Source organism: Semicossyphus pulcher, unplaced genomic scaffold (genome assembly GCF_022749685.1).
Source record: "Semicossyphus pulcher isolate SPU_LCO1_2020_fin unplaced genomic scaffold, fSemPul1.0.p SCAF_15, whole genome shotgun sequence".
NCBI classification, from domain to species: Eukaryota; Metazoa; Chordata; class Actinopteri; order Labriformes; family Labridae; genus Semicossyphus; species Semicossyphus pulcher.
In genome coordinates, this window is record NW_027211659.1 from 10,796,048 (window position 1) to 10,906,728 (window position 110,681).

The window sequence follows — 110,681 nt, forward strand, 5'->3', positions numbered from 1 at the left end:
ATATTTACAGGCTTTTCGTCACTATAGTCTTGTGTGTGATTGGAGTTAAAGTAATGTAGAAGATGATCTGATTCATGTCATTACTTTTATTTGAGTGTGAGCCATCCAAGATCAAACATTATGTTGACTGTTTGAAATGAAGTGTAAAAAGTTTTTCCTTTACAAAAGATTAATTGAAAGGCAGCGCAGAAAGCCACTAAAAAGAAGATGGTAAAATATTGTGGGAGCTGAAAAGAGTCTGCAAAGCATTAGGAGCCTTGCTCGGAGGAGCAGATGAAAGGCGCTGCCCTTATATTAAAAGAACTGCCGGGGAGGTGAAGGATTCTCCTCAGGAGAAATCAAAAACACTCTTTTCCCACTGGCGCGCTGACAATAACTCATCGGGCTGTCAATCCATTTTAATCAAATTACCGTGATGTTTCAAACAGTCTATTTTAAAACTGGAATGACACAAGACTGAGAGTTTCACGTTATGAAAGCTGTTTTAAATCAGATGTGCACAATATCTCATTGTCTTTGGCGCTTTACTTTGAAGGGCTGTGAATCTGAGAGGAGATGAGCACAGAGATGAGCTGAGTTTGGAAACGTTATACGCTCACAGATGTGAGAAAAGAGAGAGTGCGGGTTTCACGGCACAAATCATATGATGTAGTACATTTTTTCTGAACTGAAAAAGAGGAATATTTAGCACATATGAATCTTGCGGGAAATGTGAGGTTTTCCAGGAATTCTGCTTCAGCCAAATGACAGATAATGTTTCATAAGAGTCTCTTGTGTCGAGAAATTAAACATCAATTGATTAAAAAACACCAAAATATGCTCCTGCAGTCGTGAGATGTCAGTATAAAAGATTGGGGAGTGAACTGCGCCTGGAAAATATGCTCTAGTGTTCTGTCACAAGTGATGAAAAGCAGATTGTCCCAAAACGTATCAGATAAGTAGCTGATAATGTCATCCATCCCGAAGGTGGGACGTGGTTAGCGGCCACTCACCATCAAAGCGTGGAAAAAGAGAGATCATCCCTGGTTCAGCCATGCAGTGAAACCCCTCCTAACATGTAAACCATCTGTTTTTTTTTCTCCTCTCGAGTGTCATAAACGTGTTACAGGCCGTACAGGCACAGTGGCCCGTCCTGACACTGAATCACACGATTCCCTCGGCTCACCTAAATCTCGGCTCCACTCAACACCTCAACACAAACGGAACTGTTTATGTAGCAAACAGGCTCAAAAAGCAGACACACTTTAGACAGGCGGATTTATGGCCGAGATTTTGCTGTTTTATTCTGAAAATCTGATCCACCCAGTGCAGCTTTTCGCACTGCTTAAGACAGCCCTTTTCCCCCCTCTATTATCCCTGAATTAATCTCTAACTTGGTTTAAAATGTGGTCACTTACATATGCTTCAGTGGTGTGACAGATCTATACCATCATGCTCTGCTTCACATCGTCCTCACCCTCTGAGACAAACTCGACCCGGCTGTGCCTGGAAGCACACGGAGGCCCAGGAAGCAGTCAGCCATCACTGAGGTCATAAATACAAGTCTTGAAGTCTTAAGATGTTGCCTGTATGCATTATTCTTTTCTATCTTTATTATAATCAAAATAACAGGTTTTATTTTAGGACCTTTTAACACCATTAATGACATGATTTGTTATCTATATAGCAGGATTTAATGATTCATAAAAGCAACATTATGTGACTTTTGTACCTTGATAAGCAGCTTTAATGTAAGTTAAAAGTACACTGACTTGTAATAGGAACAATGGTCGATCTGTCATTCTGTACTCTGCGTTATTCTTGCCATATGTAACTCAGGTAGAGGGGGCACAATGTGCTTTGTAAGTGAGACCCCTGAAGGCCTGTACCTCGTGTTATCGGACTTCCCTTGGTGTTCTCGGTGCCCAGATGATCTGATAATGGGGTTTTTTTGGCCTTTGCTTTTATTAGATAACAGAGTCTGAAATGTGGGAAGAGATAGAGTGGATGACATGCAGCAAAGGGCCATGGGTTGAAGTCGAACCCGGAGCTGCTTCATTGAGGACTGAGCCTCTACACACGGGAATCACGTTTAAATTATTTTTTAAGTTATTTCTTGAGTCATTTTTTTTGGCCTTTATTTACAAGACAGCTGAAGTGAGACAAGAAATATGGGAAGAAGAGAGAGTGCCGAAGGCGGGAGCAGAACCTGCAGCAGCTGCGTCGAGGACTGTAGCCTCTGTATACAATACGCCTCCTCTAGCTAGCTAAACCAGTGCCCCAATGTGACCTTTTTTCACATTCAAGATTCAAAGTCTTGATATCAACGTCAGTACTTCCCAAACGGTACCACGATAGCCTATGAGAGACAAGTCTACAAAAAGATAGAGCTGCTGCTGATGAAGCCAGACAACTGTAAACATGCTAGCTGTTGATGCTATACCTTAGCTAGCTTACTAGCTACAGCTTCTGTTAAAAGATATCAAAATCAACAGGTAAAATTTTACGTTGACGCTTCACTGAAGCATGGACAAGCAGTGTTGACGACGTCTCATCAAAATCCTCATTTGGACTCTTTAAACCTGCTGCTTTTCTTTTTTGTTCGCACTGCAAAGAAATGCCAACTTGTTGCTCCACGTCAAACTCCATCTGCTTTCAGATGAGATCAGGTGAGGTGGTGCATTGCTCCCTTTAGCACTATAGACAAACTGTATGACGCGTTTTAATCTTTAGAATGTTATAAATTTATATTCATAGGTTTATTTAAGTAATAAAATGTTTCAGGACATGACTGACCACAGCCAGAGTACGAGGTCCAGCAGGTTGAACAGCTGTCTGGCTGGCAAACGGTGAGAGACGCAGACGACCAGAGAGCGGTTTACGTTCACCAGCCAGGCCCTCTGTTTGACATCAGGTTTTTTTTTTTAATAATAAGAGCCAGCTGCCCGCAACATCAGCATTCAGCTTCATACCAGCGTAAAAAAAAAACACATGAAAGTTAGTGCTTTAAACAGGTCCAGATTCTTTTCGTACGCCACGGGCAGAACCAGCCTGCTCGTCAGTATTACAATCAATGGTGCCTGTGATCATCTACGGTGGAAATGAGCTCTTAGCCTTGGAGCGCACACAGAGAGAGCAAGAGAGAGGGAGAGAGAACCAGGACAAAATACTGCATATTCATTATATAAACATTGTGGTTGGCTGAGCCGTGCGCCGGCTTTGTTTTTAATGGATTTAAATCAACTCCTTCATACAACATAAAAACAAAACATCAAGTTATCCTGGTGTTAATTTATTTGTGAAGTCAATTGCAGTTTCTTTTCCTTTTTTGCCTCTATACGCAGTGATTGCACAAATAAACTGTTATTTTACTGTGCAATCAGTGTCGGGCGACCCTTTTCAGCTCCTGCTTCGTCCTGATTTCCTCAGGACACAAATGGATTCAACCAAAATGTTGCCAAATATCCCATCGCCTCATTGTGGGTGATTATTTATTTCTGTATGTATTTATTATTTAGGATATGAACAATATATGGACATACATTTTTGCCAAAGTGGAACGATTAAGATTGACATGGAGTAGATTTTTCTGTGTATTTCAGCTGAAGTTGTTTTAAAAGCATTTCCTGTTTACTCCCTTGTGATGTTCCACTTCCTGCCTTTGTGTGTTTTCCCGCCTGTTTGATTATGTGCCCGGCCCTTATTGTTTTCACCTGCCCCTTGATTGTCTCACCTGTGTCTGATTGCCTCACCTCCCCGGTGTATTCAGTCTTCCCACGTCTCTGTGCTAGTTTGTTGTCGTGTCAAATTGTCCGTCAAGTCTCTCTTGCTTTTTCCCTGTGGACTCGTGTTGATTTTTCCTTGTTACAGTTGAATTTTAAGTTGGACCTTTTGGATTTATAGACTTTAGAATTAAGCTTTTGTTTTTGCACTGCCTTTTTGCATTTACCTTGTTTTGTATTTTATTTAATAAATCTCATAGTCTGCGTCTGGGTCCTCTCCTTTTTAGTTTGAACCCTGAAAGTCCTCCATGCATCGATTGCGGGGCTCGACTTCGACTCACGGCCCCTTGGTTCATGTCTACCCCGCTCTCTTCTCCCCACATTTACTGTGAATCTTCATTGTCCTATCAAAGCAAGACTAAAATAAATAAATAAGAGCAAAATAAGAGCAAAATAAGAGCATGAATTTTAATCTGTAAACAGCCTTCTGAACACATTTTTTCCACTGCTATTTTTTCTCTCACGCAAGTTTATTTTGACATTGAGAGGAAGCGGAGGTGTTGAAGCGCGGTGTTTACACATCACATCATGCCTGTCATACTTCCCATTTTTGCTGTAACCGCCACTCTGGATGGATGGCAGATGCTTCATCTTATTAACACCTCTGAATTAGCTCTCAGACTCCGAGATGTTGTTTACAGTCTCCGATTCTGTACCTCTGCCTTGTGGAGTCTTTAGCGGCAGGAAAAAGCAGAGGAAGCTCCCCTGACAATATCCATTTCTACATCCTCTGTGTGGTTCCCGTCTGAACTCAACCCTTGACCCCTCTTCTTGTCCTTGGGCCTGGGTCCTGCCCTCCCGCTCCTCCTGGGTACATGCTGACCTGTGAACTCTGCCTCGCCTCTGAGGCCCGGCTACCGACCCCGCGCGCTGACTTCACAGGAGAAAAGAACACAAGACGGAAAGTTGCCCCTCATCGCTAGTCACGCCTGGGGGTGTATTTTATTGTGAAAGGACCCACACCAGCCAGAGATCCCGATTCTAAAAGGTCAGCTTTTGTATTTTGAGATATCACCTATAAATCACACCGTTAAGCGCACATTTTGCTTCATGTAACACTGGATCGCGCATGGCGAATAGACGATAGCATACTGAACTTCCTAACTTCATTAATCAGGAGAGGGTCACTCAGGTCAACATGTGTTTATTCTCAGGAAGGAGCATTAAGGGGATTAACACTAATCAGAGGGGATTATACACAACTATTACCCAGCTGGATGGTACTTTCCTGTCTGATCTCTTCACTTTGTACGCCTGTGGTGGAGGATGTTTGGTTTGGAGTGAGGGGATCTGGATAATGACTCCTCTGGTGGCGTTTTCTCTGTAAACACAAACACACTGGACCTCTCGCTTACCTTTGACCCAACGTCCAAAGAATGTAAAGTCCTTTGAACAAAGTGGGTTTCAGTTTAGAGAGAGGGGGAATGCATGCTAAACGTTTCATACTGCAGGTTAAGTGGTTTTAAGGCTCAAAGGAAGACGTGTGGGAATTATTGTGCTTGTTTGTGAACTCATAATATTCAGATTTGAGTTTCATTTCAAATGTAATGTCACTTTTTTATATTTCACTATATAAGAAATTGCGTATTTTCAAGCATTAGACCTACGTACAGTTTTGAGATGCACGGTTCCAGATACTTTTCCTTTTTAATAGCACTTTAAACATTAAATCCACAACATTTCAGAGAGACATTTTATAGTATATATTTTTTATAATACTGTTATACTTAAAAGCAGGTGAAGACCCAGGGGTGTCTCAAAGTTATCCCAGAGGGACAACCACAAAATTGCAGTAGCGATAGATTGGAAAGGGGAGGGAAAAGACAACGAAACTGTATAGAGCCGCTACAGGCTTCCTTAATGAAATAAAGCACTAAAATGATTAACTGAATCACCGCTGCCAAGCAGCTGACTCAAAACCAAAATTGTCCGGGAGACCCAGAAAACTCGAAGCTGAAGGCAAAGGCTGCCAGGGAGGCCTTTGATAACTCAAAAGGCTGGAGTCACACAAACTCTCCAGTACCCCAAATTATTCCCTGGGAAACAGGCAATTGACCACAAATACACACAAAGTTCTGAGTTGGTGTTTGCAGATACACCGACAACTAGAGAAGCCACATGGAGAACCTCTCACTACCTCTGAAGGTGAGATAATGAGTCAGGGCAGTGCACTGGAGACTCAGGGTATATGAAGACTCCCCACACCTGGGCTTAATCAAAGCCAATCAGTGCCACACACACCTGATTGCAGCGAGTTGATTCTTTCACCACTCTCACAGGGCCGAAAGGTTGAGTGCCCTCACACCTCCAGAACAAGAGCAGCAAGGTAAAGATCTTTACGACACTAAGCTTGCCACCTTTGTCAAGGTTTCACAGATACCAACCAGAAGCAATAAAAAATATTAATACTTGAGAAAAAAAATGACAATTTCCTAGAGTATACAACTAAAATTCTGGTTACTGAATGAAGAATGCAAGCAAAATTAACTCTGTACAATAGGCTACCATTGAACAAAACAAATGCGTACAAAAAGTATACAGCAACATCACAAACAATCATAATCCAAATCAAAGTTACCACAAAAGTATCTGTGGCTTCACAAAAAAAATTCAGCTGTAAGCAGAACCAACAGTAGTTGAAGCTGTGCTTGGATTGATTGATGCTAAGCAGATTCATCTTCCATCACTATGGAACAGCAATACACAAATCCTGCTAGCTACCAGGTACTAGCCAGCTGTAGCTACCATTAGCCCGGGGCACACAGCACACGACACAGTAGTGTATTTTAAGCTAATGAAGCTAACTTACAGTATTAATGCCTCATCCCTCCACTGTACTCTTCATCTTTCATATTATTCTCTATATTTGGTATCACAATATCTCCACCATGTTAGCAATTAGCATCCTTATTGCTGGAATTAGCATTCTGTGACCGTCGCCATGGCATCTGCCGTTCCCCCTCATAACCAGCTGATTAACACGAACATATTGTGTTTCACCGAATCGATTCAACACTTGTAACGACTCCAAGACTAGAACTGTTAGAGTAACGTTTGTTTATGTTAGCCCACAAGTGCTGTCTGACTTGCAATAAGATTAACCAACCAAAAGCAGCAAAGGTCAAAGGTCGTCATCACTCAAGCCACTGTGTGTTATTGATGCTTTTACAACAGTTAGTTCCAACCAAGCAGTCTGACTGGACAAGAGGCAGTCCATGAGTGCTGATGTGGAGAACATTACTGGGACTTTTCACTCTGTGTATCACTCCGCCTCAGTTCTGAATACTGTTAATGAACGTTACAGCTGGCCGTCTGTGTCTACATTGATCAAGCTGGTGCCTCGGAATCACACAGCAGACTCTTATTTCACTGATGGATGACAAATTAAAACAAATAGATAAATGTACATGATAAAAAATTTGATCTGTGGTTACCTGTAGACACAGAGTGCAGGAGAATGTTTGGGTTGCTTGGCAACAAAAGTCTGTTTTTTGTAGTTGTGGAACTAGTTGAGTTGGTGGAACAAAAAAATAATCTGCTGATCATTACTACTTTTACTCCTATTAACTGCTTGTGTAACTGTTGTATTAAAGCAATATCACACTCGAGGTAGTGATGTTATACCGAATATCAGCACTGCTGTGATTATGTAACCCCACGACCGAATCATGGCAGTGCTGATATTGAGTACAACATCACTCCCTCTTGTGTGATATTGCTAATTTTACTTTAAAAATCCCAATACTTATCCAACTATTGATTATATTGAAAGGTGATTTGACATTTTTCCTCCGGCAATACATCTCTCCAACATATCAGTCCAATATTTCAACTCTCCAACTGCCACAGAATTACAATAGCGCTGAATCAACAGCTCTCTGACAAGCTGTCAACAATAATGAGCCACTGGAGAAGCCTTGTACTGGACTCCATTTGATTGCACAGGTGTACCTTATAAGCTGGTAACCTTTTCTATATGAAAGAATGTTGCTGTGGTGTTATTACAGCAGCTCAGCCGTGTACAATCCAGGATGGCACTTCTTTTAATTTCATCCAAAATACACACGGGGGAAACTTTTCCAGGCACAGAGACAAGGAAATCAAATTTACCACATGGGTAAAGAAACTGTTACTGAAATGAAAAACAGAAAACAAACATATTATCTGCCTGTCTTTGCTCGTGGTGATGTTTTTACTTCTGGTTCTGCTTTTTTGTAATCACAGCAGACACATGTGCTTATCAGGTTATTCACTCTGTCAACAGGAGACGCGTACTCAGCTTGTCGGCAGCGTTGTACAGCAGCAGTGCTCGTTTAATGTGTGGCATGCATGTTCTCAGGTCTGTCCGTGTGTTCTGGTCTTCATTAGACTTAGACTGAACATCTTTGCGGCCTGACAGCCGGATCCTTTCATGTGTCCCCTGCCTGGTCCCACTCGCCGGAGCCTAACCAGAAACATGCCACTGCCCAGGGCAAGGTCACATCTCTCACCATACCGCAGCATTAAAGCAACATCGCCTTTTCCTAATGGAGGGGGAGGAAACACTCTGGTTATTTTTCATCAATCTCACAGACAACATATTCCAACTCATCATATCGGAGGAGAAATGGATGTGGTCCATGTGGTTGTAATCTGCCGCCCTTGATGATCTCACTGACCCGAACCTCACACGAGAGGAGGATTGGCTTTCAGGTTACGATCGGTGCCATCTGAAAATAAAGTCTATCCATTTGATTTTTCCTGCTGCGTACTTCAAAGTGATGCCAGGATTGTAGCTATCATCAAAACTTAAATTCCGCCCATGCTTTCAGGAGTAATGTTACACTCGGCTCTTGTATGATGACCCATAAAAGTGGCTTAAATTTGATAAATAGAGACGCATGGCTCATTGCAATGTTAATCTGCAGAACGGGTGCTAAGAGGTCAGAGGAAATGTGTGGGAGAAACAGCCTATCTTTGTTGCACTCCGCTGAATGGACTCACTGTGTTTCCTCATTTGTGATAAAAAAAAACGAGGGCCAGAAGACGGGTAAATATTTAACTGACCGGGATTACTCAGAGAGGCGAATGAATAATATTGTATGCAGAAATATGTGTCTAAATGTGAAAGCAGTATCCGCTGCCTGACTTTCACAATAAGGATGTAATGTCATGCAAAGTGAATAAGCCCTCACTGGCCTTGTACCATCAGAGACGAAGCTTTTGTACCGACGACTGGCCTATTATTTAGTTGTTGCATTTTTTCCTCTTTCTTTTATCTCCTCCGAGACTTGGACGTCTCGCAACACGCCTCAAAAGGAGCTAGAGGCCCTTTTGTTTTGAGGTTTTCACACTTGAGGGCCATGGTATTCGGTGTGTGTAGAGAGGGGCTGTGACAGGCTGAAAGGGAGAGGGGCTGGGCTGGCTCGCACAGAAAAGGAGCCTTGGCTCGACACTGGCCCGGCTCCTGGAAAAGAGAGAGGGATTAGCGTGCACAGACCGGGAGGAACTAATCTCCTGTGACATAATAGAACTGTACATAAACAACGTCCCTGAGAAGTGAGTGGCGAAGCATTGACTGGCTGAAGAGGCTGAGTGTGTGAAAACAAGAGCGCTGAATTATTTGTGGCTCGCTGCAGAGAAATGGTGATGAGAAGTGACTCCAAATGTAAACATCTGGACGGCCATGTCTGCTCAGAAAAATACACTTATGAAAACAAACACTCGCGAAGAATATGCAAACACAGAACACAGTGCATTTTGTTGTTCTTTCTTTTGACATGTTTGAAGTGACACTGATAACCTCCAGCAGCAGAAAGGACGCTATGGCTTTGCTGGTAGCACACTGGAAGTATATTTGTATAATTTCACATTAGGGACCCCGGGCCCGGATCAAGTACACTTGACCCCAAAGTGCGGTTCGTTTGATTAGTGTGCAGTGTTATGACCAAGGCCATGTCCACACGGAGACGGGTTTAGGAGTAAACGCCAAAGTTTTTTGTCGTATGGTCGTTTCGTCCACACGGAACCAGCGTTTCAGGAGCCCGTATACGCTAATTTTTGAAACCGCCTCCCAGAGTGGATAAATCCCTAAACGCCACCCTGACGTTTCCGTGTGTACAGCCTATACGGATCTTTCTTGAATCGCGCCGCCTCCGTACGTCGCGCATGCGCTAACCCCACCACCAACAACAACAACAACAACTACTATGGCGGACTACAGTGTCACGCTCGTTCTGCAGACCCGAAGCAGAAGTTCAACCTCGTCGTCAGTCCACACAAAGGTCTCTTTTCTAGTTCCACTCATATTTTGCGCCATCGTCTTCTGCTTGTGTTTCTTCTTTGTTGTTACACTTACACGCATGCTCTATTTCTTCTTCTCCGGTTTGTTGTATTTGTGTGGCTGCGTTACAGCGCCACCCACAGGCCGGTTGTATATATAACAGCGTTTCAGCTGTTTCGTGGGGACGCAAACATTTCCTGAGACGGCTTCGTGTTTACGGAAAACTTTTTCAAAACGAAGTCGGCTCCGTCTCCGTGTGGACATGGCCCAAGTCATCTTTGCTCAAGTCTCAAGCAAGTCTCGAGTCATTTTTTCTTGGGCAAGTCAAGTCACAGGTTAAGTCAAGTCAAGTTAAGTCGAGTCCTTAGTTAAAGCAAGTCAAGTCCCGAGTCAAGTCACTTTTTCCACCCAAGATAGAGCACTGTCACCTGTAGTACCCGGTCTTTATTAAGAGAACACAAGGTATTAGCAGCTCGTCTAGTAATGCCCCAGTGCCCCCTTTGACCCTGAAGAGGATAAGCGGCATAGATAATGGACGGATGGAGAATTAAATCAATGCTTAAAGATACAAACAACTTAGCATTTCCTGTATGTTGCAGTAACTCTCCTAAAGTACCTCCTAATCCAAAGTCCCAGCTTTGGATGTCGAGCACAAATGAGGCAAAAGCAAGGGTTTGGATACTCCGATGAACTAGTTGGGGGGGGGGGGGGGGGAGAATGAGCAAACCATCAACTGATGATGCTGTGGCTCAGAGATAGAACGGGTCGTCCACATATCAAAGGTAGTTGGTTCGATCCTTGTCTCTTCAAGTTTCGCTTGCCTAAGCATGCTTGGGAAAGACACTGAACCCAAAGTTAACACAAAGGGTGGGTGAGCGCATGTGAATGTATTAGGAGATGATGCCTTGCATGGCGTCCTCATAAGTGTATCATTGTGAACTGGTGAATGCTGATATGAAGTGCTTTGAGTGTTTGAAAGACAAGAAAGTCTCCTTAGAAGTGCACTCATTTACCACATCAAAGACAGTGACATTCATCAGCGCAGACAGCATGGAGGACGAATGACCTCCTTGATAGTCAGACAAGGGCAAGTCTAATTCCCTGAAGAAGAATCTAATGCATATAACTTCCCCGTCTCAACAAGATAAGATATATTGAAGGTATGCACTATTAAACTCTATTCCTCACAGGATTATTGTCTGTGAGCTGAAGTAGGCTCTCATCCGACATGCACAAATAACTCAAAAATCATTCCCTCCATGCATAAGCTGGACTCTCAGTGTCACTCTTAGCTTTATTTTCTTGTAAACATTTCCACTTTTCATTTTATGAGGTGGGGGGAAAGGCGGCTGAGCAGAGGAGGGATTTAATGCTTCTCAAACACACACATGCTCGGAGAAGCGGAGCATTATGTCGAGGGGAGGCCGACCTCGGCGATGCTTAAACTCACTCGGGCTGTTGAGCTGGATGACCTGTTTATTTGGACTTGCAGAGCGCATGTCTCGGGCTCCTGGGCCGATCAGTGAATATTCTGTCCACGCTCTGCCACGCTGGGTTTTACGGCCAAAATAAGCAACACTAAGTGCCAAATGGCCGAGCGCTGCGAGGAGAGGCACGTCTATTTACTGCTCACAGCAGCTTCAATTAAACACACAGCGAAGGGGACTGGTTAAGGATTATTTTATTACTTAGCATTTTGTACAGTTTCTACCATGGAAAAATAACATGTAACATAAGACTGTATTTACAATTCCATTTTTACAAAATGTCTTTACAAGATTTTTTGCCGGTTTCAAAAACTTGAGACTAAAACACACACGCGAAAAAAAAAACATCCACATTCACACACATCCAAACCAAACTTTGTAATACACACATAAATAAATATAGACATTCACTGACTGTTCCACGACAAATATTTCTACAGCCAAGAACATGTACAATTCATCGTTTCCACACGAGTTATAATTTCATTAATAAACATGACATATTACTCCCAATATAGTTCTTTGTTAATCTGTTAATGAAATATTGCTAACATACTGAAAAGAGGTAACACAGACATTATTTCATGCCAACAGAACGCTAATGCTTGTCATGCAAAACCATTACAAGCTCTCAATTTGAAGCAAGTAATTCATTTACAGGTCAAAAATCAAATGTACTACATGCAACATACTATGCGAAATATTCTGGGTTAGACAACGATGACTTTAGTTACATTATCCATCAGTACGACTGTTTGCCTAAGCGCCTCTTTAATGGGTAACACAAAATAAATAGAGGAATTTCTACGTTTCTTTCTTCATGAATAAACAATTGTTTTTCAGATCTGCCGTTTCCCACCCTCCGTGTTTAACCAATCCTCAATCAAGTCTCCAAATCAATTTCTTTTAACAGTTGCTTCTCATTTACGGCTGATCAAACTGAAATATCTGGTTGCAGCATACGGCGACGGCGACAACTGTAGGGGTTCCTGTGTTTTACTTACATGACATAACTGCCGGGTGAGTCGGGGATCGTGTTAGGGAGCTGTGTACTACTAACCAACGCAAAAAAATATGAGACCTTGCAGTAGAAATGTCACTGTACAGACCAACCCGTCAGGTGACACGCATCAGTCAGAAGAGAGGGGTTCAGAAGGAATAGCTGATGTATTGTGGAGCCCGGAGAGGTATGGACCCTTGTTTGACGAGCAGGGGGGTCAGTTCATGGTCTGGTGCGCTGTGTTTCTGTTTGGTTCCACACATTCCTTCCCTGACAAGACAGGAGCAGAGAGCCACTTGGTTCTTCTCCCCATTGGGTTTGCCTCCACGTGGAGCTCAGTGCCTCTCTACCGATGGCTTCTGGTGGTGGGAGTGGTGCTTCCGGAGTCTGGGCCCTGCAAAACACACATCGCAGAGATCCATCAGATAATAATAACTGACTTTTTTTTCAGGCTGTATTTCTTGCTTGTTTTGCAGCTTGCTGATATAAAGAAGTGTTAAACCTGTTTTCTAGGTCATGAATACTTTAAATATACTGTATCCTCCACTTTTGCTGAGCTAAGGATCCTTCAGTGTCTCTCATGCTGCCTAAGAGGAAAAATGTGGCGGAAGAACAGCATGTTTTCTTGCTGATTTTGGGGCGACTTAAAAGCAGCAGAAACAAACTGTAAACACAACATTAAAAATGATCCCCTTATAAAATTGCCATGGTGAACCTGTTTGCAAGCAGTTATCTAAACCTCGAGAACACTGGTTCTCAACTGGTCTGGCCTCGGGACCCACCACCACCTCCTTAATGAAAAATCGTGACCAAAATGTCTGAAATGTTTCAAATACTTTTCCGATTGCCAATTTCAATACCAATATATTTGGCACATGTGTTTTTCCACCTAATTTCAAAGAACATCAAGTCTCCTTTATAGTGGAATTGATATCATGCCTACTCTTAATGTAGTGGCCAAAAACTGCCATACCGCAGACATCTTGACCCCTTCTTCACGCTTGATGGTAGAGGCGTTGTACAAAAGGTCACTCACGTTTCTGAGCGCACCTGAATGCAGCATCCCCCCCTAAACACGGCAGTGAGGGAGACATGCCCGGACTTGTTTACTGCACCTACTACAGAGCAATCAGTGATCGCTGACGGACTCTTTTTATCGTGTGTGCGTCCATGAATATGTAAGTTAGTTTTGCACTGATGCTTGTGTTACTCTCTGTAAGCGTCGGCTTTGGCTGCGAGTGTATTTTTGTTTAATGTTGTTAAGTCCGGTAAAATGAGGAGAATGTGAGCTAACTGTTAGCTAGTTAAGAGTTGTGAAAGTTGTTTAACTTCGAGTCATTGGCTCGAGTTTCTGTGACTTTTTAGTCTTTATTTGTATATTGTTGATAACTTTGCGCAGGCAGTGCGTGCTCACACTCGCGCCAAGTTAATATCGTAGCATTAAGTCAAGCTCTTTCAGGGAATCATCGAGCGCTTAGGCAGAATTAAAGAGTTGTTTTATCGGCGGAAAATATCGGCAGAAAAATCACATATCTGCCAATGCGTCATTTTCAAGCCATAATCTGCAGATACCGTGCCGATAATATCGTGCATCCCTACTTAAATCTTAAAACTAAAGGGTTAAAAAACAACAAACTGCTGTAGTACAAAAGGTCATGCACCAGTCTATGTCTTGGTTTCGAGCAATTGCCAGGTAACGTGCGAATTAATCCCCTGTAGAGGTGGGGATAGGCAGATGTTGTCACCATTGGACAGAGGCAGGCTAATTGTTTTTCCCTGTAACCAGTTTTTGTGCTAAACGAATCAATTGTAGTCTTATATTTATTGCACGGTCGTGAGAGTGGTATCGATCTTCTCAACTCTCTACAGGAACCAAATAAACACATTAACTTTAATGTCAAAGTATTGCTTTAAAGATAAACGGAGGATCTGCAGTATGCTACAGATGAACAGCTCCTGAATAAAACAATAGCCCCCACACAAACTTTAACAAACCAAATCACTCTGTGGACACGATATAACAATAGAATTATAAAACCAAGCACTTAAACTGATTTAATTAAGGTTCAGGTCATAGATTCCTCAGGTGCTTTCACATGCTAACATCTGACAGCGACTTACGGTGTTGAATGACTGGTAATATGTTCGGGGTCTGGAAGGTCTTGACAGTGGCGGGACCTTCTCCTCCAGTTGTTATGACCTGCACCTCCAGCCTGTAGTAGGTGGACGCCCGCAGGTTGGACACCACAAGCAAGTTATGATCCTGCCAAGAGAGGAAGGAGACATGCAATCAGCTGAAACACAACAGAGCGTGCGTTTGAATACGACATGGCTTGAATGAGAATGGGCTGTAAACCAGGGCAGTGTCAGCTGCGTAGCTGCCTTTGCACAAGCCGCAGACAAAAACAAAGACTTTGTTTTCATAAGGCTTTCTGTCTCTCTTTCTCGCTGCCAGCTTGATAAAGTGTGCAGTGGGTGGTTTTATTTATAGACAAGCTCCAGAGGCTGGGAGGTGCAGATAGGCGGAACGTGTTGTTGATGGAGCAGATTATGTCAAAGAGCGGCTTTTTCAGAGCTCTCAGGGAGGATGAAAGAGGAAGATGTAAAAGCAGATGAAAAGGTAGAGGAGGAGAGCTTCCAGCAGGACACAACACTTCCTCAAATCTCTCCCGGTGTCTGTCTACACACCGGCGCTTATCACAAGATTCATGCAAAGCGGCCGCAACAATCTTATCCTCACATCCTCCTCACCTCTGACAGGTGCTGTGAAATGAAATGCAGAAGATGGAACATACTTTCCTGCTGCAAGAGATAATTTATTGACTCTAAATGGCCCCCGTGGTAGACGGGAACATTATCAATCTGCAACATTTGATAAACGATTTGCTCTATAGCTATTGCAGCCGACAGAACAGAAAAACACTTTTCCTTTTTTAATGAAAACAGACTTACCGGAGGCAGGATCTGGGACTGGGAGATGATGCTGTTAGGGAGGCTGTTTTGCCGGCTTTCAGTGGTGATCTCGGCCCAGGTGACCTGGAAGCCTGTGATCCGCTGATGGGGAGCCACCCTGGACACACGCCACAGGAAGTTGCCCGTTATGTTTCCGTCGTTGATGGTGAAAGAGGCCGTCAGGTTCTCGGGTTTAGCCAAAACTTTTGGAAGCGCTGGAGCTGTAAGAAGAAAGATGGATTCAGCTGGAGTGTTGATATTAAAGAAACAGTTCAACATTTTGGGAAATGGACTTCTTTGCTTTGTTTGCCAAGTTCGATGTGAGGATTAATACCACTCTCATTGTCTTTAAAGAGCGGGTGTTATGCTGTTTCACATTTTAAGGCATATATATAATGTTACAATGTTGGATGTCCAGACTAAACGTGGGTGAAGTTTCAAATCTGTAGGTGAAAGTCTGTTGGAGTAATCCCCAGGCTTCTCCGCTCAGTCTACAGGCTGCTGTGAACGGCAGGTTTCACACAGGCTGCACTTTGTGACGGCTTCCCAGAGCTGGCCAATCAGAAGAAAGCGGGCTTGTAGGGGCGGGGTTTCTTAAAGGGACAGAGCTGACTGAGCCGTTTCAGGCAGAGGCTGTATGAGGGCCTGCACAGAGCACCAGTGTGAGAAAAATTAGGAGTTTTTTTAACTGTAAGTTATGCTAAGCTACTCCACAGGTATCACAGAGTGAAAAATGAAGCTTGAAAGTTGCATAATACCCCACCTTTAAGATTACTACGTAGCTAAACGTAGCTAAGCAGCTGGTTAGCTAACCTTAGCGTTTGATTTGGGTGCACGCTAGCGGTGATCACAGCAAAAACAAAACAAAACTCTGGCACCCACAAACAAATTAAGGCAGAGTTTATTGCTGCTCGTTAATTTTACACACAATAATAATAAGAGTTTTGCTCTGTTTTAGCTAACCTTTAGCACAAACAGGATGAAACAGCTAGCTTGGCTTTGTCCAAAGAACACAAAATCTACCCTTTAAAGCTCACTTAGTATTAACTGGTTACATGTTTCCAATTTTATTTAGAGTAAAACAACACTGTGTGGATTTTTAAAGGTTATGTGTGGGACTTTTTCTAAGCGGGGTGCAATAACAGACCAGAGTCTCTGCAAGCAGCCTGGAAAGGTAATGGTGACTAATACGCTGAGCAAGTGTAACAAATTGACTAGTGAATTTTAGAGCATCTTGTATGCGTATTTTCTCAGGTCAGAGCTGTGTTACTTAATTACAATCTTTTTTGCTAAGCTAAGCTACACTACGCTTACCAGCTGCTTGTTAATATTCACTGCACAGGGGAGTTGTATGCATGTTTTCCTCCAACTCTTTGCAAGAAAGCAAATGAGTCTATTTTCCTGAAATGATGAACTACTCCAGAGCGTATTGATTTTTCCCCATCATGATGATAATAATATGCCGCAGTGTCTGATTACTGTGTCTGCACTAACGCGCATCCAACAGCTCAATACTCACCTCCCTCGCCCGGGCAGGGGATGTGTTTGTGAGTCTTGCTCCGGATTGTGGCGCAGGATGGGGTGAGGAAGGTGGTGCTCTCGTCCTTGGAGCGTCTCTTCGACTTCAGCATGTGCACGGTGACTTTGTACTTGCAGGAGAACAGCAGGCCGGGGAGGTTGATGTAGTTCTCCTGAGCCAAGAAACACATTATTCAGCCATGATGACTTTGACATGTCACCCAGGTCAGGTCCCATGGAGCTTCAGAGATAATTAAATACACAGCGCCGGGGCGGATCACATTCCCACTGTGGACTCGGGGAACATGCCCCACATTACAGGATACTTTGAACACTCACATGGTCGGGGTTACGCCACTATCCTTACAATGTAATGATAATATTATAGCTTCCATATGCAGCATAAAGACAAGACGACCTTAATTAAGACGCAGTATGTTAATAAATTCATTCCACTTATTTCAAACTCTAATCATCTATTGATCTTAACATAAAATGGCTTTCTCATCTCTTCTCGCAGAAACAAAAAAAATCCAGCTGACTGGTGGATTCAGATCTTGCATTTGTAATAAAGAGCTTCTACATTAATAGGCGGCCCCTTGAGAGAGGGTGTGTGTATATTCTCGCTGATATGAAACAGCTTTGATTAAAAGTGAATGAGGCGCTGTGCTCACATAAAAGCACAGGCCTGGACTGCTTCCCAGTGATCTATAGAAAAAGGATGTATATTTCCTAGCAACCGGAGCGCCGGTCCCTGAAGAATGTGTTGATTGCCAAGCCTCTGCCATGCTGCATCAGCCTGAGACTCCCCCCCCCCTCCAACCCCGCCAAGACTCTCACATCCCCTACACAGACCAGACTGCACCCTAACAGAAAAGCCCCACGCAGGAGCAGTGCAGGGGCCGTTGGAGGTGACTGATCCGCCATTCCGGGAAACATTGTTGAAGTAAATGCGTTTTATTGGCCGACACGCCACATGGCTGACCACACGACTGACTCATAATATTCAAAACAACAGCCAGCGAAGTGAAAATCAGACGCAACAGCACTCCGGCTCGCTCAGAGGAGCTGTTTTCTTTAGCGGAGCTGTCCTTTCCTGAGCGTCAGACAAAAGGTTAGGCGCGTGCTTTGCATAGCACAGAGCTGCTGATCAAGCCATCGCTCTCTTTCTCTCTCTCTGTCTGCTCTGCACCCTGTGAGCAGACTCTCAGGAGGGAGAGGTGTGAAACGGCTGTGTGGGGACTGACCTGTGTGACAGATTTCTCCGGTCCTCGGGTCTCGTTGTGGCTGCAGTACTCGGGCATCCACTGGACGTGGTAGCGGCTCACAGCGGGATCTGAAACAAACAGAGGAGAGAGAAAACACTTGTTTACATTACACCGTAAAAGTGTATTAATCCGAGGATTTCATTCATGAAGCAAAAGTGTCGTTTTTCAAGGTTCTGAAGTGTACTGATGTCTTTACAGTTTTCCCTAAATTTAACCAGCTGCTGTAATTACAGATGAATCTCAGTGCGAGGGGCAACATAATGTTTCAGCAGATCAAAGTACAAAGTAACAGGTGGATGTAGCTCATTAGAAACATCCATCCATCCATTATCTATAGCGCTTATCCTGTATAGCCACGGTTCTCAACTGGTGGGTCGGGACCGAAAAGTGGGTCGCAGAGCTGTTTTCAGTGGATGTGAGTTTGAAAAAAAAAAGTTGTGGCAAAAAGTTGCTCCTGCGCTTTTATTTTGAAGGGCATGGGTTTCCTATGACATCGGCCAGTGTAGTTTATTCACTCTTCATGTATTCACTGATTGGATAATCCCAGCTACAATTACAATTACATTCTTGGAAGTAGATGTATTTTAATTATTCTATTTTATTGAATCATTTTTTAAATTAATTTATCTTTTATTCATGTTACTGATCAAATCTCTTCCTCTGATATGATGTCGTCTTTCTAGAACCTTCTATGGTCTTTCATTGCTTTTTTATTTATCTCTTTATTTGTGTTGCTTATCGCTTTAACTGCCTTTGTTTCTGTTTTATCACTTTTATTCCTTTTATTTGCACTTATTCATGTTGACCGTTTGTGTCTGCATCGAGTTCTCGCCTTTTGTTTGGCCTTATTGTTGAACGTTCTGTAACCTGCTTTGTCTTCTGTAAAGAGTTCCTGCCTCTGCTTCGTCTGTCAAAGCACTTTGTGAACATCTGTTTTTAAAGGTGCTGTATCACTTAAGTCCTTATTATTTATGTTGCACTTTTTAAGTTTGTTTCTGTTGAAAAGAGGCCAGACCAGTTGAGAGGCACTGCTGTACGGGGTCGCAGGGGTCGCTGGGGCCTATCCAAGCTGTCGTTGGGCAAGAGGCGGGGTACACCCTGGACTGGTGACAGCCAGTCAATGACAGGGCTGACACATAGAGACAGACAACCTTTCACGCCCACACTCACACAATCTAAAGGGTCACCTATGAACCTAACAAGCATGTCTTTGGACTGTGGGAGGAAGCCGGAGTACCGGGAGGAAACCCGGATGCAAACTCCACACAGAAAGGCCCCCTACGTCCAAAAAAACGTGCAGCCTCATTAGAAACAGAAAGTCAGATAAACCCTGAACTTCTCCTCCTCATGTGTCCTTTCGCAAGAAACTGAAGTCCACGGCTCTTAGTGTATGTGTCTGCATGAAGCTGAACTTGTTCAAACAAAAGAATCTGGTAGTCAAATACATGCAGTCAGGTTTAAAAGGCACTTCTGTCTCTCTGAAATGTCGTGGGTTTGAAGTATGAAGTAGCCCTCGATCTATTTAAACTGTAACTTACAGTACTTGTGTAAATGTATTGAGTTATGTTACACAACTGCACCCGCTGAACCTGGATCAGATATGAAAACACAGTCTGACAGGCCGAAATGATTAACTGATGAGTATCTCACAAATTACAACAGCCCCTATCCGACATCTGATATCACTATTTCCATTATTGATGATCAGGATAAGTTACGTCTCTGAAAATAAAGAGACTTGAAAGCACTTCCTTCTTTATCTTTGCATTCGTTTATTAACATGATTTCCCTGCTCCCTAAACCTTTCCGTTTCTGCGCTGAAGGCTCTCAAACTTTTCTGCTTCAACTTTAAGGATTTGCATTCTCATGAGCGGAGCGGAGCGGCCGCCCTGGTCATGCTGGGACACACGCGCTCTCTCTCGTCCTCCGACTGGAGCTGCAACATTCACTTCATTACTGTACAGTAGCTCCTCATCAGCAGTGTTTATCTGCCCATCGCCCTCATGTTATGTTGCTGGATTTATAATTCATTCAACTGTGTCTCTTGGATATGTGAAATACTCCGATTAATAATTGAGTTATGCTATGTTGGCCCCTCGGCGGGGGCCTGGGTTGTAGTGGGGAGATAAAAGGGGTCCTTTGAAGGCTTAGACACAGATCTGGCAACTCGGAGCCCCTGAGCTCTTTGGAAGCAGAAGAGAGGAATTGCAGGGAAGCGGGGAAAAAATAAACAAGATACGCTGAGCCGGGTCTGTCGGAGAGGAGGAAGCGGTATGTAAAACATGAAATGGGACATGAAAATCAGGTAGAGAACAGAACCTCAGCGGCGTTCGATAAATCATGGCTGGAAGCGAGCCTCAGAAGTGCCGCCGGACTGCTGTCTATTGTCCGGGTGTTGGGCAGACAGTGATATATTATCTGGGCTGGCGTACAGTACAGTCTTTCGTCTGCCGGAGAGAACGCAGAGGCCCGGCTGCTTTGGATCACAGAGACAATGAGCGAGAGTTAAATCAGGGTTCAGTTAACCTGTCCCCGTTCTGTCTGTCACACAAACCAGATGTCCAGGGACTCCAGCTCTCCTGGCCATCTGTATGAGTGCATGTTTGTAGCGGTGGATGTCAGAGTCAAAGTCAGGGTCATCCCTCAGACTAATGAGCGACAGCAGCGCACACACACACACACACACACAAACTGCACACCAGCGCCGCAAACAAGACCAGGACCTGGATTAACTCTGCTCCGCAACACTACGATTCCCCAGCCGTGCTTGATCCTCGTCAGCATCACTCAGCTCTCTGAGAGCAGGCCAAGCTCGCTAACAGCTCTGGGCCAACTCTATCTTCCCCTTCTCTCTGTCTCTCTCTGATTCAGCATTTGGTGTCTCACCAGGCCTCTCCTCCAGCCAGCGTTTGCATTCTTGACTCTAAGATGTGGAGTTTGGCGGAGGCGATGACATATATTAGTAACATAACATAGACCAGTGAATGGGACTTGACAGGTTACCCTGAGAGCATGGCTTTCAAGGTTTCCATATTTCCACTCTGGTATTCAGAGGAGCGGGGTTGGGGAATGGACGCCGCTGGGACAGGCATTCCTATAGGCTTTAACCCCTTGCGGTGCTGCAACCGAAGACGGTTCTTGTTCCGAATGACATCAGGTCTTGTAAAACAAAATGGACTGCTTCGACGCTAATGCGAGGGCAGGATCTATTAAATACAGCTGTCAATAAACCTCATCGCACTGCTCCGACTCTGTGTGTTTATTGTTCTTTTCTGCACGGTGGCTCTGCTCTACCAGAACATGTGCAGGTTTACACTCACATTACTCAGCCCTCACAATGACACACTGTTTCATTTTTCATTTATTCCATCTGATAGCACTTTATAAAAAAAGGAATCTTGCCTTTTGTGAGTAACTGAGAATCAGTCATAACACTTTATTACAGTGCACATGAGTCATGGTGATTGATGGGTATAATGGAGTGCTAATTTGATTTTAACAAAGCTATAAATCAATACAGTAGAGCGCATACCTCCCCGGTTCTTCCAGTAGACGCGGACCTGGAGCTGGCCATCCTGGTAGAAGGGTGTGCCCACCTCCAGAGGGCCAGACGGGCGTTTGGCCAGGGTCGAACCAAGAGGGGATATCTCCTCCTTCTTTGACTTGAGCACCGACTTTGCTGAGGAAGAGAAATGGGAAATGTTTGCTGCTGTAGCTAAGACACAAACGTGGCTGTGTTGTGGTAAACTCTTCAGCCTGGAAACAGAAACACACAATTATGTCTTTGTAAGATCACAGCAGTTACAACACGTTCTTTATGCATAAATGTGGTGTAACTGGATGGGTACACACGGCTCGAACACTGCCAAGGTTAGAGGTTCAATTCCCTCAGGATACACACACATGCCTGAAATGTACACATGCACACCACTGAGGGTAGCTCTGTATTTCCCCAAAACACACAGGAATGAATGCAGCTGGCTGTCAGCGCGCCTTCGCTATTTCTGCTTTTCGCAATTCTCATGATGATTGTTTGCAAGAAAACTGTAATTTAGGAACCCTCAAGAAAACAAACAAACAAATGAATCAAAAATATGACTGAATTCTTTTAGGTTGTTCAGAAAATCCAAAATGGATCTGCAAAAAAAAACGCAGCTTCATCCAGTTTTTTGTTTTAATCCAGATAACGCATGAGTCAGCATGTGACCCTTTGTTGCACCTATTTTGATGCCACCAAACCGCTGTCAGTTTCCGAGTGGACCCTTTTAACTTCAAATGTTGCACAATGTATTTAGTTTTTTCTACTAGTCTTTGTATTTGTATATGTTAACTTCCATCCATTGTAAAGGATGTAAATTAGCCTGCTAACATCGGTGTTAGCAAGTGATGTTAGCAAGCTAATTTATCATCTGTTGTTACATCTGTTGTAGCTGTTTGTGAGGCTGCACTCAGGCTAACAGGGATTTGAGCTAAACGCTGGCATGGTCACGTTACAAAGCTTACATGCTAACTTTATCACATTCACCATCTTAATTTAGTGTGATGGCATGCTAATTTGTACTAAACACATACAGAGGAAGTTAGCAATGCCATAAGCTTGTTGTGGCATGAGTCTCCCATTAAACACTGGTGTTAGCAAGCGCTGTTAAATGTTTACATTCCGTACTTTATGTTCGTTATTGGTTCCATCCCTATCAAATAAAAAATGAAATACATAACACAACACTTAGGTGTTCTGGCTTAAAGTATTCACCAAATGGCTGAGAGTAAAAACAAATCTAGCTAGCTAGCAGCTGTGAGGCTGCACTCAGGCTAACAGGGATTTCAACTAAAAGCTAGCATGGTCACAGAACAAAGCTAACATGCCACGTTTATCACATTCACCATCTTAATTTAGCGTAATGGCCTGCTAATTTGTACTAAACACGTACAAAGGAAGTTAGCAATGCCATGGGCTTGTTTTGGCATAACTCTACCAGTAAACACCGGTGTTAGCAAGCTGTGTTAAATGTTATCCCGTACTTGATGTTTGTTAATTTCTCAATTCCTATCAAAAAAAAGAATGTGAAATAATACCATACTAATGTGTGTTGTGGCAGAAAGTAAAAGCAAATATTCAGCCAGTTAGCAGCTTTGAGGCTGCACTCAGGCAAAAAGGGATTTGAGCTAAATGCTAGCATGCACCTAACAAGGCTTACAGGCTACGTTTATCATATCCACCATCTTAATTTAGTGTGATGGCATGCTAATTTGTACTAAACACATACAGAGGAAGTTAGCAATGCCATAAGTTGCCATGACTCTTCTGGTAAATTGGAAATAATTTTGAACAGATGATGGCACGTAATGAAAACTCAGAGGATCACCAAAGTGCTTACTATTCATAATGGAAAGAACATGAATGCCGTACCAAATTGAATCAACAGTAACAACCTATCAGAAAGTGGAAAGACATTTTCCTCTAAAGCCACACATGTCAATCTCATGGAAAAGTCAGTGGATCAGCAAATTCATTAGGATTCATCTCCTGAAAAATGTTACGGTAATCAATCCAAAGATGCTGAGATATTTCTGTCTGCACCACATTTCCATTCCCAGAGGTTAAAATATGTCTAAGTCTAACAGCTGAAAGACCCCTATGAATTAGCACCAATTCTTACCTGACTCATTATTCTGGTTGGTACTGAAATGCAGGGAAGCCTTGGAGCTCTTCAGGCGCACCTGTCCCCAGTACGTGACAGCCTGCAGCTCCACGGTGTAGCTGCTGTTCTGTTGCAGCCCCTCCAGGTCCACCCAGGTCTGAGCCTGCGTCAACACAAAACACATGCTCGTTGGCATTTCGTACGTTACCGCACTGTCACTCGAGGCTCCTTTCAAAGCCTTGTCATTGTCCCGGTCATGGTTCCAGCTTAGCTCAGCCCGGGCCAACACGGGCCTGTGGGAAAGCCCTGCTTATTAAGAACACATGTGGCGCTGTGGAAGGTATCGTGGCGAGGAGATAGCCTTCAGGGCCCGGTGAGGGAGCCGTGTTATCAGAACCTCCCAGGGCTTCCTCACTGTGTTTGACTTGCAGCATTCCTCCATCAGCAGGAGCTTGATGAGTTCTTGTTATTGACTGTGCGTGTTTTGACATTCCTCTACCAGCAGGCTGCTTTCAAAGCCCTGAGGTGCCAAAGTGGAAACCAGTAGTACATGTGTCAATAGGTGTCTGGTGTCTCCCACCTCTATCTCCTCTGTGCCACATCTGCTACGCGTTTCATAAACTAATTCAGGAGAAGACTTTGTGGAGGTGAGAGAGGACTGTCTAGACTATCTGTCTTTCTGCTTGAATCTCTAATGAAATCCTCTTCAGAGATACGGAGCCGCAGGTTCGTAATAAAAGGTCACATTTTAATAAAAAATGTGTGCAAATGGATCACAAAACTATGACAAATGTATTCTGTTATGCATAATATGAGAGTGAGGTTTATGAGGACGGGCGAGGCTCTTGTCATATGATTTATCCACGCATTCAATTCAGTGCATATGTCCTTATGGATCAAAGCTGTGACAGTCCAACAATGCCTGCATACATTAACGAGTCTTTTTTATGTAGAGGCAAGAAAAACTTCTTTGTAATACTAACAAAATAAAAGTCTGCGGCTTTCTGAATGTGTCCAAGTCAGGAAGTTTTGTGAGCTTTGCGTGTTTGTTTAAACTTTAATAACCAAAGTGTATTTATCCTCTCTTTGTGATCAGAAGTGTGGGTTTCTGTGTATCCGAGAGCGCAGACAAAAGGCTGTGAAAACTCTTCTTTCTGGCCGGACTAAATGGTTGAAAATGCTCCAGTATGCAAATTAAACTGTTCCACAGCATTAACAGTAAAAAATCAATGTGGTTATTTTTCAAATATGTCATTTTTTGAGAATGTTTCTTTGTGTTTTTACCCGCCTTTAGTTTTAGAAATACGCAGTGGTGTGGAGATAATAAAAGAAGAGGTATTGTGAGTAACGTTAAATAACCACTAGACCTTGAAGCTACTGAAATCTGTTACTGTTGAATAACACGAATAAATATATAAAGCCTTCAAGATATTCAGAAAGAGCGTAAAAATAAAAGCTCCAAAATACCAGCTGCATAAAAAACACTTGAATGGCACAAATAGAGATATTTAAGAAACACAGATGTGATTTGTCCCTATAAATAGGGCTACTTATCGCAGTTTAACTGTGCGTTTAAGGGTTCTTTCATCAGTATAAGGAATGAGAACCACAGAGAACACATTGTACCAATCTGTGTGTGATTAATAGCCGTGCAAGTGTATGTAAATAAATGCAACTCATGTTTATCCTCTTTTCTCCTGCGGGCCTGCGAGGATATTTACAGTGATGTGTTGCTGCCAGAGAAGAAGATGCTGAGATAATCCTGGAAGAGACCCTGTAGTCTTTAAGAAAGGAGACAGAACACATCACAGAGACAGGGTGAGGAGATTACCCCGTTGGTGGTCTTTCTCCTTTTCTTCTTGGATGGCACCATGGACTTGGTGGGCACGGTCCAGCTCCAGAACACTTTGTAGTGATGCACGGGGATGTCGGGCTCCTCTGGCAGGGTCCAGTTGAGGCGGGCTGTCATCAGGCCTTCCTCGCCCTGCGTCACGTTGGTGACACGCAGGCTGGCCGGGGTGGGAGGGGCGGAGGGATCTGAAGATGTAGAAACTAGATTTAAATACATCTGCAGACATTTAAAGGAGCTTTTGGTGCTCATGTGTGACAAGCGCGAGTTTTCCTGCAAGTATAAAATCAGGTTTAATTCAAGGAAAGCAAAGACACCTTTCATCACTGCACCGAGAACGAGGAGGGGGACTAGTATGACACTGTGTAAAGTAATTAGTCCACCTCTGACAATCTGCCATGAGATGTTATGACAGGTGTCATGTCACGTCCATGACAGCGTTCAGCAGGACTGAGAGCTCGGGTCAGGGGTTAACAAACACATGCTGCTCACTTTGGCTGCACACGAAACATTCCTGTACTCTAAAGTGTGTGTGTGTGTGTGTGTGTGTGTGTCCACGCTGAAATCGTATGTGCTGTGACCCAGAACACCGCCGATGCCAGACGCCAAAAAACATGAGGGAATCGCCCTTTAATGAGAAAATGATCCACGTCACAGCCTCTTTCCTGCCCTCTCCCACCTGAAACACATTTAATCCAACCCTGAAAGCACACGATTGAACACATCGCTGTTCCAAACCAGCTGATGCAAGATAAATAAGCAGTCAGTTCCGACAAATTGCCCTAACAAAGTGTAGTAGTGCAAAATTGCAATCAGATGATACGGCCAGGCTGTGTAAATAACAATGGCATGACAGAGCAGCCAGGAGCTCATCAAATCCATGACAGCTCCCATCAATCTATCACCGTTCTGGCACTGATTGGCCTGATTGGAGATCGCTTTCCATCCCTGCAGCAGAGTCCTTTTTCCCACCTGGTGTCTGGCTCTGGCTGACAGGCGTCCAGAACGCTCAGGGGAGCGAATGTACGACGGAGGATTGACAGGACAGGTCAAAACACACACCAGCGAGCACTTTGATACTTTTTAGATTTGGCACGGGTTTGTCAGGATTTGGCAGAGCGCGGGAAGCAGTTAGGACGTCTGCCAGTTCTCCTCTGCTGAAGAACCTCATAAACATTAAGGAATAAATAACACAAGTTTGCGTGTAGGAAAAAAAAAACTGCGCTATTTAAATCTACAGACGGCTGCATCAGAGTAAACTCTCGTGGCTCTGCCTCCACATGTCAAGCAAACACACTGTATCTGATCTGGATCACTTTCAATCTAGACACAATATTACAGCCGCAAACCTTTAATCCCTGGGAACCGCACAACAATTGGCTGTGGCTTTAACAAATGCCATCTGCAGCACAACACTGTGATTTAGTGTCATTCAACGTTGAAAGCTCAGGGCAGGGGAGAAAAGTAGCAACTCGGGATGCCTTCAGAGCTCGTTCCGCTAATCTGTGGCAAAGATCTGAAGCGCGCCGAGGCTACGTCAGCCGCCCGGGAAGCAAGACAACACTTGCATTCATTTGAAACCTGCAATATCCTGACTAATTCAGACATATTACATTTTATGTGGCTGTAAAGACGGGGAAGCCCCGGCTTTGAAGGCATAAATGAAGATCTGGTTGCAACACAGACGAGAAAGGTTCTGTGCACACAGTCCGTCCTCATTACGTGCATACTACTGAGCATGGGCATGAATTAGCCTGCCACTTAGCTTGCTGCGTAAATGTGTAAACTTCTTCTTCAGGTCTCATTGAAATAAGATGGAGATGGATTTAAAGATTTTTTTTAGTTGGTCTTACGAAAAGTTTGGCGAACATACAAAGAATATTCAGCACACACCCACTCTGTATGGTCAGATAAGATGTCAAATTAGGTTCTTTCCCAAACTCTCCACCTGTTCCAAGGTCTTAACCAGAACAAATGGAGGGCTGCGGGTGTCAAACAGGAACTTAGTCACAAAGCAAGGCCACACACATACACACACACACATACACACACACACACACACACACACCGACCTCTGGAGGAGCGGAAGTGTTTGCTGGGCGCAGTGAAGCCGCGGGTCCCGTGGACGTTGACTGCAGCCACTCTGAACTGGTACCATCTGCTGGCTCTGATGTCGGCCAGTTGGACTCGCTCCTCTGCAGTCTAAAGGGACAGATGGGGGGGGTGGGGGGAGCAAACCACAGGGGGTCAGGGTTCATGTGGGGTCAGAGCCTCGTGTGAGCTTGCTGCCACATCAGTCATCTGTGTGTTGTCTCTTTGCCAAACTTTCAAAGACACTGCGACTGCGAGGAATGTGCAACCGTGTGCAAGAGTCTGTCAGCACTTTCACAGATGTAGCATGTGGCGCGCCGGGACATGTGAAGCGTCTCAGTGATGCAAATCCCAAATGTCTGATCAAAAGAATCACTCACATAACTTTTGACGGGATGTAAAGACAGAAACTTCCATCTCACCGACATGCTTTATTAGTGCCATGTGGATTCATACCTGCGCCACAGTCTGCCACTCGGTCGCATCGTCCTCGCTCGGGTGGATGCCGTAGTTCCAGCGCCGCTGCACCACGTAGAGGACGGGCTCCACGGAGATGTTGAACTTGGATGACCAGCGGATCTCCAGCTGCCCCGACGGCTGCTCCAGAAACACCAGCTCCTTCCTCGGCTTCAGAGGGACTCCTAAAAGTACAAGAGGATGCCGTGACCGGAGTTAATATCACAGCTATTAATTTCAACATCACATTTTTTTTCCTTTTCTTCTAGTGGAAAGATAAACGAGTCCATCAGATCTGGACAGATAGATTTTAAAATGAGACATGACCTCACCACAACAGATTTAATACATGCTGTGGATCAACAGCCTCATCTCTCTGCCGTGACACATCGTGAGATTTCCTGGCCGGAGTGGTGTGTTTTGGTAGCTGCGCTTCTTAGCGATGATACACATAGTTTGCATCAAGCTATGTGGGATGACTCACATCTCTTTCTCTTTCAGACACAAAAACATGCACACAATATGGACAGTTCATTTGCATGGTTGCACTTTGCATCCCGATGCGGCCATGTGCAATAAATTAGAGATTTATTAAGTGCAGGACTGGGCCAAACGCTCAGCCAACTCAGACGGACTCTCTCAAGTGAATTTATTGCAGCCGAGACGTAGTGAGCTGTTGATTGAGCGTTGGGCACAGTGATAATGAGATGGAGATTGGAAAAGCAAGTTTGGAAGTACAGGAGAAGGCTGAATACATCCCGCAGTTCTCCATAAATCACGCAGCACTCCAGACCATTATGTCGGACCTCTGTCGCTGCCGAGCGGCCCACAACTGCTCCGCGTTCATAAGAAGCATCAGCGCACGCTCAAGGCTGCCGCGCCTCGTGTCGGTAAACAACATAATCAAGAGTGTGTTTTGTATGCAGAGCGCTTTATCTACTTATATTTCTATTCAGCCTTCATGCAGGGCGCGTAAAAGTGATTGACTGATGCATATAAAACGTAGACGATGGAGGAGGGTCCCTGAGCAACGCGCATATGGAGTCTGTACTTTGTTTTGTGTCCCTGATAACAGCTTTCTGCATGCTAACAGCTGGGGGTCATTGCGCTGTGGTTTCACAGCTCCACAGCCAAGTGTGTGCGCCTGTGTGCGAACTAATGTGTCACATTTCCTGCGCAACAACGAACACCAACGGAACCGCAGCATTCCTCCTCTCCCTCTGCCTTCGCTCATCTGCAAACCGCACATGCACACAAACACACACACACACACACACACACAACTCTCTTTTCCGCAATATGTAGGAGGGCACCGAATACTCTCGGCGCGTTCCTTCCAAAGATAACTTTCGGGTCACGTTCGGTCCAAGAATCACACAGCGCTCGGTTTTTCAATGGCCACACATGCACTCGGCGCTGTGATGTAACTTCTGCTGAAGGACGATCAAGAGTGCGGCGTCCATTCATGTCGTAATCATGCCAACGATTACGCTCCAGGAGTATAATTCTCAACACTCACGCACATACCATCATAATGACAGCTGTGATTACAGGGGCTGAGGGGAGCACTACAAATATTAGGACTTACTGTAAACTGAGGATGAGCCGTTGGTCCGATTCTGTGACTGGCTTGTTTTGACAGAATGAAGACGACTCTCGCTGGATTTTAGTTTCATTCTCACACATACATCTCTCACATATTCTCTGTAGTTAACCACCCTCCAGGTCCATTTTTAGATCGCTGCTTTTGATCAGAACAAGTTTGGTTTCTTCCAAGAATGAAGAGAATAAAACCAGAGAGAAACACAAGACAAAGACAGCAAAGGAAGAGCCTAATAAAATGCCTATTTTTATACGTGCACGGCGTGTTTTATCAGAGGCGCGCCTCCACATTTCATCTTTTACACGACACTACAGAGCAGGAACAGCATCAGACTCTTGTGATGTAAAAAAAGAAGAAGGTTTGAGGCGCATCAAAAGCCCAGCGGGGGTCCAGTTTCTCAGAGACCCTGAAGACTGAAAGTTCCTCTCTATCAGGGACCATAACCTGACGACACACACACGTCTGAGAGTGATCTCAGTGGGGGAAACGCTCCATTTCTCGCTTGTGTTTGCTAATGGCTTCCAGCATCACGGCGAGGACTGCATGCACACTTGTGCACACACAGAAACAATTACGCTCTCCAAGCCATGAGCAGCTAATTAGACCTTTAACACCGAGCACCGGGACAGGAATCCCATCGGACTCTCGCCAAACTGCTGAGTGTAATTCGGGGTAAACGCAGCGCTGATGGCGTCCCGTCATGAGCTCAGTGTTTGGACTGAATCAGCGGGTAGTCCGCTTGATTTGAAGGTCTCAGGGTGCGGCGAATGGTTCTCATTGACTTGCTCGCTGTGTTGAAATTTCAAGGTTACGCCTGCTTTCATCTTTCCCTCCGATTAACGTGCGGTTCACCTTCTAGGCGTGACATCCACCATGAAGTCCCTAAAGATCTTTCCAAATCAAATGTAAGCACAAACTCAGACTCAATGTGACATACAGTACGCACAGCACAACATGCTTACGCTGTCTGCACGCAGCTATCACCGCTGCCGTTCAAAGCTTGATTTAGGCTCATCTTCCTCCTCTGCTCTCAATTCAACATCTCCTCAAACTTTGTTATGGCCCCAGGCTGCCAGAAATTGCTCTCTGATAGTGTATATAATAGTAGTTCCAGCTCCCGTCTCCAAGTTCAGAGGCTCTTGGTTCGCTCACATAACGACTCAGCACCCTCAGATCATCGGGTCGCCCTGGGCAGCGCTATTAAAGTGTTTTACTGGTGCAAAGATTCTTGGGTGCATGTGTGTCTGTGAAAGCCTCAAGCTGATCCAGCCAATTTAAGACTGAGGATGTGTTCCAGTTCACAGAGGGAGAAACCCGAAACAGCATGAGGGATGTGAGGGATGTGAAGTTCAATACGCGGGGATGAAATAAAGATTTATGATTCTAAGCAATCTGCCAAAAATAATTCAAGATAATCTGCCGCTTGCGTCACTGAGATTTAAAATTAATGTCTGACAGAAAGGGATTAATAGATTCAATGTAATTATTGAAAATTATGCAAACTGCGACAGTTAATCACGTTAAGACATGACGTCAAGAAACGTCACTGATCGAGCAGGATAAACAGACACGGAGGAAGTGTTTGTGTTGTTGAGGAAACTGGCGATTAGGAACATTTTCATTGCACATAATCTAAACACTTTGTCCTAGTTTGTTCTGGCTCGCTACAAACTCCTGTCTTCCTCTAATAATTATTATTTGATGTGTTTCATCATCATACTTTAATTCAGTTTAACCTGCGTTGATAACAAGTTACGGGGGCGTAGAAACACGCTGTGAACACAAGGTGCACATATCATCACATTTCAAGCTAATATAGCTAACCTGTTAGCAAACAGTTGTTCTTCAGGCAGTTACAAAGCAACATTATCATTTATTAGGAGTTTGTTTCTGACCGCCTGGTGATTGTAAGTTTATTAATCGCTCTCCTTTTCAGCTCTGCTTTCGTCTCCATCTATTCCTTTGCCCTTTAACCGCTAAGTGCTGCAGCGAGCTAAACGAGACAGTTGCTAACCACGTCTGTCTCCTGTTTGGTGCTGCAAGGGTAGTTGTTTTTTAGAGTTTTTTTTGCTGATTAAAGCTGTAGCCAAAAACAAGGCTATCTGAGTATTAAGGGTGAATGAAAACTCACTATAAAGATCCATAAAGCCTGGAGTGCTGGTTTAGCTCAGCAGTTAAATCGCACGTCCTATGTACAGAGGCCACGGTCGATGCGGCGGCCCCGTGCTCGACTCCCACCCTCGGCGCCTTGCCCTGTGCCCATTCCCCACTCTCTCTTCCCTTGTTTCCCACACTATCCACTGTACTTTCACTATTTTTAAAGGCCAAAAAAATACATTAGGAAAAAAAACATCCATAAAGATAAGAAGGCTGAAAGTGACAATTATCGTCAAACAAAAGTAGTTGCAATTCAAATCGTTGAAGTTGTTATCCTCAAGTTTTTTAGAAATCAAACAGTTCTTATGGTTAGAATCCGTTTTCAGGAACTTTCATTTAATCCTTTTAAATTCTGAAATTACTTCACACTCACAAGGGACAATATGTATATATATTAACACAACAGTTAGTTGTAAACCAAGTAATCTGATTGGATAACAGACATTCCATGAGTGCTGATATAGAGAACAACATCACTGGGACTTTTCACTCTGTGTATCACTCCGCCTCAGCCACATGTTCTGAATACTGTTAATCAACATTACAGCAGACCGTGTCTGTCTACATTGATCAAGCTGGTACCTCTGAATCACACAGCAGACTCTTACTTCACTGGTTGATGATAAATTAAAACAATAAATGTACATGATGAAAAACAGCTGATCTGCGGTCACCTGTAGACACAGAGTACAGGAGAGTGTTTGGGTTGCTTGGCAACAAAAGTCCAGTGCCAGTTAAGTTGTGGAACCGCAGGTCGTGATGTGCTGAATATCATCACGACTGTAATCATCTGCGGCCTCGCGCCTACGACTACAGCTGTGATGATATTCAGTGCAACATCACAACCTGCAGTGTGATATTGCTTTAACAGTCTCTGTCCTCTTAAACTAAAACTACTTCACATTTATAGCAATCAACTTGTGAAATATGAGGCTTTTATTGTGAAGGAGACACACAGCAGCACAGTGTCCTGCAGCTGTACAATCAAAATGAGTTTGTTTAGTTCCTACCTGAGCTGACATGTTAAGGCTTATAACTTTTAAGAACAATATGTTGTGGCTAAATCATCTTATTGAAATACAATATGGTGCCAGCTTAAGCTTGAGTATTACCTTTGTAGAGGTTCTTAGGCAGCTGGCAGGTGTGGCCGCAGCCGTTAGAGCAGCACTTCTTCACAGCTGAACACTCCCCATCCTCCTCGCAGCTCTCCACGCAGGCTGCTGCGAAGCCGCTGGCCTTCTCCGGGGCCGGACAGTCGCCTTGCTTCACTCCTTCTACAGACTTCAGGAACTCACAGCTGGTGAGACACTCGTAGTGCTTCTTAGGGAAGAGGGGCTAAGCAGGAGAAGCAGGAGGAGGAGGAGGAGGAGGAGGAGGAGGAGGAGGAGAGGAAAAATATATGTCAGGTCACTTTTTTTAAGACCAACCTGCCTGGCTCAAACAGGCCGCTCTGTGAGCTAACAGGGATTGTCCTGTTTACATTTCAGCTTATGACTCAGTGGAGCACTCAGCACATTAAACTTAAGCTTTGATTCACCGTCGTTACGCTGCAGAAAGACTTACTTCACACTCCCCTCAAACTTTCCCCTCATTGAATTTTCCCATTAAGCAAGAACAACTCACACACTTGAATCTGAGGCGACCTCGGTATTTGTGGTAGTGACATACCTCGCATAAATCCTGGCACTGGTTTTCCTTCAGGTCCCAGGATTCCTTGCAGGGCTCCAGGCACTGTGAAAAGGAGAAGGGTGTCAGTTTTCTTCAAAGAGGTAGCCACATCAAAGGGCCGCCGCTGCTGAGGAGATGGTTCTTTCTGAGCTGGAGCTCTGGCTGCATGACAGGCCCCTCATTCAGCCACTTCCCCTGCACGTTCACAACAAGCAGTCACACCTCCCTTTGTTAGAGATGCCCCGCACGGCTTCAAAGATCTTGCACAATCTTCCACAAAAGCAAACAAAGCTCAAAAGGGGATGTCCGTGGAGAATAGACGGACACGCCCTTGCACTGAGTCGAAGAATCTACTGATGCTTGGGTTTTGGTTCGCCCTGGCAGATTTCTTCTTCATGCCTCAACACTGCGAGCCTCCTGTTCTGTCCACGCCTCACTATCATCCAGCTCACGTCTGGGCCCGATACGCTCTGGCACTGGCACCAAACTCCCCCTCACATAGAGCGCTAAATAAATGATACACTTGGTTTAATGTTCTTGGGATTCCCTATTTATAACACGTGGAACTAATTTACTGAATGTTTGGCATGGGCTTCGGATGAAAGAGAAACCTCAGCAGCTCAAAGTCATCCTGCCAAACATAACGGGATGATAACATTTGAAATGAAAGTTTACCAATGTAGTCAAACTCCTTTTGCTTAAAGCACAACAACTCCCCCTGAAAGAATCAAATTCAATAAAAGCCAACGTAATGTAACAGAAAAGCTCATGCATGTCCAATAGAATCAGGCAGATGCTGCCGCAGGAGAAGGGAACGTGTTCAGATGGGCCGAGAGGAGCAAGGGTCTTATAACTGGTGTGATGGAGGAGAGCATGCGTAGCTCTGCCAGGCTGCTTCTGTGCTGCACTGGGAGCAGCCCAAACCACACCGACCAGAGACCTGCCAAAGTCACTCATTCAACTCCATTTAATTTAGACTCCTGCACGAGCGTCAGCATTAAGACAAGGCACGGGAGTACATTTTCAACACGTCGGTCTGCATTCTTCATCTGGGAAAGCCCGATATGTTGGTCAGTGGGAGAGGGGGTTACGATAGGGCTGATGTGGAGATCTGCCATCAGCAGAGGTCCTCTTCGGGCCAGAATAAGAGAGAAATTATCTGTAATGTTATGTAAGGAACAGGAGAGTGCCTGAAAGCTGTATTTGTTCTAATAGTCAGCAGGGGGAGAAGATGATTGCATAAAACCAGAAGGGGAAATTTGCCTACTTCAAAGCTGATTTACTTAAGTAAACTTTTTACGACTGAGTTTATGGTCTTGATCCCTAATTCCAAGTCTTCTTCGATAAAGCATGATGTTCATTTGGGAAATTATTGTCCCCTCTAGATTAAAATAGATGATAAAGCAGGGTATGCTTCAGGGCGTGGCTTTTAAGCTACGATACGCAATACGATATACGATACACGATGCGATACGCATTACAATACACGTTACGATACGCATTACAATACACGCTACGATACGCGATACGATACGCGATACAATACGCGATATGATACACGCTACGATACGCGATACGATACGCGATGCGATACGCGATGCGATACAATACGCGATATGATACACGATACGATACGCATTACAATACGCAATACGATACGTGTTACGATGCACAGTTCGATACGCGACACATGGCCCACGATAACGATTATATCCCGATAAAGTGATTCTGCGATACTTCATATATTGCAAGACAGTCATATAATGATACATCGCAATATCTGATTAACTTCTTTAGCAAATTAATTTCCATACACATTACCCTCCTTCTTGTCATAGGTGCCACCGCGAGGAATCATGAAAGAGTGATGCGGGAGTTAAAATAGCCATATATATATACATAATTGTATTGCATGACTCTTGTCCAAATAAGGTCACTTCTGGCTCCAAAAACCAAGATGGCGACTGCCAAAATGCTGAACTTGAGGGTTCAAAAGGGACGTCCGCAAGTGTGTAACATCACAGCGGCTACACCCACTTCTTCTGTACAGACTGTGCAGGGGCACCTACTGAAGCGAGTGAGTTGATGTAAGAATTCTCACATCTCAGTCAGGGGCGAGGATTGGATTTATGACTTTAATTCGCTCATTAGCCCACTCTGTCATTATTATGCCATTGCCAGTGAAACGTTTATTTGCTTTTTATGGAGTGCGGTGAACGGGCGCACGATGAAACATAAACCTTGCTTCTGGAGGAGCATGCTGCAATCAGGGCCGCGCACACACGCCAGCCAGCGCTCAATTACACTCGTCTCGGGCAAGCGAGAAGCCCTGTGTGGACACTGCGTCGAGTGTTACACAGCTGGCTCCAGAGGATGGAGGAGGAAGGTATTTTCTTAATTACTTCATAGTAATATAGACATCTCTCCAGCGATGATATAAAATATAGAGCGCCAGAAGGAAAATTGGACACCTTGCAGGGAAAGCGCAGAGTTATGACAGCTGAGAGCTCCAAGAGAAACTAATGTGGTTTCTACAGAGCTGATCAGGTGAAACCGCTGCAACACCTCGGAGATTTAAGATGACATACGAGCTCAATTGCGCCGTCCAAGTAATGCCTCACCGCCCGTCCAGAGTGTCTACGCATTTTTATCATCATCTGCTATTAATAATGTGGTGACCTTATATCATTAATTCTCTTCTCAATTGTGTCCTCGGAGAGAGCAGCAGTAGCAGCAACCTCAGCATCCTCGCACAGGCCCCCCGCTGGAACAATGAGGAGTTGAGGCAATAACTGTGTGCTGCACCGGCGTCTAAAGGCCGTTCTGCCAGTAGACGCACATGTTAAAGCCCCAAATCCCTTCTACAAATCACTGAACATACACACATAAGCCAGGGGATCAAGCTCATTTTACTCATTCAAAGATCTTGTGTGCACCGACTGAATGCATTCCTTTGGCTTTTCTTAAGGATGAATCTGTTTTTGCTTTCCGGTTCACCAGAATCACAGCTACACAAGTGAAAATAAGAGTCATCGTTACCTCGAGATGCTCGGGCTTGCATGCCAAGCAGCATGAATTAACACAGCACATTGCGTTCTGAAAGATATTGCAACACAGATCAGAATGCTGGCTGTGTGTTTAGTGTTGTCTCGCCCTCCGAGTCCCAGTTCTTTTCTTGAGCTCAGCAGGGTGAAAGATCCCAACGAAGAAAAACTTCTGAATTCTAACAGTAAGTTTAAAAGTATCAGGTTTTTTTTTGTCCTGAATGAGCAGATACATCAATAACAGGAGCCGTAAAAGAGATAAGTATTTGTGTGGAGGCAGTGAGAGCTCCCTGCAGGTGTGCTGAAAACTGACAATCTGTCAGCGATTCTCCGCAGCCACACCCACAACCTGACATTTAAGCAGGGAAAAGGAGGGCTGACGACAGATGTCTTGCCAAAGCAAATAGGACGGCTGGATTTAATTACAAAGGTGCTCTCATCAATCAAGAGCTCTGATTCTTATTTACACAGTTTGGTGATCAATCTAAACCATCGCACTGATGTTAGGGCATAAAATCCTGCTTGGGAGAAAGCCATGACTTATTTTATGTAAGCTCTTGTGCAGGTGCAGATACACGTGTGTTGAAATTTTTAACATTTGTTGCATGGACCTCTGCAGGGAAAGAGAAGCTTCCAAACCATAGGTACAACTTTAATAGTGATGTTCTGATACTACTTCTCTTACCTGATACCTAGAATTGAATATCAGCCGATATCGAGTGACCCCCGGATTTAGCTAGGTTTGACTAACATTACATTTCTGCTATCACTGCACAATTGGTATGTGTTATCATCACATGATCATTTCCCTAAAAACCTGTGATTTTCAGGGGTGTGAACAATTCATGGTATCAGATTGGTGCATTTACTTGCATACTCGCCGATACTTGATTAGTCTCAGAGACAGATCCAAATAATGTTATCGGCTTCTGTATCGATACTGGTATCTGTATCAGAACAACGCTAAATTGCTAATTACAACTCCCCAAAAAATGCTACCAAAAACCAGTAAGACTTTTCCTAAACATGAGCAAATAAAAGGGAAGCTATGCTATTATTGGGTCACATCAGGAGCTATCGTAAAAATCGGAATATAAGACGCACTTTTTATAAAAAAAATGTCATCTGTATTTTATTGTGTTATGGTATTCTACCCAGGTGATAGTGCTAAAATCTAGCTAAAGCTTTCGTCATGAACATGCGCCCGTCATGATCGGCAGTGCAGCCGCCACCCTCACAACAATCAATATTAGGCTGAGCTCAACCACCACACCCGGTAGCTAGCAGGATTGCAAACTCGATAAGGCGACAACAGATGGTAGGCTTCAATTTGTGTGTTTTGAATGTGTTTCAAATTAAAATAAATTGAATTACTGTTTAAATAACCTTTTTATTTTTATTTTTAGACCCCAAAACAGACTGCATCTTAATTCCAGTGGGATTTATATTCCAGATTTTACGGTATCTGTAGTCCAACGGTTAGTATTAGCTGGTCCCTTAGAGAATTGAAAGCCTCAAACTTTTGCACATCTCCCCCCCGTCAATAGCAGTTCTTGAGTTTGACTTTGAGATATAATCTGTGAAAACACACCATGGAACTGGAGTAGGGAACATAATTGAGCTGGACATAGTGTATCTGCAGGGTTTGGGTGCCAACGGCTTTGTCTCCCTCGAGCAAATCTCTCCACTTGGCAACCCAACGACCATCTGTTTGAATGGAATAAGGAATGCATGTTATTATCCTATGTGATGTTAACATATTTCGGGACAAATTTCTCCCCAAAAGACACAAATGGTTTTACTCTGAGATGTAAACAAGAGCATGTGCGTGTTTCTATGGACTTGAGCTGGTAGTCTTAACAAAAGAACTTGAGCGGCTGATTTCCCCTTTGTCCCCTTATCTTCCTACCCAACAGTGACACATTCTGCATGGCTAAGTAGGAACATCCATAGCGCTCTTTCACTCCACATTTCACGCTGTAATAAAACGCAGCAGTTGTTACTCTGGGGGACCCTGAAAGGCATTCTGTGGGGCCGATGAGAGAGTCAGGCTGAATGGCAGCCAATGCCACAGCCCATCTTCACTTTGTCATGGCTGGGACAAGGCAGGGAGGAGGTGGAGGGAGTGAGGAGGGGGAAGAGGGAGAGATTGGGGGTTGGTTGGTTAGTCTGCTTTTCTCCATCATTGGAGCATGGTTCATCAACATCTCCACCCATCGTAAAAATGCTTACTGGCCCGAGTGAGGGACTGGAATAACATATACAATGAAAAAAAGTGTTTAGCTTTTGCTAATGAAGCATGAACTGCTACCACTCTAGGGTGCGCCAGGCTTAACAAAACACAGTGTATACAAAATATAACATGGGCGGCAATTCATAGCGATGGAGATGACCTTTCACATTTGTAGTCATATTCACAAGGCGACCGTTTTCCTCAGACGTCACTCAGGTTGGGAAGCTCCAATGCTAGCATAATGATTTAGTGCGGTGTTCCCGTTTGTCGAGTTTCAGACAACCGTTATCATTTCACAGTTTCACGCTAACACAGCAACTGGAAAGACAACTGATAGTGAAAATTCAGAGGGAAATGAGGCCATATTTCAAAGTAAAAACAGCTAATGTTAGCGTTTAACTACTTTCATTATGTTAGCATGGATTTAAAACCTCCAGTGTTGCCAACTTAGCTACTTTCTCGCTAGATTCGGCGACTTCTCAGACCCCCTCTGTGACTGTTTTTTTGAAAAGCAACTAAGGACAAATTTAGTGACTTTTTCAGCCCAGTGAAATATATTATATCGTAATTCATTCCCATGTATGCTGCACAAAGTAATCGCAGTTCACAGCTCCGAGTTGCTCTCTCACCTCTCTCCTCTTTTCCCGTGCACAGCAGCACTGCGCAGGCAAATACACCGAGCAACTGGGCATGGCTGGCCTGGGGCAGCCTCACAAACACTAAGAGTTATGCAAATGAATATTTGATGACATCACCAATATGCAAATTAGAGTCATCATCTGGCGACTTCTAGCTACTTTTGGAGCTATTGCTAGCTACTTTCATTGGAAAACAGTTGACTCTCTCACATGCTAGCTAATATTACTGTTAGCTAGGAAGTGGCTGAAAGCTAATATTACTTTGGTAGTGTTACACAACACAGTAATATTAGCTTTCAGCCACTGTTAGCAATGATATTAAACCATCCCTACCGTATTGTGACACTACCAAAGTAATATTAGCTTTCAGTCACTTCCTAGCTAACAGTAATCTTAGCTAGCAAAAGGCTGAATGCTAATGTAAACTGTTGTCTGATGTAGCTAATGAGTCATCAAATTTATGTTGTTTTGACTTCAAATGCGGCCAGATTTCCCTCCAATTTTCACTGTTGACTTTCTTTTCAGTTGCTAAACTATCAAGGCACATTAAGATGACAGCGATGTGTCAGATACATTTGTACAACTAACAACCTGGAACACAGCAATAAAACATTTCAGCTTCCCAACCTGAGCGTGACACCATTGGCTGCTGTGTGATTATGGTCTTTGGTGAGCTGAGTGAAAAAGCAATAACAGTTCCTATTATTTTTAAATTACCTCAGCAGACATGAAATCATGCACAAATACTTGTTGGTAGCTGCGCTGCCCCTGCTTTTAAGTATGTGGCTTACATATGGACTCCCCAGTGACTTTTCTGTCTGTTATCCCGAAGGTTTAGATATGACATCTGGCACCTGAACGCATCGATCGCAGCGCTGGCGGTCAGTGTGAAGCTCGAGCGGTGGCAGCGTTTATTTACAAGGTGCCTTTGCGGCCCCTCGGGACGGAGCAGCTGCTTCTCTGGGAGACTCAGATATGGAGGAATCTCTGTTGTTGATCATACACACTGTAAATCTCACCTCCAATCTCATTGAGTTATGGCTGTTTTCTGCTGCCCCAGCGCTTTTCACACTCCCCATGACCGGACTCAATTATTCCGGCAGCTTTCTGCTCTCTGCTCATATCTATCGACCCATCCAGGAGCAAGCTGCCGGGCTGTGCTCTCTCCTCTATCGAAACGGGCACTTACTCCACGTATTCACTCACTTCTCACTCTATTTCACTTTTATTTGGCTGTCGTCTCCCCTCGACTTCCCCTGGTTCTTCTCAGTTTTTATCAGCCTCTCAGTCTCCCTCCCTCTCAGACCATGTCCGCTCTAATCCAGATAAATTTGAAAACTCATCTTTCCTCCGTGTTTCGGCCTTCCATCACGCACTAAGCCAGAGCGATCTTACTCAGAAAATGGATGTTTTCCAAAGCTCTCCCCAAAGTAGATAAATGTGAAAACACCAGGCTTATGTTGCAGTGCAGACAAAGAATGAGCTTTGTATCATGTGATATATCTTTCGCAAACATGGCCAATGCACTCTCATTTGCCAGCAATGTTATGAGGCCATGTTTCTGGAGCCTCCAACTTCTTTACTGGGGATTGTGCGTTTTCCAAGCCTATAGCCAAGCACACAGCACAGGTGATGTCACTGACACATGTTTTGTGTCTGTTGTAAGACAATTGCACAAGTACCAAAAAATCATGTCATGAAATATGCCAATCGCAGACAGGAGAAGAAAGAAGAACAGCTTCTCAGGAGACATTTTGCAGCCCAGAGTTGAGTTTTGTGAAATCTTGGCTGTTGTAGGATCCAGATTTGGTCGAAGCGGAGGAAGGATTGAGCATAGCTGACACACCAGCAGCAACACCCGCTCTCATACCTTTGACATTTTATCAAAGAACTGTTTTTGCTCAGTGACTGATGGTGGCTGGGAGAGTTTCATTCCCTTTCAAAGTGCCCCACAGGGAGTTACCATTACCGTCCAAGCATAAAGCAGCGCATGCCCACAATAAGTACCACTTTCACAATTAGCCTTGGAAAACAGAAAAGGATGTCACCTGCGTCGAGCAACCACAACCACAGAGGGAGTTGGAAGTGACTAAACTAAGCTTTAAAGTAAAAACTACTGAATTCTCACTTTTGGGGAAAAACATTTGCAAGTAAACTCTTGACACCGTCTAACTTGCAGAAAATAGATTTATTTGCTTGCAACATTTCGGTGCTCGACTTTCATCAGGCAAAAGTTTCTGCAAGTTAGACAGTCTGCAGGAGTTTGCTTGTATTCTTGATGGATTTTTTTCCTCTCCTACGCACCTGTAGTGCGTAGCTGAGGTAGTATTTCTCTACTGGGAATACAAATAAAAATACCACAAAGCCCTGACCAAACACCCAAGACCAAAAGATATTCAGCTGACTGTAATTATCACAAAAGAAAGCAATCGATTAATTGATTAATTGATTTATTGTTGTGTGTTGCTACAGTCTAAACAGCAAATTCAACCCCAATCTTTCCAAATTAAAGACGGTTTTCAAACAATAAAATGGTGCAAATCCACCACAGACACCAAAGAAGAAGAAAAATAACAGAATTTGTTGTTTTTCAACTCATTTGGAGAAAAATCTAAAACACCAAGATTGGCGTTCAACTTATTAAAGAGGGGGTGTTATGCTGTTTCACATTTTAAGTAAATATACATAAATATAATGTTATAATGTTGGATGTCCAGACTAAACGTGGGTGAAGTTTCAAATCCGTTGGTAAAAGTATGTTGGATTAATCCTTCTCAGCTCAGTGTGCAGGCTGCTGTGAACGCCAGCTTTCACACAGTTTGTTCTACTCGCTGCACTTTGTGACGTCACAAGGTGGGCTTTCTTAAAGGGACGGAGCTGATTGAGTCGTGTGAGGCAGAGGCTGTATGAGGGCCTGCACAGAGCACCAGTGTGAGAAAAATGACGTGTTTTTTTTTTACTGTAAATTATGCTAAGCTACTCCACAGGTATCACAGAGTGAAATATGAAGCTTGAAATTAGCATAATACCCCCCCTTTAAAAATCATTTCTTATTCATAAACGACAAAATGGACTTTGCGCTCTCACTCTGTCACTCACTCCCCATTCTCACCCTCATTTTCAGTGGAAACCACAGTGAAGCCATTAACCTTAATTGTTTTCCTGTTTTCTTACCCTGAGTCATGGCACAGGCCCGACTTCAAACTGCCTCAGAATTCACATTTAGCCTGATTTCAGCCAATCCTCCAAAACAAAAAGTGATTAGCATGTCGAAAATGTATTATCCTTGTTGATAATGCTCGCAGAGACTAAAATTACAGGTTAACCAGGCTGGAACACATTTCATCAGCTGCTTCTGAATGAGTGTAAAGTCATCTGCTAGAGACTCTCCAATGCGTCTCTGACGTGCCATTAAGTTTGAAAGGACTGTAAAAATACAAAATCAGGAAGCAGATATCTCCGTGCTGAGTTGTTATGAAGTCTAGACACACTATTTCCTCAGCCTCACTCAGCCTCATGTCCTGCTAAGTCCAGGAGATATTGCGGATTTAGTTTCTGCTCTGCTGTAAATCAGCGCAGGTGTGCGCCGAGCAGACAGACAGGTAGATCGCAGAGATTAACAGACTTGAGATGCGAGTCTGCAACTTTATACGCAGCCAGCTCACATGGCTGCTGATAAATATGAAATGAGGTTTTTTTCCAATGAGCAGACGGCTGCTTATCTAACTGCCACACTTATCAGGAAGAAAAACGGGTGAAATTTTAATTATATTAGAGCTGTTGGACTCGTTCCCAGCCAATGTTGATGTTCTTTTTCTGCAACTTTAACTCCGTCTGTGCAGTGAGACGGCATCTTAAATATTCATGCAAAGTTTTGCTGTGATATTTCTTTGGGGTGGGCTGGGATAAAATTATACAGCAGTGATTGCAGGGGTGGGGGGGGGGGGGGTCTATTCTGTGATTACATAAGCTTCAAACTAACAGGAAAGTAGCACGGCTCACGGCGACACAGGAGGACAGCTGAAGGTGGCAGAGACAACAACTACACAGGTTGGTGCTTCACTTGCTCTTACAGGTAACGTCTTAGAGGTGGTTAGCCTCCTCTAAAAGTGCAGGAAACCAAACTGTGTGGATATTTGGCATCTGCTCGACTCCCACTGCTACAATTATTATGATGAGTCATACCAACAGTATCATTATGGTAGTTGTTAATGCTAACATTAGTCATATTGTTTACTGTAATTACTGGCATTGCTTCTACAAGTCTGAATTACCTGCCTCCTCCTCTGTCAGTCAGTCTCTATCCATCTCACTCTTTCTCTCTCTCCTTACAGCCCCTGTCACACATGCACCGCATGCCAGAAAATTTACACACGTCGTCCGGCTGGGCTGCACGTGTGAACGAATATTTTACCCCAACTTCATGCAGAGTTTGTCCCGCCAGCCGCCTAGCTGGAAAGGAACTTCCGGCAAGAAGCCAGGGTTAGCTGACGTTTGTATGTGCACCTGCTGCAAAACCAGAAGCGTGACACGTAACAGGGTGATTGAAAACATCCGAGGTCGAAGAAGAAGGTTCATTTACAAGACGACAAGCGGTTAAGGGCAGCGCAGAATACTTTTTTAAGAGAGAGAGGACAGTGGATAGTGTTGGAAGAGAGTGGGGACGACATGCGGCAAAGGGCCGAGGGTGGGAGTCGAGCCTGGGGGCGCCGCATCGAGGACTGTAGCCTCTGGGACGCAAAACATTTACTGCTTAGCTAAACCGGCGCCCCGTGCAGCATACTTTTTACATCATGTCCTGCCTCATGAGAGGCAGTCCGACAGGGAAAATCTCCCACTGTGAGGGACATGTGTGGAAGAGCAAATTTGGAATATTTCAGGGGCAGACTGTCTTGAAATTTTCTGGACATTGCATGTGTGAAAGGCGGCTTATGTCCCACGATCTTGGGCAGGCCAGTCGAGGCAGATGGCTGCTCACCAATGAGTCTGCTCGACGTTTCTGCCTGTTATAAGTGAAAGTAAAACAAAGTGTACAGTCTACTTGTTCTTCTTTATTGCTATATAAACAGAAATGGATTGATTGATTGATTGAGAATAGATGCTGGATCCGTGTCTCACCTCTGTCATGGCGGCTCTGAGGGAGCAGCACCCTGCAGCACCTCAGAGCGTGGTTGTGGTTTTGAACACGTCTTGCTCGAAATTATCTTCTAAAAATTTAATGACACAGACTTCTTCTTTGAATTACTCTTACATGAGTAATGACACGTTTTCCAAATCTCTCAGAGTTTTACGCACGCTGCGATCGCTGCCAGCGTCATAACTCCTCCGTTTTTACAACCAGCTGAAACGCTGCGTGCGCTCCAGCTCTGCTGGGGTGAGCTGAAACCTATACGCCTCGAGCCTCTCTGTTTTGTTTCTCGAAGCAAGGCTCGGGGAGACGGTGAGTAACCTAGCAGGTGGTGTCACAGACTTTCTTTGAGCATCACTTTAATTATTAATTTAAATGCAGTTGAGGGCACAGACAACAAAGAGGCTGAAAAAGGAAGAGGTTGGCAGAAAGTGAGGAGAAAAAAGAGGAGGAGCAGGAGGGGCAGTGCATGAATTATACATTTAGCCCACAATCAGAGGTGCCTGCCTTATTTATGAGCAAAAAGCCCACACAGCTTAGCTTAGAAGTGCGCTTTGTCTGCGGTGGAATGCAATCGCAGTTCACTTAATAGTTAATGACTCTGAAGTTTCACCCAGACACACACACACACACACTCCTCCTTCTCTTACAGGTCCTTTGCCATCTCATGTTGTTCCGCAGCGACAAGAGTCAGACTTACAGTGGCTGTAACCGGAGCCGCAGTTATCACCTACCTCTGGGCTCGGCTTACATTTCGTGACAATTAGACTCAACAGGATGTATCCATCATGTGGGGTCAGATTGGTGATAAAGAGGCCGGGCGCTGACGTGGCATGGGAAAGCCAAAACCTTCTGCAATGTTCTCGGGAAAACCACGTCAGACAGATGATTTACAGTATTTACTCAATCGTAGTGAATTCCGTCTGATGAGAGACGAACGGGATCGAATGATAAAAGCACTTCCGCAGCGCCAAAGCCATTTATTTAAACTGTCTATCGAGCTGATGTCCAGCAGCGATAACAAACTCCCGGCAGATTTTAAAGAAAGCACTTCTGTCAGATTGAAGATCCCAAAATGGGATAAAAGGGATGCCGCCCCCGCCTGCCCGACCGCCCGCTCGTCCTTTCAGTGACCACTCCAGCCGTCTCAATCCCAATCATCATCATCCCAGAAATGAGACCTGCAGATTGTGCCTCAATGTAGGCCAACAACATGTAAAACATGACACGTCGTCCAAGGGGAGTAAAGCCGCCTTAATCCCATGCTGCAGTCACATTCCAGCACTATCTCCACTTGTTTATTTGAGTCCCTGAAACACTTGAAATTCACTAATCCTACTTGGCCCTCTCCAGCCTCCACTAACAGCTCCTCTACCCCACGAGCGCTGGGGTCTTATCAACAACTTGGACTTGTGGCACACACAAGCTAAAAGGAATAACGTGCTTAGCTCGATAATTGCGTCATAACTCGTTCTATCTGCTCGGAGCGATGATTGATTTGTCTTTTATTTGGATTTCAAAAGCGGAGAACAAAGACTCGACAAAGAGAGGGCAGATCCGGGCAAGCTGGGCAGGGAGGACTTTTGGATTGAACAAAAGAGGCAAAACAAGGCGGCCCTCTTCATCCGTGATACATGTACAGTCTGGAAAATCCTTCAAGTCGAAGGCTGAAAGAAGCTGTCGATCTCGCACTCGTCCTGAATCTGTCGCGCACACAATCAGCAGGAATTATCTGCAGCTTTGACTGAAGCTGGAATAAATTGATAAGCCCACATCTACTCAGTCCATCAGCTTTAAGATTCTGACGTTCTAATCTTCCCGCCGTCAATCTGACTCTCGGCACGCTCGCCTCAGTAACCGTATATTAACAGAAATAAAGCTTCCTACTTTAGCGCCTCTCAGCGCGCAAGAAAGGTCGCCTGTAATCTATGATATTCTGCCAATCCATCCTCCGAACGGGAGTAAACACTTGGATGACGGCAGATTGTCTCAGTGTGACTGGTCATTATTGCAAAAAGAGGATTTCACAGCAGCTTTGATTACATTAATCCTTCAAGAGAATGAAATCCCTCATGACAGCGAGAATCGGGCGACGTGCGAACGCTTGATATCTAAGAAAACAAACGGCTGCAATCTAAAAGGCCTGGATGCTCCGCAGGATCAATAAAAACACGTCGGTATGAGAAAAGTGAGGATTTCCTGGGAGTGCTCATCACTCAGATATTGAAGAGAGCAGCTCTAGACAGATGTGAACTTTGACTGAGGGAGTCTGCAGATCCGCAGCCTCCTCTCTCTCGCTCTCTTCTGTGGCCACGTCTTTGCTCCTCTGCTGTGGGGGGTTTTTCTTTCTCTGCCACCCACCATGTGAATAATGAGCTCTACAGATAGCAAGCCAATGAAGCGACCCCCCCTCCCTTCAGCCAATGAAACTTAACAACCATGTCCAGATCAGGTCCTTCCTGCTGGGACTGACCAGCCCTGCTTCACACTCCTCCGCCACCCACACACCGCCTCAAACAAGAGGACAGAAACTACAACGTTGTCTCTTTATGAGACAATGAATTCGTCCACATACATTTGGACTTAAAGAATAAACTCATCTCAAAGAGAAGGTCTTGAATTTAAGAGGCAATCCAGACGCTGCCCTCTTGACAGATTGATTTCCAGTCCGGCTTGCTTTGAGGTGTCAGTGCTGGTAATGTGGCTGACGCAGGGAGGTGAGACCAACGTCTGGCCTCAACATGACCAAAAGGTGCTTTGAAGTCTGCCTAAGCAGCTAACAATCCCGGCCATAAACTACCAGCCAGCAGCCACTTTATCACGTCTTTTCAGTGCGCCTCGAATATACTGCCCACCGCCACAGAAGAGATGACCACACAAAGGACTTGTAAATGCTTTGACACACTCTAAAAGAGAAAGTGATACCAGTCCAAAGTACGTGCTTTTATTTTCTTAAAAAAAAGAGGCTGGCTGCTGATTTAAACTTTTAGGTTCAACTGACCCAGAAAGAGGAACAATCAAAGGGAAGTTTGAGAGTTTTATTTTGGCGTGAGAAAATGTGGGGGTTGGTAGGACGGGCTTTTCAACGAGACATAGTAGCATTCCAGGGATTGTTCATTCAAACGTCTACCAAAAGGCGTCCAACATGTGAAGACGAAGGCGCGTGTAATCCAACAGAGTAAACACTTCTTGTTCTCCGGCTGGTATGTGCAGCTCGGGGTGCGATTGGGAGAGAAGACGAGCGTTCCAAAGAGCCCACCTGGGACGCGCGCGACTCGAACGGCGACCAGACAATGTCGCAAAGAGGTTTTAGAGGAAAGTAGGGCCGAGTCAACAATCCCTGCTGGTGGATGTTTTATTACAAGGCTGTTGCTTTACTGCTCCTCGGCTCAGTAATCACCACTCAATCTAATTCATTGAGAGATCCGTCTCAGGGGAGGGAAAAGAACACTGGTTTTAAAGAATGTTCAGGATATTCGGTGTTTAGAGGAAAAATATGACACTTTCTCCTGCAGGATTTATAAGCCATGGCCACGTTCCAATGACTCACCGCAGGGAAACTTATCCAGGCATAATGCACATGTCCTTTCTTCTCTCCCCTCCCTGAGAGGAGTTTGAGTAATGAAGCGCACTGCTTTGTTGCAGGCCGACATTTAGTTGCCTTAAAGTCAGTCCTAGCATTTGATTTGGAGCCTGGATCACACCCATGGGGGAAAGCAAACCCGTTGCTAATATCAGCCCTGCTCTGAATGTGGAAAAGCTCCTTGGCTGGCTCCGCATGCTCTCACAAAATCTATTTTCTCTGCAGCAGCAGAAAAAAAAGAAGAACACCCTGGAGTTTTGGAAACTTTCAGGGAACACATCCAAACTTCTCAAGTTGGGGGGGAGCTCGAACAGTAGGGTGGCAAAATGACAATAGCTCATAGAAATGCTGCTGTTGTCTGTTCTCCTGGCGTCCCCCAGCTGAATGTCTGCCGGTCCACTGTTATGGCATTATAATGACTCCAAGGCTCTCCAAATGCCACCTCGCTCCGCTCTGGAGAGAGGGCAAGCAGGTTAATTACCATCACAATGGGGACACTGAAAGCCGGGACGACTCTGGTCATTGCAAACGCAACGACCGGGTTGACTTTCTCTCCGCAAATGGCAACAGGAGGCTTTGATTTCCTAAAACGCAGACAGATGGACGGGGTCACAGCATCTTTGTCTGAATTATTAGGCAGTCCGTCCTCGCATTTTCCCTCACAGGCGGGGGATCTCTTTGACGGAGCTCTGGGTGGACAGGCCTTCTGCCCTAACGCTCTCCCCTGGAGCCACCGCCTTTGTCTCTCTGTTTGAGTGCGCGCTGTTCATGAAGTGAAGAGGCTAATCAGCGGCTGTAGAGCTATTCACAGGGAACCACTGTACAGCATGGGCCCATTTGGTACAATTGTTCGAGTGGCCACAATAGCTCCGTGTTTTGACACACTACAAACAGGCCTCAAGTGTGCGCTGGAGTCATTCACGAGGACGTGAAGTGTGGGGATGTTTGCTACCAAAATATTGACTTCTGCCCGCAAATGAGACTCCAGCGCCGAGGCATGGCCACCGTCCTGAATGGCTTGACCAAAACTGAGGATACAATTAAGTTAATTAAACTCAAAGAGCTCTTGAACGTATTTGGAGAGGCAGAGCGGCAGAGCCCGAGAGTAACACAGCGCTAACACAAACATATCATTATTTTTAAGGGCTTACATCAAATCCAGACTCATTTATTTACAGCTTACAAGCAGGATAAAGACGTGCTAAGTGACATGCTTGTTAAAGCGAGAAGAACAAGAGCCGCATTACACAGTTTTTGGACATTTGAAGGGTTTCAGCTGCGTTATTATGAAACCAGTGTGCTGTGCCTGAACTCACAGCCAGCGAGAAAGCCTTTTTCAAAACATAAAACTCTGCTGAAAGACGGCGGGGACGGCCGGTGCCAAGAGTCAGCGTTGGCCATCGCAGTGGAAAGGAGAGAAACAAGTTTGAGAGCATTATGAGGGGAAACAAAGGAGGTTCGCCTTCGTAAGCACCTCTAATGCACTTTAAAGTTGCCACAGACGGTTTGTGACGTTTAAAGGACAGATTCTTGGCTTTTTTTAGAAACGTGCTTTGCCTTCAGATGCATAAATCACCACTTAGAGGTCAATAACGGCTCCTAATTAGAAGCTATTTAGCACGTTAGGACGCACTCAGGGAACATGTAAGTAGTAAACAATTGCCAGGCGGGGCACAGGAAGTAACCTTTACATTGGCAGATGTAGTCAAGAGCACAATAGCTCGGCTGTATCCCGGGAAAATGCAAATAGCCGAGGAAACAATTTGAAATTCAAAGAGGGGTCATTTTGCTGCAAGACACTGATTGTGATTAATACGTACACGCGAACGTGAGGCCGTGTTGAGTAAGCATGAGAAAAACATGCAACCGTTCTTTCCTGAATTTGCAATTAATCACTGCAGCGCTGTGATTGGCTCAATTTGTCTGCTGGGTATGATTTCAGGGGGGAGAAACTACAAATACACAAGGACTACATGCTTCCTGTATTTATTTAATCAGGAAATGTGTTTTCTGCATCCTGTTTTGACTCCTAGAAGGCTCACACTCAATCCTGGTTTCACAGTCGGCGTGTGAAGAGATGAGAGCCTTTGTCAGCTACAGGGAGCATTGTCCACTCGGACCCGGCTCCTCCAGCGGTATCATCCTTCTTATGGGAGCGTCCCTGTCTGCAGCCTACACAGCTCATCTCCGAGGGTGCCTTGTCAACAGCTCCGGGAGAGTCTGATAGACGGTGTCAGCGCCATCTTTTCAGGGGAGCTGTCAGCACTAGCTTTGTATCAACCTTCATCAGGACAGGGCACGAGGAACACAAACAAGCCCCGCGGGAGACGTGTCGAAATGCATCCGAGCGAAATTCCAAATGACAGGAGAGGGAAAAACAATCATGTTCTGCTTTCATGAATCGACAGGCGTTTAACCCCTTCGAATGTATTTAATTGTGTCCCTTTTACAAATGAGTACCAGAGAAGGGCGTTTTTTTTTTGCTCGTGCTGGTTTGTGTCAACTGCTTTCGAAGAGATTCCTGCGGGCGTGACAAAACTAGTCCTGTCGTGACTCGTGCACCTTATGTTAGATTATCCGCTGATAATGAGGCATGTATGTGGCGTGCGTCTCATTCATGGAGGAAGTGAAACCACATTACCTTGGAGCACTGCTTGTGATTCTGGCACCACACCAAGGATCCATTATTCTGTGAAAAGAGACGGAGAAATCAAGACGCTGTTAAAAACACATGAACAACAGTACACACATTTCAAAGACAGAACTCGAGTCAGCTTTGCGTGCTGAGTGCGTGTAACCCAAGCAGGAAAGTGGGGTCAACGCCACCAGGGCCTCGGCAAACCTCTGGTCAGTTTCAGCCGAGCGTGGTGACCTCAGCGTTTTCTGAGGACCTGTTTGATCTTTCAACAGACGTCCCCAAGGTCACCGAGGCGGGAACTGATGTCAGCACTCCTGTGCAGACTGCAGATACTGCCAACCTCCTCTAATTGCAAGGGAAGTGCCACCTTCTGTGCTCCAACGAGGCAAACATTTGGTCCCGATAGCGCTGTGTAATTCCAAAGCCTCTGTGTGTAAGCACGGAGAGTTGTCGAGCGAAGGACCAGCGGGGGTAAATGGCTTGTGCAAGTGGTCATTTCCTGAATTCTAATAGGGCGAAGAATTATGCTGTCGTCCTCTGCGCACATAATTGTGTTTGGACGGCAAGTGCAAGGCTAGTGCTTTCGAATAAATGACCGGCTGATCAACGTGAAAGAGGGTGAAGTGTTTGGGTGTGATGTGCATAACAAAAAGGGTCACTGAGGTCAATGTTTGAAACCTGCAAAAACAGAGTGCTTGGACATCTGCAGGCAGAACACTTATATGTTAGTTTTATGGCTGAACATTTTAGCGAACCTTTTTACACACATAAAGCAACATTTCGTGCCATATGATGAGAAAAGTCCAATATTCACTTTTCTTTTAGCTTGTGTTTGGTCTCCTCCAGCACAGCTTGCTATCTCGCTCTTTAACGGGTCAATTTGGCACTATTTTCACCAGCTAACGGCTCAGTTTATAATCAGCTGATTGGTGGACTTAAGAGCACCAATATTTGTTTTTACGTGTTGCCAATATTTATAGGACAGCTGAAGAGAGGCAGGAAGTATTGGGAGAAGAGAGTTAGCGATGACATGCAGCAAAGGGTTGAGTCGAGCCTGCGTCGAGAACTGTAGCCTCTGTATATGAGACGCCTGCTCTACCAACTGAGCTAAACCACCGCCCCAAATTCTATTTTCTATTTAAGGGAGCAATCGGCCCCTGTAAAAAGCCACTGTCAGTCAAAGCTGGTGTTCTCTGTAATCGATAGAAGCAATCATATTTGAAATTGGCGCCATAGCTGTGGAGAAAGTTGTACAAACAGCTCGTGGTTTCGCCCATTCTACATTCCTACAACACCCAGCATGCATTGCGCCCGTTCCTCTGAAAGGAAAGGCCGCTCAAAGCTGCTTTTTCCATCCATGTCACATTCACCCATTCACACACACATTCACACACTGATGGCAGAGGCTGCTACCTCAAGTGTCCAACTGTCAATCAGTTAAAACATTCATACCCGATGGCTATGCCACCAGGAGCAATTTGGGGTTCAGTGTCTTGCCCAAGGACACTTCGACATGTATACTGAGGGAGCTGGGGATCGAGCCTCCGACCTTCCAATTGAAAGACAACCGACTCTACCACTGAGTCCAAAATACGACGCAAATATACCGGTGGATCGTTTAAATAATCTGCGGGTCTGCAGTCTACATTTCAAAACAGACGATTTTGAACGAGACATGACATCGGAGGTGGGCGTCCTAGATTGAGGAAGTGTCGTTAAGCGAGCTCCCTGGCCTCCTAGATGACGCGTTTTACGTAGTCTGGTGCCTTAAAACAATGCTACGAGAGCCGTGAGAGTGAACCAAAATAGTTGATTTGTGGGCCATCACACCAAAATAATTAGCTATATAAAACCAAAAAAGCTACGTCGATGGTAGCTACATTTTTGAGGATTGAGTACAGCAGCTTTAAGTTCTACTGCCCCTTTGTCGACTATGTTCCCAATACATCTGGATAAGTGATACCAAGTTAAAAGTTAAAGAAGTTCAGAGTTTCATTAATGAATTTGACCTGAATCTGAGCCTCACTTCTGGACGTCCCTGCGCTTCTTAATAAAAGTAATGAAGCAGTTGGACACAGCCAAACTTTAGGGGTCTGAAGGCAAAAAAGTCTGCTTAAGTTCAATGTCAAGTTCAAAGCCTTTTCCTACAATGTAATCCAGAAGAAATTTCCCATGAGACCTTGGGAGAGAACTTATCATTAAAGGGTTTAATTTGACATCCAGTACCAGTAAGTGCTGTGCTTTTAGTGTCAAGGATAATGGTCGAACGGCTTCAAAGGAGTCTGTGATTGTTTGGTCATGTCTTAAGAGAATCACCTCGACAAAAAAAAAGCGCAGATAAGGATGAAAAATACACGAGTCTGAGCGCCAAGGAGACTTATAGTTGTTTCATTTGGTACCAAATGAAAGTGGAAAAGAGCGCTAACTTGGCCGAGGACTTTGGTGAGCATCAGCAGGTTTTCTGACCTTTTCTGTGTAATAGAATAGCTTCACAGTGTTCGGCCAAATTTTGATTAAAATATGATTTTATCCTCATGAGTGCATCGTTTTGTACTGTATCAGATGATTAAATCCTTTGTTGTGTTTGCTTAGTAACTTATTAAACCAATCAAACCAGGCCAAACCTCATGTTGTAAATAAAACCTTGACATTTACACTGGCAGCTATCGCCTCAGGATAATTTATACTAATTGTCACAACTCTAGACCGTGTCCTAAATCATCAATCGTGCTTTTTTGACACCTTTCCTCGCCCATCCATCAGCGGCGACAGGCCCGGATCCACAGAGGAGCTAATTTTGCTATGTGACAGCATCCCCTGTAGCGGAGAAGCTCAGCAGGATGTTGCCCCAGCTGTCCAGGCTTGACCCCACCATGTCAGGGACCAACAGGGGAATAATTATAGGTCAGGACTTCATCCCTCTGACTCACCGTGACATTCCTCTGCAGGCTGAACATTATGCAGCGCTGAGGACTGTCAAGGACTCCTCGGAATGAACGCTTTCCAGATATCTTCCGGTGTGACCGGGGTCGAGGAGACGAAGCCAGACGGCGGTCTGCGAAAAGGTGAACTCGCTGCTTTGTTGGTGACAGCGGTGGAGTCGTGTAAACAGGGGGGTTTATCACAGAGATGCATTATGGCGGCTGTCAGCTGAGAAGGCAGAGCAGGTGGCCAGGGGCGTGTTGTATTGTCTAGACAACTGAAGGGAACATGGACAAAACCCCTTTTATCTCCGAGGATAGCGTTCCACCTTTTGAAAGTGGAAATCTTTTGTTTCCTGCGAGGCTCTGATTTGGATTAAATAGATCTCGGTTTACACTCGTGAATAGTTTCTGAACTGCATTCAGTCTTGTCGACAATTTTTCCAGCATTCAACTGCTGGAAAATCCTGCTAGCGTAAGAGGCCGTGTTCATTTCTAACAGGATACAGGACTTCAAAGGACAGACGGGTGTCTCTACGCGTCCTTTGACAGCCGACGGGTCCTCAGGCGACACCAAAATAACTGATCCTTCAGGGCACACATGCAGCGCTAAAATAAAGGGCCTCAAGATTTAGGCTCTTACTTGAGTGGGCGCGACTGTGTGGTCACTCTGCTCATCAATTATTCACTTTATATGAATTATTTGACAGGGGCTCTGAAAGTGAGCTAATGTGTTCAGCGCACATCCAATGTTAACATAAAAGGGTGTTTGAGAGATCTGAAACAGCGCTGGTGTAAAGTTGTCCCCACTCAGGAATGAAGGCTATTTGTCAAACGAGGGCGTAGCAGCAGCGGCGGCGGCGGCGGAGGGCTGAGATTTACACACAAGACTGTCATGGTTTAAAAGCATTTACAGGGGAGGTGAGGCCAAGCTACATAGACCCCTATTCATCCGCTGTCTTCACTAATGAAAAAGTCCACACATGAGACGAGCGCTGGCTGCGGTTTGATTCCACCGCAGGTTATTTAATATCAAAGGCGAAAAACAAGGGGACACGGAAAAACTCCTTTCCAATGTTTTTTCTTCCCTTCGCTCAAAAGCACAAATCTCTCCGTTAAGATGCTCAGACGTTACAGCAGAAGAAATGAATGAGTGGATTTAAAGATGTTGGCTTTTTATTGCTTTGACTGTAATAACAAGACCTCATGGACACACCTTGTTTTTGGCTTCACGCGTCCCCACATAAATAATCCACTACAAGGCTGATGCTTTCAGAATACATGATTGCACAGGGCTCCCAGCCCGCTCTTAATATTTTAGAGTGTCCGAGGCTAATATTTACGGTTGGGTGTTGCCCTCTGTCTATCGTAGCGGGGTGACAAGTTCCCCAAATGTGGAGTAAAATGTCAATAAATCTCTATTTGGAAACGCTTTTGCGACGATAAATCCACAGTTGCAATAAATCTGACAACTAATGGACGACCCATGGGTGTCCTCACTCTGAGCCTGCACGCTTGTTTCCATTTCACACTTATTCATAATTGCGTCAATTAAAATAAAGTCTCTGATTTGCCCTCTTGATTCAGCCGCACTAAAAAAGGAGAGACGCGTGGGTGTTCACAACATCTGCAAGCGCTAAATTCGTCAAGTTTGATTCCAGTTTTCACACGATGATCGTATTAACGCCGATATGAAAAACAGGGGTTTAGATTCCAGACAATTTGTCTCTTGTATCGCGACCAAAATAAGTAGAGGTCCATATAGATTACGAGATATCAAGTCGACACAATAAAGTATTAAAAAATAGCAGCCAAGGCGTTTCTTTCCCACTGACATGGAAAGTTTTTTACGTCCTGGTTTCCCTATCGAGGATTAAACGACCCCTGAAGGATGTCCGAGTTGAATTAAGAGGTCTGTCGTCTCGATCGCTGGAGTGGAGCTCGGAGCTGTAATAAGATCTGGCGGAGGAAGGAAGCAGATCCACCTGTAGGTTGTGCTGACTGAGCATGCTCCGGTGTTGTGGCAACAGCACATTAGAGCTTATCACATTTAGCACAATTGGGCGCCGGCGTTTAGCAGGAAGGTGACCTCTGCGGAGCACGGCCTCGGTAGCTCGGGTGCGCGTATCCTCTGCATGCCTATGAGGTGTGATGCTGGCATTTATTGGCAGGGCCAGGGGGTAGAGGGCAGGAGGGGGGGGGGAGGATGGGGCCATATGTTTTTGCAGCTGACCAGACCCCCCATTTTCACATGAAAGGACTGTTGACAACACAATGCATAAGACAGTGCTTGCAGATTATCAACAATTGCCTTCTATTCTTAGACGCACACGCTCGCTCAAGCAACCTTTGCTTATCACTTACCACAAAAATGCTTCTCTCTTTAGACAAACACCTCCCCTCCAGGCTGCCCCAGACTCTCAGGCTCTGCACTCAATTATATCGACTATTAGCTGTTCATTAGAGGTGAGACTTCCATCACTTATTCGCCTTCTCAGTCAGCTTGTGACTAATTTAATTCACCAAGTTTGCAACCCAAGGCAGCAATATACTGTTGGAATCCTTTCAAAATAAAGCCCCGACGCTGCTCGCCAAGTTGTGAATTAAGAAACACTGTTTTCAATCTGTGTCCTCTGGATGCACGGTGCTGCTATTCTCTATCTGTTTGTTGTTAACAGCACTCATCCCTCAGCACATTTGCGTCGTCTCTCTTAGCAAAACAGCCTGAATCAACAACAGTAGGTGCATTTAGAGCTGCTCCACACAATCAATAAGTGCTTTCAAAGTAAAGTTAATTGGTGACAAATAAACACACAAAGCACTCCTTTGATTAATTACACCCATTTACAATTTTTAACCTGCCCCACAGTGTTTCCTCGCAATTAGGGATTCATTAATGCACCTTGGGGGGAAGAGGAGCCTTGCAAATGCAAATGCAGTGAGTCTAAAGGCGGTCACCGGATAGATAGCTGGTGAAAGGGAGCAGAGGGGAGAGGGATCAGTGACCAGACCTTTTTTATTCTGGAGTCCTGGGAGGGGAACAGTGTGTCCAGTGGAGGGTGAAAAACAACTTCTGACACCACATGCCAAATCACAGGAAGAATACAGCTAATTTATAGAGGCTTAAAATGAGATCTGCAACATGTTTCAGGGGACACTGCTTACTTTGAATGTATAGGGGTGTGTATAGATGCCTTAAAAATGAATGAACGACTTAATTTCATCACATAACAGAAAGGGTGTCTCATTTTTACTGTATAGCGAGTAATGAATGGAAACTCTGAGAGGCGTCCATCATCTTTTAGTCTTAAAAACACTGCACTGCATTAGGGACCATACTGTATGAAGCAACTTTACAAGCAACTCAAACCTTCGTGTAGGTGCTTATATCCGCAACTGGTGCTTTTATTTTGGCGACTCGTTCCGTTTAAACAGGTCTAATGTCTTGTCAGTGATTTATCCTGACAGAAAACACAACGGAGAAAGTATTTCAGCACCATTAGTGACCTGCTCCTGTCGCCTCAGAATGGACAAACAGGTTTGAATCAGGAGGTAAAATAACCGACTGGCACATGTTTATTCATTAATAACACGACACTACGTGTATTTCTCATTTTCACCACGTTTCCAGAAGTTTCTGAGTGTGCGCCCACATGCTCTTCCTACCTGAGAGTGCTTGAAGAAAGCAGAGATGCGAGTGATGTGCAGACTGAGGCATCTCGAGGCGCATCTTGCTCGGTAAATACTGGCAGTGAAGAAAGAGTCGTCCTGCTTCCTCGCGGACACACTTCCCGGGCTCGTTAGCGCTGTAATCCACAAACACAGGCTCACACACACGTTCAGGCTCCGGCAAAACATGGTCCCGCGGTTGTGTATTTAATCCCTCCACGGTTAGGACAATACTGCGTGCAGGCTCCGCCGGAGAAACTAAAGAAACTTCAATTATACACTGGGGAGGAGTCACGGGCTCACGTGCGCTGCGATTGGACGGTCGCTTGGTGACTGACAGACACGAGGAGCGTTGGAGCAGGTAGACTGCTGCATAGTCCAGCACCCTATTCAAAACAAGAGCAGGTTGTTCAGCATAACTTGTAATGTACTCATAACTTATAATGGAATGAGCCGTTATATAAATAGAAACAGACACATGATTCAGCACCATAATGGAGAGTGCACAACAATATCTATCTATCTATCTATCCATTAAGTTAAACAGAGCAATCACTTATTGCTGATTCTATGCTGGAAGAATATAATTCAAAGTAAATAATACAGAAACGCAATTAAAGAGTCCCTGCACTGATTTGGTATTCCATATCCATAATGTTTGGGGAATCACAAGAGACAGATGAAAGAACAAACTGTCAAAATCGAAGCAACAGAGGCCAAGATATCCAGACTTTTAGTCCCCTAGAGTGGAAATCCTACAAGTCCCATAATGCAACTTGACAGCATCTTTCATTAGAGCCCTTTGCCTCAAAAAGGTCAATCTACGCCTCTCTTTTGCAATACTTTATCCTATTAAATCAAAGTCCAATTAGAAGAAATACTGATGACATCATCAGTGTGACATCACTGGCAGAGTAGCACCCCTCGTAAAATCAGTGGAGCATAACAATAAAAATACTTCTGCCTTAAGAAACATGGAAAAACAAAAGATGTATTACCATTAATCATATTTTCTTTTATTCATGACATGTTTTTCTGCTCTCTACCACCATTTGTCTTCATAAAATGCCCCAACAACACACTCAAACATCACACACAATAGAAAGCTAGCTACACACCTGCCTACTCTAATACAAGCAGGAGGGTTAGACCTACTGCCACCTACTGATGACACAACCCGTCAGAAATGTGGACGAGCCAGGTTCTCTGCGTCAACCCCTCACATATGGCCTCGGCGCGGCTTGCCAACATCCCAGGGAAGCCCTCTCCATTTAGCTCTCGCCTCCCAGTTTAACAGTAGCTTGGAAAAACAATTCCACTCGGAAAACTATTAAAACCATCCTGACTAAATTCCTCAGGATGGACTCCCAACTTCTGGCATCATTCCGTAGCCTGAGGTGTGGAGAAAATATGACATGTAGGAAAAGCTTGAAATCCTCGCTATTTATTGGAGTGAGTGTGTAATTAGAAAGTTCCCTCAAGGGGTTAACAAGACACTCCTGCTTTTGTCAGCTCATGGAGTACTTCCCTGAACCCCATTACAGCAGCAGCATAATGAAGTTTTATAGGTGTTGCTCTTAAACTGCGCGCAGAGTGGGAGTGAACACACACTTACACAGCATCATTAGATTTGGCTTGAGTCGCCATCTTGCCTTCAGCCAATTCGACATTGTGCCAAACAGTTTGACTCTAATATGCCCATATTAGGACATCCTGAACCGCAGACACTGTCTTTATGATGGGGATCATGAAATCAAACAATAAATTCCCATCAAGCACACATTCCCATGTCACTCTGCTCAGTGAGAGTGTGCAGGCCCCTCTAATGAGAGCTCTGGCTTGTTATAGTTTCGCAAAAAGTCCGGCCATGTATCATACAAATCATCCCACAGCTCTCTAATGATAAGATGGATGTGCGCGTATTTCCCTGGTGGTCTCAGACACACAATGTAACTCAGAGTGAGAGATCCCCTGCTACTCTTAAAATATTTAAGCACGGATGTCTGTGTACCTTAAAAACAGCATAATGGCTTAATTTGTTGCCTTATTACAGCCATGTGTGGTGGGTGGGTTTTTTATAGTGTGCAGTGAAGGAAACACACTGTCTGTGTGCGGTCCTGATGTCTCCTGCAGCCTGTGGGACACGGATCCCTCCGACGCCATGCTTTCATTGACTGGGATAAGCCTCTGCCAATTGTGAACTCAGGCTATAAAGATAAATCCAGAGAGGGGAATGTTTGTATGACGGGATTTTATCTACAACTCACGTCACTGCATTCGTTCACACCTATGTCTGCAGTGAGTCACTGTTAACAACATGTGTTTACCTAAACAAACAGACCTGCGCATGCACAAAGTGACTCATGATGCAGGAGACAATTTGCATAAGAAAGCGTGCAATTCTTTCCCTGTATGGTGCACCATGTATTTATGAATGACTGTGATTGGTTTAAATGATTCTCCTTAATGTTTGCAGACTAATTTCAAAATAAAAGCCTTTCCGGTTGATCCCTATGCGCTAATGTCAAGCTAAGAAATAACAAACTAACACTCCCAATCGTATTCAAGATCCCCTTTGCTTACACTGCGCCCTCTTTTCTCCCTCTTTACTTGGCGAAGTGATGGATAACTGGATACACTGCTGTGGTGAGGGACCGGCTGCAATCCCAGGGCTGCAAAAAAATGTGTCTTTCTATCACATGACCTGACAAAAGGCATCCGAAAGACTACACACACCAGTATCAGTTTTCAGCCTGCATGCTCCCAGAAGAAAGGAGAAGGAGCCTGGCGATCAAACACTTGGGTATCTTTGATCCTTAAAGGTGCAGGTGGACTTGATGGATCGCAACTTTGATGAGAGGCAAACCTGGATCAGAGGAGACAACCGGCTTCTGTTGTGAACACTAGCAAACAAAAGAGGGGATTAGTTTAGATGGAGGCAGTATTCCATAGAGGTAATTGAAGTTTTATGAACAGGAAGTGGAAACAAATGTAGATTTAAGAGTGTGTTTAGATATTTTGTTGTATTTCTGAGCTAAAAAGTGCCTCATTCGTCCACTTTTTTAGTTGCAGAAAGAAGCAGTATGTCAAGAAGTGTAGTAGAATAACTGGGCATGTAGGTCATTCTAATGGGGTTGCATATGTAAATATTACAGCACTGCTTTCAGGATCTAATCACCCCCAACAGAACAGGTTGATACCCGCTAATAGATTAGACAGATCAAAGATCTTCCTTTTGATTACAGCAAACACTGTGAGTCTGTAATTCCACCTCACCTGACATTATCAGAGCTTAATCTGCCCAGGCTGTGATTTAATATAAATCAAATTTCCTGACTGATACTAATACAACCAAAACACCCCGAGGAAAAACCCAGCAGCCAACGCTATATAGAAAACATGAGGTCTAACCGTGTGAGCGTGCTACAACAATGACATCATCGCAAAGGATATCTGCTACAGAGTCATCGAGCAGGCAGAGGCTGCAAACGCTGAAATGCTGTCCAAGTTAATATGTGACGGTTGATTAGACACCTTTCATCACATGCCAAGTTAAGAAATGAACGCAGCGCACGCGCACAAATACACACACGCTGTTTATCCTCTTCTAAGTCGAATAACATGTTATGGCAAGACACAGTTCCTCTAAATGAAGGCAGTTTATTAAAAAGTCAGTCTGACATTTTATCTGATATAACTGGAGCAAGATGATTTGCATTGCAAGCATTTTAATTATTCCCTTCCATTAGCAGATTTTATTCAGCGCTGAGTATTGATATGTGAGCCACAGGGAGAATATGATATGGGAAATGTTGTGTGCATCTCTTGCAGAGAGGCATATATTGATTTGCATCTCTGCTTATTTGATGTTACGCTTTTATTTTGAAATGTGTCTTTAGGCCTGTCAATTCAGGTCAAATATAAGTGAATGGTTATGTCTTAAACTAACAAAACACTGTACATGGGGAAAAATGTCTCCTGATAAAACCCTTCAGACTTGTACAGTCAAGCTTTTGTCTATTCATAATTTCAAGTGTGTTCTCGAGAATTTCCCTGTGAAAATATTTGTCCTCTATATGAGGTTGGAAAAACCTTCTAAATTGATGCCTGCATGCAACATTTCCCGTCTTTCACCACGTCTCAAAAACAATGTGGCGTTGTCCAACACAAGCTGTTATACAAGTACAAACCACCCACTCAGAGGTGAGGTTACATTTTGGTCTCAGTTTAGACAGTGACGGTTGACTGACAGCTGAGTGTCCCTCGGCGGCTGTTAGCAGGCCGGATGACTGCACCTTTTTGTGAAGTGTTTATTTTCAGATTGGGTAAATAGACAGAGGAGGAGAGGAGAATGGGGTTATGAAAAACACTCATTTTCCCTGAACAAAAACAGAGAAAATGCAATCCAAATGAGGATAATCCGAGTGCTTATTAATAGGCGTTGTACCGTCTTGCGCCACTAGATGGCAATGTGTCCACATACAAACTTCAGGTCCAGACATGTGCTTTGACACCACTCTCTTTCCCTCTCCCTCTCTTTCTTTTTCTCACAATATTTTCCAGGAGATGATCCAGCATTAATACCCAACAATGGGGAATTTATCAGGAGGATTTTGTTCTCTCGTCTGAGGCAAACAATTACCAGATATGATGGAAAGTAGAACACATTTTGAAACTCAATGTAATCTCTTTTTCTCTGAGCCTGTCACACACACATTCACGCACACACAGATAAACACACACAGCCCTCACAGTGAAGCCGGATTTAACCATGTTTTATAACCTAATTTGGTAGGGAAATGTTAACAGATGCTCCCTGAATCATTTTATTTCATGTATCAGATCAGGGAGTGCTTGACATCTCCATGTGAATGACTTTTATCACGATGTGTGATATCACAGTTTGTTCTTTCCTCTCTGTTATACAATCCCAATCCTCAGACACATGTTAATCTCCATTGCTTTTCATCATCACAAATATTCAGCAGGAACAACAAGAACCATTACAGCCGTGCTCAAATGTCGTGTCGTCTGTCAGGAGGTCAGGAGGAGAGTGATTATGAAAAGTGACATGTCACATGTTGTGTTGGGTGCCTGGCTGAGTGGAGGCCCATTACACAGCATTATGTTGCTATGACAAAGCAGGAGGCTGAAACCAGTGATCCACTGCACAGCAGACATGCCCATCCCCCAGCCTCTGAGCTAACAATACAATGTCACTAGGAGATCAGAGCTCCTGTGAGATCTTCCTGGCTACAAATCATACAGGAGGAATGTGTTAAAAAACGCCCTCGGGTTGTACACTAACGCTAACCCCACCCTATATTTCCAGTAAAGCTCCCCAGCATGGCTTCCATAGGTCTGTTATCATGTAGCTCACTGACTACCATGGATGCAGAAAGATATATCAGAGACATAAGATTTAATGTCAGGTAAACAAACAACATGAAGCTTTAGGTACATAATTTTTGAATACATTGGAAGATAGCATCATGCATAACTCAAGATAACAACTCGTACAATAGTCTCAACGGAAATTCATCTGTGACGTAGACAACAGTTTAACTTTAATATCAGCATTAACCATTTTAACACCCGTCGTGATATGTTGGAATTGTATGATGCTAAGGACATAGCACTGATGATAGTTTCGGTTTTAGCTATATGTAGCTGTAACTGACTAACATGGCAACAAACATGCTCACTCGGAAAAAAGATTAGTTTGACGGTTTAGGTCTTGCTGACAGTACAAAGATTTTTACCACACTCATATCTATCTTTGAGGTAAATATGTAGCAGCCGGTTAGCTTACATTAGCGTAAGGCTGGAAACAGCTAGCCTGGTTTTCTCTGAAGCTAATAATATCTGCCTACCAGCAACATTACAGTTAATAAATCAAAGTAACAATCCCAAAGATCTCTGTTTTATTCTTTTCGGCCAGACCAATGGCAATAAGCGGCAATTCCCTGAAAGTGTAGTTTCAACTAAACAATTTGGCTAAATGCTAGCAGAGCAGAGGGAAGAGTGGGATCAAGTGCCTTTATTGTGCCTTAGCTCGGCTAACCCTGAGGACTTGTGATTTTTTAGGCTAGTTTCATACCTTTGGACAAAGTAAGGCTAGCTGTTTCCCCAGCTGTAAAGCTAAGTTAAGCTAGGCAAAATTGGTAGCTGGATTCAGCTACTTCCTGTTTTTACTGCAGATACGAGAGTGGTATCAAGCTTGTTATTGTAACTTTCAGCAATAGGGCAAATAAGTATATTAAAGCGGACTAACTGTGATGCACTATTCTACCTATGTTATCCCTCTTCATGTAAAGCAGCTAGTATTTTAACATCTCATAACTAAAGGAGAAAACATACTGAAAAAAAACCAAGTAGCTTCTGAGCAATCTACAGCTCAAGAGGGACATTCACAACTGTATAACTTAAATGTCACTGTATGGAGAAAGCATTGTAAAGTCAATGACTGCCATTGTGCTGGAGGCGGAGGAAAGGGAAGGCGAGTCTGTTGGATGCCCAGGTCACCAACCCTTGACCTCTGTCCTCGACCCTTGAATCTCTGACATCTGTCTGCTTTTTCCCGCCTTCACCCCTCCCCCAATTCTGTCAAAGGAATTTGATTATGGTAAGGGCAGGAATGTGGCATCCCAAAGTAACCTAATTTTAAAACTCAAATGTTTATAAAACAACCACCAGCCTGTGGAAAACATACTGTATAGTTAACTGTAGCTCTACTTTGTCAATTAATACATATACTTTGTAGAAACCAGAGCATTTACACTTGGTAATAAAGGCTTTAGGTTATTTTATTATGAGTTCCTTTGTCTGAAAAATAGGTCTGTATGCTATGACATAACAGTGTACATAGAAAGCCTGCGTAGAAAGCCAGTGTAGATGATTGCAGTGGGGGAGGGGAGGAAGATAGTGGGGGTGGTGTTGTACAGTGAGTACACAAGGGTTGCTTTTTCCCTCTTACGCCACAAGCTTGAGTGCACACACACACACACACATAAAGAGAAACACACGCACACAAATAGTGAAGCCTTTTCCTCCAGACTGCTCCTGACAGCCCGGCCCCAATGCTCCTATTCTCTTTACAGTGTAAATAAAGCAGCAGGGCTTAGGGAGCTAAATCCAATATGTCAATGGACACCAGAGCACAATGAGGAATAGATACCCAACTGGATATTCCCCTGCTACAGACCAAGCTTTCCACGCGCTTCCCTGGCCTAATAACGACACAACAAGAGTCGTGTGACTCGCTGCACCCTTCCCCCACCCGTACATATTACCATTGCTCCTCAGTGCTGTCTAGAAAGGTCATGTGACCCTCATCAGCTTCCCGGGTTGGGGGAGGGGAGGCAGATTGAACCTGTTCTTTGTTAGGAGGTCAGCCCCAGCTCTATGGCAGGAAACGCTCCTACCGTACAGCATGTAATAGAAGTGCAGAAGGCGCAGAAAGCAGTGGAGAGGGATTAGAGGCGACTGACTTGAGTTTGAGCATTCAGGCAGTAGAGAGGAAGCAAGCACGGCTCACGTAGCGCAGCACTTAGAATTACAAGTGGTTTTAAAAATGGCACGAGGTATGATGTAAACGAAAGAAATATAAGAGGACCAATTTTAGATCTGATGTCTGTTTTTATTAGCACGGGTTCAAATGTCTGGGTGTAGTTAATATAAGCATGGCTTTCCCGCTATTTATAGCTGGAGAGGGAAAAAAGTCAAGCAGGAATATTTGGATATTTAAATTAATGGAAATAAGTATGGAGGGGGAGTATTCCTTTGGGGGGAACCAGCTACAAAACTTCAGAATTTCAGTGCATTCCTACTATTTGCAGATGATGTTGTCCTTCTTGCTTCATCAGACCGTAACTTCAGGCAGTTTGCACTGAAGTGTGACAGGGTTTGGATGAGGATCAACACTTGGAAAATCCCAAGGGAAGGTTGCTTTGAGGAAAAAGTGGAATATATATACTGTACATTGGGTGGAGGCTGAGAGAGCAGCTATATTGAGAGGGGAAGGTTTGTATTTGAGAATGATTGTAAGGTAGTGTGTCGAGGCCGGGACTCGCTCATGTCACGGCTTTGACACCTTGATTATTGCTGTGAGCACAACATATTTATTTAACAAGGGTGGATTCTACGTACATTAGTTAAACACCAGATCATACTGTGTGTGTGCTCTACCACAACACAAGTATGTTCGCTTTAAAGATTATGCTCCTCATTGACGTGTGAACTAAAATATTAATATAGATCTTAACCAGGATTAGACTTGTGTGCATCCGTGCATCGTAAACCTGCAACTCGTACACTGGAACGCATCACAGCAAAATAGGGACATTATCTTCAGTACCCTTTGTAGAAAGGAGTAACTACACTAGCTCAAGACTCAGCTTTTTCATGAACTTAATGATACTGGTGCTATCGATGATGACATGGAGGATGTTGCTGATGTTGATTAGGATGATGATGATGACTATATTGACCTCGTTTAGTGTCACTTACTGACATTGTTCCCTCCTGTCTTGATCGTTGCTCGTGTTGTGTTAACTCTCAGATGTACGTCACTTTGGACAAAAGCGTCTGCTAAATGAAATTGAAACTTATGAGTGTTAAATATCTTTCAAACACCTTGGTATGCAACACTCAAAAGGCGTAAGACTGATAGAGGAACATACAGTGTGTTTGAAAATTTAAGTGGGTCTGTTTCAGTAAAAGAACGGATGTAGGAAATCTCTAATATGTCATTTTCTGGAAATGAGACGCCTCATATCCTCTTTGAAATCTATATAACACATTCGCTGTCAAAGCGCTCTGAAACTGTTATTTGGCAGAGTGGAGCGCTGTATCCATTTATCTGCTCTCATCAAATATAGATTGCTCTGGAGAACATCTCTGACAGGGCTCGCTCTGTAGCATATGGCTCTGATACCTACATGTGCACATCAGAGGGCTGACTGACATCCGCATGCTCTCTGTGAACTGCGTGTTTAGTTTCATTGTCTCGTTCTGAATATTATAGCTCCGGTGGTAAGCTTTCCTAAATGTGCTTCCTGTGATGATTATGAACCGCATAAAAATACGGAGATAAAGAAATGTGGCAGCAATTCCCTGCAATAAAAACAGGTGCAGCCCAACTCTTAAGACCTACATTGTTGCAAAACTAATGAGATAACATCATGGTTGCACAATGAGACATTCCTTTATTACTATGAACACCGTCACTGTAGGTTCATTATGATGCCTGTCCAGTAACAAAAAGTCTAGTTTGCTTTAGTCTCATTGCTGCAACATTAAACAGGGTGCAGGGAATCACAAAGAAAGACACACATTCATTTAGAGATTATTGCGCAACCTGTTAGTTTATTGCATAACTCACGCTTAGTGATGAGTGTGTGGGGTGGGTTGGGTGTGTGTGGGGGTCACTCGCTTTACAGCTCGTTGGAGAAAACGGTTCTTTAGTTCATACTGAGTTATTCCGCAATACACCATCTCAGTGTCATAAATGCCCAAAAGAGAGAACATTGATATCAATACACGGAAAATCTTCCCCCCACAAAAACTATGCTTGCAGAAAATTGTAGTATACTTTGTATAGTATACTTTGCCTTAAAAAAAATGTCGATATTTGTCATTAGGAGACATATTCCCTTATGTGATAGATTAAAAAAAATAAAAGTAGTCTTGCCCTTTAAGTAGCGGGACATAAAAACCTTTTCTAAACACTAATGCCATCTTCTATTTTCTGCAGTGGTAGTAGTGCAAGAACTGCCTCCAGCTCAATGCAAACAACACAAAAGAGATTGTGGAGGATTTTCAAAGAGGAAAGTACCCCCCGCCCCCCAACCCAGTTAACATAAGACTGTCTAAGCTTTACTGGATACATACTGCATACTTACATTTACAACATAGCTGAACTGATTCTAGCCCTATAGAACTGCTGTCATATGTATCAGCTTTATCTCTGTGATACCTCTATTGGCACAAATACTGCTCCTTAATGTAATGCGAATACAATATGCATGTTCAGATTGCAGCAAGAGAGTATATTACATTTTAAAAATTGACATTAGTGCCAAATATCACATCTACCAACTGCTACGACATATTAAGTACAAGCTTAGCCCCGTGCCTGCAGTGATACAACAGCCAGAGGCTGTTAGATAATGACCATGGCCCTTAATATACTGTAAGAAAAAGGGAGATCCTTAGTCCACAGAGAGAGTTTATCAGCTGTTAGCTTATACTTCTTCAAATGAATCATCTCTGCAGTAACCCTGTCATATTCCAACAGAGACCTGCCTCATGTTCTACTCATTATTGACTTCGAAGACGTCATTACATCTTCAAATACCTGTTATCTCCCTCCTGAAGTTGAGCCAAGATTTGAGAAATATTGAAATCCCACCAAAGCAAGAAATATCATAACACAAAAAAATAGAATCTTTCTTCTTCTGAATGTCTAGATGCTGCCTTAAAGCCTTCTCCAGGAAATAAAATATTGATAATAAGGAATCCTATAATTCTTTGTTTTTGTCCACCTGAAAGTCAACAAAGCAATCTGAGTGTACAAAAGTACAACAGTGCTCCTGTATAATACACATAACGTGTAAATTTTTCACTGAAGAAAATAAACTCCCTCCCTAGGCGGTAAAACCCCTGCATATCCCTATAATATTACAGCTGGCATGACCCCAGTGGCCTAATTAGCCATACAGCCTTTTCTACAAGCAATTACTTTGCTGTCAGTTTGTCACCTAACTCTGTTTTTAATACATTCTTTACCTTGGATACAACATTATATGCCCATTTTCTTATACTTATACCCCAAGGCTGTGTAGCTCAAAACACAACACTGCAGTTAAATGCTGAAACAGTAGTCATTTTAACATTGAATACGTCATGCGCAAATATTGCCGTGTGTACGGTAACCAAAGGAATGTGTCACACCAGTGTAGAGCCGTAATGATGTCAACTTGTTATTTACTTTCCAAATCTGAATGACTGAGCAAGGCGAAAGGAGAATTAATCAACCGCTGTGTGACCAGGCAGGCGAAAAATAGTGGAGTGTGGGGGAGGGGAAGCAGCTCCCAGGCCAGCAGATAGGCAACATGCTAGACTGTAGCCTGTGAAACTCAGCCCCACTACCTATATTGAGGCAAAATATCAAAGTATATATATAATTGAGCGTGTTTTTTTTTTGAGTTTGTGCTATTTTAACGGCATAAGTTAGCAACCAAATGTGTATTTTGGGGCAAATTATAGCCATGCTCAGCTCGATTTTAGGTACACATTTAAGCTATAGCAAACATACAGTAGCTATAACCGTTGGAGTGTATGCTGTGTTTCCGTCCGTTTTTAGCTTAAACGTATGCAGCATACGTTTATCTAAACATACAGTAGCTATAACCGTTGGAAACACAACATACGGTGTGCTTTGTTTCCAACGGTTATAGCTACTGTATGTTTGCTGAAACGTGCCAACATACAGTAGCTATATCCGTTGGAAACACAGCGTCTGATGAACGTATGCTGCATATGTTTATCTCAATGTAAGATGAACTCTGCCTGTAGAGATAGCGAGCTGGTGGGTGTTTATAAACTGATATTTTAGCATGTAATCTTGCTAATTAGGGCAGTGAGATAATATAATCATTAGTGAATTATTTGATAAAACTATACATTAGTCGTGTTTCCATTATTCAGGTTTAAGGTCAGTTAGCCTTCACCCCCCACCACCCCTCTCTCTCCTGCTCTCTGTCTACGTCTCTCTCCCGCTGCCGCTCAGCGCCTGCTGCTGTCTCTTTATGTTCCTGTTCTCAGTGAACGCTGAAACTCCACACAAGAGTAGCCTGCAGCCTCCTCAGCCACAGCAACTCGGGTTTATTCCAACTTTTACCGCCAGTTGTGAGTGTGCGCGAGCGAATTACGCTTCGTAAGCACACCGAATTAGCCGATAGTGAGTCACACGACGTTACAGCAGCGGTCGGAACTTGAAATATGACGATAAGCAAAATGGGAGGAAAGTCGTTGCTCGCGCACTGAAGTTGGAGGTTCTCCTTGTGGAAGAGGAAGAGGTGGCGGCGGACACCACGAGTTCACTCTCACAATAAAAGGTAAGCCAGTAAAAGTCGAGTGGCATGGTTTAGGTTGCACTGCAATTTAAGGCTGCTTCTGTGTTTGTGTGTGTATGGGAAGAGGATAATGACTTTCATAAATTGGTGATTATGGCGTTGATTATGAGGTTGCCGGCTCACATAGCTTAGTCACCCCTTGACTCTACACGTGTGTTGAAATTCTTTCTTGTGTCTTTAAATGTCCTCTCTTTCGGTGTTTTTTAACCAAATAACCTACTTTTCTGATAGTGTGTGTTTGTGTGAGAGCTGTGGACTACTTCACAAAAATACACTAAGTTTTAGAGGTTGAAGGCTGTCCCATTTTGGTGAATTATTAGGATCTATTTTGCCCTTAATAGCACAGTAGCAAAACCTCCTCCACTTTAAGTTGCATCAGTGCTGTTTCATTTTGTTCAATCTGAAATATGAATTATACATATTTATATTGTCATGCAGAATTGGGAAGACATTCAACTGTACTAGACATTGCCACCAGGTTCAAAAGGGACAGTTCATGTTACTGTACAACTCCTATGTTAAGCTGCTTCCTGGCTCTGTCACTTGTAATGTTAGCTTTCTTAAAGCATAATATAGGCAAGAATATATCAAAAGAAACCCTGCTAAACACATGAAACAAAGACCTTGTGATTTGACATGTCCAGCGAACACTTTATACTTTAATAAAGAAATGAAGACATGTTGTGTAACCTTAAGTTCTCTATATTTTCCAGCAAGTAGCCCTGGCTTTTTCAGTACTTCATGGAATAATGAGAAACAGCATGTACAGGCACAGTTAAGATGTCTCGCCTTGTTTCTGAGCATCAAAGCGTTCATTATCTCTTTTAAAGCAAGACATGAGAGGGATTAGTATGAAAATACACTGCTTTTGAATGCGGTCTGAACTTGATTCTACTTCAGTGGTCCAAATAATTAATGCCAAATTGATGCCCCCATTTTCTTGTGGCTGTTTCTCTACAGCATCACTCAGTGATGTTTAGCTCCTGAAATCAGATGGGGACATCTTAACAAAAGAGTTGCATTGGAGGGAACCCTATTGTGGATAAAAATGATGACCAGACGTAATTTGATAATTTTGCTGTTTTGGCTACCATTTTGGGTTCTTTGAATAGTAAGACACTGGTCATATGCTAGATGACACCTACTACTATTTACAGATGTCATCACAAGAGAGGCCAACGTAACCTAAGCCTAAATTACGTTGTCAAAACAACGTGCCAAGGCTACGTCCACACTGTTACGTAAGTATTTCAAACACATAACTTTTGTTTCGTTTACGCTTAGGGTGGACAGACAGAAACAGATTTTTGGAAACAAAAACATTGGCTTGTCTTGTCGGTCACATTTGCTCCTTGTCTTATTCGTCACACAAATACCCCATTAACCATTTCTGAAAGACAACAAACGCCAACAGACTTCATGAGCAGCGGCTAATAACAGGCACTGATGACCTCGTTGTCTATGCTAGCTGCTGTTGAATTCATCTTTTCACAATGCTACTACCGCTTACATGGAAACGAAGAAAGCTATTACTCTTACGATTCCCATTTCAAGAGGCACGACATGGAGCGAACCATTGCCTCTTTATTCCAGCATGCCTGTGCAAATTCAACATAAAGTGTTAGTATGGACTGAGATCTCTTTTGAAATGGTGCTAAATACTCACTTGAACAAAGATGAAACATTAGTGTGGATGTAAACTGGGGCCACAGGGCTTGCTATAGATTAGAGCCCCGATCGAGTACAGGCACCTCTTGTTGCACTCTACCCATGTATAATTAGCATTTTAGCTTTCGGTTATATCCTTTGAAGATTCTTGTGCGTTTGTTGTCAAATTTAACATAATACTATAGAGTGATCCCCCCCCACACACGTTTGTACACTGGTTAACATTATTAATAGTTTCAGCTTTAAGCGAACTATATGTGTGTGTAACTTTTGTCTTCCTTGTTTTTGTATGAGTTTTTTGGTACATTCTAATACAGCTTTCAACCCTACTGCCTTTGCCTTCCAGTGTGTTTACCAGTTTTGTCACGAGAGTCAACGACGTGCAGCCAACCCTTAATTGCGGTGGTTACAGAAACAGGTTTAGTGCCACCCATTTAAAGAACAATAGAAGTTTTATGGCCTTAATTACATGTTTCAGGCCACTTTACGTTTTCCATTAAATGATCCCTAAATATGTTAAGAGTTAGTGCCTGGTACCTCATGACTACCTCTCATTTATAGCTCTTGAAAAATGTTTGAATTTTAACAGAGTAGTGTAATTTTTTCCCCAAAGCTTTATAGACGCAACCAGTTAAGATTTTGTTTACTTGCTGTTTGGGTTGGTGGACACGGTTACCTTTGTTTTGAATCCTCAGAGGACATTAATGAACAATGTTGTAGGTCTACAGGTGACTGTTTTTCATATGAGGCGTATTGTATTTGCAGTCTCAGGTCAGAAAAGAAACGGCCGGACTACAATATGTGAAAGAATCATGAGTCATTCATTATTTTGCCCTGAATAGATTTTTGATAAGTCCTTCAAATGTAACTACTGAGGACTCAGTGAAGTGAGGCGCAGGAGACAAGTGCAAACCCAAGGTACATTGTGTTTAGACTGAGTGTTCAAAACTGAAACGTATTCTCTGCTCATAAGTAGGGCAAGGAAGTCCCTGAGAAAGCCCATGTCAGGCTTGTGATGCAGTAAAGCTCTGTATCAGGCTGTCCAAATATTTCTGTAGCAGTATTTATTTATGATAGGCCAGGGGGGGAGGTGAGCCATTCTCTCCAACTAAAAGAGACATACAGCGTGCATGGCTGCCATCCAACTGGCAGACTAGTGGTCACTCTAAAAAAAACCGCCCATACAAGTACCGGCTAGTTCGAGGCTATAGTTATTTATTTGGATTAATTTGGGACTCAGGGCGGCTCTGTTTATCATGGAGTAAATTTGCGTCTGATGTGCCTCGAGTCCGTCTTTGTCTGTGTATTTAAATTAAAACAAGTGGGAGGAAGCTGCATGCCTTTAAGGGTGTGTTGAATGTTCAGCTATTTCACTGTCTAGCAGCTTATCAGTTTCTGTTTCTATTGTGTCTGCACCCATCACAGCTAATGATTCACTTTCCCTCTTTAAAGCATTCATTGGAAATGGCACATGTTCACTTTCTGGCACACACATGTCTGTGTGAGCTCAGACGATAGACACAAACATTGTCTTTCCAATGTGGGTCTATAAGTGAAAACAGGTGATCTTATTTCTTACCATTTATAACATCTTACGTAGAAAAAGATTATATTCTATGTATTATTATATTCTTCTTTGCCTCTATAGTTGGACAATGATTTTGAAACACCTTTTCAGAGGCTGCTCTTTGCCGTACTATCACTGCGAGTGGATGACTGTTAAGGAAGTTGTGCAAGCTCATGCATGCCAGAGTGAGAGACTATTGAACTATAAGGAATATTGTCTTTTCACTCAGATCGTCTATTCACTCCCCTCTGAGTCAGCCGTTAAATCTGATCTTGTCAGCCTCTTTGTCTATTGTGAAGCCGTACAGTTAAAGTATGTACTCACAAAAAACATTGAGAGATCATCATCTTAAAAATGTCTGGTGATATGTAGTTGCGTCAGAGCTATGAACCACTGGGATACAGCTTTTAGTAGTGAATTTTGCGCAGAGTAATGAAGGTTAGGTAAGGAGTAAGGATGTCAACTACATGGAATACTTTGCTTTAGCATTGGACTTTGGTTGTCAAAATTATCTTTACTCTGTTACTTTGTCAATAACACAAGTTTAAAACAAAACAATCTAGGTTAATTTTACATTCGTAGCACCAAAAGTATCACTAAGAGGTTCCTACTAGGGGTGGGGCAAAATATCGATAAGGCAATATATTGCCATCCTGACTCATACAATTATCAATAGGCTAGCGCCAGTTATCACTCAGATAACACTCTCAACAAATTTCCCTGCCAATTTGACTCACTGCATCACCACGTCATTGTTTCGTTTCAGTTTGTGTCAAATTCTGTGAAACTGACACCAAATTGCAGTGAAAATATGAATTCTGCACTTAAAGATATCATCTCCAAGATTTTCATGTAAATAAATGTCTGTTAAGTCTCTATCGCCGAATGAGGAAACACAATGGTGATTCAGCCTATGGCCCACTGATGAAAGCCTTTGCATTTGCAGTATATAGTGTCCTTAAGGACTGGGTGTCTGTGGTGTCATTCGCAGAAAACAGCAAAATCATACAAAAAAATAAGGAATTTCACGTAGATGGGTTGAAATCAAAATATCCGCCCACGGATATATGGATCCGTCCAAACCTGATATGGGCTTATAACAGATAGGCTACTTAAATTACATTTTTTTGATGCACAACAACGCTTTTGTAATTAAATAATGGTGTCTAGCTTTGACTCCACAGTTTACAATACTCCCATCACCGTCTACAGCACCATGAGACGGCTGTGCACACTAGAATAAGCTGATGATGTACAGTAAATGGGCTGCACAATAACACCTTTTTAGTCCTCTGACCACTCAAGGCGCTTTACACTACACGACAGCATTCAACCTTTCACACACACGTTCATACACTCATGAAGTGCCATACAAATGTTTTTGATTAATGAAGTCATTTCTTTAGCTTCCTGCGTACCTTTGCTAAACCATATCAGTGTAAAATCCTATCACATAAAAGGTCGATTTTCATTCTCACTTTGTCGACCATAGCGGTCGGTTGGTGCTCGTTGAGTTTTCCCGTATCAGTAGTGCTCTTTCCAAGTACACATCTGGAGTTGTGATTAATTTTGTCTCCTACATTTTCTATTCTTTGTCTTTGGTCTTTTTTTTATAAAAGAAACTGATGCAGTTGTTATTTTGCAGTGATGTATCATCAGAGAGTTTCATGACTATACAAGCTATGAATATATGCTTCTACTATCCTTCTCCTTAACTGTAGGACAGATGTTCCTTTAATTTCTTGCCATGATACTTAAATACTTGTAAATATTATAAAATGTATATTTAAACCGGGATAGTCACTGTTACCACACCTCTTCTGTGTAGTTTGTGATAAGGTTGGGTCATAAGATTATATATAAACCTATGCTGATAAGGAATCTGTAACACGGAAGGACAAGGACGTTGGCGATATTCACCCTACAGATATTTGCTTATCACACAATTAGATTAACAGGATTCTGAAAGTGTACCTTTATTTGTCAGGTACTTTACTCACTTGGTTCGCACTGGTTTTCAACGGCAGTTTCACATACGCATGGAAGTCATTTAAAGTTCTTTCAAAAGACAAGGGCAGGGAGTTTATTTGCCGAGTTCTGTTCTTGGTGTTACAAAAGGTTGTCTGTGTACGTGGCCTTGGCCAGACAGACAGTCATAGGTGTCTGTTGTTTCAGGAAACCAGTGAATTGCGGCTTCGACCAAACTGTAACGAAACGAAACGACCATCTGTAGATTGGAAGTGAAAGTTTCAGGTTTGCTGCGAGATAGATTGTAATTTCCTCCCCTTTGATGTTTGGAACTTGTCAAGGTCATTCCAGGTCTGGCTGTACCAATGGTGCACACGTACAAAGAGGTGCAGAATCTAATTCAGCTAGTAAAGACTCTACCTTCGACTCTAGCTGCATATACTCGAACAAGGCCTATAAATCATTTCGTGAAATGATGCGTGCGGTCTTTCTTCACTCGGGACCTTCAGATATTACATGCTGAATTTTAATCAGGTTTGTGTATTTATTGCCTCTCAAGGAGACAATATTTTAGGTGTCATTTTGTGATAGCAGCAGAGTGCCTTTAAAAACCACATTTCAATTTCAATTTGTCGGTGCCAGAGTTCTTTGTCGTAACAAACTGAAAACACTTCCAAACTTTAATTTCAAGCAGGATAGACGCTGTTTGTAAAGCGCACACACATGACGGAGGGGAATCTTGCGGGCGTCGTGCTGTGTAAATGCTGGGTAAATAAACAGCAGAGGGACGGCTCAGAATGAAGATCAGTATTTTAGCTCACTTGTCTGCCTTGTTTGTTTGACCCTGATGTCAGATGGATGGGAAGCTCAAGGAGAGTGGTGGTGGTGGGGGGGTATTTAGGGTGGCATGAGCAGCTGTTGACAGAGAAGCAGGATCTTCTGTTCACCATAGCAACACTTGTATTGCCCTGTGTGTGCGTTTGCTGCATTTCTCATCTCGCTGTAAAGAGAATTACCAGGCTGTGGCCTCTGTGTTGACTATTACAACCTCCATAACACTTGCTGTTGAACTATATATTTACTCCAAAATCTTTAGTGTTACTTCTCTTAGTGAAACAAAGCAAAGCTGGTTACCGTACAATGGAAAAGTTTTAGTTCCTGTCGTTTGATCGTCATATCTACATTATGTCAATGCAGCAACACACAGGAACACATGGCTCCTTATCATACCATGCAACATTGAAGATCAAAGCATGCACTGGCCTAGATTTGAAGCCAGTTTTTGTACAGTGGAGCAATAAACTATCTGGTGCAAATTGATTGACTGTCTAAATATGAAGTAACAAATCACATCCAAAAGGCTTATTAAGCTGTTTTTCCTGCTTTAAAGAGCGTTAGCATTAGATGGAGATTCTATTCTGCGTACATGTGAGCAGCGCTGAGCATCAAAAGAGCTCGCTGTGTCCCACAATCTCCTCCACACATTTATTTACCAGCTCCCCACCCCCACACAGCAATACATGCATGCATGCCCTAAAGCGACCGGTTCCGTTTGTGCCTACATGAACATGTGATACCAGACGAATGCAGAAAATCAAACGCAACATGCCCTGCGATAACCTGCTGATTGTTACAGCTGTCTTTACATAATGCTGGTCAGTAATATGTATCTTTAGGTAGATTACTTGAACGCCCTCAGATTGAAGGTAGTGCTACTGCGTATGTAAAAAGAAAATGGTATGCAGCCTGTTATATTGTGAGGGAGCTGCGCCAAGTCTTGTAAATGGCCTCAAATGATGCAACTTGAGTAGACGTTAGCAAGCCTTTGTTGCTTGCAAAATGTTCTCTGTTTGAAGCTATTAGCTTAAGGCTAGTAGTATAATGTCGTCGTTTAAAATTAGCCTATTTGAGATCGTAGCTGATGTGGGCAAGTTTCATTGTGGCTAATGCGGGCGCTATGTTTTGAAAAGGAAGAGATAACATCTCTGCTTCTGCTACTTTGATTTGGATCAATTTTGATTTTGGTCAGTTGCTCGTTCGACAACTTTGTAGGAGTGCAGTGCTGCTGTGGAGTATTTTTTCCAAGCTTATGGAAAATGGTAAAAATAAATGATGTCTTTGATGTACGGCTGGGCGATATGGCCAAAATCCTATATCACTATATAGGATTTTTCATATCTCGATAACAATCACGATGTATCGTGTTTTCTAGTAATTTAACAAATAATGAGTCTACATGAAATTACCATGTTAAAGCCTATTTTTGGATGATCGTGTGTAAATAAAATACTTGACAAATAAAAAGTACTGCGTTTCCGTTTTCACATGTTAATGTCCATGTTAATAAACAGCGCTTCCCTCTATTGCTCGCAGCCAGGTTCACTCCCGCGTGCAATGATTGGAACGTAAAGCGTTGTCAAAATGACGTAAATATTTCCATAAAGCAATCCAGCTGCTGTTTTTGTGACATCACGAGAGAGATGATATAGAAAAACGCATACGATAGACATTGTCATATTGTTTTAACAATATACATTGTCTTTTCAGCCATGATCTAGACTGTTGAATTTCTGTATTTGTACAACGGAATGTACCGCTGCATGCCATTGGTCTGGATTTCCCACATTTTACAATTATCACTATTATCGTTTGCAATGTCTCGTTCCTTTTGTCTTCATAATGCATTGTCCACATCAGAAGGAGTTGGATAGGGGCGTCTCCTCTTTGAGCAATGCATGGCTGATGATATCATTTAGTTTGTATAAAGAACGCTAAATGACGCCAATTCATTTTTATTTGAAGCTAATGGGTTTAGCAGGAGGAGAGATCTCAGGTCCTGATGCTGCCGATTAAAAGCCATCACGATGAATCCTGTCAGTGATCCTCGCTGTCTGTCACCATCCCCCATTCAGTCTTCTAATACTCTAATAGTGCTTCAAATCTATGAAGGGTTTTTATCAATGATTTGGCCCATTTGTTGTTGCATGTTTGCTGTATCAGTGGCTAAAGCTACACTAAATACCCCCATTAATGTAACCCTGATGACCTTTGGCCTGCAGAGCTTTCCTTCTTTCTGATCACCTCAGCAAATAATCTCACACTTCTACCCTCTTCTTGAAAGTGTGTCCATCAGTCGAGAGAGTCTTTGGTTGTAATAAAAAACCTGCAGCCGGCTGTCTCTCTGTACACACGGTCGGCCACCCCTGGTAAACATTAAAAGTGTTGCCACCCATAGGAAGCGTGGGAGAAGTGTTTCCCCTGGAGACTGAAGGCTCCCATCCCCCACCGCTCGCCGACCTACATTGGCTGTCGCTAAGTGACTCATTGAGAGAGGCAAAGAATAATGCACAAATGGTTGTTGTGATTACCTGTGTGGGAATCATTATTTATCACCCCGCCTGCTCCCTATTCCCCACCCCCCAGCCCCCCATCTCCGATTCCCCCTCCCCCACTCTCCCTCTCTCTCCCTCCCCTCCCCCCATCTAGACTGCAGCCCAACCAGCAGCTTCAAAGGCGGGTTTTTACTCAGCAGAGCAGTTCAAGAGAAAATGGCTGCTGTTTCCAGGTCTTGTTTGCACATCTGTCAGGAGGTGACCGTGCAGGAGAAAATGGGGTCCCCTGGCGTGTCGGTTTTCAACATCATTCTTCTCCAAACCTGCATGTGCGGGAGACGGCTGGTTGTGTAGTTCTCATTGCTCTGTTATTTTTGCATCCAAATGTTTATTTTCAGAAAGAATTTATTTTATGTCAGTGATGGATGGAGGCTGTGCGCATTGGGCCTTATTTATAGGGCGGTTTAAGGAATCATTTGCAGTGGTATGTTTGTTTTAACCATGTTGGCTGAAATCTTACAAATGGTGTTTTAATTCGCTATCGGCCCTCATAAAAAGGATTGCTTTTTGCTTATGATCGATGGGATGATGTTAAATCTGCAAAGGGCTCTGTTATTTAACATTTACTTTTAACATCTTTTTTAAAAACCCACATAATCCTTCGATTTTATAATCGACAAATGAAACAATCGTTAAACTTTCACGCCTCAGACACTCTTCCCATTCTTTAACACTAATCAAAGCCATATTTGCACACTGTCTGAATACGCTGTCGAGACACCGTTGGAATGTGCACACACCTGTGAAATGTATAACTTGGCTTCCATTCAAATATTTTATAAGAGAACAATCCTTACTTCTTATCTCACACATATGAACAGGTTTAATTAATACGCCTGCTCGAAGGCCTTCAGTAGTCATGTGGTCACACTGGAAACAAACAAACTGCAACAAAGCATGTTAATAGGTGATGCTGTGTTCTCAGTACTGACAGTGTTTATAGCCCAATACACAATCCTCAATTTACTTACACTATTAATTTAGAAGCAAACATGACATAAAACTCACTTTGGGTTGCACTCGTGTGGGTGAAGTGTGAGCCTTTACATAGCACGTGTTGACAGACTTGATTAACATTTAAACGTCTGATTGACAGGCGTGCTTAAAATGGAAGAAGGACAAATGCAGCCGAAATGTGTCCAGCGTAGACGGGGTGTAGAAGTATGAAGGTCTTTTTGACAACAGCTATAGAGATGAAGGTCTGGCAGGCTTGTGGTGAAGTTTACTTTGTAAAGTAGTTGACACAAGAGAGCAATAAACAACCTAAAGTAACCACAGTGAGGCCGATGACCAAAGCAGGGCTTCTCATCATCGTTTCTATTTGTCTATTCTTTATAGTGTCCGTCAATTTGGCCGCTGTACATTACATCATTAGGTTGGCTATAACATGTATTCAAACAATTGTTTCTAACTTGGAATTCAGAGCACATAATAAAATATCTGAAGCTCATAAAACTGTAAATTTGTTGCCAAATACATGTTAGCTGAATTGCTTCTGTTGCACTTGAATGTCTTTGTTTCTGGTTTTAAAGATTTGGTCTGTTCCAACAGTGTTTTGACACACCAAGAACAATTGCTAATTTCTGTGAGTTAACGCTGTTATGAGGAAGTTTCTGTTTGTATTGATTTTGGCGACCCCTGTGGCCAAAGTAGTACCTCTTATCTCTTTGCTGATCTTGTCCTGTACATGTTCAAGAAGTATTTTTAACTAAAAATCTCATCCTGCTTCATTTCAACATTCAAACGTATCAATCGCTGTGAATCTTTGCTGTGGAAAGTATCGGAAAAAGGCTCATTTTGTGGCGCAGAGTTAATCGCCTTGTCTGACGCCTACCCCCTGGCAGTGGTTACAGGCGTTAAAAATAACTATCTAGAAATAATCAATCTTGTCGCTGATGGTCCCGTTTGCTTCTGTAGCTCTCATAGAGGCATCTGTACTAATTTCAGTCCGTTTCATTACAAGCTAAAAACTCCTCACAGGAGCTTTAAGAGTTCATACAAATGTCATTCAACAGAAACCTTTGGAGGAATTGAAGAAGGGAAACAGAGTGGTTTGTATTCAGTGCTAACCTCAGTCAGAACTGCATCGTAAACAAACCTGCCTGCTGAACAACATGTAGTGCAGAGCGTGGTGTGGTTGCTCCACTGTTGCAGTTTTGCGGGCGAGTTTCTTCCAAATTAATTATGAATTGACACATTTAAGTGTTGCAGCTGCAGCACTGGACCGTTGTGTAACATGTTAGATTAAAGCCTCCCCAGTCACCTCAAATAAACTCCGAGTAAGATTAACGCCTTGTTTACTGAGAGGATTGAATCGGTTTGGGGCATGTAGAAATGGTGCATGTGACACATAATCTAGTCCTTGAGGTGTCTTGAGGTTTGGTTGTGGCACATCTGGCTCAGACATACAGGTAATGGCTGTGGGATTTCTTTGTTACATTTACGTTGTGTGGGGTGAGTCTTATTGCAATAGCAACCAAGGCCACGTGGAATAGTAGTTGTTGGCTCCTGTGGGTTTTATTTGAGTTTTACTGAAGTGCCCTCCTGTACCATCTGTGTGTCTGGTCTTCTGCAAGAGTGTGACAGAAGATGTGTGCACAGACAATCACGTGCTGGCCAGTTCACGTAGTCCTACAGAGACACAGAGATGTTCAAATATAACCCTGTAACATCAGATCACTACAAGAACCATAACTAAGGATGTGTCAATATTGTGTCTCTCTCTTCTACCTCCCTGTGGTACAACTGTGCTGTGTAAACAACGTGTTTTGTAGTAGCAGCCTCATGAGTATTTTCCCTTTTGATGTCTTTTTTTCAAAGGGATCATATCCTCAGACTTTGACTCCACTTATAACTTCAGTGCATAAACCCCCTCGAGTCTCAGCAGAGGTTAGCATTTTGTCTGGTTTTCTGTAAGGCGCATTGTTCGGTCAAAATAGGCTCGGATGCCCAGGGAGTTGTGTAATGGATGGTGGCATTACGGGCTCATCTGATTTGAGGGATTATTGCTGCTGTCCTGCACCGATGGGACCTGAGCCCCTCCAGGCTGCCTGTTAATTACGTTTCTAGTTGTTTGGTATGTGGCTGCAGCTGTCTGGGGAGCAGTGGCTGCCTGGCTTTGATGTGGCTACCCCCTTCCTGGTCGTATATGTAAGCTGGAGAGGGATCAGAGTGGTCAGATCGGGGCACGGCGGCCCAGTTAGACAAGCTCTGAGTTGTTGTGTTTTGCAGGAGAACAGAGCATCGAGCGTTTGCTGGGACATTTGTTATTAGTGAAACCAGTGTTTGTTGAGCAGTAGACAGTAGGTTATGTTTAGTGTTTCAGACGGATGTTCTGTTTTTTTGCAGTTGTTGCAGGACTTTTTTCTAGAGCCCGACTGATACTGGATTTTTGGGGCCGATTTCCAATTTCCCATCATGCCTCCCACCTAATTTTGACTGAGTACTTTGCTGTTTTATGTTCCAAAATGCAAATCCTATTTTTTGTTAGTGTCTGTAATGTGTCGGTCCAGAACATATGTTCTGCATATGGCATATGTTGGTAATTGTCATATCTGTTATAGTTGTAACCATGAGTGAGGTGGCTGTTACCTTTCTTGACTCCAGCTGTATTTGGTGTGAAGAGCTCTGGCTCTGGCCCACGTGTTGAAAAATATCAGTCATATAGTTATCATGATGCTGCCTTACACGTGTCCAGGTATCTTTTTACACTTTGTATTCTGTAAAAATTCATCTATTAATGTCTGAGAATATTGGAGGATATAATTTGCCGATATATCTGCCATATGCTAATATCGGCCGATAAAATCGGCTGACTCATAAATCGGTCGGGCTCTACTTTTTTCTGTAGGTGTAACTTTAAGGTATAATAAGTAGGATTTTTCTTGTCAACAAAGTCAAACTGGGCCCCTCATCCTGGGCTCTTCGTCTGGGCTTTGCGCTAGCATGCTAACCGCCGGTTAGCTTGTCCTACCCGGTTCGAGGCATCTACCTGAGCAACAGAAAGAAGGCCAACTCTGCATCGCTCTTTCGCCATGTTCGCCGGTCTGAACGGGGCCTAGTTGCTAATTTGAACCACTCCCACTCTCACCTTTACGCTGTGATTGGCTCAGGGAACCACAACAGCGCCCCTCCTGAAAACGTCCCGTGCAAAGCAAAACAACAGACGCAGAGAGAAGGGTCTCACAAGGGTCTGCACACACACTCACCAACACACACGTATAGAGGCCCATAAGTGATGATTTATATTATATTAGATTTGTAAATGTCTATTTTATTTTTCTAGTAAAATCCTACTTATTATTATACCTTTTAAAGGTTACTTGTGGTACCTAATAGTGCTGTGTGTGTTTATTTGAGTTGGCCTCTGTTTGTTTGTCTCGCGCTTGCACGCTCAGGCGCACATGGGCGGTGCCATACGCAGCCCTTTAGCAACAGAACCACAGAAGAAGAACACTAAAAGCTGGTAAACAAGTTTAAATGGGCAAACGCTTTTGAGGAAGGAAGTGCATTCTGTTTGACCTCGGAAGTACACACTGTCAGTAACTGTAAACATAACTTTTGTTTGTTTATTTAAAAATATTGCACCTTTAATAATACCTCTGTGCTGAAAAATATAAAAGAGTGCATTTTTGTGGCTGCACTAGTCGCCCTCAGCACGTCTGCTGTTATACAATAAAGGCAGACTCCATCTGAAAGAATATACCAAGGTGAAAGAGTGAATAATTCATGTTGAGTAACATGTTCAAGCCCTCTGGCTGCGTGCCCGCTGGTAATTGGGACAACACCATTCTCTGTCTATTTTGCTCGATCTCTCTTGTTGCTACGCTACCAAAGGGGAACTTGAGTGGGCCTGGACAGTGTTTGGAGCGAGAGTTGGCTGGCCGCGCGGTCTTCATACCTGACACCACCCCCTTCGTTTCTCTTTGTGCTCTCAGCAAAATGTCTGTCCCTTTATCTCCAGTGGGAGAGGAGGGAATAATAGTAATATGTGTGGTTTATCATGACTCACTCTCAGGGTGCCGTCTGTTTCTTTTAGCATTTTCCCAACCTTAACCTGCTTATAAACCCTTCTATTCTCTTCCTTCTATACATACTGGATATATCTATATGTTTACACTGAGTGCGTGGGTGTGTAAGCAATGTTCTGCCAGTTCTATTTACCTTGCCCTCTGAAAGCAAATGTGTGAGCCATAGGGAAATTATAAACTCTACAGTATTCTTTCGGTGTTCATCAGCCTGAGGACAAAAACAAGATGGAATTAAAAAACCATAATTGCCTCTGTTTCCTCAGCTCCCTCCAGTTTCAACACAATCTCAATTGATACGTTAACACAAGCTCTGTTAAACACAACTATTTGTTAAAAGTAAAGGGAAGGTCAGGATGTGAGTAACTCGCTTCTTGCTCTCTTCTGTAATTCACCAGACGGGCAGTAGACAGGCTTTTAATATCCTTACTGCTTTATCAGGGCTCTCTCCATCGAGATGGTTGGCCGGGTCACTAATGGGAAGCACCGGTGGGTTCTCAGTGAGAGCCAAATAGATATAGACACTCCCATTAAGCCGGAGAGGAGAGGCTGGAGATAGTTACATTCGGTACTAGACATGGATTCACGGGTTAAGTGACCCAGTCATTGACACTGTCAAAGGAAGGAATCATGACACGGGAAGATGAAAGTGAGCAGATACTAACAGACGCTGGACGTCAGGGCTGCTGTGTGTTTATTAAAACATGTCAGCATGTATCTGCATCAGTAGAGGACTGGTGTAAAGGATTTTTTTGACAGGATTGTGATAAAGATACTGTTGGTTTCATTCAGGATAAAAGACCTAAATATTATTCTTCCATTTGTGATATCTTTTCAGGAGTGAGCCCAGCCTTCCAACATACCTCTTCCCTTTCATCGGGCTAAGATGAGTATTACCAGTGACGAAGTGAACTTCTTGGTCTACAGATACCTCCAAGAATCAGGTTTGTCTCTTTGGTAAACACACTGATACTGTTCTATGTTAAAAGTACAATCTGCTTGTACTTGATAAATACATTGCTGATTAGGGGTGGGAATCGCAATGTACCGTAAAATGCGGTGTGTAAGCACTTTTAATACATTTTTTTTCATCTAAAAAGTGGGCTGCGTCCTTTATACTGGTGCAACCAATATACCAGTATAAGATGCAGAGAGGTGTGTTATTGTGTTACGTTATATTACCAAGACGATGGCGCTATCTGGTTGTTAAGTGGTGACATCACGTCTCCGAATTAAACTGTTTCCGGGTCCAAGCAACTAAACCGTCACCGTCTCGCAGTGCTGTTTTCCTCGCTGTTTCAAGAGAAGGAAAGTAACTTAATTGTTGCTAAAGCTTCATCACGGACATGCACCGTCATGATCGCCATTACAGCCAGCACCCTCACAACAATCGACGTTACCGTAGGCTGCCAGCTGCAGCACCGGTAGCTAGCAGGGATACAAACTCGACAAAGCGAAAACAGATGGTGGGCTGTAATTTTTGTGTTTTTAAATGAAAATAAATAGTGTTGAAATAAGTTGTATACACCTTTTTATTTAATAAATAGCTTTAGAAAATCTTTTTCCCTCTGGGATACCCTCAAAAACAGACTACGTCTTATATTCCGGTGGGACATATATTCTGGGTTTTACGGTAACTCAGGATACGATACGATACATGTCCTACGATAACGATAATATAACGATACAGCGATTCTGCAGTAATTGATATATTGCAAGACAATCGTATAATGAGACATAACTATATCCGATTACCTTCTTCGGCCAATTAATTTCCGGTCTCGTTACCCTCATTGATGTCGTAAGCGCCACCTCGAGGAGTCATGACGTAGTGACGATCTGTTCAGAGCACTAGATGTTTGTAAATTAAAAAATGTAATATAATTGGCGCCAGGCTATCGATAATCCCACCCCTATTTCTGATATAGATGCTAGCTGTGCAATTCTTATCCAACTATTTTGTTAAAAGCATTCATCATGCATAAATACTTCCTAAAGATGCTGGTGTTTTTCATCTTATGCATGGTCAGACACTGCATGCTCAATAACGTGCTGTATTGTTCCGAGCTTGTAGAGCATGGGAATAAAAAGGCCATTCATGCCCTGTGATGTGGCTACACAGAAAATGTCAATATGCTCCTCATTGTTTGATAAGATTTGGATCAGTGATTAAAATCCTGGCTCCTGTGTTTTCATTCCTGTTTACTGAGGCTGCTTCTAAATCCAAGTGGCAGAATGCGAGCTATTAGTAGCCAAGGCGGATCAACATTGACTCTGGCCTGCTTTATTATCCCCTCAAATGTCACGCTTGTTATGCCTTTCACTTTCTGTATTTGATTACTGTTCGCTTTGTTTGGATCCGACTTTTTCTCTCAATATTTGTGTTGTGTTTGTGCACATCTTGTGCTTGGCATTCTCCTGTTAATGAATGTGAATGGTGTTTTTGTTTTCAGGTTTCTCCCACTCAGCATTCACCTTTGGCATTGAGAGCCACATCAGCCAGTCTAACATCAATGGAACACTAGTGCCCCCTGCAGCCCTCATCTCCATCCTGCAGAAAGGGCTCCAATATGTGGAGGCAGAAATCAGCATCAATGAGGTGAGACAGGGACCTGCTGCTCATAACTCCCACTCGTGTTACATTGCTTTATGATGCACAGATAAACTTAAGGTTAGCTGCAAATGCTGATTAACGCTAATTATTGATTTTATCAGAAAATACGATTCAGTACGTTTCAAGCTACATCACCTCATGTCGCATTACTCACGGCTGTTGTCACTACAGGATGGTACAGTGTTCGATGGTCGGCCGATCGAGTCGCTGTCGCTCATCGACGCGGTGATGCCAGATGTGGTGCAGACGCGGCAGCAGGCCTTCCGCGACAAGTTAGCCCAGCAGCAGGTGGCCTGCGCTATGGCAGCTTCGACATCCGGAAACCAGTCCAACGCACCAAAGAACGGAGAAGCCACCGTCAACGGGGAGGAGAACGGCACGCACAACATGAGTGAGTTCAATCGCCTAAATAAAAAAAAAGAAGAAACAGACACAAGTACAAAAACAAAGTCTGCCTTCCACGTTAGTTTATAACTTCCAGCTTTTAATGACTCTTTTATTTTCAATGAAATATAAGACAATATTAAAAAGTTCCTGGGCCAAAGAAGTCAACAATCAACCTTGCAATGTAAGAAGCTTCAAAATAAAATAGCTGGTTTCATTGCAGAATTCTTATAAGTCACTTTTTTTTATTAATTATTTTTTAATTATTTTATTTAAGATAATAGAACAAAAACTTCTGGGCAACAAGAGTCAACAGTTTAGCTAGAAAGAGTGGCCCTGAATTTTCAAAATAAAATGGCTTCTAACGCTTGGTAATGCTTTATATCAATGTCCCTGTAATAAGCGTTAATGAAGTTAACTACAAGTGTTAATATTATCATAATCATGTTTATTGTTGGATTATAACACATTTATAAGCGCTTATAAGAAACTTATAACAATTTATAGACAGCATTAGATTCTGTTACATCTACATGATTATATAAATCTGTACGTGGAACAGGAACAACAATCCAAAAGCAGGAGCTGCTCTCCCCGCACCGTGTCTTGGCTCTGTGCTGTCAAATCATCAGTTTTCCTATGACAGATGGCACGTCAGAATTATCGCACGGCTTTGACAAAAACAGCCTCGTGTTGTTGTTTTTTTAACAGAATGTGATATCGTCAGCAGGTGCGTAGCTTCCTCTGTGAGTGAAACCAGAGAGGTGTAGATCAGGTGGAGCCTCTAAACAAAGGAGGGGGGAGAGGGGGAGATGTTTGTCGGAACATCCCAGAGGAGTTTAATTAAAAGGTGTAGATTGCAACAGGTAGAGACGGGTGTGAGGAAGGTTTCACTGTCTGAAGATACAAGGAAGCTTTCAATTCAGATTATCCTTTTGTGTGCATTTCAAGTGGGTCAGTATTTTTAGAGCACTGGCTTATAGCAGCAGAAACACATTATTGGTTTCTTTGATATCTTCCAGTAAATTAAAGGCGCCCTGCACTTCCATTAACATTTATTATTCACCAGAGGTGGAGTTATCAGGTTATTTCTACTGCTCACAAGCTGAATCGCTGACAAGTCGGGGTATATGTGTGTTTGTATGTATGTGATGATGCATATATTAAAAATGAATGTGTTTGTGTGTGTATCTTTCCCCCGTGTGTGCGCCCACTCTCCTCAGATAACCACAGTGAGCCCATGGATGTGGACGGAGACGTGGAGATACCAGCCAACAAAGCCACGGTGCTCCGAGGCCACGAGTCCGAGGTGTTCATCTGCGCCTGGAACCCCGTCAGCGATCTGCTGGCCTCGGGGTGAGTCTCCGTCTGTGCTGAAACTGATCTTAATGCATGCTGAGTGACTCACGCCATATTGTATTCAGACTCTGGCCTTTTGTTTTGTAAGATATATGGCTTCATAAGATCCATCACTGACAGCTTATATTCCAACAATCCTTTAACCCCCCCTCTTCCTGCTGCGTTGGTATTCTGTTCAGCTCCGGGGACTCGACCGCCAGGATCTGGAACCTGAACGAGAATAATAACTCCAACTCCACCCAGCTGGTGCTGCGCCACTGTATCCGAGAGGGTGGCCAGGACGTCCCCAGCAACAAGGACGTCACGTCGCTAGACTGGAATGTAGGTTACTGATCATCCGTCCACATCCTTTTCTTTTCTACTTTTAAGAACCAGACAAGCAGCTGAGGACAGATTACGTAACTTTTCTGTCATCTTCCTCCCAACAGAGCGACGGGACTCTCCTGGCGACGGGCTCGTACGATGGATTTGCCAGGATATGGACAAAGGATGGTATGTCCTCCATCATTCCAGCACCATGTTGTTTTCATGGTCATCAGGTTTATGCTGAAGTTAGTGTGAATAATGCAACATCTGGTGACTTTTTCGAAGGATCTTTTCTAAAGGAAATGGATTTCACTTTCATCCATTAGGAAATCTGGCAAGCACCTTGGGGCAGCACAAAGGGCCCATATTTGCACTCAAGTGGAACAAGAAGGGGAACTCGATTCTCAGTGCTGGTGTGGATAAGGTAAGTCCAAGCATCCATTTGTGTCTTTCAATGAGCAAATCATTATTTATTTATTTTAATAGGCGTGAAATTAACTTTCACCAGCTTAAGTGGAAATCTGAATGTAAAGATGCTTTTCGACAGCAGGAACTAGGAACCTTATGAGGAACTGTGCGTTTCGATAGCAGGAACCAGGGTCTAAATTTAGTTCCGGGGTAATTGATTTACCCCCTGAAAAGTCCCTGCTAAGGGGATAGTACTTTTCAATGGTCTAGGAACTATCAGGGCGGGGCCTGCAGTGCTGATCGCTTCTGATTGGTCGAGTACGTGCAGCTTTTTATTTCACTCGCCATGTTCAAAAGACTGCAGCTGCAAGCTCACCGTTATCACCGTGCTTTGAGCTAGATGCTAACAGGCTAACTATGGTGTCGCACAAATGATGATACCGGCCCGTTCGTTGCATTTTATGGTGTCATCTTCGTTGTATGGCCTTCATCATCTTCTTACCTCCACCTAGTGGACTGGCGGTGTAGTGCAGCTACTTTTATTGCTTTACATCATTGGCCTGATTTGCATAATCTTTAGGTCTTTCGGCTGCTGTGAAAACGCAAACAGCAATGGGCCACAGGAACCATTTAGTTCCTTGAAGAGAAGTTCCTGTTACCTTTGCGCGAAAAGCACCTTTTCATAGTCATTCTAGTATTCATAAGGGAGAGAGAACTCAGAAATGAATATATTTGACATATAATTCAGTAATTCACATTATTTCTTCATCATCTTTGTAGCGTGGTACCAAATCTAATTGAACAAAACTTAAAAATTAAACTTTTTAACAGAAGTGGAACCGAAAAATTAAATTAAAATTCAATTAAGAAAGGCACATATTAAGGACAATGACACTATACATCAGTTATTTTTTCACTTATTTGGTGGTATAATGGGTTTTTATTTCGGGCCCTGTCAGTCTTTAAATATACAATTTAAAGAACTATCAATGTGTCGTATTGCTTTTTAATGATGCATTCAGAAATGTTGCATTCATGGTTTAATTTAATTTTCCAGACGACAATCATTTGGGACGCACACACAGGAGAAGCCAAACAGCAGTTTCCCTTCCACTCAGGTGAAGAGCGCTCACTTTGTAGAAGAGCAATAAAAGCTTCTACTGAAGATAATTAATTGGATGCACTCAGTTGTGGTTGTATTGTTGCGTTAATAAAAGCCCACTTGTGCTTTGTAATATATCCACAGCTCCAGCGCTGGATGTGGACTGGCAGAACAACACCACCTTTGCCTCCTGCAGCACAGACATGTGCATCCACGTGTGTCGCCTTGGCAGCGACCGGCCCCTCAAGACCTTCCAGGGCCACACGGTAAACAGCTTAGTCTGTGCTGCTCTTCATACTGCGCTAACTCCCTCGACTCGTGCTAACAACTGTTATGTTTTGCAGAATGAAGTTAACGCCATTAAGTGGGATCCATCGGGGATGCTGCTGGCCTCCTGCTCGGATGACATGACCTTAAAGGTAAGATTAGCCCTAAATTGTAAAGCTTAAAGATGACAATTTGAGTCGTGATATTGAGTCATATTTTGCTCTTGCTGTTTCCTTCACACACAGATTTGGAGTATGAAGCAGGAGTCCTGTGTCCACGACCTCCAGGCTCATAGTAAAGAGATCTACACCATCAAGTGGAGCCCCACAGGCCCCGGCACGAGCAACCCCAACTCCAACATCATGCTCGCCAGGTGGGATACGGCTCACACACAGCGCGCATATAGTTCTGTAATAGGCTCTGTGTGTATGGAAAGGGAAAACTGTTTCCATGTTCCAGACATAATCCCAGGAATAGTCGGTGGTCATCAGCCCCACACTCTGACCCACATGTGCATGCATGTGTGAAAGTTCTGGTTCAAATACCACAGGAATGTAAAGCACATACGGACTGCCTGTCATTCACACTGAAGATTATTGCTACTGCTGAGACGAAACTTCATAATCTTATGTAAATGCCACTGTTGAAAAGTGTGCATGCAATGCATTTTTAATTAGCTTCAGGTTCGCTCCCTCCATTATATCCTCCTAGTTAGCTTTCATTTGTTGCCAAGGGCACCCATCGGGGATTAGCTCTGACTATTTATACCTGGGTGAAGATGTGTTAATTAACATCAGCCTCGTTTTTAGTCATCATTTGTTCTCGACATTGTCAGATTCTTACAGTTCTTGCAGTTTTAATCTTAGTCTTTATGTTATTAATGTTTTCAAGTTGATTCATAAGGAGTATGTAGCCTAAAAAGATGTGTTATTAGCCCCTTTGTTTGTGTTTATGAACCTTTTGGATGTATTTCCTGCGTCAGAAATCCATGAACATTTTAAAAAGTGCTATAGAAATGTATCCTTGGTGTCGCTCCTTATCTTATCTGTGCATCCTCTATCTCGTCTTCTCCCACAGCGCCTCTTTCGACTCGACAGTTCGACTTTGGGATGTCGAGCGAGGTGTCTGCATTCACACGCTGACTAAGCACCAGGAGCCTGTGTACAGTGTGGCCTTCAGCCCCGACGGAAAGCACCTGGCCAGCGGCTCCTTTGATAAGTGTGTCCACATTTGGAACACCACGGTAACCGTCTGATTTATACCGCTCCTGACAAACAGGGAAGATTCATTGTGGTTTCTAAATCTTAAGGGAGCTGGTCATTTATTCGTTTGCTCTGCTGTTTCAGACTGGAGCCTTGGTGCACAGCTACAGGGGCACTGGTGGGATTTTCGAGGTTTGCTGGAACAGCACCGGGGACAAAGTTGGTGCCAGCGCGTCAGACGGATCGGTAAGCTACGGCCATTTACATGAAGAAGAAGAAATTATTAAAGAGGGGGTGTTATGCTGTTTCACATTTAAAGACATATATATAATGTTACAATGTTGGATGTCCAGACTAAACGTGGGTGAAGTTTTAAAACTGTAGGTAAAAGTATGTTTAGGCTTCTCAGCTCAGTCTGCAGGCTGCTGTGAATGCCAGGTTTCACACAGTTTTTTCTACATGCTGCACTTTGTGACGTCACAAGCCTCAGAAGGCTTCGGAGAGCTGGCCAATCAGAAGGAAGTAGGCTTGTAGGGGCGGGGTTTCTTAAAGGGACAGAGCTGACTGTGCAGGCCTTCATACAGCCTCTGCCTGAAACGACTCAGAACACCAGTGTGAACTGTAAATGATTCTAAGCGACTTCACAGGTATCACAGAGTGAAATATGAAGCTTGAAATTAGCATAATACCCCACCTTTAACGTTTTTTACTTTGGTTCCTGTAGTAATAGCTTTTAAAACATATTATTACTACTTTGAGAGCCGTAAATAAAAGTATGTGTCGATTAAAACGTGTTTTTAAATCTACCCTTCCAGGTATGTGTTCTTGATCTCCGAAAATAGCTGCCTTGAGACTTTGATGATGAATCCTGGAATGTGCAGCACATTGCCTTCTTCTGCCATCAGCACACAAACTGTCACCGCTCGAGAAGAGCTGTGAGGTGAAGTGAAACTAAAACCAGATTACTGCAGCAGCTTCTGAGGAGCCAACACCGACAGACTTCAGTGCACCTTACAGTTTGTTGTTGTGTTTTATGAAACACTTCAAATCAGTTAAGAGATCCCCAAGACTGGACCGAATCCAACTCCCTGGGTGCATCCGTGTTTTAGAAGGTTTCTAATGAGGACGTGCTGCGATCCCCGCGGGCTCCGGTCCAGCTGTTATCGGGGTGTGAGGGTGGAAACACAAAGATGAGTTTATAAAGAGAGAAGTGTTAATGAGACACACGTGTTTGGCTGTGAAAGGCAACAGATTATAAAAGGCAGGTTGCGGTTTTAGAATTCCTTTGAGGAAATGTGCGAATGAGCTTACCTGAGGACGTGATGAGAGTAACATCCATACTGAAGCGCCGGTACTGTCTCTGACGGGGTGCTCAGCTTCATCTCAGTGGCGAATAGTTTGTTTCAAGAGTACGTCTCGCTGTTTTCGGTCTTTATTCCACAGATGGACTTGTGAAAGTCAAAATTGAATGTGCCGCTAAAAGATAGCTCACGTTTGACGCCGGGTCAGCGAGAGGAAAAACCTGCCAAGAAAACAACCAGCTCAATTCACCCGAGATTAGATCATCGTCATTAGATGGACAGGATGTGAGAAGTGTGGTTTACAAAGAGAATTTTCTCCCTTTTTGGATGTAAATTTAAGAATGTAAAGATATGTAAATTAGATTAATACACAGACTTATATACTGTGTATATGTTTATATACAGTACACTTTATCGCAATCCTGTAGGGGCTCATTTATGGCTAGAGCTGTCACATCTTTGCTGATAACACGTGACGAGACCTCTTTTTAAACCAGGTGCATGTCTCATCGGCTTCTTTTAATAGTCTTTTTCAACTCAGCCAATCATACGACCAACAAGTTCTGTTGTTTCTCTGTGAGTCACAAAGCGCATGGACACAGATCTGATCCCTGTAAAGTGGAAGAAAGGTTCTAATTACCAGCATTCAGGGAAAAATCAGGTCAACAGTATGGGAGAGAACAGCCATCACAGTCGTACTGCAGCTTTATTAGCATTATCCCTGGATTATGGCACTTTCCTCTTAAACAGTCTGCTGTACGTTCAGAGCGAAGCATCAGTCCGGCTGTTAAGGAAAAAAAGAACGCTTGGATTGGTCTTAAGCTCGGTCGTGTGGCGCCAGCTGATCAGATCTGGTCACATTTTAAACGCCCGTGTTGTGTTGTGGGCGGAGCTTCAACAGCGTGCAGTAAGTCTGCCTCCCTCTGCTCACTGGGATCTCTTGTAAACGTTTCAAACTAACTCACCACCTTTTTTGATTTGCCTTTTTTTTTTTTCTGGTCCCTTTCCCTTTCAGTCTGCTCGAGCAACATGAAGTGCACTTTTTGTAACAGTGGATTCAGCAGATTTCTCTGAAAGTGAAGGGCCGTGTTTTATTTTTGTCTTTTTCCCCCTCTTTTCTTTTTTTTAAAATGTCACAATTGGATGTTAATGGGTGGTTCATTGTTTTCTGACTTTGTTTCATTCGAGAGCCATTATTGTCTGTGTCAGACTGAGAATTGGGCTGTGGGGTCTGTGGCCGTTGTCGGCATGCTGAGGAGCCCAGTATGAAATACGTGCTGTGACGGCTACTATCTCTCTCTCGCCCTGGTCCAGGGTTCGGTCACCTGTTTCCAAGACTAAAACGTTGAAGTCATTCAGTGTCTCAAATAAATCACTCTATTTTGATATCAGAAACCACGCAGACTGTGTCTTTGATTGAGTGTTTTTCTTCCTTCAGGAGTTTGAAATTGAGGGGAAAAGGTCGCTAACCACTCAGAGGACAATAAGAAAGTGTCACCAACAAAACCTTAAGAATATTTTTCATATTTAATATAGTATAAAATAAATGTGCAAAATACAAGATGGACAGTTGGAGATACAGCAACTTTGTTTAAAAAAAATGAGCTTATTACCCTCTGTTGGGAATCGTATCACAAAACCAGTGCACATCTAATACAGTGAATCTGCCCTCAAACATTTGTAAAGGTCAGCCTGTGAGTTATTAATAAGAAAACGTCACATTTCTTCTGTTCAATGAAGCTTTGGGACTGTTCAGCTGCTACTGTTGATAGGTCTGTAATGTAGCACTACAGATTAAAACAGCCTAAGAAGAAATATAACACTTCAAATCAAGAATTACAGCTAATGAAATCTCTGGGAGCACAGAGGCTAAGAGGAGACAGTCTACAACATCAGCAGCTAAAAGAACGATGTCACACAGGGAAAGTGGAGCGAGGCGGGCTGTTGATCCCCCTCAGCTAGTGCTTCACAGAGTTCTCCAAGGATTCTCCGTCAGCGTCTACATCCTCATAGTCTCGCAGCTCGCCGGAAATGTGGATTTCAACTGTACTAGACTCTGAACCTAGCAAGACAAAATGAGGGGTAGATTACTGCACATGACACCATTAAGATGTTCAGACTGAAATCATATATCTTTTCATATATGTGCATTGTTCCAATGTATTTTGGGAATTTTAATAATGCATCTCCTGCCATGCAATCGTTAATTTCAGCATTTATAATCTATTGCATTTCAAATGTTTTGTCTATATCTGCATTTGACCGCTACAAAATGAATGAAAAACATGAATCCTTTTAAAGATTAACTTTATTTTGAAAGACTTGTCATTTCAGACACACTGACTGGTTACACAAAATACCGAATTAAAGCCTTTCAGCATGATCTCATGGTACAAAACCAACAAAGAAATGTATAAAAATGGTATCAAGAGCTTTACAAAATCATCCCAAAATACATTTAATGGAGTCAGAAGTGTGTTTTCACAGCAGACAATTTGAGATGTCACAGTACGAAAAGCAAAGGGTTACAGTAATCATGAATGTATGACTGAGGCAGCAACAACACAACATCAGGAGCCTGAAACTGAAGCAGCTAATTGGAATTCAGCCATTATTAATTTGATTATTTACAGCTGTGCTTTGCCTGAGGTGACATGTCAAAATACCTGCTGTGAAAAAAGCTACGCGTCACTATCATTTAGTGTTATGAATAAGAAATACTGACATTTATAGACGGTTTTTGTCCTTAAGTAAGACGGCGTGTTAGAGCACATTAAAGAAAAAAAACAGACATTACGAGAAGAAAGTCGTAACAGAAGTAAGTTGTAATATTAAGAGAATAAAGTTGCAATATTTTGAGAAAAATGTCATTAAGAGAAGAAGGTCGTAATATTAGGGGAAGGAAGTCGTAATATTAAGAGAAAAAAGTTGCAATATTATGAGAAAAAAGTCGTAATATTAAGAGAAAAAAGTCGTAATATTAAGAGAATAAAGTCGCAATATTATGAGAAAAAGTCGTAATATTAAGAGAAGGAAGTCGTAATATTAAGAGAAAAATTTCGAAATATTAAGAAAATAAAGTCGCAATATCACGAGAAAAAAGTCGTAATATTAAGAGAATAAAGTCGCAATATTACGAGAAAAAAGTCTTAATCTTAAGAGGATAAAGTCGTAATATTATGAGAAAAAAGTCGTAATATTAAGAGAAGGAAGTCGTTATATTAAGAGACAAATTTCGCAATATTAAGAGAATAAAGTCGCAATATTACGAGAAAAAAGTTGTAATATTAAGAGAAGAAAGACGTTATTCTATGTTATTATGAAGGGGAATATCAGAAGAGCAGCTCACTGCCTGCGCTAAAATGAGCAACATGTGAAGTATCCGGTTGTTATAAGTGGTGACATCACACCTCTGCATTAAACTGTTTCCGGGTCCAGGCAGCTACAACGTCTCCTATTTACAATATGCCGCAGTGCTGTTTTCCTCGCTGTTTTAATCGTTCTGAGTCAAAAAAATATCCTCAATTGTCTTCTATTGATCTTCAAGTGTTGAACCAAAAAGATGAACCATAACAGGACATTGTAAACGTTTGGCTTTTACCAGTGGATGCTACCGTCAGCTAACTTGAGCTTAAAAGCATAGAAATTGTTGTCTAAAAAAAGTAAAAAAAAAAAAAACCCAACGTGGTTTAATAACAAGAACTAAACTCAATAAACGCCATGACATTTTCTGATAAGACTGCATTACTTTTAGCTAACTGGCATCTAAGTCCTTGCTTTATCTATATATCAAACAGTGCTTCCATTGCTGTCTACATAGCAATGATGACATTTAAAGCTAAAGAAATGTGGTAACTTGGCACCAGAGCAGCACCCGCAACAACAGAGGTCAGAGTCTTCCCTCTATATCAAGCTGCACAGAAAAAAAAGTCCTACCACGCTGAACAAATAGCCAAACTGTAACTGTTAAAAAAATGTGACTTTTTGTGCGGTGCAATTTCACGCCGCTGTGGTATTCACACCATCAAAACATAATTCTGCAGGGTTTTGCTTTACACGACACGCTTCATCATTGCATCAAGCACCGGTTTAAAGGAGTGTTTTTGTTATTAAAAATTCATCACAGTGAGCTTTAACTTTGGTCTTATTTTATCACACTACAGTACAAAAACAATCTCAGCTGCATAAAAACATCTTTGGACAGTTGGAGCATATTCCTCAGGGTATGATATCATCTCATATTGGTCTCATTCAGAAGTAAACACTTCATTTAAAGCCGATACAGTCCACATTTTCAGCCTCACCAGCCCAGATAAACAGGTGAGCTGTTACTGCCACCCACAACCGGATTACCTTCTGAGAGGACACTGATGGCGTCCGAGTTGTGCTGTCCGTTCAGGCTTTTCTTGGCTTCCTGGATGTGACTCTGGTAGAGCAGAGTAGTTCCCACCATGGGGTTATGACCTGCTGCGTTAGGCGCTGAAGTAGACACCGAGTCCCAGGCGAGCTCCCTCCTCCGCTGCAGGCTGAGGTCCACGTCGAAGCCCGTCCAGCCGTGGAAGGCGAGAGTGTTGAGGAAAGCTTGCATGGGATTCAGGATGCCCTAAAAGAGAGAAATCAGAAGAATTAAAAGTTTAGACATTGATAAAACCTTTTTTCTGTATCCTGATGTTTTTAACCCACCATGATAAACCAGGTGATGAGGGCTGCGTTTCTGATATTCCTGAAACCGTTGTCGTTGATGTCCGCCTGCACCTCCAGGTAGAAGAGGAGGCACTCGTTAATGATGTTAGGAACCCAGCTGAAAAACAATATTACTCATCAAGACTTAACAAATGCACCATGAATTAATGTGTAGAACTAACAGAGGGAAACAATCGTTCATTCATTTGATTTCTATTGAGAAGCAGCACGTATGAGTTTTCATGAGTTTGTCTTGTGAGAGTCACATTACTGCAGACATGACATCACAGCACGAGTGACCATTTAAAAATCAAAACGCCCAAAGAACTTTATTTATGTGGTGCAAGCTCTATTTTCTTTTTTTGAAAGAATGTTTTTGGACATTGACTTCAAGTCAGACATCACTATACCTCACAGCTAATCATTAACAATCATTCTGCTGTGAATTTCTAGAACTATCTTTTCTTTCTAGTCCAAGTATCTATTGGTGATTATTTATTTCCATCCAATATTAATTATTTTCCAGACTTGAGTTCGTGTAATCCATCAAACTGAATACCATGTCTTAGCACTGCTATTAAATTGGTATCATGCAAGATTCCCACTCTTTTCACCTGGGCTCAATTCCCAGGCAGTGCACGCTTTATTCAGCAAGTCTGGAACATAACCCCAGTAAAACTAATTAGTGTTATCTAACAACAGAGAAGACATAACATGGTAATAAGGGAGCTTTAAAAGTGCTTGTAGGTTTTTTTTGTTAACTTTGGACAGAGCTTAGCTAGCTGTTTCCAGACTTTATGCTAAGCTAAGCTAACTAGCTGCTCGTTTTAGCTCCATATTTTCTCTACAGACATAGCATGTATAGTATCAATCTTCTCGCCTAACTCTCGGGAAGAAATCAGAATACTTAGAAAACGTGAAACTATTAATATAAGTGTACCATAGTTAAAAAAGGTAACTTACCAAATAAAGAAAACCAGCATTATTTTAAAGAAGCGTATTGTGATCTCATTGGCCAGCCGTCTCTCGTTCTCTGTGTAGATTCCTTGTCGTCCTTTTAGTAAAGATGTCACTGGATCAGAAGAATAAGAGAGGTGGTAATTTCAGCCTTTGTGCATTAGGGAATAATTTCACATAGAGAGATCTAAGAGCAAGAAACTGACCTGCGGATATGGTCCGGTTAAAGAAGATAGGGTTGGCTACCAGGACGAGCACCATGGGGGCATATGTGGTGACATAGTGAGGGATGGCGTGCTCGAGGCCTTGCTCACAACTGCAAAAAAAATGCAACAAATAGGAAATTAGCATTGAAAATCACAGCTTTACAGTGTTAAACAGATTTGCTACCAATCTCGTTTATCTCCTAACAACCAGCAGATGCTAAAAAGGTGCTTGTTGGTGTTTCTACAGGGACGTCAAACAGTCTTACTCAGATATAGATGGGTAGTAGAGCATGGCCACTCCTTCAACACACAGCAGCACAGCCAGACCCCACGTAATCATGTGGTAGAGGATAATGGTGCTGATGGGGAAAAGAAACAAGTCATGAGACTGAGCTCACAACACATGCTGCTCCATATCTTTTTTTTCTGGGCAGGACACAAAGGCACTACACAGACGTATTGTGAGGCCTTTGAAGCAGAGAGGGCGTATTAAAAAATCTGACTTATAAAGAAATCTCAGACCACTCAGTGCAGCCAAAGTTCATGCTTACCAGTTTAAGTATGTTTGCAATTGTAAGGAAAGAAGAAGCTTTAAATCTACAGTAGATTCACAATTTGCTTGTTGTAAATGGCAAATTCACACAGCTTTCATAAACAGTGTAATAGAACTGATGTAAATAAGGGTGCTACGTTCAAAGCACCTGATTCCTGCAGACGTTTTCACCACCAGGAAGACGTCAACAGCATAACAAAAGGTCCACCAAAAAGAAGCGCTGAAAAATAACTGGATCCACACCTGTAACACACACAAAAAAAACAACAATATTTTCACAATAAAGGTCTTATTTATAATAAATGTGATGGTAGGAAGTAACTGTGCCTTGTTTTTAGAGGTAATCTGTTATCTGTGTCGGCTGTGCTTGTTCGTCATGCATTAAAACAATTATTTTACCCAAGGAATCAGGATTTTCCAGCATCACGCATGATTTGACCTAACAGGATATGTTTTACTCACACACATAAAAGTGTATTGTGGAACAAGGTGAAGCTTTGTCAAAGAGCATCATACGTACCGCACTGCCAACACAGAAGACCTCTGGCCAGACGTCAGTGTTGTTTGTTACGGAGATTTCTTTAATGATGTTTGGCAGGCCCAGCCAGACTGATGACCTTACAATGATACCTGCAGGGGGAAAACAACACGTGGTCTTTAATGAGCAAATCGAACAATTGCTAATATAAACGGAGACACAATTAAGGCCAAAAAATGAGCACGGGATGTTAAATTTAAAATAAATGGAGGCATTAAGTGTGTCAATTAATTAGATTTAGTCATGGAAATACAAATGGCCTCCAGGTGTGTTTTATAAGACGGTTTAATTTCCTGCAAGAAACGTTTCAACCTCACTGTGAAATAGGAAAATTAACACAATCCTGATGTGATTCGGACACATGCTGTTGTTTATTTTATTTTAAACAGTTTGAAGCTGTTAGTTTGCGCGGATGGAGGACTCTTACCGGGATATAAGTACACAGAAAAACTGAAGAAAGAAAAGCAGAAGAAAAGTGATGAATGAAGAGTTCAAGTGCATCAGTAATTCACAGCTATTTTGTGTGCTTTTAGAAAAGTGCTGCATTCAAGTTTTGCAGTTGGTGTGAGTCATGTTACTACTGACAGCAACATGACTCATCTTTAGTTTGGTAATAAGCAGCTCCAGTAATGAAGACCTCGAATGCACCATTTTTGTACAAACTTTATTGACAAATTTTAGTCTCAAGTTACCAATTGAAAAAGAGACATTTAACAATTTACTGTTGACTCAAAACTCTTCTCAGATGGATTTATACAGAAAAAATGTCCCTTTCAGCTGTAAAAAAGTTACGTTAAATGTTATCTCTGTTAAAATATAGCGGTTCAAAGACGCAAGAAACGGATTAAAGCCTCAACAGTCGCGTACATAATTGAGCTTACATCCAGCGACACCACGTTGTCTGCACCTCCAAAGTTATAGACTTTGACCGGCATGTTTCCCCTCACCTGCACATCCCAGTATGTCACATATGCTGACGATGAGGAGGATCCGAGAGGAAGACGCTGGTCTCGGCAGAGGATACTGTCCAAGTCTTCTGTATCCTTTCCGTTTAGGCAAAATTTGTAAAATAGCAAAAATAAGGCTGAGGCTCGCGCTGCCCAGACTCAGAGCCCCGAACAAGGTGGGCTGGAAAGTGACCACAAACTCGGACGCTGCGTCTCTGTTGGGGCAGCAGAAAGTCTCCAGCCGCGGGGATGCCATGACAGACTGGAGACAAGAGAGAAGAGGAAGAAAAGGAGAGAGGAAGAGAAGTGAGCTACGGTGTCAAGGAGAGAAAAAAGAGAAAAAGAGAAGAAAGGGGAGAGGAAATGACTGGATACATGCCCCAAGTCTGTGAGAGATCACGGGGCTGAATCATCATGTGCTTCCATTTAATCCCTGCAGTTGTAGCTTAACGGAGCCACAATGCAAGAAAGCCACTAAGCACTGTTGTGTGATAGAGAGTGAGTATGGGCTTAAGTTATGTGAAATCAGCATGCTACTGTATATTTAAATTGTGTGATTAATGTACAGTATTTAGCTGCATTTGGCGTGTTCAGCCTCACAGGAAAATACACATATTATTATTATGTTTTAGAGGCCTGTTTTATTCTAGTAGGAAAACTGTCGTAGGCTCCTTAAAGTTCTCCTGATTTATTAACTACAAATCATGATATAGAGATAATATATATTATTATATATATTCTAATTAGATTTGAATGTAATTTTCCCCCTACATGATTTATTTTAAAGACCGTAGAAGGAATTTAAAAGTTTTAAAATCCGTTGTTTTGGCTCAGGCTTTAACCAAAGTCATACCAGGTGAAGCAGTGATGTATCTCAGATCCACCATGATGCATATCTGATCTCCTATAAGAGACGTTCAAAGCTTGGCCCACCCATGTGTCCCAAATTAGCCTCGGTGTGTGTGTGTGTGGTTGTAATCTGTTGTTGTGGAGCCTTCTGGAGGTGATGTGAGCTGAACTCTGTGAAACATCAGCAGTGTATGTGGGCTCACACCTACAGTTAGATGACCTATCACAAGTGTGACCATCCTGTGTCATGTATTGATAAATGTATGAAACCCCATAAGGAATGAAAAGTATCTGATTTGCACATAAACACAAAATCCAACTTAAAGTTTTGACAACAGTAGAGGAACAAAGTCCTGTTTTGTCTCCAACACGGGGTCGAATCTGTGCCACAGACTTCACAGTAAATGTTTCGTGCAGGATTAGGAAGCCTACAACTAAATGAGCCCCACCCTCTGATAAGACAAGTGACATTTGCTGCTCTTTGCATATGCTAGCTGAGCTTCGCACAGGGATCAAGAGCCTGCACTTGAAATAATTTCCTCCCCCATTATGCATGCAGCAGACGTCCACCATGTCCAGATACGGAGAGGTCACTGCAGCTGCTGGGTCCGCCTGTGGACCGAGATGTGGGCAAACGACCGGGCATTTGAATGCGATTTATTTTGCAAACAAATCATCAAGGGCGTTTTATAATTCAGCACCACAGAGCGGGCATTCATTGAGTTTCTAATCCATGTGCACCTTCTCTGACAAGGCACAAAGTCAATTGTTTGGACGCGTGTAGCCTGCCGCCACAGATTAACAGCTCCCCGAGGAATACAGTCTGTATTGACTCGCTGTTTGATCGTCTGCTCTCTGCTGCTGCCCTCTGCTGGAGTGATTGTTATTCTATTATAGCTCTCAAAACACAATAGATCAGGCTGGTTGTTTACATGTGGGAATAGCAGTGTGAGACTTCTCCAGCACATTATTAAGCGCTGCTTGTAGCTTAAATCAATAATCACAGAGGTGTTTCCTGTAAGACAGCTGTTAGTTTAGAGGTGAACTAGTGGTCGTGTGTGAGCGCTGTAAGGAAATTATCCGTCAGGTTGTTCCCTCCAGGGAGGTCAGAGGTCGGGTTAGATCTGTCGGTTATAGGCCACACATCCACTCTCTGTAAAGTCAGTGGATTTCCTGTTTTCTTTTTTACAAAGCAAGTCTGAGACTCGTAACTAAGATCACTTTTGGCTACTTGAAATAAAGAGATATAAAGGGAGGGTAGGTGTCAGACGAAGCAATTAACTGCATGCTGCCTTTGTTTACATTTTCCAGGGCAAAAATTTAAAGTGAGTGATACATATGACAGTTAAAGAAACCACCACCTACACATGTACAGGACAAAATCAGCAAAGAGATAAGAGGCTTTGTCCACAGGGGGCGCCAAAATCAACACAAACCAAAAGTTCCTCACAGCAGCTTTAAATAATTATTTGTCATATATTAAAGTAATAATCGCGAAGATTTTCATTTAAATAAATATTAAATCACTACCTATCACCGAATGAGGTAACACAATGGTGATTGAGCCTATGGCCCACTGATGAAAGCCTTTGCATTTGCTGTATTACAGACTGGGTGTCACCCAGCAGTGGTTGGTCTGCCAGAGAGGGTAGGCGGAGCTCAGCGGCTGCTTTTCCGGTCTCTCAACAGTAATCTACTTTGGCTGAACAAAGAAAAGATCGATGACTTTAGGTACAACTTCAAAAATAAGTGAAAATCCAAAGAAAAAGAAAAAAATTTGTTGCTCAGATGAAGGCAAACTGTCTAAAAAGGAAAGCGACCGCCAGCGAGGAAAATCGAGTTACAACTGGAGCCAATGTGGACGTCACACATGTGACACTGTCTGGATATCTGGGAAGTGTGCTACCGCAATTACTCTTAATCACCATAGGTGCCACCAAAGAGAACGAAACTGAGGTCTTCGAGATTTAATCTATCTTTAATATAAAGTTAAAAATACTTGAAAGCATATTTAATCGTTACGCCTCTTCAATAACCTCACAGTATGTAAATTGTTTGCTTCTAATCTCTTACAATAAGACACAATGCATTGTAATAAAAAGAAGTTTCCAGCTTTCTCATCACACTTGTGTAAATTGTATATTTAACTATGATTGGCTCAAAACTTGTAGTGATGTCACAATAGCATTAAAATAAACCTAGAACTGAGGGTTCGCACAGAGAAACTTTAGCATATGAAGGTCAAGTCATGGCTTTCAGTTCAAAATGCACATATATGATTTTCTGTCGTTTGATTTTTCTACAGCGTCTGATATGTTAATATCATAGCTGAGGCACATTAAAAGCTGTTTATATCTTTTAATTAATATTAAAGCAACTCTATCAGTGAAAAAAGCACGGCTGCGTCGCCCTTTACCCGGCACAAAGGGAAGTGTGTTAACCAGATGTTGTGTTTTTAAATATAGGAACTCATTATAAGTCCACAAACTTCCTCTCTGACACCGCCCACCTCCTGCCTGAGAGGATGGGTGTGGGTGTACAGTGTCAGATTACACACAGACCTGCTCGACGGGCCGCTCTCTGCCGCCCTCCCCACTGCACCTTCATTGGCTGAGAGCAAACGGCTGCACTCCACCAGCCTGTTTTCCTGCATGGCAGAGACTTTGTCTGAGGGGAAGTGACATCACAGCACCCAGACCTGCCAAAAACACAGTGGAAACAGATGAGGACCAAAATGTTTTTCAGATGAATTCTGACTCATTTCAGCTTCTAGTGCACAGACAGAAAGAAACAAGCGGGCGTTAAAACAACTTTTTGATGCCACAGTGAAGGAGCATGTCTGCTGGACACTCAGACACTCAGCGAGACTCAACATGTCAAAGTGGATCTGCTGTGTTTTTCTCCAACCCTTTGATGAGTGGTGAGTAGCTGCTGGCTGCGTGTGCTCACATGCAAGCTGGAGTGTATATACTGCTGCGCACAGAAAGTTTGAAAATGTACTTCTAATGCATACTCACGTTTGTTTTTAATGTGTACACCTAGAGGTTGAATCAGACTGGTCCCCGATTCATGACGCTGCCTTTAACGGACGCCTGCTCGCCCTGCAAAGACTCATTGCTCAGGTAAAGTTTTAAGGAACTTTGTCGGTAAATTAAGGGAATATTTTACTGTATTAAAAGATTATAATCATATGCAATTTATCAAACGCTACACTGTATGTTCTGTTCAAAGGGTTCATGCGTAAACCTGAGCACTCTGGACCAGGTGTCTCCCCTCCATGGAGCCTGTATGCAAGGGAACCTGGCATGTGCCAAGCTTCTCATGGAAAATGGGGCAAATGTAAGTAAGGCATCAACGTCTACTTAACCAAAGGAAAGTTAGTCCCAAATGAAGGATGCATGTTTATGTTCATGTTTATGTTTATTTTGAAGAAATCCTGATGTTGTGTTTTCACAACCTTGTGAATGATTGCTGGGTTAAGTTTGCGTTGGTGTAGAAAAGTAAGAGATTAACTACAAACACTTACAAACAAGCATGCATGCACAATAACACACTCACAAACAGGTGCAAAGTCTGAAATGTCAAATATGGTGGATAATCTGAAATATATATACTCACCCATGTCAGGTGAACATTTCCACGCTGGATGGACAAACCGCCCTGTCAGAGGCCTGTTCCAGGGGTCATGTGACCTGCGTATCGCTGCTCCTTAAACACGGAGCGACTCCCGTGGGGACCAGCCGGACCAGCTCTCCGATCCACAGGGCTGCAGCTAAAGGTCAGAGGTCAAATTCAGCTGCTCGAATAATCTATGCTGATTCTGTTTGTTCACTCACTAAAACTGCAACAACAGCGCCAAAACAACAGAATGTATCTGGTAAATGTTTAATGTATTAAGAAACAGTCTGCGTTGTCGTAGCCTTCAAAGTAAAATTAATGCACATTCTTCCCAGGCGAGCAGATTTCAAAGCCTTTCAAGTGCATCGCTTCTCAATGTGATGATTCCGGTAACTCTGTGCAGGTCACTCAGAGTGCATCGAGCCGCTCGTTCAGCACGGTGCAGATGTGGATCAGAATATCGACCAATCGGGTTCCCCTCTCCACGTCGCCTGCTCCAATCAGCGTGTGGGTGCTGTGAGGAAGCTGCTTCAACTTGGTGAGAGTGCTTTTAATGTCGACGTTTAAACTCTCAGATAAATGAGGTCTGTTAGGTTCAGGAGGGGACCATCAGAACATCTGTGGGGTCTAATACCACCTTTTATTAGTTACCTCACTCTGGAGGAAGAATGCTGTAAATTCTTCTTTGTCCTTTATAATTTATATTTCTCAAATAGTGTTCTATAAAACATTTTAAACCTGACAAATTTCCTTATTTTGTGTAATAAGATGCTCCGGCTCCCACCTTCCAAACACATGCTCGTTGGTGACTCTAAATTGCCCGTAGGTGTGAGAGTGAGCGTGAAATTTTGTCTGTCTCTGTGTGTCAGCCCTGTGATTGACTAGCGATCACTTCAGGATGTACCCCGCCTCTCGCCCAATGACAGCTGGGATCGGCTCCAGCCCCCGCTGTGACCCTGAACAGGATAAGCGGTATAGATAATGGATGGATGGTTTAAAAAGGCCCAGAAGAAAAGTTCATTTTAGTCTCCGAGCAATAAGAAATGAAATCCACAACAAATAAAGTCTAAGTAATGTTGCTACTTGAAACCAGCATAACTTGTTTCCAGTCGTAAAAGAACAACTTGTATATTTTACTTTCTTATAGCAGTGAAGAAAAAAAACTGTTACAATAAAATTCCTGCTTTCAGAAGATTTTTTAAGTAAAGGAACATAAAATTAATTTTGCAAAACTTGAGAATTGTATTATTACACTTATATTATAGTATAAGAGCTCTGTTGTAAATGTAAAAATGGGTACACATCAGTTTATAGTGAGCTTTTTAATACTTCATTACAACTGCTGTTTGGTTTAATGTATACAGACGCACAGTACTGGAATGTTGAATTTACTGACGTTCTTGTACCTCACGTATTCGTACTTAACTGAATTATTTTCGTTTCATACAACTCTTTAGACTCTCCAATAAATGTAATTATATTACATTTATTTATAGGAGTGAATAATAATATAACATTTATTGGAGGTTTTTATGTACAAAATTATATTGCACCTTACATTATACTATATCTTATACCTCATATCAAACTGTTAAAATGTTGCTGCTATTAATCATACCAGGTCACTTTATCCCACAACTGTCACTTTAACTTGTCACTTGTCAGTAACTCCGCCTTGTATCCAAATTGTATATACCTCGTATTTTAGTCTATTTATTTGATCTATTCTCATTTTTATTTGTATTTACTACTTGGTATTTTGTCTTTATGTTGCTGTGACAACCAAATTCCCCCTCTTCCTTATCTTAAAACACATAACCACTTTAAGTATATTTTTCTGCTTATACTGCCATAATACTACTTTATTGACATTTCCAATACAGACATTTCATTACTTTATTAAAGGCAGTCTAGCAAAGTGTTTTATTTAGGCGATTAAGAGGGAATGTGGGGCTCTGTGCTCTGCTGAGAAAGGAGGAAAACTGTCAGAGAGTCTCCTCCCCTCCAGTTATGTAATGTGAGAACATCATACCTCATTAGTCTGTGCTCTCCTTCAGGCGCTGCTGTGAACACCTGTGCGTCTGGTGATTCTCCGCTGCACATCGCTGCCCGTCTGTCCAGCCCTGACTTGGTGTCTGTCCTGCTCGACCACGGGGCCAACGGCTCCCAGAGGAACTCGGAGGGCAAACGGCCGCTGGACCTCGCAGCTCCGAACAGCCTGGTGGAGAAGCTGCTGAGACAGGCAGGAGGTATTCAATACAAACTAACCAAGTAGTGTGCTTTACATTAGTGCTGGTGCCTTCTATTAATAACAACTCTCTATCATGGTCCCTACTTCCCCCCTCATGCCAACCAGGAGTGTCCCTTCTTAAGCAGCTGTGTCGGCTGCACATCAGGAAAACTGTGGGTAAGCAGAGACTGAGTGGGATTCAAGACCTCCACCTTCCCACAGAAGTGAAACTGTATCTTCTCTACCAATCACAGCCAGAATTCACAAGGAACATCAGCCTTTGTGAAGTCTGAACGATTGTAAGCATTTCCCTCCTCGGCCAGCAGGGGGAGTACTTACACAATCTGGCAGTGACACAGCTCCAGTAGATGGTCATTAACTGTAATCCTCCTGTGTGACAGGCCGCTGTAAACAAACCGATCCTGGAGATCAGTCTGGACTTTACTGTGAGAACTTTAAAGTTTTTATCATTAAATATTCAGAGGATATACATATTTAAAGTGTTAATGTAAAATATACAGAAGCAATATCTTTTTTATTACAGAAATGTCCACATTCAGCAGATATTGGAGTTTTTATTTGATGTTGATGCTGCTGTGTAAAGATTTTCCTTATTACATTAAACTTACTCTCATATGAAATCTCCGTGTCCGCTACATGTGGTCCTGACGGAATTCCTGGAAACGGTTTATTGCCTTTGATCCTTTGCAGAACACATAGATCATGTCTGTGCGAAAACACAGATAAGTTATCTCCTGTTTTTCCAAATTGTGTCTGAAAACATGCCAGGACATAATGAAAGCAGGACATGATCAGTAACACGTATATGTTTCAGTATTTTTAGTGAGAAGTTTGGTGCTTGATTGAGTCCTGAAACCAGAGGACCTTTTGTTTTGTGCCCTGATAACGACAAGGACTAGAAGGACTATCTCCTTATTTATTTTGGATTAAAAACCAGCAATAAAACTTGAACACGGAACATCTACTGACGCCGCCTGGGCCGGCCACTCGTGGAGCGCTCTTGGTTTAAGCTAGCCACTGTTGCTGAGCGGAGGTAAGCCCCACGCCTCCCACTGCAACCCAGCCTGTTCTCTTCTATACAGTTAGGTCCATAAACATTTGGACATTTGGGCTCTGTACACTGAAATTAAGATGTGCTTTAAGTGCAGACTTTCAGCTTTAATTATTAACATCCAAATCAGGTGAATGGTGTAGGAATTACAACACATTTTATACGTGGTACCCTTTTTAAGGAACCAAAAGTAATTGGACAAAGTGACACAATCATAAATCAAATTGTTCCTTTTAATATTTGGTTACTAATCTTTTGCAGTCAATGACAGCCTGAAGTGTAGAACCTACAGGCATCACCAGACGCTGGGTTTGGTCCCTGGTGATGCTCTGCCAGGCCTCTGCTGTTACTGTCTTCTGTCACTCTCGTAACAAGCACCCACAACATACACACCCAGCTACTGTTTCCTTACTGTTTTTGTGCTTTTCATTACTGAATCCTTATATAAAATGATACGTATCCAGTGTTATGTATGTTTAAGTCATGCACTAAAAATTAGGTTTTAAAAGAGACAAATGTATATCATTATGTGCATACAAACTGAAGAAATAAGCTTGTCAAAGTTGTTTTTCAGTCACGAGAAACAAAGACTGTGATGTTTTGGCTTTGTGGTAGTAAACAGGACGCGTTGACATATTTCCCCAGAGTCTACAGAGTATATTTATAAAAACCAGCACAGCAAAATCATCGAGACAAAACATCACATGAACACCGGATGCATAAGAAAAAGGAAGACAAGTTTCATCATATTTTAAAACAGCAACTGAATGGATGAATGTGTAATCACTGAGTCACACGGAGCTGAGGAGGTGATCTCTATTTATCCAGATGATAGAAACCAAACGATGCCGTGTTCTATGTAGGTCATCGGCCCTCCATTGCTCAAATCGAGTATTTTGGATGTCCTGCCTGATTTCATGGTAATCATTTGTTTTTCCACTGCCTGAAGCAGGGGACATGAAATGCAAAGTAATGCTACTTTTCCTTCTGATTCTCCCAACAGTTTTCTCCGCACAGGTTGCATAAATATTGAGTGTGAGGGTGCATCATGTAGGTGTTTTTAAAGCTCTGAGCAGCCTGTTCGCTGTCAACACTTTCGCCTGAAACTTTAAAAGGGCTCAGTGACCTTTGACCTGAGTGTTCGCGCGTGCATACAGCCAATCAGAGGGGCCGAGGGACCCCCGGAGGAGAGGAAGAAGAGAACAGGGTTTTGGTTTGGAAGGTTCCTAACTGAGTGAAACGACCCGGAAGTGTCAGCCGTGATAAGAGCGGTTCGAATTCTGTAAGCGATAAGGAAATCATTATCTCCTTTAGGAAACACTGGACCATCTTTTACAAAGGAGAGGAAAAAATAATGACCCACAATTCCTTGTGGCAGCAACATTTAAAGTGACGCACCTCTCTGCGGTCATGAATACACGCATTAACATGACAGAAGATAGTAGGCTAGGTAGTAGATTTGGATGCCAGCTTGACTGGATTAAACGGTTATTTCCATACAATTAAAGTTATGATTCATGATTTAATTCCCAAAACCAGTTAATCAATCAAGCTAATGTAGATTAGTGCCGTTTAAAACTCAACCCACGTGTCTGACTTGTTATTTTTTTCTGTATTGATGACATTGATGAAGCTTATATCTAAAGTGCGACTCTTATTTTGCCTGTAATAAATATGATAAATAAATAAATGAAGTGAAGTGTGTTAGTTTGCAGTTTTGTGTGCTTCACACATTACAAGCTCATAGTGAGACAGAACAAGTGTAGACTACTGCTGCTGCTGCCTCGTCCTGACGGGCCATACTGGTTCGTAAACTTCTAAATGAGGTCGGATTTTTCACGTTTCACGTCCACGTTTTTACGACTGAAACAACACCGGCCGATTGTGCTCTTTGTAGTCTGTCATCGGTAAATTGTATTTTTTTTACACGGCAGAACCATGTGACATCAGTCACATCCGCCCAGCTTAAGTGCAGTCGGATTCTCTGAGCACTGTGGTCGTCTCCTCACACCTTTCCTTGACCTCATGACGTTTTCCATCGAGGTCAAGGAAAGTGGTTAGAAAAGGACAGGAGGCGTCGTTTTTTACTTTTCGACCGCAGCCCCCGGTTTAGGGAAGAAAGACAGCGATGGAGAATAAGGTTTTCTGTATGGTATATACTGACTATCATCAAAGCAACAGTTGCTCCACTCACTCACACCCTTCATGCACTCATTAACTTTCCATCAGTCCCTCCTGTACCAATTTCCCTCTTGAACTAAATCATCGTCCCCTCAAACGTCGCATGAGTGCCTCGGGGGGGGGCGTCCAAATTGAACGAGGTTTCGATTTAACTGGCGTTTCATGTGAAATCAATACGGTGGAGGAGCTTCTGAAGCTGCTGTGGAACACCTACAGTATCCTCCGCCTGTAATTACTGACATAAAGACAATTAGGTGAGACGAGTCTTTCTGGTAATCAGTGTCAAACGACCGCCCAAATTATTTTCCACTACAGCAAGAGTGGCGTCACTGATGGTGCTGTGCAGCGCAGCGTGTCTGAACAACTTCCCGGGTTCAGTCAGGTGCTGCGTGGCACTCAGATGCACTTAAAAATCTACCAACCTATGTGTGATGCCAAAGCTTTTACTTTGATTCTCCAGAGGGAAACACTCCATTAACTCACATCCTATTTCTTTTTTTTTACTGCAAAGGCACTTACTAGCAAAACGGCGCAAAATGCATTTTTAACTGAAGGTTGAAGTGAAACAAGTTATGCA

The 110,681-nt window shown here is 43.1% G+C and overlaps 4 protein-coding genes across 4 annotated transcripts; 2 read left to right on the forward strand and 2 right to left on the reverse strand.

The window, feature by feature from the left end:
• Positions 1-11,687: 11,687 nt before the first annotated feature.
• On the reverse strand, positions 11,688-57,776 carry LOC138592823 (anosmin-1). Its single transcript, XM_069663703.1, has 14 exons — positions 57,566-57,776; positions 50,982-51,029; positions 33,715-33,777; positions 33,159-33,381; positions 28,287-28,471; positions 27,812-27,941; positions 25,722-25,927; positions 23,909-24,053; positions 21,781-21,927; positions 18,228-18,316; positions 16,982-17,153; positions 15,463-15,683; positions 14,632-14,773; positions 11,688-12,904 (listed from the first exon to the last, which is right to left on the reverse strand). Exons 1-14 carry the CDS (start codon positions 57,755-57,757, stop codon positions 12,846-12,848), a joined length of 2,022 nt encoding a protein of 673 aa, XP_069519804.1. The 5' UTR covers positions 57,758-57,776; the 3' UTR covers positions 11,688-12,845.
• Positions 57,777-84,171: 26,395 nt separating this feature from the next.
• On the forward strand, positions 84,172-93,666 carry tbl1x (transducin beta like 1 X-linked). Its single transcript, XM_069663345.1, has 14 exons — positions 84,172-84,271; positions 85,781-85,926; positions 86,113-86,332; positions 87,549-87,681; positions 87,864-88,005; positions 88,113-88,176; positions 88,317-88,414; positions 89,456-89,516; positions 89,645-89,766; positions 89,845-89,919; positions 90,013-90,140; positions 90,845-91,010; positions 91,114-91,215; positions 91,785-93,666. Exons 1-14 carry the CDS (start codon positions 84,214-84,216, stop codon positions 91,809-91,811), a joined length of 1,542 nt encoding a protein of 513 aa, XP_069519446.1. The 5' UTR covers positions 84,172-84,213; the 3' UTR covers positions 91,812-93,666.
• Positions 93,667-93,879: 213 nt separating this feature from the next.
• Positions 93,880-100,425, reverse strand: gpr143 (G protein-coupled receptor 143). The gene is made up of 9 exons (XM_069663644.1): positions 100,155-100,425; positions 99,190-99,299; positions 98,818-98,912; positions 98,383-98,475; positions 98,117-98,226; positions 97,917-98,025; positions 96,954-97,071; positions 96,624-96,873; positions 93,880-94,332 (listed from the first exon to the last, which is right to left on the reverse strand). The coding sequence occupies exons 1-9, from the start codon at positions 100,408-100,410 to the stop codon at positions 94,229-94,231; spliced, it is 1,245 nt and encodes a 414-aa protein (XP_069519745.1). The 5' UTR covers positions 100,411-100,425; the 3' UTR covers positions 93,880-94,228.
• Positions 100,426-103,686: 3,261 nt separating this feature from the next.
• LOC138592761 (ankyrin repeat and SOCS box protein 9-like) lies at positions 103,687-107,486 on the forward strand. The gene is made up of 7 exons (XM_069663631.1): positions 103,687-103,923; positions 104,046-104,125; positions 104,235-104,342; positions 104,631-104,781; positions 105,025-105,159; positions 106,679-106,870; positions 106,978-107,486. The coding sequence occupies exons 1-7, from the start codon at positions 103,839-103,841 to the stop codon at positions 107,142-107,144; spliced, it is 918 nt and encodes a 305-aa protein (XP_069519732.1). The 5' UTR covers positions 103,687-103,838; the 3' UTR covers positions 107,145-107,486.
• The last annotated feature ends 3,195 nt before the right edge of the window (positions 107,487-110,681 follow it).

Bases quoted from the DNA above. Each gene is read 5' to 3' on its own strand.
- tbl1x (XM_069663345.1), top strand. From the start codon at position 84,214: ATGAGTATTACCAGTGACGAAGTGAACTTCTTGGTCTACAGATACCTC. The intron at 89,517-89,644 runs GTGAAGAGCGCT...ATATATCCACAG, and splicing joins GCAGTTTCCCTTCCACTCAG to CTCCAGCGCTGGATGTGGAC. The intron at 91,216-91,784 runs GTAAGCTACGGC...CTACCCTTCCAG, and splicing joins CCAGCGCGTCAGACGGATCG to GTATGTGTTCTTGATCTCCG.
- gpr143 (XM_069663644.1), bottom strand. From the start codon at position 100,410: ATGGCATCCCCGCGGCTGGAGACTTTCTGCTGCCCCAACAGAGACGCA. The intron at 98,476-98,817 runs GTGCTTTGAACG...TTTCCCCATCAG, and splicing joins AAAACGTCTGCAGGAATCAG to CACCATTATCCTCTACCACA. The intron at 94,333-96,623 runs GTAATCCGGTTG...TTGTCTTGCTAG, and splicing joins CATCAGTGTCCTCTCAGAAG to GTTCAGAGTCTAGTACAGTT.
- LOC138592823 (XM_069663703.1), bottom strand. From the start codon at position 57,757: ATGTTTTGCCGGAGCCTGAACGTGTGTGTGAGCCTGTGTTTGTGGATT. The intron at 15,684-16,981 runs GTGAGTATTGAG...TTCTTCTTACAG, and splicing joins CCCCTGCCCGGGCGAGGGAG to CTCCAGCGCTTCCAAAAGTT. The intron at 12,905-14,631 runs GTAAGTCGCTGT...TGTGTTTTGCAG, and splicing joins ATTACCAGTCATTCAACACC to GGCCCAGACTCCGGAAGCAC.
- LOC138592761 (XM_069663631.1), top strand. From the start codon at position 103,839: ATGTCTGCTGGACACTCAGACACTCAGCGAGACTCAACATGTCAAAGT. The intron at 104,343-104,630 runs GTAAGTAAGGCA...CACCCATGTCAG, and splicing joins TCATGGAAAATGGGGCAAAT to GTGAACATTTCCACGCTGGA. The intron at 105,160-106,678 runs GTGAGAGTGCTT...GCTCTCCTTCAG, and splicing joins GAGGAAGCTGCTTCAACTTG to GCGCTGCTGTGAACACCTGT.